This window comes from Megascapheus bottae, chromosome 3, assembly GCF_031878675.1.
Source record: "Megascapheus bottae isolate mThoBot1 chromosome 3, mThoBot2.hap1, whole genome shotgun sequence".
Classification (NCBI taxonomy): domain Eukaryota; kingdom Metazoa; phylum Chordata; class Mammalia; order Rodentia; family Geomyidae; genus Megascapheus; species Megascapheus bottae.
In genome coordinates, this window is record NC_143511.1 from 30,669,931 (window position 1) to 30,791,826 (window position 121,896).

The 121,896-nt window shown below is 46.4% G+C and overlaps 6 protein-coding genes, 3 long non-coding RNA genes and 1 pseudogene across 13 annotated transcripts; 8 read left to right on the plus strand and 2 right to left on the minus strand.

Moving 5' to 3' along the window:
• Positions 1 to 24,787: 24,787 nt before the first annotated feature.
• Positions 24,788 to 27,465, minus strand: LOC150065185 (prohibitin 1 pseudogene; annotated as a pseudogene).
• Positions 27,466 to 29,171: 1,706 nt separating this feature from the next.
• On the plus strand, positions 29,172 to 36,502 carry LOC150065186 (semaphorin-4D-like). The gene is made up of 4 exons (XM_090329324.1): positions 29,172 to 29,797; positions 34,243 to 34,388; positions 34,967 to 35,029; positions 36,434 to 36,502. Exons 1-4 carry the CDS (start codon positions 29,737 to 29,739, stop codon positions 36,500 to 36,502), a joined length of 339 nt encoding a protein of 112 aa, XP_090185450.1. The 5' UTR covers positions 29,172 to 29,736.
• Positions 36,503 to 36,755: 253 nt separating this feature from the next.
• On the plus strand, positions 36,756 to 40,446 carry LOC150065187 (uncharacterized). The gene is made up of 3 exons (XR_016534915.1): positions 36,756 to 36,850; positions 39,410 to 39,503; positions 40,397 to 40,446. It is a non-coding gene; the product is annotated as an uncharacterized LOC150065187 (long non-coding RNA).
• A 764-nt stretch (positions 40,447 to 41,210) lies between these two features.
• On the plus strand, positions 41,211 to 44,158 carry LOC150065188 (semaphorin-4D-like). The gene is made up of 5 exons (XM_090329325.1): positions 41,211 to 41,250; positions 41,335 to 41,576; positions 42,444 to 42,619; positions 42,701 to 42,854; positions 43,925 to 44,158. Exons 1-5 carry the CDS (start codon positions 41,211 to 41,213, stop codon positions 44,156 to 44,158), a joined length of 846 nt encoding a protein of 281 aa, XP_090185451.1.
• A 642-nt stretch (positions 44,159 to 44,800) lies between these two features.
• LOC150065189 (uncharacterized) lies at positions 44,801 to 48,673 on the plus strand. The gene is made up of 3 exons (XR_016534919.1): positions 44,801 to 44,867; positions 48,413 to 48,585; positions 48,658 to 48,673. It is a non-coding gene; the product is annotated as an uncharacterized LOC150065189 (long non-coding RNA).
• An 8,017-nt stretch (positions 48,674 to 56,690) lies between these two features.
• On the plus strand, positions 56,691 to 75,772 carry LOC150065190 (semaphorin-4D-like). Its single transcript, XM_090329327.1, has 14 exons — positions 56,691 to 56,841; positions 58,023 to 58,168; positions 61,528 to 61,590; positions 63,038 to 63,136; positions 64,997 to 65,090; positions 66,376 to 66,489; positions 67,360 to 67,511; positions 69,524 to 69,699; positions 69,780 to 69,933; positions 70,760 to 70,982; positions 71,812 to 71,927; positions 73,902 to 74,077; positions 74,150 to 74,193; positions 75,321 to 75,772. Exons 1-14 carry the CDS (start codon positions 56,691 to 56,693, stop codon positions 75,614 to 75,616), a joined length of 2,004 nt encoding a protein of 667 aa, XP_090185453.1. The 3' UTR covers positions 75,617 to 75,772.
• On the minus strand, positions 73,148 to 95,509 carry LOC150065191 (semaphorin-4D-like). 5 transcript variants are annotated; one of them, XM_090329760.1, is made up of 6 exons: positions 95,278 to 95,509; positions 93,615 to 93,728; positions 90,026 to 90,201; positions 89,787 to 89,943; positions 88,211 to 88,432; positions 73,148 to 73,513 (listed from the first exon to the last, which is right to left on the minus strand). In XM_090329760.1, exons 2-5 carry the CDS (start codon positions 93,651 to 93,653, stop codon positions 88,319 to 88,321), a joined length of 486 nt encoding a protein of 161 aa, XP_090185886.1. In that variant the 5' UTR covers positions 93,654 to 93,728; positions 95,278 to 95,509; the 3' UTR covers positions 73,148 to 73,513; positions 88,211 to 88,318. The 5 variants fall into 5 exon arrangements, with proteins under 5 accessions (XP_090185886.1, XP_090185885.1, XP_090185888.1 ...); XM_090329759.1 differs by having other exon boundaries at positions 95,230 to 95,509; XM_090329762.1 differs by lacking the exon at positions 93,615 to 93,728 and having other exon boundaries at positions 89,876 to 89,943; positions 95,230 to 95,509.
• Positions 95,510 to 97,104: 1,595 nt separating this feature from the next.
• On the plus strand, positions 97,105 to 106,343 carry LOC150065192 (uncharacterized). The gene is made up of 11 exons (XM_090329328.1): positions 97,105 to 97,380; positions 97,624 to 97,817; positions 98,315 to 98,410; positions 99,321 to 99,514; positions 99,774 to 101,734; positions 102,391 to 102,606; positions 102,908 to 103,011; positions 103,409 to 103,493; positions 105,159 to 105,224; positions 105,683 to 105,769; positions 106,255 to 106,343. The coding sequence occupies exons 1-11, from the start codon at positions 97,237 to 97,239 to the stop codon at positions 106,297 to 106,299; spliced, it is 3,192 nt and encodes a 1,063-aa protein (XP_090185454.1). The 5' UTR covers positions 97,105 to 97,236; the 3' UTR covers positions 106,300 to 106,343.
• A 117-nt stretch (positions 106,344 to 106,460) lies between these two features.
• On the plus strand, positions 106,461 to 107,241 carry LOC150065193 (uncharacterized). Its single transcript, XR_016534744.1, has 3 exons — positions 106,461 to 106,535; positions 106,746 to 106,829; positions 107,162 to 107,241. It is a non-coding gene; the product is annotated as an uncharacterized LOC150065193 (long non-coding RNA).
• Positions 107,242 to 107,543: 302 nt separating this feature from the next.
• Positions 107,544 to 111,339, plus strand: LOC150065194 (serine/threonine-protein kinase PAK 1-like). The gene is made up of 3 exons (XM_090329329.1): positions 107,544 to 107,762; positions 108,976 to 109,090; positions 109,972 to 111,339. The coding sequence occupies exons 1-3, from the start codon at positions 107,544 to 107,546 to the stop codon at positions 111,132 to 111,134; spliced, it is 1,497 nt and encodes a 498-aa protein (XP_090185455.1). The 3' UTR covers positions 111,135 to 111,339.
• The last annotated feature ends 10,557 nt before the right edge of the window (positions 111,340 to 121,896 follow it).

Below are 121,896 nucleotides of genomic sequence, written 5' to 3' on the forward strand. Positions count from 1 at the left end.
TGGAGAAAAATGTTTTTCAAATCTCGTTTACATTTTAACATTCTACATGTTCTGAATATGCCATGTCACATGAACACGGCTGCTGTGAAAGGAATCATTACCAGGAAATAGGCCATATGCATGTAATTTAAAAATCACCATTTGTTTCCTGAAGTGATGTTTGTGGGCTCACTCACAGTTATTGTTACAATACCTCCGGAGCTTCTCAGCCCCCGGGGAACTAGTATTCTGAACCTTTAACTAATTTATCTTTCATAATGCTCTATACATTTATTATTTATAGAAGTAATATTAAATATGTGCTGTTTGTGTTATCTTGATGATTGGGTTACAGTTCCCAGGTCCAGACTTTGAGGAGTCCCAGATTAGGTCTTCCACCTTCTATCCCCATATGCTGAATAAAAAGACATGGGGAAGGGCAGAGAAAGGAGATTACATGGTGGCTAATAGAGAAAATTGGAGGCATGGATGAGAAAGGTATGTGTAGTTAAAACCAGTTTTAATATGCAACTTCACCATAAAGGCAAAATGTGTATTTCTTATTATTACAGTTAGTGTGACTATAAACTTAGGCCAAATCACAACATTTTTGAGACAGAGAGATGATAACCAGTAATAATGACAGGGCAGTAGGCATAAATCAGCACTATCTGGCCACAGGATCTACCTATATGATATCTTCAGTATTTTAGCCCAGCAGTCCCAGAGTGTGGCTTTCTTCTTGTGAGAGAGGTCCACTGGTACATTTACAATGTTTTATGGGTCAAAATAGAAATTTATGAACTCTGTTAGTTAGGTGTCTTTTGTGCAATTTGGGCCTGTTCTATTATCTATTTTATTTTAAATTAATTTTAGGAGTTGTTCTAGGAGCAGTTTCACTGACACTTCCCTTATAGTGTGGGCTTTTGTTCTGGTCATGCTTGTTGATTGTCCTCTGCCTGTGTCTTAATATTTAGGCTGTCCAGAAAACACCTCTGGCTCTGGATGCCGGAGCTCCCTGGGCGGGTTCCAGGGCTGTCTGAGACTCATCTCTATTGGTGACAAAGCGGTCGATCCTATCTCTAGACAGCAGGGAGCAGTAGGGAGTTTCAGTGATCTTCAGATAGATTCCTGTGGCATTATAGACAGGTAAGTAAGCCATTCAGGTTCAGAATGCTGCCATGTCTGAATTCAATTTTTAATCTACTTAGTTAGTTCATAAGCACATGAACAGCTGGATAAGTGTATCCCTTCTTTCCTCTGTTTCTGCTATGCCAAATAAGGAAGTACATTCACACTGTTAGTTCTCCATTACTGTAATGAGATACTATTCCTGAGCTAATCCATTTATAAAGACAAAAGATTTATTTTGGAGATTTCAATCTGGAGTCTCTTGGTACAGTTGCTCTGAGGTCTTTGGTGAAACAGCAAAACAGCATGCCTTGAGTATCTCATCCTTAGAATCATGAACAGCAAGAGACTGGATCCCACCCCACTCTGCAGGACACATTCCCTGAAAATCCCTGACTAGGCCCAGGCCTTCAAACTTTCCTCACCTCCTTCTGCAGTCATCAGGCTCAGGTCTTTGAAGCACTGGACAGTGGAGTACTTTAAGATCTAAACATTGATCATGGAAAACTAATGTACTGTTTTGATTTTATGTTAATATTGTGCCTTGCAAATTATAATATTTTCTTGGAAGACAAAGTCATGAATTTTCCATTTCTATGCCTTTAAGCAACCTAGTTTTTGTAAAATACCAGCCATCCTGTGTACTTACTGATGCAAATCATGTTTCTAACAGTTGTATTCCACAGGTTAGGAAAATGGATGTCCACTGTGTCCTCAATGGAATAGGGATAGAGAAATGATAGAAAACAACTAAGCTAGGCTAGACCTAAACAGGGATGAAATGACTGGCACTAAATGGCTTTCTAGAGTTCTCTGTGCTATTTTGTTGCGTTTTATGTTTTTTTCTGTTCCTTTCACAGCTATGGTAGTAGAATGACCGAGGAGGCATGAGAACTGTGTGTTTAGTGTCTGCTCTGTAGTTAAGTTGGACATGACTAATAGGAACCTTATGACCAAGCTAAGCCTACTAGGAAGATTTTTTAATATCCTTTCAACATTGGCTATTTTAAAACTGACAGTCTTCTAGAATCAGTAAGAAATTTAAAATCGAATATATATTTCTTTTTTTAAAAGGTAAAATCATGTTTACTCATTTTTAGTTATTATCGGTAGCTGACATTTTCCACTTTTCTATATGTATATATGTATATGCATATGTAATTACATTTGCATGTATACACATAATACAGGTGTAGATAGATATACACATATCTGTATACACATATGCATAATACATACACACACATATAGCTTTCAAAGAGCAAAGCTAAAGGCTCCAACAATTTCAATAGGAGTATAATCTGTACAGTATTAGAGGGAAGATGTTAAAACAGGCCAGGTGGTCCTTTCCCCAACTTTACCTGCCTTCCCTTGATATTTTTTGCTTTGTTTTATTTCTATGTACCGATGACTCACTGATTAGTCTCCAGGCAGCAGGACAGAAGAGAACAGGTGCTCCCTGGATAGCTTTGCCCCGTGGTGGTCATTCTCCTCTGTCACTCATTTTGCTCCTGGGAATCTCTCATTTTGAATAAAATTTTAGAATTACATAAATTTCCCATTCACTTTGGACTTGCTTATAGATGGCTTGGTATGGGCATTCATACCTTTGTGTTAGTGAGCAAGAGAGCAGCCTTTTGTTCTATATTATTCTAAATTTGGTTGTCCAGTGCTTAATTATATATAATGTGATGAGTTTTAGGGTTTTTTTTCCTAACAGTTGTTGTGAAAGCCATTTGAATGATGAATTGGAGCACAAAGGAATAAGGATCAATCCAAATCCTTTATAAGGCTGCATTTACCTGAGTGAATTTGTGTGAACTGAAAATCCTGATAGACATGATAAGAATGAAAACCAGTAGCCTGGGAAGTACTAGGGAATTAGAAAATAACATATATAGCAGGCTGATGTGTTTTTAAGCTAAGTTATTTCCTGGAACATATGTGCCAAAAACATATTTGAGCTTTTTACAAAAGAATGTTGTCCTTCTTGTGTCTGATTACTAAACATTGTGTTGTGGTTGTGGATGTTGTTGTTGCAAGGCCCTCTTGGTCAAAGCTGGTCACATCGTCTGTTTTTGTGATGATGCCGGTGCTGGACCTGAGAGAGAGGAGTTCTGCCGTATCACATGACGAGGGCCCTAGGCAGGAGGGAAACGTAACTCTGTGTCTATCTGAGGTCATTGAAAGCTACTATTACCCTTCATATATGTGCAACAAAGCTGTAGGCTTTTTGGTGAAAAATGAACAGAACTAATACAAGGAGAAGTATTGAAAATATACCTATCACAAATGTTGCATTTAACCAAGCTTTCTAACCTTGGTTATGTGTTATATTCACAGACCAAAGGGCAGACCCAACTGCCTCTGTCCTGTTGGGTTATTTCTATTTACTGTTGTCCTTCATCTTTCTTGTAACAAACCAGCATGACAAGCACATTTTATTGTGACTGCATTTGAAAGACAGCAGTGTTTATCTGTCTTCCTTTAGGTGTTTGCCCAGCTATTGTGAACATGGGGGTAAATGTTCCCAGTCGTGGGCTACCTTCTCCTGGGACTGCACCCATACTGGCTACACAGGAGCCACCTGCCATTCCTGTAAGAGGCATATGGCACTTTGGTTACTGTTCTCTTTCCTATTGCCTGTCATTCTGTAGTACATATGTCTGTGTTTTAACTAAATGACATAAAAAACAAGAAAATATGGTATTTTAGAAATCAATGTTTCTTCCCTTTCCCTCTCTCCCTCCCTTCCCTTCATTATCTATTTTTGTACTGGTACTAGAGATTGTGTTTTGCGCCTCCTATTTCTTACTAAGTCCGTTAGCATTCTACCATTTGAGTCACACTTCTACTTCTGGCTTTTCTCTGGTTAACTTGAAATGAGAGTCTTGAGGATTTGTCTACCAGAGCTGGTTTTGAAGTATGATCCTCCTATCTCAGCCTCTTGAGTAGCTAGAATTATGGGCATGAGCCACCAGTGCCCAGCTAAAGATTCATCTTTGTCTAGCATGGGTTTTTTTTTTGGGTAGTCCTGGGGCTTGAACTCATGGCCTGAGCACTACCTTGGGCTTTCTCAAGGCTAGAGCTCTACCACTTGAGCCACAGTACCACTTCTAGCTTTTTCTATATAAGATACCAAGGATTCAAACCTGGGTCTTCATGCATACTAGGCAAGCATTCTAGCACTAGGCCAAACTCCTGGCCCCAATGTCTGGCATGTTTTTTTTTCTTTCCATATTTTTTTTATTGTAATTAGTAAAAGGGTTACATGATATTTGCCAGATAGAAGGTGCATTAATTCACATACATTGATACCCTTTCACATGTCTTGGTACCCATTTCCCTCCCCCCCCACACCCCACACCCGTCTTGGTTTTCCCCCCTTCCCTATCAAATTTCAAATATCCAAATACAAATAAATTCAATATATCAGATAACAAAGTGAGATACTATACCAATATGAGATAACCAAGGGACAGCAAAGGAGATGAGAGACAACATAGTACATTAAGGACAACAATCATTCATTATATGGCTTTTGTTTCAATATCCTGGAGGTCCTTTCAATTAGCTTCACATTATATGGCCTTATGTATCAAGATTTTGCTCTACTGCAAATCTCTGCTAGTAGAGCCCAAGGTTTCTACTGATTATGACGAATGAGGGAAACCATTGAGCCTAAGTTCCTTTGAGTCTGGCTTACTTCACTTAATAGGATTTTTTCTAAGTCTTTCCATTTCCTAACAAATGGGGCGATGTCATTCTTTTTGACAGCAGCATAGAATTCCATTGTGTACAAATACCACAACTTGTTGATCCACTCATCAACTGAGGGACATCTAGATTGGTTCCATATCTTTGCTATGGTGAATAGTGCTGCAATGAACATTGTTGTGCTAGTGGGTTTAGTATGTCCTTGTTTCTGGATGGTTGGGTAAATGTCTGGCATGTTTTTAAACTAATTTTATTTTCAAATAATGTGAAAGCAGGTTGCAATAATATATAATACAAAATATAGAACACCAAAGAAAAAGAACAGGTAAAGGGAAAATGAGCTATAGCAAAAAAAAAAAAAAAGCTCTGAATTTTTGTCTTCCAAAGTAAAATGATGTGTGAGCAGCTAGGTACTATCCTAGTAGCAGTTCTAGATAGCAAGAAACCAGGTAACGTTTCAGGTCTTGTTTAACCTAGGTGCTGGTAGTGATGATAAGAATTAACATATGCTGAGAAGTTTCAGTATGTTTGCAGGATTCTAGTTCTTGGCATGTTTTAGCTTCATAAATCCTTAAAACTCAAAAGAGAGAAGAGTTACTACCTACGCTGTGCTTGAGGGAGGAGGAAGCTGAAGCAGCTGCTCTGGGTATTGCAGCTTGATCACAAAACCAGAGCCAGGGCTGTCAGGGACCAGGCTACTGGTCAATGTTCAAACTAACAAGACTTTATTCACAACTAGTCACTAGCAAGTATGAGCAATGTGACACCGAAGTCCTGCTCTTATAAGGACCAGCACCTCTTCTCTCCCTGCATCTTTAGAGGAAGAACTTTATGTGTCGGCTTTCTTTAGTTTCTTCTCCTAGGGAAATTTATTGCATCTTCAAGAATGTGAGTTAATTTTAGTCCACATAAACTGAAGTCAAAGAAGAGCATGGATAGTCATAAGTCATAGTCAGAAAAAGTCATAGCCACTTTTTTTTTTTTTTGGCACAGAATCCCAGGACAGCTAGTATGGGTTTTGGGAAGACATCCCAGAGTCTCCAGTGATGTGGGTTCCATGAGAAGCCCTCGGCAGACTAGAGGGAGCAGCTTATCCACTAAACACATCAGGAGCAGCTTTCCGCCATCCCCAGTCAGAATTTACCATGTAAATCTTTTTTTTTGGAAGAGACTGGACTTCACAGAAACCTTAGGGTAAAGATTTGGCCAAAGTCTAAGCAGCAGGGCTATATATTATCCCAATTTATGGTTTTCATGCAGATGTCTCTTAATATCTAACTGTGCTTCAGAACTTCAGCTGCCTGATGTGATGTGGGGAAGCTGAGACTCAGGCAGAACAGTGCAGCATGGCATCATGTGGTGGGGAGATGGGATATTGCGTAGTTAACAGTGGAGCCATCCATCCAATGATGGCTTCTGTATGACCAATGGTGTTCTCTGCAGCTCTATATGAGCAGTCTTGTGAAGCCCATAAATACCGAGAAGAAGACTCTTCAGGACTCTACTACATTGACTCAGATGGAAGTGGTCCCCTGGGACCAGCTCTGGTGTACTGCAACATGACAGGTTAGCTAATAAGCTATGCTACAATAGTTAAATTCCTGTAAGGCGTGCTGTGTGCAGCAGCAAAATGATGGTTATCTTGGTTCTATTTGATAGAAGAAATGCAAAGGGTACACAGAATAAATAATTATAAACACTAACGCCAAGCTTATTTGTTTATTTGTTGTTCTGTGAAATCGTTGTAATGCAGTTACATTTCCCCTGTAATACAATTACAGGGAAAATGTCATTAAAAAAATAACCTATACACTTAAGCTTCTATAGAAATTCCAACAGCCTCCCTCAGGATCTGTTTTCTGGTATCCTGAATAAAAAATGGGCACCAATCCTCATCACTCAGTTTGCCCTATTCTTGCTAGTTTTCCTGAGTTTTGTGATAGTACCCTTCATAGAGTTTCAATCAGTATTCTTCCACCACCTCTTGGAGTTCTTGTCCCTGGATCTGTGTTTGGATGGGGTACATTAAGACTCTGTGTGCAGGGGAGCTGTTAGATGTGACCCTTGATGCACACATGGTATAGAAGAAGAGTCAGGCAAAATATACCAGTTCGGTTGGAGGAATCACAAAAGGCAGTATGGTTTTCTTCACTTATAAACATTGTGAAATATGTTTTAATTAACACCATTTCTTTCCTAAAGGCCTCCCCACAGGCAATCGATTTAACAGAAGTATGTCGAAATCTGTCAGCAGAACTTCCAAAGATTCAGTAGTAGTGGTTATTGCCAGAAATACTTAATTAGATGCACAAATGTCCACATTGTTTCACTATCTTAACTATAAATGAGTGGCTGTCACCCCACTACTCAATATTTTAGCACTGGTACCAGTGCTTCACAAATGTATTCCTAGTGAATCAGGAGGCTACATCTGAGGATCAAGATTCAAAGCCAGCCAGGGCAGGAAAGTTTTTGAGAGTTTTATCTCCAGTTAACCAGCAGAAAACCAGAAGTGGAGCTGTGGCACCATAATAGAGCACCATTCTTGAGCAAAAAAGCTAAGGGACTGTGCCCACGCCCCAAGTTCAGGCCATCATTTGGGCTCCCTTCAAAAGGGCTGGATATGTTACTCATTAGTGAAATGCTTAATTAGCATGCATGAAGCCTTGGTTTGAATTTGAGTCCCTTCTACCACAAATGCATAATATATACGTATATTTATATATATACATAAAATTATATAATATAATACAACCACTATATTAATGCAATAAATATATTTATATTACATGTAATATACAATAAATAACAGTATATATGATTATGTATTATAGAAATATATACTTTATATTTCTATATACACATATATATTTATATAAATATAAATGTATAACTATACTATACATATATAGATAAATATATGGTAAACTATAATTATCTATTACATCAATACAATTATATATAATATATAATTTTTCATAATTATGTAGGACTCAGCCTTCTGAATAGCTAGGATTATAGCAGGGAACAATAGGCTCAGATCTATTTCTATGTTTTTTAACCAATTCAAATGAGAGATGTTTCTCTTAACCATTTCAACCTAGTTTTGATATCCTTTCTTTGTTCCAACCCAATTTCTGCCCACCAGATATTGTGTGGACCTCAGTACAGCATAATGGATCCCACTTAGTCAGAGCCAAAGACTCACAGGGAGATAGCCTACAGCTAGTGCATTTTAACTATAGGGCCAGCATGGACCAGCTGCAGGCCATAGTCAACCATGCAGGAACTGACTTTCCCCTGCAAGAAGCCCAGGTTCTCAGAGCACCATGGTAAGCAATGAGCCTTTGATTTTTTCTCTCGGGTAACTGACCTGCCAGACTTCCCTCAAGTCCTGGGACGAAGCTGGACCCCGCACCCTGGCGCCTCAGCGGCTCCGCCTCCCTGCCCTCCCCGGCCCCCTCAGCACCGCGCTCCTACCTCAGTCCCGGACCCCAGCTCGCGCCCCTGAGCTCCGAGCCCCTGCGGCCTCACCGCCAGGGCCCGCGCCCACCTCCTCAGACCGGAGGGGTCCTCGAGACCCCAGGACCGCACATCAGCCCGCCCGTGCCGGACACCTACTCACCGTTCAGAGAGACGAGCGCCGTCACCCCTCAACCGGCCGTTGAAGCACCTCCAGCGGGCTTTCCGGAAGGTGGTGCTGCTGCTGCTGCTGCTGCCCCTGCCGCCGCCGCCTCCACAGCCGCCTCCACCGCCCCCGCTGCTGCTGCCTCCGCGCTCCTTTCAGCGTCAACTCGCGCCTGCGCGTGGCGCCCCCTCCCGACGAATGGCAGGAAGAACCATAGAGGCACCTCGGTGAACGGGAGGAGGGGCCTGGGAGGGAGACCAGAGAGAGAGCCGGCTAGCTCGCCTCGAAACCTTGACTGCCCCTTGCGGTCGGAGGAGAAAAGCAACCTAGGACCGCAAGGATCCACTCAGGGAAATTGTGTGTGCGCGCGTGCGTGTGCCTTGAGAGGTAAGAAACACGGGTCGTATGGGCAAACAGCTTCTGGGTGGCTAGGATTACAGCAGTGGGTCACTGCACCTGGCATGTTATTCTTTTTAGTTAAGATTTCATTTATGTATCACGGCTGGGAGTTGGCTTAGTGGTAGAGTGCTTGCCTAGCATGCATGAAGACCCGGGTTCGATTCCTTGGTACCATATACATAGAAAAAAGCCCGAAGTGGTGCTGTGGCTCTAGTGCTAGGGCACTGGCCTTGAGAAAACCCAAGGGCAGTGTTCAGGCTCTAAGTTCAAGCCCCAGGACTGGCAAAAAAATAAAAAAAGAGTTAATTTATTAGTATTGAAGGGAATGTGTTTTATCTTGCCAGAGAGAGAGAGAGAGAGAAAGAGAGACAGAGGGGGGGGAGGGGGAGGGGGAGAGAGACAGGGAGAGGGAGAGAACATTTCTTGTTCCCTGTGCTGGAAATGGAAATAAAGACTCCCAACCATTGTAGAGCAGTTGGACTGTTTCCATAACGTTCTGTTTTCTAAAAAAAATTTAAGTATAACAGTGATATTCACATGACAATATGTTGGAAATGAACTTTACAACTTGGATGGTGGGGGGAGGAAAAGTGAAAGAAAACCTGGGAAGGGGTAACATTATTGAAGAATTAATGTTCTCACTATCTTGCAAATGTAACAAAACTCCTCTATACATCATCTTGATAATAAAGTAAAAATTTAAAAATTTATTATAAAGGTGATATATACAGAGGGCTTATAATTACAAAGTCAGGTAATGAGGACATTTAATTTTGAACAGCACACCTCCTCCCTCATTTTTCCCAGTTTTTCCCTTCCTCCAATGTGTATAGGTCTAACAACATAAGGTCTAGTGAGTATGTATCACTGCTGAGTTGCTTCTCCATTTGTCCCACCACCATTTCTCTGCTTCCCCTTCCCCACCCTAAATCACATCAACTTAAATACAAGACAAAATGTACAGAAATTAAAAAAGAACAACAAAAGGAAGGGGAGAAAAAAAGAAAGAAAAGGAAAAAAAAAAAAAAACTAAGTGACGTGAGCCAGACCTAATGAAACCTAAGCCGCATGGTTTCCCTTATTTGTAATCATTAGAATGTACCAATAAATGTACAAGTAAAAACAATGTATAGTGAAAGACAAATAATTACACTTAGACATGATTAATTTACTAGCACTCTAAACATTCACACAGCGAGAACAAAAGAGGATATCCTTAGGAGAGAAGCATAAGGGCCCAATATCCAGCTATTCTTTTTTTTTTTTTACTTTTTTTTATTGTAATTAGTAAAAGGGTTACATGATATTTGAAGAAACTGTCAGTATAGTCAAAAATCCTACTCAGTTGCTGCTTATCTCTACTGAATTTTGTCATTGCAAAACTCCCTTAAATCTATCATATTTCAGTTAATACGTTTGCATACAATTACATACCACCAACATACTTACTTGTTTTGATGCAAGTTTTCCCTCCCCCCACTTTAAATATGTTAGTTTCTGCGGTGCAACTGTTTTTATATGATATTCACAAAATATTCAGAAAGGCCCCAGGTGACTTGCATCCTTCTTTCCCAATCTAAGGTTTTACCCCAGTTCAGAAACCTCTGGGCTTTGAGTGCTATCGTATGCTTTAAAAAAATCTCCCATTCATTCCTCCTTCACAGGTATACTGGAAAGTTTCTGAGGACAAAAAAGCGGGATGTGGGCTGGGAGTTTTGCCTAGTGGTTAAAGTGCTTGCCTAGCATGCACGAAGACCCGGGTTCGATTCCTTGGTACCACATATATAGAAAAAGCTGGAAGTGGTGCTGAGGCTCAAGTGGTAGAGTTCTAGCCTTGAGAAAGTCCAAGGACAGTGCTCAGGCCCTGAGCTCAAGCCCAGGACTGGCAAAAAAAAAAAAAAAAAAGCGGAATGTGCTCGAAAGGGAAAGTCAAAGGAGGTATATGTTTTTACTAATTACAAAAGTTCACATGTATGCCTTCGTTGTCTACCCTCACACGTTCTGCATCTTCAGCATTTGGCTACACATGAGGTGCAGTTGAGTGGTGCTGCTAGGCTCTGTTAGTTGCAAATATTTAAGGTTGTTTTTTTTTTTTACTGTAGAAATCAATTTCTGATGACTCCTGGAATCAGAAATTTAGGACTTCTGGTCCTTTCTGCAGCCTGAAGGCTGGGACTGTGCCAAGGTTTGGATCAGAAACCTGATTATTGCTCATGACAGCTGAGTTATGTAGAATTTCAGCCACTCTTGGCTAGTTGCAAAGCTGAAAAATCTTAAATATTTTTTTAAAAAATATTTGACTCTAAACCAAGTGTTTCTTGAAGGTTGGAAAGGAAAATGGGCACTGGTGGCAACTGACGTGCGGTAGGCACTTTAACGAGAAGCAAACCAGCTACTCAAAATTCCCCCAGCGTCACAGAATTGAAGGGACAGAGTGTGAATAAAGATAGCAGTGCTACTCACTAGTCACTATGTCGACAATGAGCTACACAACAAATGAGCTATACAACACGTGGGTGGGGATGGGAGAGAGAACTGGGAGAGAGCAAGGGAAGAGGTGACATTGTCCTAAAGGAATGTACTGGTTTCCTGACTCATGCAACTGTAATGGCTCTGTATATCACTTCTACAATAGCAGTCATTTAAAGTGAATTGTTTAAATGCCCCCATTATATGGAGGACAGATAGTGATCTAGAGCCTTCCTTTGTCCTGCTAGATGGAGCTGATTATGAAATACATCCACTGGTTTGAAAACAAGCCAAAGGAATCTTTCCAAATTTGAGACTATGTCAGAGGAGAGCAAATAGTCCCCTTAGAGTGGTGTATGGGCTCCTGAATGGTGTGTTTTCCCTATGAGCCTCTATGATGCAGAGCGGAGCACAGCTGCTCTCAACCCAGTCTCTTCTCTCTAGAGTTCTGGGTCCCTCAAAATGCGGCTTCCAGCTCTGTGTATAAGCAATGGAGGTCATGTTTCCTTAGAAGGCAAGAGACCTTCTATGTCAGGTACACTAGGACAGTTTGCTAACCAAATGAATGTTTTATGTATTTAATGACAGTAAAGTACATTTTTTTCCCTAGTGTTTTCTCTAGGATAATTTGAGGTCAACTCATTTTTTTCTTGGGTCTCCAAACCTTTGTAATGTATCGGTTTGGGATTAAACTTATTGTGTGCCTTTTGTCTTAATGCTACAGAGACATAACTCAGCTAAGAAGATAGGTATACACAGGCGTAGCTCCATAGAACTGGCAGGTGGGGGCGGTCAGGAAGAAAGAGAAATGGAGAGCTTTTCAGTAGCTAGCTATTGACAGTGTTTCTCTCCTCACAGACACTCAGCACAGGCTCCCTCTAGATATGTGGGACCAACGCATTCTAGCCCATCCGTGACCACCTGGTACATTTACAGTCCTGCTCACCATAGCCTTCATAGTAGTTAAGGCAGAGTGGAGCCCTGGGCAGATGTAAAGCAAACGCCATCCAAAAGCCCCTAGATTGTCTCATGTCAGCCATGTGAGGACTGGGGAAGCTTGAGGCCCCTTCAGAAAACCTCACCAGGATTGGAAACAGCATGCAGGCCATGTGACTCATCTAAGCCTTAATGTCCTTGGCCAAGGGCATGGCTTGTGGCACAGCACAAGCTACAAGTGGAAGGATGACAGTTCTGAGTAGAAGAGCATTCTAAAAAGTGAGCTAGTGACAGTCACAACCGTGTGCTGGGACATGGCCTGGTTATGATGGGCTCTCGGTCAGGATGTCCTGTTATTCTATCCATTCAGTGGCTTTTCTGAGACCACTCATCTACTCTGAGTAACATGGATGGGACATACCTCAAATCCTTGGCTTCTCTGTCTCTATTTCTAGGAAGCCGAGACTGTTATCCTGGGTAGCTCAGCCAAGGGCCTGAGGCTCTGGTGCACACTCTGAGCTGAGTGAGCTGGCTTCAAGGGGTGAAACACCCCATCCTCCATGTTATTGGTCTTCTAGGAGCAAGGAATCTATAAAGTTAAATACTACAATGATACATGGTTACAGTGAATGATTGGGTATCTTATGATGCCATTTCCCTTTATTCCATTGTAGAACTTAACATCCTTTACATTTCTGGGATGAATGAAGATGGCAGGGCAAGGTGTCCCTACAGCCCTACATGTAGCTGTACATCTGTCATGGTTGGTAAGTCCTACTACTCAGGCTGCTTCACACCTGAAGTCCTTTTTTTCCATGTATTTTATTGTAATTCATAGAAGGGTTACATTATATTCACCAGAAAGAGGGTGCATTACTTCACATCCATTGATACCCTTTCTCATGTCTTGGTTCCCATTTCCCTCCCCCCACCCCTGCCCCTCATCTTGTTTTTCCCCTTCTCTATCCAATTTCAAATAACCAAATACGCATATATCCAATATATCAGATAACAAGGTGAAATACTGTAACAATATGAGATAACCAAGGGACAGCAAAAGAGATGAGAGATAACATAGTACATTAAGGACAACAATCATTCATTATATGGCTTATGTTTCTATATCCTGGAGGTCCTTTCATTTAGCGTCATTCTATATGGCCTTATGTATCTAGGTTTTGTTCTATGGTAAATCTCTCCTAGGAGAGCCCAAGGTTTCTACTGATTATGACAAATGAGGGAAACCATTGAACCTATGATCCTTTGAATCTGGCTTACTTCCCTTAATATGATTTTTTCTAAGTCTTTCCATTTCCTTACAAATGGGGCAATGTCATTCTTTCTGACAGCAGCATAGAATTCCATTCACACCTGAAGTTCTTTTTTTTTTTTTTTGCCAGTCCTGGGCTTGAGCTCAGGGCCTGAGCACTGTCCTTGGACTTTCTCAAGGCTAGAGCTCTACCACTTGAGCCTCAGCACCACTTATGGCTTTTTTCTATGTATGTGGTACCGAGGAATTGAACCCGGGTCTTCATGCATGCTAGGCAAGCACTTTAACCACTAGGCCAAACTCCCGGCCCCCACACCTGAAGTTCTTATGTGCATGTTCTGACTTGCACTAGATGCTTGGCATCCATCCCAAGTCATGTATTTCCTGCTCATGTCTTAACACCAGCTGTCCTTACAGAAGCTGGATATTCCTCACCACAGACTTCTTAGGAAGAGTTTGGGATAATTGTTCAATTGGATAACAAGCTACCACTCTGGTAGTACACTGCTGGATACCCATTAGTGTTACAAATATTGTTCATAGGTTTCTACTTGGGAGATAAGTGAGCAAGCCATGGAGCTCTATGTTAGCTGTTGTGGTGTCAGGCGTCTGCAGTGATTAAGCCATGCATATCATGGTTACACACTCCTATGCCCAATTTACAATGCTTCTATTTACACTTTTTCAACTTTGTTAAAAAGTTAGTGCAGCATACACTTGTTTAGTCTACACTTTCAGAATAGTATTCAGTGCATTACATCAGATATTCAGCATTTAATTACAAGACAGGCCTTGGGTAAGGGCAATTCTGTCTTCTTACTGGTTTGTGTAAGTATTCTGAGCACATTAACAGAGGTGGGGTGAGCTATGCTGTCTACATGAAAAAGAAGGTAAGCCTAGTACTACTGACTCATGCCTGTAATCCTAGCTATTCAAGAGGCTGAGATCTGAGGATAGCAGTTCAAAGCCAGTCCAGGCAGGAAAGTCTGTGAGAATCTTATCTCCAATAAACAGAAAACTGTAAATGGAGGTATATGCAAAGTGATAGATCATTATCCTTGAGCAAAAAACTAACAGACCACACCCAGTCCTGAGTTCAAGTCCCATGACTGTGACCAAAAAAAAAAAGAGGTGTATTAAATGTGTTGAGTTACACACAGTGTTTTCAATGTAAGATTTCTTTTTATTACACGTAAACTATGATAAATTCAGGAGCATCTGTGCTTGTTTTCATTTTAGTGGATGTAGGATTTCCTACTTATGTTGTGTTCAGTTGCTGCTCTTTAACTTACAACTCAGTATAGATCCTGAAATATCCCTGTCAAAGAAGACACAGATGCAGGGAGCCAAATTAGCATGGAGAGTCTGGAAGGTTTCTTCTTTTCCTGGATTGGGGGAGACTTGATTGAGATGTGAAGAAATCATTCTTGGTACCACAACAGAAGTGCTGATTTGATTCCCTTTCTTTTTCTCCTCTGCAGATGGGAAGCTTTATTCAGGGACAGCAAGTAATTTTTTTGGAAACCAATATGTCATCTCCCGGATTTCTCCCCCATATTTTCTACGGACAGAGAATGACACTGCCTGGCTATATGGTAAAATGCTGTGAATCTAACATGGTAGCTAAGCACCTGGTCATTTCACTTCCACTCAGGTTGACCCAGAAGGCCCCGTCATCCAGCAGCCAGTGGGGTGATAACAGCGTAAAAGCTAAGGGTCCCAGCTGGAATCCAGGGTGTCTTGTGCTCTGTTCACAGGCCTTTCATCTCCCAGCCTGTAAACATTTTGATGGTAAATGGAGAAATATGACTTATCACATTGGGATGTGGCATCATTTTGGTCCAGCCAGATAGGATCAGGATGACTTGAGCTCTGCAGACAGTTCACGTCTAGCTGACATTGGGGTATGAGTGAGAAGAGACCACCTACTGGCTGAGTACTCCTTGAGGGTGGCCAGGGGGACCATGGGGATTCCTATTGATCTAGGAATATCCTGATACATAGGGACAACCAGCTTATCTCATAGTGGGGAACCTACTTCTGGAAGCTGTGATGTAAGTTATATATTTAGAGCAGTATATGATCTGTCTGCCAGCTGAGATACTCCAATAGGCTTCTGGGGTACTTCTGGGAACTGTCTTGGAGAGCCATCTCTCTAAGGCTGAGGAGGGTGAGACAGACATGGCCAGGTTTGGCACTGTCATCATTTGAGACTCTAAACTTTGTGTGTGACATGGCACAAACACTCTGGATACCTTGGCTGAGAAGCTCCCAGCACCTAAGGCTCCACTGTTTGACTGGGACATCCTTGGGAGGTGGCAGTGACACAGCTCTCAGTACAGGGATGGTCCAGTGTCTAAGACAGCCTGATCCCCTCTCTGCAGAGCCTAACTTCGTCTTTGCTGATGTGATCCAGAAAACTCCAGACAGTCTCAAGGGCAAGGATGACAAGACCTACTTCTTCACGGAATTGCCTATGGAATATGAGTTTGTTTACAAGTTAAAGATTCCCTGTGTTGCCAGAGTATGCAAGATGAGCCCTTCCCTGTCCACCCTGGATATTTTCCCATGACAGCAGGTCTGGAAATCCTTCCTTTCCTGCTACAACAGTCACTGTTGAGGGGCTAGGAAGATGCCAGAGTACAGTTCTTGGAGGACTGTCCAGGAGGACTCAGGAGCCCAGTGGCAGGCAGAGCTCAACTAATTAGTTTGTAGTTTGTAACATTGTTCTCAGACTTTCCCCAAGCTATAGAAGTGGGTGGGGTTTTATTGAATCTCTTCTCCAGAATCTGTGGAGAAATCGCAATCCAATTGTTTGGAGTTCTTTAAAAATCCTACAGCAAACCATGAGCTAACAGCTGAAGGTTAAGAAGTAATAATTACACTGAAAGGTTTGTCAAGATCAATCCTGAAGGATCAAGAGAACACACATCAGCAGTAGTTAAGGTTTTTTCATTCCCCCCACCCCCGGCCCTGTGCTACCCTTTGATGTGCTAATCATCCTGGGTCACTCCCCTCACAGAAGCAAAGATTCCGTGTGTGCATTACACAGCTGGCCATTTTAGTTGCAGAACTCACTGTAGGTGGGTCATCTGTATGTAAATCTCTCTCTGCCAAAAACTGTTGGCTGGGCTTGAGGGCTCATGAGCCCAGCTTGGTCCTTCTCTTCTTTTTGTGTTGTGTAACATGTCTCCCCACACTCCAGCCAAATGAGGTGTGTTATGCTGTCTTGTGAAAGTAACGCTAAATAATAGAACTACTTCATTTCTAGTTTCTGTCAAGAAACATACAGTTTCTCTGCAAAGGCTTTTGCACTGCTTTGAGTTATCCTGTCTGCTAGTCAATAAGCATCATGGTTTTTTTTTTTCCTATTAAATGTAGTATATGTTGTGTAAAAAGAATAAAGCATTCCATATCAATCTGGCTGCTCACTTACTGTACCCCAAGTGGTAAATGGGTGTTTGAGTACTTCTTGGATGTGCTCTGACCTGGTCCTCACAGCATTTTCTGTGACAGATAAGCTCTGTCTCTCTGGATGTCTTGCACTGACATTGTCCTCTTTCTTCTGTGTAAATTGCATTCAATAAAATGTGCTATTTGATGCTCCTGCGCTCTAGTTTCTATATATCAGGAAGCTTGAACAAAAACAAAAACAAAAAGCTCATCTTGCCATTATTTCTTATGCTACTTGGAATCGTATGGTTTTTCCGGCAATGCCTGACTTGCTTTTTGTCTCATGAGATAGCTATCATATGATTTTTTTTTAGTTTTTTCACTGCTAGACACTTTTCTTATTATGTCTCAAATGCATGATTTTATCTTGTAGATGTCCTCCAAAATTGTGTTCTTATATTATGGACAAGTCATCTCAGGTTTCCATTGTCAGTCTTTTTTGGAGACATTCTGCGCTACACCTGACCTCTCTCCAATGGGCTAGCATGGTAACTACTCATTTTTCTTTCACAGTGCATTGACAGTGAGGCACACGAAACCAAATACAACAGCTCTTTGAATTTACCAAGCAATATCCTGAAGTTCATCAGAGACCACCCTTTAATGGATGATGCAGTAACACCAATAAACAACAAACCTCAATTCATCAAAAAAGACATAAAGTACACCCAGATTGTGGTAGACAGGACCCAGGCTCTGGATAGGAAATTCTACGACATCACGTTTATCAGCACAGGTAGGTGCTGAGGTCTTCAGGCACAGTTCCTCAATGAGAAAAGGAAAGCTCACCTCAAATCCTTTGTAGGTAGACTTGGCTTCTCTCTTGGTGTACAGCTTTTGGTTTGTGACAGGATGGATGGATTTTTTGCTTTCTACGCTTGGAATTCCAAGTCTCTGTAACCATCAGGTTAGGTGGGGCACTTAAAAAACTTTTAAGTTCCTGGCCTGTATGTTCTAAGATACTGTAAAAAAAAAATACCTCTTGCCTTACCAGCACAGATTACATGCATTTATCAAGTTTGCATTTCTTAAAGTGCAGATGGTAGGCCTCCCTCATCACTATGTTCTAGAACCAGCATTTCTGAATAAACACAGTAGACTACAGCTATGGCAACTGCTAGAATACTAAGCTCATGCCTGAAGCACTCTAGCTGTGTGCCCTGCTCTCTACAGCCTGGAGTCCCTTTTAAGAGGAATTTGCATTAGAGCCAGTGAAATCCAGAGACCACATCACATACAATCTACCTTCCAATGTCACAGAGTTGACATTGTTGATGAACAATGGTGGGATGCCGGGGCCAGCCGGCAGCAAACCAGGGTTCGCGGATTGGGATTCCTGAAATAGGGGCAAGGACTAGGAAAAAATAGAAGAGAGACAAACAGATGGAGTTCGGGAGGACTACAGCCCAAGTCAGCAGTCCAAGAAGACTGTGAGCTCCAGACTGCCGCCTAAGACTGTCCTTTATTTTTAGTTCCGACCTTAAATACTCTTCTTAAAACTAGGGAGTTGCCAGAGGCTACATTCATACAAAATAGTAAACAAATCACATATAGGATAATTGAGAAAGGATTAACATTGCTTAAAGTCATCATGATAAGAACTGATTGACATAGCTTAAAGTCATCATGATAAGATCAGATTGACATTGCTTAAAGTCATCATGATAAGAACTGATTGACATAGCTTAAAGTCATCCTGATAAGAGTTACTTCCTTGTGTATACCGTTGTGTAGGTCCAAGGTCAGGTCCAAGGTCATTGACCCCACAGTCGGTCCCCAACAGTGGGATAACAGTAAGACACGAGAAAATTGAAATAACAAGTTAACTGGAGTTTCTAAGTGGTTATGTACCAAGGGCTTTCTTTTTAAGCAATGTTGTCCCTTTAGTCTCAGCACCCTTACTGGGTAAGTGATTTGAGGATGCAGAAGGGAGAGTTTGGCTTCTGAGGTCAGTGTTCTTGGTTTGTCCTCTGAGCTGCCTCGCTGACCTGCAGTTTTGACCTTGCAGACAGGGGCACCCTACACAAAGCTGTGAACCTCAAGGATGATGTGTACATGATTGAGGAGACCCAGCTTTTCCAGAACTCTGAGCCAGTCCAAACTCTGCTGTTATCTTCAAAGAAGGTAAAGGGGTTCAGGCAAAAGGATTAGGTGGCCCTCTTCCTTGGAAAATTTGCATGTCTGTGATGTTAGCCTGGCCAGCCTGGGTTGGTTGATAAGGGATCAGATGAGGGACCTGCTTGGCCCCTGTGAGCTGGCCTTTGGAGCAGCACATAAAGCCTTCTCAGGAAAATGGGATCTGACATTTGGAAAAGAGGCAGATGGAAATGGAGAGTTAGTACTTCACTGAGACCTTACGGTAAGTGTGTGAGACTGCAGAGTGTGTAGATGAAATGTCATGCTTTGCAGGGACTCATCCATGCACTAGTTGATAAGCAAAATGACCACACCATGGCACAGAGAGGTTCTAATTCTCACCTTCTGAGTAACAAGGATTACAAGCATGAGACACAGATACATAGTCATAGCTATTCTCGATTTTTAAGGTGAAACAAATGCATCCATGTTGCTGCATGTGCCTTTGGGAGCCTTCTCTCGGACTATGTTCATTAGATGCAACCAACAGACCTAATTTTTTGCAATCTGGGAACTCTTCTAGTGTCATTTGGGTTTCTGGGGTTAACCTGGAGTCAGTGACAGGACAAGCCAGTGTCCTAGAAGTTGGAAGAGTGAGAAGTGCGTGGCTCTGGTTTCACACTGGAGTATGGCAGCTAATTTCTTCCTCACAGACAAAAGAGCCAATACTGACATTCCCTATTGATTTGGTTTACCAGCCTTTTGTTCATTTTTACACAGTCTTAATGGAGGAGTTATTGTTGGACCGAGGCTCTAATGACACAGTGCCCTGTCTGCAAGTGTTCGCATTCTGACACAAAGTATGGGACTGGCCAAATAGCACAGCCTTGGGGTTAGGAGGGCAAGCTTGAAGATTTGGTCAGAGGCTACTTTCTCAAGCCAATGAGTAGTCCAACAGCTTGCACCCCAAGGAGAAAAGGTCACAAGGGAATTCTCTGCAAGCCATTAGGCAGGCAGGTGGGGGTATATAAATTCACTGGAGTGCACTCTGTCTTCAATTGTTGGCTTTTCTGTTCTGAGCAGCTGGATTTGTCAAACAGAACTGTCACCTCTTAAGAATAGGAAGAAAGGAGTCCCTGAGTACAAGCTGAGCAGCTCTAATCTAAAACCTCCACATGAAATGTTTTTAGTTCCAATTGATACAACGATGAACAACTCCACACCACAAATTTACCTTCAGGTTTTTATACCAGATACATTTAAAACATGATTTTATTCCATGTTTAGATGCCCATACCTCCCCAAGATGTAGCTCATTATATATATGGAAACATTCCAAAATCTAAACATGCTTAAAATCCAACCACTTCTGGTCCCAAATATCTACATAAGACATTCAACCCATAATTAGTTCTGATACTGTCCACCTTTCCCTAGGGTCTCATTGTCTGAAGATAAGGTGCTCTGACCAAAGCAAGCAGGTTTGGATTCAGCCCAGACTGCCCCAGGTCCACCTCTCCACTCTGAACAGACAGAAGTCTTAGGTTATTAGAAGTAGAAAAACAGTATGGAGGTTCCTCAAAAGATTAAACATAGAGTTCCCCTATGAACCAGCAATCCCACTCCTGGGAATTTACCCAAATGACCATAAACAAGGCCACACTAAAGCTACCAGCACAACCATATTTATTGCAGCATTATTTACCATAGCCAAGACACAGAATTGACCCAGATGCCCCTCAGTAGATGAATGTATCAAAAAATGTGGCATATATACACAAAGGAATTCTTTGCTTCTATCAGAAAGAATGATGTTGCCCCATTTGTAAGGAAGTGGAAAGACCTGGAAAAAAATTATATTAAGTTGAACTAAGCCAGACCCAAATAAACATAGGCTGTATGGTTTTCTCCATTTGTAATAACTAGACTATTTCTAGGATATTCTTGGCAGAGGATCACAATTAACAGCTGTGTGCTTATGAGCATATAAAATGATGCTTATCAAGAAATGGAAACAAGATTTTTCTGCTTTTATTTTTTTTGCCAGTCGTGGGGCTTGAACTCAGGGCCTGAACACTGTTCTTGAGTTTCTCAAGGCTAGCACTCTACCCTTGAGCCACAGCACCACTTTTGACTTTTTCAGTGTATGTGGTACCAAGTAATTGAACCCAGGGCTTCATGCTAAGTAAGTACACTACCACTAGACTACGCTTCCAGCCCCCAAGGGGTTTTTATGGTATACTGTTTGCAGTTATTTCTTTTTTTAATCTCCTCTGGTTTATTCCCTGTTGGCACTTTTTAAAAAATTTTCTGTATACTTTGTCTTGTGTATACATTTATCTGATTTGAGGAAATGAAGGGGGAATCACAGAAACAGTGGGAAAATGGTGAATCAATGCAACAGTGATACTCACTGGGCACTATGTTGGAAATGAACTTTACAACTTTAGGTAGAAGGGGAGTTGGGAGGGTGGGAGAAAATGGGGGAGGGGTAGCACTGTTCAAAAAGAAATACACGCATTACCTTAATTATGTACATTGCTCTTACAATAACAAAAATAAAATAAAAGAAAGAAAAGAAATGTAACATTTGCACTGTTTGCAAGCCTCATAGCAACTCCTAACGGAAACACTTAGCCTGAGGATATAGCTACCAGGTGCATGGCTGGCCGAGGTTCATCCCAGCAGGACTGATGTGTTTCTCAAGGAATGTTGGGTAAAAAGTAGGATTTCTGCTGCCTGGAACCTTCTGGTTTTGTTGTTTTCCAGGGCTGCTAGCCAACTGCTGCTAGCTTAGCTGGCTACCATGTTGTGTTATGATCACACATATCTTTATCTTCATTGTCCTAAAGTTCTGTCTTCCACTAGGAGGTGCGATTCGTATAGCATCTGTTTTTAAAAATAGTTGAACAGGTGAACAGAACTGATGACATTGTATATTTATCTTGATGTTCTACATAGTGGTGACACAGCATTTCTTAAATGCTCCCTGAAGTACCACATGTTCCCATGTGGTATGGAAGTTCCCGAATCGTGTGGTAACTACTAAGGTATATAAGTGCATTCTTGCGAACAAGAAAAATCTAGTTTTCTTCAAACCATCGAGGAAAGACAGCAGGGTGTATTGCTACCTGCCCTTTTCAGAAAGCCAACAAGACAGTTGTTGAGGTGCTTAGATGCTGGAGGTGAAGATGGGCCACAGAGAGAAGATAGTAGAATAACTCTCTTTTTAAATATTTTTATTGTATTTAATAAAAGGGTTACATGATATTTGCCAGATAGGAGGTGCATTAATTCACATACATTGATACCCTTCCAAAGCGTCAGAGGTACAAACTCTGGGATTATAGTTCTTGATCCTAGCTACACAAGGAAGTCATTTCACTTCCTAAGACTGTACCCTCCAGCGTGTCCTGTGAACCAGAGATTATGATCAATGAGATCCAGCTTCAATCAGAGAAGACAGTGTTTCTCAAGTACAGTAACATCTTCTTGTCCCATGTCTCTCTTCTTCTTCCTCTCCTTTTATGAGCCTCATCCTTGCCTCTTGACCTACAAATGTTAAAGGATCTGCCCAGACAGTCTTTGAAATTCTGCTCAGCTCCACTGCTCAGAAAGAAGTCCAAGTCAATTTTTTTCAGGGGTATTCTGGAGAAGGACAAAGGCCTGACAGAGAGAAATGTGGATGTTTTTGTCACGATGAATCTGGAGGGGACTGCAGAGTTAGTTCAGTCTGAAGTCAACCCTCCTCAGAGCAAAGGCCATGTGACTTTGAATTCTCTGAGACTTTTCTGGTAAAGATTGATGTAGTCTTGTGAGTTCTGCTACCTGCAACAGGGAAGTAAGTATAATCACAAGAGTCCTGATAAGAGAAAGGTGGGATTGCAGTGAAGAGATATTACCCTGCTGCTGGAGCCGGAGGCAGGGGGGCCAAGGGCAACTGTCCTTTGATGTGAGTGTGGCTGCATCCTGCCATCGTCACAGGTCCTGATGGCACTACCCACAGACACAGTACCTCAGTAGGGTACCAAAGAATGGGTAAGAATGGGAGTTTGTGTAAAGGGTATTTTTTGGAAGCACTACAGGGAGAGGTGATGGCTGAGAGCACGGCATGGATCTAGCCACAGAGGAGATAGCCTTGGAAGGGGACAGGTCAGTACTGGGTCAGAAACTCAGCACAGTGATACCCACCTATCATCCCAGCTATTCTAGAAGCTAAGGCAAAAGTTTTTCTTGAATGTAAGAGGTCAGGACTAGCACAGGCAACAGGCCTCAAAAGAATAAAACAATTAGAATGCAGATGCAGATGATGATCAATATTCCAGATCAAAGTTAACACTGAGGAAGATCTGGCTGTCTACTTTCCATGTGTCCAGCCCCACCTCTATCCCCGGGACCTGTTGGAGACATGCACTGAGGAATGCCATCTGTTCTTCCAAGGCTAGAAAAGCAACTATAGGCCCTGGGCCTGCAGAATGGAGAAGTCAATGTGAACAGAGTACAAGCAAGCAGAGACAATGTCAGACCTTGGACCTAGTGCTGCTTGAAGTCCCATCTTAAGGGCACTCCTCTTGTGCAGACTACCTGAATAAACTACAGGAGGTAGTCTGAATGCCCCTCAGATTATGTGGTGACCCCTAAATGTCTTTGCAAGACTCTCTAACACACAATTGAGCCATGTGCATTCAAACAGAAGGTGTATGGCGGACCTCTGCCTCGCATGGTACAGAGCCAGCTGGCTGTACTGGTACCCACACAGACAGCTTCTATGATCTCCACTAGAAATTGATCTCCTGGGGCCATGTAACATCTGGTATGTGGGAAGGAGGAGGTGTGGCTTCTCAACATTGGATAAGGATCGTGTGGCACTCTGGCTTCTGTCTCAAGGTGATCCAGGATGATACAGGATGTACAGACACATGCAGAGGGTATAGAGAAGGCTTTCTCTGAATGTGCCAAGGGCTGGTTCTGTCTGACCAGCTTGCAGTCTCGTCATTTACTTGATCCCCCCCAAAACAAAGCAACAACGGCACAGAGAGAAGGTTATGCCGATAGGGTAAGTGACCACGATGACAGCGGCTATACATAACTCTCAGGCTGTTGGGGGCCCCTCTCCTTAACAAAGACCGCTGTCCCATCTGTGCTAAGGTAACTGCGGTGTTTCTTAGCTCTGTGGTGCCGCTGCTCTAAATTTGAGTTGTGACCAGGACCCTGAGACAGAGAGCTGTTTTCCAGCCTGTACCACAGGCTGTTGTGCACAGGGTAGGTGTATGTCCTTGATTCCTGCCCCCTCACCTCTGTCCACAGTAACTGCTTTAGTCTCTGTGGCTTTCACAAAATTCATACTGTAGTGCCCATTCTCATCACCACCCGCTGCATCCAAAAGATACAACTGGCTAACCCCCAGTCCTTACAATGTGCTCCAGGGTTTGGAGTGTGGACACACTGAAGGTGTAAAATAGTTGTTTTTATCTTTTTAGAAACAGAAAGAACGGAAGTGATTTACTTTCATGTCCTTCGCTTCAAGCCCATCATGAAATTTCCTGGTGATTTTGGAGGTGCTGCTCAGAATCTGAATGGATGTGGCCTAGTTGACCTGAGCACGTACAGGCAAGGCAGGCCTCACAGGGACAGCTGGGGAAGCACAGACTACCCAGTCAAATGTAGGTAATGATTGGAGAGTTCAAGGACTGGAACATCGTCTCTGACTTCCAGCTTATGCAGCTCTATCAGGCCACCGCTTGTAGTGACCAGGAAGTCAGGTTACTGCTCAGCCTTTCCGCCACAAACATGGCCCACTCTGCTGCCTGCTGAGTGACCTGTTTGGCTTTATGCTTCTGTGAACTCCTTCCCAAAGGTCAGATGTGTCAGGGATGCGTCATCCAGAATGATCCCAAAGGGAGCTGCTCTATCCATAAGGTCATCGCTTACCTACCTGGAGACCTGAGCCCCAGGGTGATAGGTTCTCTATCATCAAAGGGAGCCATTACAGACTTGAGGATCTGCAGGGAGGACGACGTCACTCATTGTCATCCTCCCCCACCTGCTGTAAATGTCAGGAAACCAGTTCACAAGGGTCCAAAGGAGAGTGCACAGTCTGCTGTTGACATTCTATACAGCTCTGCTATGCTACCGATAATGACTGGCACATTACATGGCCAAGAGTGGCAGTCAACAATGATTAGTTTCTGTACCCAGTGGAGGAGAAAGTGAGTTCTTTCCTCTACCACAATGTCCTAAACTCCATGGAATTGGTCACAGACCACACCTCTGTGCCAAGCATCCACGTGGTGGATGGAGATGTAGACTTCTACACTGCCCACTGACACAACTTTAAACACCAACTGCTCTGTCTACCCTCTAGGAATCTTTTTCCAAAACTTCCTCTGCTTTGAATATGAACTGAGATCATCTTTCAGAGACATTGGCAAGCATGGTTCCACAGTAGTTTTCTCTGCATGACTCAAGGTTTAGAGAGCTGGGTCAGGGGTCAGGTACCGCCCCTGAGGACCGGAAGCAAAGGTCAGGATGTCACCAGAATCAAAGGGGGGAACATGAACCGGATTTTCTTACATCTCAAGGACAATTGCTTCCTGTATTTCGTTAGTTTCTTTGAAGGGAAAGAAATCATTATAGATGACTTTGGAAGTCCTGGAATGACACTGGGAGTTTATTTTTCTAGTACTGAGGTTTGGAGCCAGGGCCTTACACCCCTTTAACTTACTATCTAGCATTAGTTGAACCATGAACTTCCTACTTCTGCCTCCCTTTGTATCTGGGATGACAGGAATCCACCACCAGGCCACCTTATTTGTTGAGTTAGGGATTTCCAAATGTAATAAACAGGTCAGATTTTAACTATAATCACTTCAGGCTCTGCAGCTAAGCAGCTGGAATTATAGCCATGAGGCACTGGAGCCTTGACATGAGGGGTGGTTTTTAAATGTCTGCCCAGAAGGGTTATGGTGTCTAGTTAAAGGTTTAGTAAAAGATCCTCGCCATTCTATGGCTTATGCCTATGAGTTTTTACATGATAGATAGACGCAGATCAGAAACTTATTCGTCCATTTTTCCAGGTGTCATGTCACCCTGCTGATCCTGGGGCTTGAACTTAGGGCCTGAACATTGTCCCTGAGCTTTTTCACTCAAGTCTATTGCTCCGCCACTTGAGCCACAGCTCCACCTCCAGCTTTTTGCTGGCTAATTGGAGATAAGAGTCTCATGGTCTCTTCTGCCCGGAGTGACTTTAAGCCATCGTCCTCAGATCTCAGCCTCCTGAGTAGCTAGAGTCGTATGATCCACAAGTGCTGGGTTTCCATCACTTTTTATAAACTTGCCAAAAGAGAGAGAGAGAGAGAGAGAAAGAAAGAAAAAAAGAAAGAAAGAAAGACGTCAGTATGAAATGAAAGGGTGTAATGAGCAGCAGGCAGCGATTTGGAAAAGCTGGCCCTTGGACTTCACAGGTACATGGAGGCCATCTGTCTCCCCGCTATGGGTTCACATTCCCTGGCTAGGTAAGAAATGCCTATGCTTCCATTGCCTTGCGTTGGCCCAGGAATCTGCTGTCCATAAAGGGAATCAAGCCCTAACATGAAGCAAGCTTGCAATTTTGATGAAATGGATTTAAAGGAGCTTCTTTCAACCCAGATACATTGAAGGGTTGATTGACCTATCTGGGTCTGTCTCTGATAGGTGGTATTTGTGTTGAGCCATTTGTTAAGGCAACTTGTGCTACTCAGAGTCTTGACAACTCATGTGAGTCTCAGTTTGGTAGGAACAGAGGGGGTCCTGAGAGGTGACTTCTATATGCTTCTATCACCACGATACATCACTGGTGTATTGAGCTTGTAGGCTTGACTGTTCTCACCAGTTCAAGCAGGCATCTGTCTGGGCACAGGTCTTAGAGGCAAGAGGCATGAATGCTGCCCGCAGTCAATTGAAGTTACTCCTTAAGCAGAGAAAACCATGTTTAATTCTCAAACATAGTCTTGAGAATAACACACAACTGGGGCATATTAATGAGTACAGTGTGTGAACTTCTACATCCTTTACACACACACACACACACACACACATACAATAAATATATATATATACATATATATATATATATATAGAGAGAGAGAGAGAGAGAGAGAGAGAGACAGAGACAGAGAGGGAGAGAGAGAGAGAGGGGTGAGTGGGGGAGGTCAAGTCATGGTGGAACATACCTGTTGTGCCTGGCCTTGAGCTTTTGCTACCTTAAGGGACTACTTGGGTCCCCAGCTCTCTGGTCTGGCACCATTTGAAGAGATTTCAGTAGGATAAGGTCGCACTCTGCAGGGTAACCTGGGCTCCATGCGAAGGTACTAAGCTCATTGAAGGCCAAGCTATTGTCCTGAGTCAGTAAGTCCATCTGTTCAGTCATAGGTGAAACTTAGCTAATTGTGCTATAAGGAAAATCTTCATGCTTGTTGTTTTTAATGTACTATGTGAAGTTATTTCTTTACTCTTTTTTTATCCTCTTATGTTTTATCCCCTGTTGTTGCTGTATATGACTTTGGTGTTTGGTTTTTTTTTTGTATATACATTTATTTATTTGAATTAGGGAAGGGAAGGAGCAAACAAAGATGATAAGACAAAGGACAAAGGGTGAACCAATATAATAGTGACAGTCACAAGACAGTATGTTGGAAATTAACTTTACAACAAAATAGCTAGGATTACAGGTGTGAGCCACCAGGCCGGGCCAGGGAGTGGGGGAGGGAAAGTGGGAGAAAAACATGGGACGGGGTCCAATACTCAAGAAATAATATACTCACTACCTTACAAATGTAACTGTAACCCATCTATATATCACTCTAACAATAAAATAAAAAAAGAATGCTACAGAATCTCTGAATTTTTCAGTAGATTAAACATGCATGAGTTCCAAGGCTTTGATTTACTCAGCTTGAGACGTCCTTATTTATAGGTGGTTCTTCCCTTGCCCCTGGCAGTGAGTTCACAGTCCTATAAGCCCTGAAGGAAAAAGCAATAGCCAGGTGGTCCTGAAGGAAAGGTAGGAACTGAAAGATGAGTGCTTTGGCGTCCCATGACTGACTTATCAGCTCCTTTATCCAGGTTCACACATTTTGAAGGCGTGATTCTGGAAGATGATGCAAAACTTAGAAAAGCAGGAGCCTCGTTTCCAGAGTGCCTAATGGATCCTGCCTGTTGTGAGCAAGCAGACTACAGGTCCAGCATCTGTGATCCAGCCCACAGAGTTCCAGGCCAGGTACCATTCCAAAGAATCTGGGGTTTTCAAGGCAGGTAGGTTCTGGTGAGTGGGACAGTGAGGTGTAGGTAGAGGCTTTCCTATTTGTTGTGCCCCTGGAATTGAGGTTCCCATATTTATAGCAGCAGGTATTTTCTTCCTGGCTCTGTTTCTTGTAAGAAAGTCAGCAGTGTTAACTTATTGAATCCTCCCTGCAGCCTCAACTTCCCTTGTGTGTTTCTGATAGAGACATCTGCTCGGATCTCGTTCTTACTTCCACATACCTTCTTACATCATGTGCAGCAGTCCAGTCAGGCAGACAGGCATCTCTTCAGCTTGTGATCTTATCATCTCAGTTAGTTCTTTCTTTCTTCCACGTGTGGAAGTCCAGAAGATAGATCACCTCTATGTTCTGTGAGGAAGATGGGTAGCATAGCTGAATTAATGGACTTGTTACAGTGTGCCATCCTCATGTTGAGGTTTGAGTTTGCAACATTTTGCTAGCGGATCATTTGCCTGTTTACAAACTAGAATGGTGGGAAATCTGGGGTTAAGCATGGCAAATGTTGCAAAGAAATTGTCTATGGAAAAAAGGGAACCCTGCTTCCAGCTGCAGAAAGGATTACACTTTACACACTAGATGTGCTCCTTCCTATCTCATATAGGAAGGAAGCTGTCTCATTGCCTTTTATTGTTTTTACTTTTTTTTTGGTCGGTTGTGGGGCTTGAACTCTGGGCCTGAGCGTTGTCCCTGAGCTCTTCCGCTCAAAATTACTGCCCCACCCTTAAGCCACAGCACCACTTCCAGTTTTCTTGTGGTTAATTGGAGATAAGAGTCTCATGGACTTTTGTGCCTGGGCTGACTTTGAACTGTGATCTTCAGATCTCAGCCCCCAAAATAGCTAGGATTACAGGTGTGAGCCACCAAGCCAGGCCTCATTGCTTGGTTTATAGTGCCTTGATAATGCTCATTCACTCACTACAATGACCGATGGTATGCTAGTAATGGTTTGGCTTAAACATAAAGAAACAGCAGAGCTATTCTCCATAGCACCTCTCATACCAGCTACCCAAGAGGCTGAGGCAAACCGGAGGACTCTCCTGAAAGGTCTTTTGCTCTTGAACTTTTGCTCACCTTAAAGGTGGTTATTAATGTCCTTCCTGTTTGCATTTTCCCTAAGACCTGGTACGTGAAGACCAGCTGAGTGGAAGCTCCGCTTTTCAGAGGGCGGATCTCTGGTAGTCCTGACCTGGGAACTGAGCCACTGGGATTTCAGCCACAAGGAAGGGAGCATAAGGAGTCTAGGCTGGCTTCAGACATGGCTGCCCAGTAGATAGCTTAAGCCAGGCATTCCCCTCTCAGGTAACAGAAGCCATGTGGAGGTCAAGAGTATGGGATTAGGAAGGAGGGAGAATATGTAGGGTTAGGGATTATCATGACACATGGAGAATGAACTCCAGGAGTATTGGCATAGAGTCATCAGAGAGAGTCCAGCTTTGGAAGGTAAGTCACAGTGGTCACTTGGCCCTTGCCACCTGAGAACTTCATGCCTATGTGGCCTAGCAATACTAACTCAACCGTGACTGATACTTTGAATGCGAAGCGCAGGAGAGGGAAGCAGGCACCGTGCAAGAGTGCAGCCTGTTGACCACACTTAAGGAGGAGAGAGCTAGAGTCAGTCCCCAGGCCAGTGGTGTTAAAGAGTAAGAGGAAGGTTAGAAGGAATCCTGGATGGAATAGAGCTCAGTGGTATTGACTGCTTAGACTCCTTGTGTTGATGATAGTGCTAAAAGCTCAAACTGTAACTTCCCTGAGAATCCTAGCTTGGAGAAATCAGGTCTGCAGTCCAAATGATCCAAATCCCCGGGTCTCGTGCCCTGTTCCACTCCAAGTTTGTATCCTGCTATTAAGGAACACTTGGCTTACTCAGCTTGGATTTGGAGAGAGACAGCATGTGGGGATGTCAGATTTCAGATGTGTATGTCCAGTGACCTTCATAGGGCCACTGGCAAGTCATCTATAAGGAATCTGTCAGGAAAGTCCTTATCAGGAGGTACTGGCCCCGCCCTATCATGGAGTGGTCCATTCTGCAGTAAGTTCTAGACTAGAGTCCTTTGGCTCTGTAGGCTTGTCCTCTCAACTTTCAGGACCCCTTTTCATGTCTGATACATTGTTAGTGTGCAGGTCCACAGACTCTCTGGAGTGGAGTCATGTCTGGTCCCTTTGCTTTGCTTTCTAAGTTATACTTTTCCTATGTGTCCTGGTGACTCATTCTTTTTCTTTTTGCCAGTCCTGGGCTTGAGCTCAGGGCCTGAGCATTGTCCTTGGACTTTCTCAAGGCTAGAGCTCTACCACTTGAGCCTCAGCACCACTTCCAGTTTTTTTCTATGTATGTGGTACCAAGGAATCGAACCCAGGTCTTCATGCATGCTAGGCAAGCACTTTAACCACTAGGCCAAACTCCCGGCCCCTGGTGACTCATTCTTTTTGCTGTTAGTCACAAATGGAATTTAGTTTGAGATGACTTTTACTTTTTTATTATTCCAAAGATGATTTACAGGGGCTGACAACTTCATATGAATCGAGTGCCATGATGTTATGTATATAACGAGTACATTTCTTTTGGACAGTGTTACCCCTTCATTCTCTCCCAGATTTTCCCTCCCATCCCCACCCACAATTTGTATAATTCATTTTTAGTACAGTGTCTATTGAATACCATTGTTGCGTTTTGTTTATCCTTTATCCCTCCATTTCTTCGACATCCTTACCACCCATAAAGATGGAAAAACCAACAAACAAAACAAAAAAGGAAAAAACCCCACCTTTTTCCGTTTTCTAAAATTCAATTTGGTCAATATTATTTTATATGGTTAAAGACACAGAGGCCTCTGGCCTAGGACATTCCAGTCTATGAAGGAAATAGATTCAGGACACTATAGAATTCAGGGCTCTTCATCAAGATAGAAACATGACAGCCTACTGTTGCTTGTGGACATGGTGGAGTAGTCTGGCTAGCACAGGAAGCAGAGAGGGGAAGAGGAGGGACCAGGAAGATGGATCCAGGCTGTGTTGATGTTGGTTCCATATTAAGTCACTGCTGCCACCCTGTGGCTATCCTTCCTCTGTGAAGTGGCAGATAGTGTAGCTGTATGCCAGGCTGTGCTGGGTGGAAGAGGTGCTCTCAGAAGGAACAGAGCCCTGCCTCCTGCTGGTATTCTAGGCCTGCCTGATACAGGAAGGAAGGATGGGAGCTGCAGTGTCAGGCCTTGTACACTACCTTCCTGGGCCCATGATCTACTCTTATAATGACTCTGATACTGATACTGCTTAGCATTCAGTAAAGCACAGTTGAGCATCCCTTTTTGGGAAAAGGCAGAAGATCGATAGGTACCACTTAGGGCAGGTATGGTCCTACCCGAAGGCACTAACTCCTTCATGGCTTGAACTTGCCTGTAAGTGAATGTTCATGTGCTCACAGCAGCTATTTGTAGGTACAGCACATGTGTTTGCGTTTGTCCAGATGTACACCAGTATGCCTGAGCAGGTGTGTGTCGCATCTGCAGCACTCTGGTCTTTATTCATTGCCATTATAGGAGCTGAGAAGCCAAGATCTTGGGGAAATAAGCTCAGTTTTTTGCATCCTTCAGCCACAAATAGTAAAGTGGAAAGCAGTGGGCTACTCCCCTTTACCTGCATCCCAACAGCCTGTGTCAGGCAGTCTGTTAAGTTTGCCCTCTGATGTGGATTGACTGTGTTGTGATGGAGGAAGATACTAAATAAGCCTTATGGCTCCAGAAGTGTCCTCTGTCTATGTCCCTGAGCCTCCTTCTTCTTAGGAAATGGCAATAGAGATGACCAAGGAGAGCTGAGGGGATATTGAGAAGCTGGAGTGGCACATTGCTTTCTGTCTGATGCATCACCTTGCTTTTCTTTTTTTTTCTTCCTTTGTTTCTTCTGCAGGCCATAGGGAATCACGAGTGACTTTGGATAGCCAGGCAGAAAGAGAGTGGGCACTTCTCAACTGACTAACGAGTGGGTGTGGGTTCTTGGGGACCTTGTTGCTGGTCAGCTCCAAACAGATGTGCCAGGCCTGTGGCTGTGAGCAGCACTCCTGCTGACACGCCTCCTCTCGTAGCTCCCCGCTGTCCACGCCCCTGCCTTGTTGAAGGCCCATCACAGTTGAAGATGTACGGTTCCATGAGGGCACTGCTCACAGCCCTGATCCTGGTGTGTGCCACTGCTGTGGCATTTTCACCCATACCACGGATTACCTGGGAGCATGGAGGTGAGGACCATGACCGTGAAAATGCTGGTGGCCTGGGGTTTGGGAGGTGCAGACACTGCAGAGATGGGTGGACACGATGCATTTGACCTGTCAGTTTCTTTCCACTTGGAGTTTCTCTTTGTGATCAGCTTGTCCGAGCAGCTGTTCATACAGTTGCTTTGGTGACTGGAAACATTCCCTAAGATTTTCTGAGACCCTACTTTGCTTTCTGAATTGGGCATCCCTGAAGGTAAACTTCAGACCTAGTAATCTTTACTGGCTGAGGCACTGCCCACCCAATACCGGTGCTTATTTCATGCATGCAGTAAACTTAGTTTGTGCCTGTGTTTCCAACTTGAGGATCTCAGATGTGGTTATTTTCTCACCTGGAATCTGTGTCGTGGCCCTTGGGTCTTTGGCTCAGGAGCCAGAGAAAATATAGATGTTGAGCAAGGGGCTGATACTAGGCGGGGCCCAGAGGACCCAGAATCTGAATGTTATGTGCAGCTCCTACAGTGGCACATTAAGAGTAATGAGATTTAGTCCCAGATTTTCTTGTTGTGTGCTGTTTTATATTTTCTTAGGTCATTGAGTATCTTTAGTCTGCTGACCATTCTGAGCAATGTTGGTATTTTAGTGAAATGCAATTCATGCTCTTAAGGGCATGAATTACAGAACCAATTAATTATAGAACAAATAATTGGGCTATAAAATCCAATATGAAGCAAGTCTTAGCTTTGGAGAACAGACATTTGGGCTTCCCGTGTAACACACTAGTCATAAGTGACACTGCAGACAGAGGGAACAATACATTTGAGAAAAACTTGACATGCTTCCTGAACAACTGATTTTTTTCAACCTAATACACAGTTGGGTTATAAATACATGGATACCAAGATAAAAAGACTTTCAGATTGATGACAAGACAGAAGGAGAGATGAAATGATTTTTAAAAAATTATTCACCAGGGCATGGTAGCATATACTTATAATTTTAGCTATTGGAAGGTAGAGACAGGAAAATTACAAGCAGTCACTTTGCATCATAACGATGAAACTTGGCACTCATGTGAGAATTAAATTTCACAAACATATCTTTTTTTCATATATTTTTTGTTGTAATTAATAGAAGGGTTACATAATATTTGCCAGATAGATGGTGCATTAATTCCCATACATTGATACCCTTTCACATGTCTTGGTCCCCCATTTCCCTCCCCCTCACCCCTACCCCTCATCTTGTTTTTCCCCGTTCCCTATCCAATTTCAAATAACCAAATACAAAATGTATCTTAAAACAAACTAAATTATTATTGTCTTTCTAGACCTAATCTCTGGTTAATTGAGACACATAAATGAGATGGACAGGCAGATACATGTCTGACCTAGAATCACCTTGGAAACCACTGCACAGATTGCTTGACAAGAAGGGTGGTCAGGTGCACAGCCTTGAATCTCACACACACCAGCCTCAGAGCCTGGTTGAGAGGTGATGTTCACTCATGTTTGGTAGCTGCGATTCAGGACTTTTCTGGAGGCCTCCTGTGTTCCCAACCTATATAATCTACATTTCACACTCTCTGTACCAAGTAAGGTTCTCAGGATCTGTCCAAGCTTGCAAATGACTTTGTGGCTCTGTCTTCTCTTCCTGCCTCTGACGTATTTCCCCTTACATCCTACAGAGGTAGAGCTTGTGAAGTTTCATGAGCCAGGCATCTATAATTACTCAGTCCTGCTATTAAGCGAGGACCAGAGAACGCTGTATGTGGGCGCCCGTGAGGCCATTTTCGCAGTGAGTGCACTGAACATCTCTGAGAAAGAGCATGAGGTAGGTCGTTAGCCCCATTCCCCAAGTGCTGAGCAGTCCTGCTGCAGTATGAAACCTTTCTCAAGAGAACCCCGTTCCTTCCTTCCCCGTCTATATGCAACATCAACTTTGGATGCCTACAGGAAACTCACGAAGCCCCTTAAGCCAGATGCGCATGTGCGCGTGCGTGCGTGCGTGCGTGCGTGCGTGTGTGTGTGTGTGTGTGTGCACATGCAAATGTGTATGTGCATTTGCTGACATTGTGACTTGACCTCAGGACCTGGGGTGCTGTCCCTTGGCTTCTCTGTGTAAAGCTGCCACTCTGCCATTTGAACTGTAACTCCACTTCTGGGTTTTGCTGGTTAGTTGGAAATAAATCTTGTGGATTTTCCTACACTTGAACTTGGATTCTTAGATCTCAACCTCCTGATTAGCTAGGAATGAGTCACCAGTGCCAGCATGCTGGGCATGTGCTCACCGTTGAGCTATGCGGCCTCTGCCATCTACTATTTGATAAGGGCATCAGTAATGAAGTAAACTGGAAATGAACTGTGCACTTTAACCTACTTTTTAATCTTTCATTTGTTCCTCCCTCACAGGTGGACTGGAAGGTGTCAGAAGAGACAAGAGCAAAATGCGTAGCAAATGGAAAATCAAAAGAGGTAAGTGTTTTTGTCAGTTACAAAACTTACATGCATTCCTTGGTTGCCTACTCTCATGAATGCTGAAGGTGGCTGGACATGGAATGGGGTTCAGGGGTCCTAATACATTTTTAGGTAACACAGAGCCTCCAGGAGCTCATTTCTTTCTTCTGATGGTAAGGGGAGGACATTCTTACAGTAGCTGCCAGGCATAGGGAGCACTCTAGTAATGCTTCCTACTTCATATGAATCAGATTTATCCTAATTCCTAAGTCAGGGCTTTCTAAGGATATAGGAATGCTGGGAAGGAGCCCTTAGGTTCCTCAGCATGGTGACTTTCAGGGAGCACTTGTAGTGTCCCTTCCCTCAGAAGCATTGCTATTCACTGAGCCACTGTACTTCCAACCCCTCTGCTCCACAGACATACAGGTTCTCAGATGCCATTCCTTATGATTGCACTCGTGACATAAGGTACAGCTCATGTCAGCAGTGGTTGGCTAATCACAAAACAACTATTTGTATACACCTCTTTGCAAAATTTTTTTCTAAACTTTTTCAGGATAGTGATAGTATTTTTACAAAAACATTAGTCTCTTAACAGGGTTCCTGAGAAAATTAAAGGACAAGAGGCACTCTAATGAAAAAAAGAACATATTTCAGGGTCTTTACAAGTGGAGTGAGGCCAAGTACGGGTGGCTAGCATCTGTATCCTCGCTATTCAGTGGACTGAGATTTAATGATTTTGGCTTGAAGCCAGCCCAAAAGACTTGAGAGACTCTTATCAAAATCTTGAAGTGGACATGTGGTTCAATTGCAGAATACTAGTATTAAAGAACAACAGCAACAAAAAAGCTAAACCAGAACATGAAGCCCTGAATTCAAGCCCCAGTACTGCCCCTAGTAAAGTAAATAAATAAAAATAGAATGGTACACACTGGTACTGCCTATTCTGTGTGGATGTGAATTACATCTCACCAGTCTGAAAAGGGTTGCAGTCATAGAAACTCTCCTGATCTGAGGTTATTTCAGACTTTCACAATATGACTCAAATACTGTTTATTCTCAAACAGTGAGTAGGTTCCTGAATCATACCTTCATTTTTCTGCTGGGGCCTTTATGATCTACAACTATGACACCCCGTCACATCTGGCCTATTTCTTGTTGTTCTGGGTATAAGCAGTGCCTCTGGAAGGGAAAGGCATTTTCTATGCAGTGCATACTGATTTGGCAACAAAAACAAGATGAGGGGTGGGGGTTGGGGGGAGGGAAATGGGGACCAAGACATGTGAAAGGGTATCAATGTATGTGAATTAATGCACCTTCTATCTGGCAAATATCATGTAACCCTTCTATTAATTACAATAAAAATATATGAAAAAGTAATGATCTCTGTTTATGAGAGCAAATATATTTTTTCCTTTGTAGTTTTCCCAGTGCATCTTGGGGTCAAGTTGTTGCTGTTTGATCACCAAGTCTTCACTAAGTAGCACTTAGGATGCAGACTGAAGTTGTGTTCCTGTTATGTGAAAACCTTGTGGACATAACAGAGATAAAATTATGCAGCACAGCTGAAGATTTAGGTATACAGAGGCTGGGATGGGATAGTAGACCCTGTTCTGTGAGAATAAGCAAGCTGTTGTGTAAAGAGGTCAGAAAGGGAAGCAGGCAGCTGAGTGAGACTTCACAATGTGGACTTAGAACTGCCTCGATAGCTGGTTTTTGATGGTGTTTCTCTCCACCCAGAAGGAATGCCTCAACTACATCTGGGTGCTACAGCCCCTCGGTGCCAGCTCTCTCTACGTGTGTGGCACCAATGCATTCAAGCCAATCTGTGACCACTTGGTAAGTCCACAGACTCTCTCCATTATCAGTCTTGCTCACAGAAGGCTAGGCAGTGGCTAAAAGAAAACAGAGTCCTGTGAAGACTAAGACTTTCTCCAATCATCCATGTGAGGACTGGGGCTGCTTGTAACCAGAAAACCTTGCATAAGAGGTGGCTGAGATGTCTCTGGCATAGAATGTGTCTTGAAGCACAACTCAGAACCATGTGGCCCCTCTGAGCCTTGGTGTCCTGGCAAAGGGCATGGCTTGAAGCAGGGCTCAGTACACCAGGATCCTTGGTGCCAATTGAGGGACATTCTACGAAGTATGCTGCTGACAGATGTACTCTTGTGCTGTGATCTGTGTGGTCTGACTGTGGTGAGCATAGGGTTACATGAAAAGAAGACCTGCTCTTGGGTAGTGTGTTTTCTTGATTGGTGCATTGACAGGCCTTAGGATGTCACCATTCATTGTTGTCTAACCCACTGAGTGGCCTTCCTAAGTACCCCTGATTGGTAGGGGAAGTGGGGTACCTTTCATCCTTCCCAGAGTCACATCCTTGACTACTCTAAATGGCATCCAGTACTTCCTGTTCTCTGCAGGTAAGGAGAGGCCTTTTCCCCCCGCAACCATTAGAAAGAAGGAGAAGGTTATTTAGACTGTTGCCTCTAATCTTTTTAAGACAGATTGTTTTTTTTAATTAAAGTAATCCACAGAAGCAATTCGTTAATAATCACCAACGGAAGAAGAAAGGGTATGTGAAGACTGGAAATGAAACACATTTTCTAGTCAACAACCTTGGATTTATTAAGTACCCTGCAGATGTGAAACATGTTATACAATATCCCTTAATATGTTGGGGATAATTCCAAGGCCCCTGGTGGATGCTTGAAATCTCAGAGAGTAGCAGACCCCACACAATGTACCTGATGACCAAGACAGCTAAGTAGCCAGAAGCAATAGCACAGGTACAATCAACAAAGGGTTTATTTATGTCCAGTACAGAGTAGAGCAGGATATAGGATATCAACATACTACTCAGAACCTTCTTCATTTGGCTGCAGATGACTGAAACCATTCAAAAGGGAACCATGGTTGGGAAAAGACGTGTAAAGCTTGTTTGCTATAACCCTTAATTAATTGGAGTTTTTAATAAACATATCCTGCACTGTAGCTCAGAGGTATAGCACTTGCCTACTCTGCAAGAGACTCTGGGTTTCTGCAAAACAACGAAACAAAGAAGCAGCCCAACTCTGGGTCAAAGAATAAAATGGTAAACCAGATACTGGTGGCTCATGCCTATGATCCTAGCTACTCAGGAGGCTGGGTTATGAGGATCCCGGTTCAAAGCCAGCCTCGGTAGGAAAGTCTGTGAGCCTCTCATCTCTAATCACCAGAACTGGAAGTGGAGCTGTGGCTTAAAGTGATAGCACTCAAGCCTTGAATGAAAGAGCTTAGGGACAGAGCCTAGGCTGAGTTCAAGCCCCACAGAAGGAAAAAGAAAAAAAGAAAAGAAAAATCATGGGTAAGTATGGACTCATTACAAATTCACTGAGGTAGCTAGGCTTCGAGGTTCATTGCTAGATGTTGTGGTCAATGCCTGTGATCACAGCATCCAGGAAAATGGGACAGCATTCAGGAGACTGTAGCATAGTGAGCTCTAGGTCAGCATGGGCTACATAAGGAAATCCTGTCTCAAACAACAACAACCAAAAAAGAAATTCACATAGGAAAACTGGGGCTTATGGTGAAATCCATAGTGTAGATCTACTTGGCTGTGTGTACCCTCTGATGCCAGCATCTAGAGTTAATATGCAGTAGGGAGATGTTTGTAAGATATGAAGACCTTTATTCCTTGAAGACTGACACTTCTTTTTGTTTATATTCAAGAATAATAAAATGACATTTACTAGAAACATTTGGTAAAGCATTTTTAAGGAAGAATATGCCTCATTCATCATTTGTGACCATGTTTGCCAGTTTATCCCTGTCATTTCATTTTCTTGAGAGTGTTCTGGTTCTTTCTGTAGTTGGATTTGTCTGCTTCATTCCTTACCCAGCTTTGGGTTTCCTGTTGGGTAAAGAGATTATCCCAGGATTGAAGTTGTGGCTTGCACTTTCTTTAAGTGGGGCTTGAATTTACTTCGGGTTTTGAGTCCACAGATCTACTTGGCAGATGCCTCAGTGGGTAGAGGGAGGGATCCTGCTTTTGTATTTGTTTTAATTTTGTGTTGCCGGTTTGATAATACTATGGCCTTCCTGGTGTTTATTTTATACACGGCTGTAGTCACCTGCTGTGCATTTCTTGTCTTTGATTCTCCCTGGCCTCCTAACAACCCTGGAGCCAACAGCATCTCTCCATTTTCCAGATGAGGAGTCTGAGTGTCTGAGATCATGTGTAGCTTGATCAAGGCCAGAGACTTGGTGTGCAGACTGAGCTGTGTAACAGAGCATGGCCCCAAGATCACGACCCATGTGCGCAAGCCTGCTGGTTTAAAGCATTGAAGAACAGTTAAATGATTTTTTTAAGGCACATTATCAGATATCTTATAAGGCTTTTTTCTCTTTTTGCCATTATAGAACTTAGGATCCTTTAAGTTTCAAGGGAAAAGTGAGAATGGCAAAGGAAGATGTCCCTTTGATCCTACGCATAGCTACACATCTGTCATGGTTGGTGAGTCCTGCCATTTAGGTTTCTCTTAGCCTCAGAGGGTATTGTCAGGTTTTGTGATCCCATACAGGACACTCAAGAGCTCTCCTTTCCTTAGTCCTATTTACTCTAGCTTTCTTTTAATATCTTCTGCCCTTACAGAAGAAATATGTCCCTGGGCACAGACTTTTTAGGAAGAGTTTTAAATTCATCCCTTAAAGAAGACCAGTGGCCAATATAGTATCATAGTACATTATATCCATTATTAATACACAGCATTCCGATGTCCCTTTTGGGAAATAACTTTGCTACAAATCCATGTCTTACCAACAATGGTGTCAGAAATGTTCAGCATGAGCCTTGACCCTAAAGGGTACTCACTTCTGTGCCCAACTTATAGTTAGTTACATGGGCAATTTTTCAACTATCTGAAGTTTTGAAAGTGTACCTATACACCATCCAGACTTCGCCTTAGTTCATTGAACTACATCAATATTCATCAGCTAATAAACTAGAGGCTTTATGTGAGACAACCGGGCCTTTATACAAGCTGCTGTAAGTGTTCTGAGCCTGTTGGCAGCAGTTGAGATGACTAAGTTGTCCACATGGAGTAGAAGATGCATTAAATGTGTTTCAACTTAGGATGGTTTTATGGGACTATAAACCATGATAACTTGTGTTCACTGTCATTTTACCAGATGTGGGGGTTCTGCCTTGCCTTGTTAGTGCCTGTTATCTCATAAAATGCAAATCAATGTAACCTCTTCAATAAATGGAGGCCCTAGAAGTCAGGCAACTATCTTTTCTCCTCTGCATAGGGGCTTAATTTGGTTTAAAAGAATCTCTTTTTTGTGCTACAACAGAGGTATTGACCTGATTTCCTTCCCTGTCTTCTCTGTACTCCTGGACTGCTGCAGATGGAGAGCTTTATTCTGGGACACCAAGGAATTTTGGGGGAAGCCAATATACATCTCTCGAACTTATTCCCAGAACCCCCTGCGGACCGAGTATACTATCCCATGGCTGCATGGTAATGTGGTTTGTGTCTCACCTGGTAGATGTGCACCAGATTACTTCCCCTAAACATCCCGAACCTAGAGGATTCTGAGCTCTCTTCTGCCCCTGGGCAGTGAGAACAATGGAGAAAATCAGGGTCACTTCCAGAGTCTAAGGAATCTGATTTAGTTTGTTCTCTAACAGAGAACTGTTTTGAGACTGCTTTTATCTCCCATTCTGAGAATGGATTGGGAATACTCTTGTAAAACTGACACTGTGATGGGAAATATAGAACGTTTGTCCTGTTGGGATGTGGTGTCATTTTAGTATGCCATTAAAGGTACAGCCCCATGCCCTTTGGGGCCTACTCAGATGGGTCTAGGATGCCTTGCTGTCTCCAGGTAACGCCAGGCTGATGTCTGACTTTGAGATACCAGCAGAAAGAAGTTACTGGCTAGGGTTTTCTTTGACATGTTTGCAAGCATGACCCTGGCATCTTTGAAGCCTCTTGGTCGATGGGTCGATTTATGGCCTGATACCCAGAGATAGATAAGCAGCTTCCTGTCAGAGTGGGCCAGCCAAGAGTCTCAGTCTCAGTGTATCTGCTTCTGGTAGCTAGAGTTAGTTGATTTAGTCACTTGTTTAAATCAAGAGCTGGTATTTTTGGTAACTGAAAGGCTCCATTAGAATTTGGGGCTTGTATAGGGGAGATATGTGTGCTGCAGGACTGCCAAAATGGTAATATCTGAGGCTGAAGAGAATGAGGCAGGCATGGGTTAGCTCAGCACTGTTATGACTCAACCCTAGAGTTTGTTTACTAAGTGTCACACATATGCACACATTCCAGATGTTCTTACAGAGCTGCACCACTGGCTGACCACGACACCACCAGGAGAAGGTAGCAGCACAGCTCTGTGTGCAAAGATAATTCCGTGTCATCTCTTTGCAGAGCCTAGCTTTGTCTATGTGGATGTGATCAAAAAAACCCAAGACAGTCCTGAGGGTGAAGATGACAAGGTCTACTTCTTCTTCACAGAATTATGTGTAGAGTATGATTTTATTTCCAAGTTAAAGATCCCCCGCATCGCCAGAGTGTGTAAGGTGAGACCTGCCCTACCCACGCTGAACTTCCATTTCCCTTCTTGCCACGAATGTCATAGTTGAGGGTCCTAGCATGGACTAGCCTTCTGTTTTCAGACACTCGGCTGGTGTCTATGAGAACTAAGGGAGCATTGGCATCCAGCATGCAACCAATTAGCTTGTGATTCTCAAGCCCTGCCTCAGACCTCCACGGCAATAGTGAGAATGGTATTTTGTATAATGTGCTCACTGGGTTCTGTGGCAAATGGAATCCCACTGTTTGTAGCTCTTTGCTAACTAGTAGTGAGCTATAAACCAGTGCTTGAGCTGAGGAACAAACCACATTAAACTATTTCTCGGGCTCAAAGCTTGAAGAGGTATGGAGTTTGTAGGGATAGGGAAGGGTACAGGAAATTATTTTAAAAGGAGGTGCTTGGCATAGAACTTGAGTCTGGAAAGCTCAAAGTTTATGGTTGGCATTATTAGGCAGTCAGGGTGACAGGTCCTAGATACAACAAGAGGATCCACAGAAGACATAATCAGTAGAAGGCAATGACCAGGCATAAGATTCATGCTAATGTGATTTCTTACTCCAAAGAGTAAAAAGAAATAGTAATAGACCGTGACTGACCACAGGAAGGTAATCATATATAAGAGGGATCAGTTCTTTGGAACACAAATTCATGGGAGTTCAAGTTGTCTCTTAATCACCAAGGGTCAGTCCAGATCAAAACTATGGCTGAGTGGTACACTGTGGATACGGTTGTTTTTAGCTGTCATCCAAAAAGTTATAAGGGATGACATCAGAGTTAGGTACTTTGCTTCACTTTGATCCAGAGTCTGATCCAAGCTCCCATGGGAAGACATGTGTGGTCTCTGATGCTTTAGGGGGACAAGGGTGGCCTGAGGATCTTGAGAAAAAAGTGGACCTCCTTCCTGAAAGCCAAGCTTATTTGCCCCTGGACAGACATGGGCTACCACTTCAACATACTGCAAGATATCTTTGTGCTACGGGATCCATTCCTTAAAGAGCCTGAATTTTATGGACTTTTTGCCTTGAAGCTGTAAGTGCCTTTGGTGGGTGGAGTATATGCCCTTTCGACGGCCTGCTACTCTGGAAACTCACTGTGGCATGCCCTTTGCAGCGACAACGTGGAGCTTTCCGCAGTCTGCGCCTACACGCTATCCATGGTAGAGGAAGTCTTCACACGCGGGAAGTTCATGCAGAGTATCACGAGGCAATCTCAGACCAAATGGTTGAGCTACCATGGCCCTGTGCCTACTCCAAGGCCAGGAGTGGTGAGAGACATGGGGTCTCCAGGAGAGGGCTATGCTGGTCATTCAAGGCTCTAGGCTCACAGGGTGAAACTTGATATTGTGCTCCCTTTAGGGGTGGGGCCTCGACAGAGGGTTTCTGTCTACACAAGAAGTGGCCCCTGGGCCTGAGGGCTGCAACATGCAGCTGAGCCCCTCTCCCTTCTGTTCGTTCTACCCCAGATCTCTCCACACTCTGTCCCAATAGAATATGCTAATGCTGCACGATATCATTAAGGACTAATTCATTTTAAGTTTCCCATAGGAAAACACACCATTTCTCCACACGGACTTCTGTAGCGTCCTGAGCTATCCTGACCAAGAGTCAATGGGGAGTCACAATTTTTCCTCCTAAAAATAGTAAATTTTAGGTACAAAGAGAAAAAAAGAATCTAGGCTGTCCTGGATAGCCAATCATTGTTATCCACACAGTGTTCAACATTCAAATGGGCCCTGACCTGTCCGTGTGACTTCTTCCAGGACCAGCTCTCACTCGGTGCCAGGTTCTGATACCATCATCATCCCTTCTACATGTATGGGCCCTCTAAACATACTGATGGTTTTTAACTAATAGATAATTTCTGCCCTGATTATGGACAAGTCCAAGTTAATCTCAAAGCAGAGTTCTATCTTGTGGATGTGCTATAAAACTGTCCTCTAACTATTGCAAAAAAAAAAAAAAAAGACTCAGGTTTCCAGCTGGGTGCAGTGGCTCACTCCTGTAATCCTAGCTACTCAGGAGGCTGAAGTCTGAGGATCATGGTTCAAAGCCAGCCCGGGTAATAAGACCGAGAAACTCTTATCTCCAATTGACCACTAGAAAAGTGGAGGTGGCACTGTGGCTCAAGGGGTAGGGCAGTAGCCTTGAGCTGAAGAGCTGAGGGACAGTGCCCAGGCCCAGAGTTCAAAGACTCAGGGAAAAGAAAGAAAGAAAGACCCAGATTTCCACTGTCGCCCTCCTTTGGAGGCATTCACTGTGTCCCCAGTGCTGTACCTTACGTAATTAGTTATTGATAATTGGGAACATTAACCAGGAAAAAGTTTGCCCTCATTAGTGCATCAGCCATGAAGCACACACAGTCAACTACACCAGCTCTTTGGATTTGCCAGACAAAGCACTGAATTTCATCAGAGACCACCTTCTGATAGAGGACTCAGTAACTCCAATAGGCAACAGGCCCAAGTTAGTCACAAGAGATGTGAAGTATACCCAGATTGTGGTGGACAGGATCCAGGCTCTGGACTGGAAATTCTATGATGTCATGTTTATCGGCACAGGTGGGTTCTGAGGGTGTGACAGCCACCCTGTATCTGTGTTCTGCACTTAAAATCCTTTGTGAGAAGATCACAAACCATCTTCCTTGAGGCGACCCAAGCCATGTGTGAGAGTGTAAAAAAACTTCTGGAATTCCAGGTCTTCGTAACCACCAGCCAATTGGAGGATTATTTCTAGAATTAGGAAAAGGACACACAGCTACAGTGTCCACCCTTGGAGTCTTCTGTGCCCTCCAAGGGCCTGCCGGGGAACTCAGTTGAACTGACTCCCTGGAGAACCACTAGCAGCTCAGAAGTAACCTTCATGAAATCTGCCTGCCACTGTTCTCAACAACTTTGTTGATGAAAGCTGTCGAGAATCAATCACGGGCCAGGGGCTTATGCTTTATGAGAAAATCAGACTAACCTGGAACTCGAGTTTGCAATGCTTTATTTTACCAAGGGCTTTTTTTTTTTCATTCCTAACGCAGCATTGTCCTCTTTGTCTACGTATCCCGCTGAGGGAATGACTTGAGAATAGAAAAGGGAGAATGTCTGCTACTGAGATTGGTGTCTTCGATATGTCCCTCTTAGACTGCCTCACTGACTTGTCGATTTTACCTTGCAGACCAGGGAACCAAGCACAAAGCTGTGAAACTTAAAAATGGCACACATGTCATTGAGGAGATAAAGCTTTTCCAGAACTCTGAACCAGTCCAAACAGTGCTGTTGTCTTCAGTGAAGGTAAAGTGACTTTGTCAGCAGGACTAGAAGGGTGGGGCTGCCTGGCAAGGTGGCTTTGTATGTCCATGATAATAGACTGGCTTACCTGGGCTGTCTAGTTTATGTGAGGAGGCCGTTGGATATGCGCACAAAGTCATTCCAAGCAGATGAGACAGGCCCTGTCCTGTGATATGGGTTCTTGTGACCCTGAACCTGTGAAATCGCATGCCGACTGTGATAGTGGGATGACCTGTTGCATGTCCTGATCAATAAAGGAACACAGAAGACAAATAATAAGTCACTCTACAGCCTCTAGGTCAACACCATATTCCTCCCAGAGGTAACAGATGTTTACTGCCAATGACCAAGGATTGGGAGACTCGGAGGCTGAAAACTTCAGTACAGGTGCTCTGTTCTCTCCAGTGGTCCCAGTTGGTTATAGATGAGATGTGTAAGAGTGAGCCTGCCTCCGAGCATCACGCTTAGCATGTCCTGAATTTCTCATAGGTCATCAAATATTATGCCTTTCTTTTTAATCTTTGAAAAATATAAGACAGTTAACTGGGATGGAGCAGTGAGGATCAGAGCACAGGCAGATTCTGACTGCCGTGTGTAGCTGGGTAACGCTGGATCACCAGCTCTCTGCTCTTATCTCAGTTTCCTTATCAGACAAGGAGTTTAAAAACACATCTTCAACTCGGCGACTATGACTATTACATGAGTCTTGTGCAGTACAGGATCCGTGGAAATTCTGTGAAACGGGATGGCATCTGACCCTCATGCGATCCAGAAGGAATACCCTGCCATGTGCCGCTCAGCCCAGGATACTTCCCTCTCATTATTCTCTTCATCAGGGCCCCTGAGGGTCTCAAGCACAGGACCCACTCTGTGGTCTGCTGACCTAGGTCACAGTTGTAAGTTGGATCACATTTGTAGCATCCATTGCTGTCCCTGCTACGTGATCTTTCTCATGAACACTTCACTAGCAAGGTCTGGATCTAGCAGAACCAATCTCTTGGGCCCAGTGTGCCTCTCTCCATGCCTAAGTATCTCAGGTTTGACTGCATTGTGGCAGAGCAGCCTGCAGGGGGTGGTAAATATTCACAGTGGCCCTGCAGAGGGCTGAATTTCGGGAGCTGGTACTCCAAGACACTCTCTATGGATAGCTCACAGATGAAGGGTCCCTTTAAGTACCTATGGTGGAACAGAGATGATCTCTTGGCAGGTACATGTTTGTAAATATCCCTCCAGCATCCCTCTGTCCACAGGGCCTGTGACTGATTTTCAGTCCCCAGTTCCTCATCCTCCTCCCCTCAGATATTACAGAGTTCATTTTCTCAGTGGTTCTGAAAGGGAAAGAGAAGGATACGTGAAGTGATCTCTGAGTCTCTGGATTACTGGATATCTGTGTTGCTTTGGATCCTCGTCTTGAGATCCTAAAGGGGCTGAAAAAAATCTAGAAGCTTGCAGCATGGCTGTATCAGCTAGTCTTTGTCTTTCCCCTCCCGCTGTCCTCTCTATTCTGGCTACCAGGAAGGAGATGGCTGCCCCTTCATGTACCTCATTAAAGCTGTGCACTGCTGCTCACTAGATGATCCCCCTCCCCCCTCCTCCTTATCCTCCTCCTCATCTTCTTCTTCCTCCTTCTCCTTCCTCTTTTCCCATTTGACAGTGTTGTGTTTTGAATTAGACCTTGTACTCGTCAGGCAGACGAGAGCCATGCCTGCAGAATCCTTGTTTTATACATAGTCTTGTATGTTTTCCAGGGCTAGCCTGGACTTTGTTCTCCTTATTTATGGTTCTTGTGTAACTGGATGTCATCCTGCTTCCAGTTTGTTTATTGATGATAGCAAGACCTCCCCTGGTGTGCTACAGAGTAATGTACAGAATAATCTCGTAGACTTAGGTCTGCATCCCCACACTCTTTCTACCCACATTATCTGCTTGTGACTGCACATCTGTCTCTGCCTCCTGAGACCTGCCAAGGCGCTTTGTGTCATGTCTGCTGTATTTTATGACTGTTGTTGGTTTGTGAGTCAGGAGAACAGAACACCTTGAAGGAATGCCTCCTGGGGCATGATATCTGTGTAGCTTTTAGCTACTTACCTCTGCAATGGTCTCTGTCCAAGTCTCTATATGTCTTCTCCCTGACCTGTGGAACAGTATATCTGGCTTTACATCCAGAAGAGATACATCAAAGAGTGTGTGGGATATGTTCCACATGTATTCATTTGACAGTAAGAAGTTCCGTTAGCCTTCTGCATTTAGGAGCTCCATAACTATAGTTCTACATTTGCAATTCAGACAGTCTTAGAAAAAATGGGTCTACAGCGAACATGCGTCAGTGTCATCATTTTCCAAACGAGACATTTTAAGAGCTATTTCTGCAGTGCTTACATTACATTGGATAGTATAAAAGGTTGTCATCTTGTAGGCAGGAGGACTATATCAATTCCATACAAATGCTTCACCAAACTCCATGAGGCACTGTGGGGAAGAGGGCTCCTCAAATCGACTCCTGAAGATATACCATTGAAGGAATGTACCCATTTCCCTCTGTTAAGGTTAGCATCCACCAAGAGGCATGTGCTGCAACGGATGATGCTCACTGTCCTTTAGGAGGTGGTTTCCCTCTCACTTCCATGTTTACCCACTGACTTTGTGAGGTCTGACTCAGTTGTCAAAGAGTGATTGCATTCGAGCTCCAGCCCAGCCTCTCAGGAAACAGCTTAGGATAAAACTACCCACAGCTAACCCCACCTTCTACTTCTACTCATTCCCTCTCCTTGGGTAAATAGATGGGGCCGAGCACCTCAAGACTGTCCAGGACCAACAGTTCTCTGCAGGAGTTGTCCCTGCCACCTCACAGGTGTCCCTAGTAGCATCCACTCTGTCTCCTTCTCAGAAAATGTATATACACATCCATAGAAAGGTGACTATCCCAAGTTGATCTGGGAGGGGTTGGGGTCAAAAACTTCCCAGGTCTAGAATGAAGAGGTAATTGAGGCCAGTCCAGATCCAGTCTTATTTGTTGTTATCACAGTTTTCATCTTGGGAGAGGAGTCTCTGTCCCATGTGTATCAGTGCTTACTGAGACAAGTATGTGGCTCTGGGTTTTGGGAAGCCTGCAGCCTGTGAGACTTGAGTTTAAGGGGGGGTTCATGAGCTCTAGCCAAATGCTGAACTGATGCTGAATGTACCCACTGATGGTGAATGAAAGCTGGGTTTCACCTGCTTTTAAAAATACCGACTTGTGATTCCTAAATAGGAATCTGATTCAAGTTCCAGGTGTTCGAGGTTGTTAATGGGAAACAAGATTCTCAGGCCAAAGACAGAGAAGATGTGATATGTGCTCCCACATTCATGCTCTTCTTCCACTGAGTTCATGAGATACAGTCAATACCCCTGATCACTGCTGGTGTCCAGTGCGCTGCTGAAGCTGGTGACAGTACAAGAGGTCAGAAGAGTCTGCAGCACTTGAAGACACTCCATAGCTGTTCCCATAGCTTCTGGAGGGGCTTGGATATCCAACTTATGCCTCTTCTGTCTCTACTTCCTACACACAGGGAAGCAAGTTTATCTATGCCGGCTCCAACTCAGGAGTGGTCCAGGTTCCTCTGGCCTTCTGCAGAAAGCACAGCAGCTGTGAGGAGTGTGTGCTAGCACAGGACCCCTACTGTGTCTGGAGCCCATTTGCCGCTACTTGTTTGGCTCTTTATGAGGCCCAGGGCCGCAGCAGGTATGGGTTGGTTACCAGGGGCAAACTCTTCTATGAATGCACAGTGACTTATGGGTGTTATTTTCTTTGCAGTACTTGGATTCAGGACATGAATGGCAATGTGTCTTCATGCCTAGGTGAGTGATCCCCATTGAAATATCACTGCAACAGTAGCTAGGTCTCCTACCATTTTATAGTGCTTTGAGTCTGTGGTATTTGTTTATCTTGTTTTTCTTTATCCACTCTGAACAAAGGTATTGTGTTGTGTTCCACACCAGTGCGTGATCTTTGTTCCTTTGATTATAGAAAGTGTTTGAACCTACATAGGGTATGTGGGTACATTGGAATGTATTCTTCATGCCCATCTTTTCTGTTTTGCTTAGCTGGAGCTCATTAAAATCATAACCTGTTAAGAATGAGAAAGAAGCAGCTGCTGAGCGCACACTGAGCTGCTCTGATACAAAATCCACAAATGCCAGTGTGAGCAACAAGTGAAAAGTTCCATACTGTAAAACCGTATCATGCGTAAAATTGTGCTTTAAAATGCATACATTTACTCAAGCTCTGTGTATAAGATGTACTTGAGGGATGGGAGTGTGGCCTAGTGGTAGAGTGCTTGCCTAGCATGCACGAAGCCCTGGGTTTGAGTCCTCAGTACCACATACACAGAAAAGGCCGGAAGTGAAGCTGTGGCTTAAGTGGTAGAGTGCTGGCCTTGAGAAAGCCCAAGAACAGTGCCCAGGCCCTGAGTTCAAGCTTCAGGACTGGCAAAACAAAAACAAAAACAAAACACAATGTACTTGAAACACAAATGGATTCTATAGTTTGACTCTGGTCTCTACCCCAGGGTGTTATTTCATACGTCTGTACATAGTCTAAAATATGAACAGATGTGAGATCAAAACGTTTTCTGATCCCAATCGCTCACGAGAGGCATGCAGCTCATAGTTATTCCGGTGCTGTGCACCTGCTTGCAGGACCCCATTCCCTGTGGTTGAGTACTTGGGAGTGTGTTGTGAGTAGAGGCCAGGATGTTCAGGTACCAGCCTTCTTCTCCTCTGAGCAGACAGCAGTCTTCAGGTGATGAAAAGTAGAAGAGAAGGTTAAGACTGGCACTGACTGCCAGATTCCCTGAAGTCATTAGGAGAAGCATTTGAATTTTGACCCAGGGTGCAACTGCTAGTTATAGAGCTGACCAGGGCCTGGTCTCCCCAAGCCTGCTGCATTTTCTCCTGAGATATGCAATGAGGGGTGGGATTTCTTCTACTCAGACTGTCTTTTCCTTGTCCCCAGGAGTCACTAGGCAGGGATTATCTTCTGTTTCTTAGTGCACGTTATAATCTCAATTGTCCTGAAGATGAATTGTATTCCAGTGAGTAAGGCTATTGTTTTATATAGGGTATTAATCAATTTTTTAAAAGCAGTTGAGTATCTGAACAGAGTTGTCCATGCTGTGCACATGTATCTTGACATTCCAGGTAAAAATAATCCAGGCCACTAGCGGCATCTTCTCAAGCATGGTGGGTAGAACTCAAATGTTCCGCAAAGTCTGCCCTGGCCCAGGTTGTGTGGAAATTCCAGGATCGTGTGTTGAAGACCAACAATCATACGTACATGTGTGTGGATAACAAAAACTTGGTTATCTTCAGACTGACAAAAGGAGAGAGCAGTATGTACCAGTGCCTGTCAGAAGAGAGGGCCAACAACAAAACTGTCTTGCAACTTCTTGGCACTCACATTTTGGAGGTGGCAATGGATCCACGGCCCTAACCTTACTAGCCTTCCAGAAGATAGGAGAACCACCAGAGTGTCAGCGGTGTTTACTCAGAGCTCATCTTCCTCAGCCCCAAGCTCTGCATGCCACATTGCCCAGAACTTCCCAGCACTGTGCATATTTGCAAATTTGTGTCCTCAACACAGCTTCCCAGCTTTGCTCAGAGACGACAGATATCACAAGTCCAGTGACAATCAATCCCTCTTGTGCTTTCCTTCTTCCATTTCATTTTCTTTTTTTTTTTATCTTGGTCTAAAAAAGGTAGCAGGGATATTTGCCTGTAACTGCTTGAAATTCTGTTTGAATTCATGCCCTGCTACTTGGGAAGAAGGACAAGTTGTATTTTTCTAACGGAAAGCAGTGTGAAAGGTTGACATTGGTGGAGCCCAGAAGCTTCTCCTAGGTAAATGGAGAGGATCCCAAGTCAACTCTGAACACCAGCTATGAGAAAGAGCAGGTCACCATCACCAGTAAATCCATACAGAGAAGGAAACTCATATAATAGAGGAATTTTCTGTCAGGGAAAAATTATAGAATGTCAACTGTGTGTTCTTGCCTACGTATAGAGTAATTATTGTTTAATACATTCACCTGGAAGCTCAGTTTTTGTTTCTTTCCTCTTGAGCTGAGGCATTTTTTCATACAAATTTGCCTGCCTGCCTGCTTCCAGCTCCTCTCCCTCCCCCTCTCTCTTTTGTTGGTCATGGGGCCTCTCTGAGCTCTTCAGCTCAAGGCTAGTGCCCGGCCACTTTGAGCCACAGCACCACTTCTGGTTTTCTGGTGGTTAGTTGGAGATAATTTCCAATGAACTTTCCTCCCTGTGCTGGCTCTGAATTGCGATCCTCAGATCTCAGCCTCCTGAGTAACTAGGATTATAGGTGTGAGCCACTTACACCCGGCTTTCCTTCCTTTCTTTTTGACTCTTCAAGAGGACTGTTCCACCTTCATGACACGGGCTTTCCGTGAAGGAAGGTGACCTGTGGCTCTGATGGCAATAGGGCTAGACCATGAATGGAGGCTCATTGTATAACCCCTAGCCACGGCTCTGGTGGAAACCTCTTGTCCAGATGCAGGGAACCTTTACAGAGATGACTTCAGTTGTTTGAAACGATGTCTCTTTTGCCTTACACATCACCCCACTCATTGCCCATGGAATTTCCCATTGGTCTATTCCCTCTCAGAAGAGAGGGAACTGCCCACTGTCACAAAGCTATCACAACAAGGCCACCATTCCACCTGACTTTCATGACTGCCACTAAAGAAGTGAACGCGCTATTGTAATCCTCTGCTAGGAGAGTTCTAGATGTGTACTAATTATTACAGATGAGGGAAACCATTGAGCCTAGGTTTGTTCCTTTGGGTCTGACTTACTTCACTTAATATGATTTTTTTCCAAGTCTTTCCATTTCCTAACAAATGGGGCGATGTCATTCTTTCTGACAGCAGCATAGAATTCCATTGTGTATAAACACCACATCTTGTTGATCCAATCATCAACTGAGGAGCAACTGGGTTGGTTCCATATCTTCACTATGGTAAATAGTGCGGCAATGAACATCGTTGTGCTAGTGGATTTAGTATGTCCTTGTTTCTGGACAATTGGGTAAATGCCAAGTAGTGGAATTGCTGGGTCATAGGGGAGCTCTGTGTTTAGTCTTTTGAGGAACTGCCATACTGCTTTCCATAGTGATTGAATGAGTTTGCACTCCCACCACCAGTGTAGTAGTGATGCCTCCTGGCCACATCCCTGACAGCATCTGTTGTTAGGATGAGGCCAAATTAATGGACCTCTAGGACATGGACACAAGAGCTTAATTATAAGTGACTGTTAATCTTTATGATTTATGTTTTGCTCTCTTCTCTTGTGTTGCCCTTTGCTTAATTTCATATTGTTACTGTATCCCAATTTGTTACCTGGTACATTATAAAGATGTTTACTTGTTTATTTGAAATAGGAGGGGAAAAATGAAGGGAGGGGGGGAGGGAAATGGGGACAAAAACATAAGAAGGGATATAAATGTGTGAGAAGTAATGCACCCTCTATCTGGCAAATATAACTGTAACCCCTCTATACATTGAAATAAAAAACAATTATAAAAAATTTTTGTCTCAATGTAAACCTAGGCCGCATTCATATACTAAAATCAAAAGGTTTTATCAATAAAACAATGCATATTTTTTTAAAAAAAGAAGTGAATACATTTTTAGCATTCATCTTACACTCCAACTCCCCAGTCTCTTAACATCTCTTAATAGGAGAATTTATTCCAGGGCAAAGAACAATAAATTGGATTTCTCATCTTTAACATGGTGTGATTTGGTCATTTTGATACATGACACATAGTCATGGCTGTTCTGTCTGCCACCAGCTCCAGTGATCACCATATCAGACCACCTCTCCCTGACCCAGGGCCACTGGTCAGACTCCTGCGTAGCTGCTGCCCCAGGTCTCTCCATGTGCTTATCACCCCGCACTTCATGACAACAGCCACAGGAGTGAAGACACACACGTACACATTCATGGCACCTCCCTCAAGGAGATGTAGCAGTTACCTATAGATGGTGGCTACAGGAGAAACCTTACCGAAATACATCTGACCTCGAAGGCCTGGTTTATTGGCTAGGGTATGTAAGTTAAAATGTATTATTTCAGAAAGTATTCCTTGACCTACCTTAGGCTAGAATGGAGTCTATCATTAATTCTTATATTGGTAGGCTACTGTAAAATGAAATCCACCTTGTGATAGTCCAAGACCTTGCTAGACTGGTCATCTTTAGGGTGGAAAGAAAGCTCAGTTGCCATGTCTGCTCCCTGATACCTTGTGATATCATCCTCCATTTAAATTTCATCTGCACCCTGGAGTGCATATTTGCCATTATTATCATGCTTATTGGAATCATATTAGTAACAATTTTTCGCAGGTCCTTACATTTTATGACGTGCATTTTGTGCCCTCTGAATAATCCCTGTCTGTGTGGCTCGCGTTTCCAGAAACTCTGTTACTGACAGTTACTTGGCATTTTGCCATTCCTCCCACTAGCCTGTCCTCATGGAGTCAGGGAAAATCAGCCACTTTCGGGTCTTGAGTACAAGATTTATGACTCCCATTTTCAGTCAGGTGTTAGCGTGTGAGTTTTTACACAAGCAGATCGACTCATGAAGCAACCTACCACCCCATCCTTCTGAGGACCTCACTGGTCATCTCAGGTAATTTAGGGTTGTTTTTCTTCCAGCTACTTTTCTAAATTGAACCAAAAAAACCTATAAAGATCAGAGTGCATTTTTGCAGGGCCTAAGGAGCAGTGGGTACCGATTTGGAAAAGCTTGCTTGCCAGAATGCATGTGCCATAACAATGGCTATGCTGAGGCCAGAAATAAGCACTTTATAGTGTTTCAAGATTCCTTGAAGCATGGAATTTTGAGGCTCCTCTCAAGCCTCTCTTAGCCCAGATGTGTGTTAACGCCGGGTATATTTGCTTACCTAGACTTGTCCCTGTCCTAGGAATGGTAATATCTGCTTCCTAGGCCTGCAGTGATGGTGAAGGAAAGTTCTGGGTGAGGTACAGATAAATCACACAGAGCTCTGCCCACTGCTTAACAGACATTTAGAAGATGCCATGTCCATCTCCGTCCTGCCCAGAAGGAGCTGGAACAATGGCCTTAGAGCCTGTGAGAGACTTAGGGACAGAACGATACTGTACATTGTACACAGGGGCTCAAGGACAGTGACTCACCAGCTCTCCCCTCCCCTTGTGACTCACACATGCTGAATCAGTAGCTCAGACGAAGAGAAGCACCGTTCACAGGCCATCCACTGCTGACACACTGGGGTACCAGGGCTTCCCGGGCTGCTCGTCTACAGGCATTCAGACACCGAGTCTGGGAGCTCAGCCACGGAGTTCCAGGCCAGGTACCATTGCCACAACATCTGGGCTTCCACAACAGGGAGACTCTGGCTATCCGTGCAGTGAGATAAAGGTGGAGCCTTTTCCCTTTGCAGCATACAGCGGGGTCTCTGGGTTGGAGAGAGGGCTCATTCTCTGGTTCTATCTCTGCACAGAGGTGAGCAGAACTTATTCTTTGGGCTGTCTTCTGCCTTGGGGTCACCAGAGTGAGTATGAGAGAGCTGTTTAGTAGATTGTGCTACACACTGCCTGGCAACATGTGTGGCAATGTGAAGTGGGCAGACTCAAGTGCCCTTCTGGGTTGTAACTTCATCACCTGAGTTTATCCCCTGCCTCTCCTGCCTCCCTGTGCTGAAGTTGAGAAGAAAGAAAGGTTTGTGAACTGCAGAGAGCATGGGTAGTGTGCTTGGGTTCGTGAAGTGCTGATAAGTCACGGGACTCCAGTTAACCAGCCTGCAGTCAGGTAGGATGGCAGCCTATCACTAGATGCTCAGTTTACAGTGTAGAAATTAATGGACATTCTGAATGTAAACATGACAAAGTTTACACAGAAATTATTACATGCAGAAGCCAGATCTAAAATACACAGGGCAGAACCAATTATACAAGCCTCTAGGCATTCACACACAGTGAAACCGAAGGAGGTACACTTAGAGGAAGAGCACGTGTACTGGTGCAATGCTTATGTGCCAATGATCATATAAACTAATATCAAAAGGAACTTTAGAGAAAAGGAAGCAAGATGTTTTTTTTTGTTTTCATTTTGTCATGTTTCTTTGTCTTTGTGAAGGTGAGGCACAGAAATGGAGGGAGAACAGGGGACACCTGCAGCAGTGGTATTTACTAGACACTCTATTGAAAATGAACAACTTGTGTGTGTGTGTGTGGCTGGGAGGGTAAAACTGGGAGACAGGGAGGGAAGGAGTGACACTGTCCAAAAACAAATGTACTTACTGCCGACTTATATAACGGTAACCGTCTATACAACTAAAACTCTCCTTTTTCAAGAATGGGGCAAAGGCAACCCTGATGAGGCTGGCTTAGACTTTCCAAGCCACCTGTAGTCCCATCATTGCCTGGTTTCATCACAGCGAGATGGTGGCTGTCATCTACTTTTTATCGTTCTGGTGATGCTGATGCATTTCTGCACAGTGAGCACGCAGTGAGCTATTAATGGGATATGAGTTGCTTTGCTTTGAATGTGGTGAAGAAGTAGGGGAGGGGTAAGTCATAGCACATGCCTGCCATCCCAGCTAACGAGAAGGCCGAAGGGAAGATGGCATGGATGCAAGAATAGGCAACGCAGAAACACCGTGACTCAAAATAAACAGCAAGGTCTCAAAATAATGAAGTGTGAGGAGAGGAGGATCGTGGTTCCCAGGGGCTGTGGAGGGAAGTTCTGTTGACTTGGTCCCAGTGACACCCATAGAGTATGTGCAGAAAAGTGGTGGAAAATGGAGGTGACAGTCAACAGTAAAGGGAACCTGGCATCAACAATGGGGATCACTCTTGGTGGGTCAGGAGGGAGGCACTTCTGGGCCTTCACAGAGCATGCGCGGGAGCATGCTCCTCTCAGGAGTGCACATCTGTGGACTGACAATGAGTCAGAGCCTCCTTTGGGCTCAGGCCCTCTTCCACTGGGTCTTGATTATGACCCATGGTCAAGCTGGCCTGATTTTGGAATCTTGTCTTGTATTCCCAGAGAATTGGTGAAGATACTATTGCTTCAGTCTAGAGTAGCCTTTTGTGGTTTTGAAATCCCCATTTGTGTCTGGGCCTCTCCATTGTGCTCTGCCTGTGTCACAACCACCGGGGACTGTAGAAGCATCCCATCTCTGAACAGGTGGGCTAACGTAGGTGTGGCACAAGAGAACCCTGGTGAAATGGCCCCGTACCACCTGGGGGCATGTGAAAGTCACTGCCTAACAGAATGGGGGTCACCACAGCAGGTGGTAATGGTGATATCCTTGGAGGAAAGGGTTGGACCACTGGCTAAGCAAGAGGCTCAGAACACAAGCGAGAGAGATTTTCCATTAGTCCCAGTGGCTGGCGTCCACATGTGGTATTAATGGTCTATTCTACATGCCATTGCCCTGTACCTGTGATGTGCCACAGAGGCCAGAATTCCCAGTCTGGCCTACAAAAGGCCTCAGCTCTGATGCAGTTCTAGGCCACTGTTAGAATGATGGTGACATCCTGGCAATTGATTTTGCCTTTCCCTCTTCCAGTGTTTCTTCTGCAGGCCACAAGAGAGCAACAGGAATCTTCAAAGCCCTGGAGCAGAGAGAGGCCACTTCCTACCTGGCTGGAGATATCTGGTTCTTGGGGATCCACCACTTGCCAGCTCTGAGCACAACTGCCAGGTCCTGGCTTTGTGTGTCATCTCCACTGGCACAACCCCTGCAGTCTCCTCTTCCTCCTCCTCCTCCTTCTCCTCCTCCCTGCCATGGGCCTGCCTGCTGAAGACCTCCCACATGGGGCCCTCCACCCTATAAAGAGGTGTGACCCCATCAGAGGGCTGCTCCTGGCTCTACTGGTGGAATCTGGGATGGTGGTGGCATTTGCGCCCATACCCAGGATCACCTGGGAGCTTGGAGGTGAGAGCTAGTGCTGAGTGGGGTCTAGTGCTGCAGGGAGGGGACAGGACAGAGGGGTCACTGGCTTGAACAGCTCAGCACCCAGCTCTTGAGCCTCTCACTCTGCGTGAGCAGGCAGCCCATGCTGCTGGCAGTGGGACGCTTTGGTAAGGGGAAACATTGCTCAAGGCTTGCTCAGGGACCTGACTAGGGGATCTCTGAAGGGAAACGTCTTTCTTGTACTCCATAGTGACTCAGGCCCTTCTAGGGATAAGCTCCTACCCTGCACACTGGTGAAGAGTGTGGTGAGAGAGTTCCTTAACTGTCAGGCCTTGTGACATTTGCTGCTCTCCAGTCTCAGCTGTGATTATCTCCTCTCCCAGGACCTGTGTCTTGGGACCGGGGACTCTGGGTCAGGGGATGGGAAACACAGCACTAGGTAGTGAACATGGGCTGCATCTACTTTCTTGCTTCCATTTCCCAGCCAGTATGCAGTATGGAAGTAGAAAGTAGGATAATCCAAGTGAAACACCAAGAGGCATTTCACATCATAAGCACGAAGTTTGATACTTAAGACTGCCTTAAAAGAACACTTTAAAAAAATATCTGAACTGTTGGTGCCAGGAGTGTGAACTAGTGATAGAGTGCTTGTCTAGCATGCATGAAGACCCAGGTTTGATTTGAGGTACCACATACGTAGAAGAAAAAAAAACTTGGAAGTGGTTCTGAGGCTCAAGTGATAGAGTTCTAGCCTTGAGAAAGTCCAAAGACGGTGCTCAGGCTTTGAGCTCAAGCCCAGGACTGGCAAAAAAAACAACAACACACACATCTAAACTGTCATGTTGTTTTAAGATCTAATCAGTGGATGGCTGAGGTACATAGATGAGAGACATGGGCAGGTGAAGACATCCAGCCTGGGACCTCCCAGAATACCACTGAACAAGAATCTCCGAACTCAGGAGAGACAAGGGGGGTAGGAAGACACACATCCTTGGGTGACACAAGAGAACCTGGCTGAGAGGTGTCCCCCACCCCTGCACACACATGTTTCTTGAACATTGTTGTTTTCTTTGCGAGGCTCCTTCTCTTCCTCTGCAGCATGAAAGTCATTGTCCCCAATCCTTAGCCAACAGCCATGATTATAAATGACATCTTGGGTCTATTTCTCTTTCCTGTTCCTGCTGGCCCCCTTGTTCCCTCAGAGGTAGATCTGACACAGTTTAATGAGCCAGGGATCTTCAACTACTCAGAGTTGTTGCTGAATGAATACAAGGATACGCTCTACGTCGGTGCCCGGGAAGCCATCTTTGCACTGAGCATGCTCAACATCTCTCAGAAGAAGCAGGAGGTGGGTGATGGGCACACTCTACTTTGGGTGGCATCTCCTCACTGGAACGTGCATCTTCTCCTGCTCTCATAAACTACATTGTGCTTTCTAGTGCCTTGTGCCTTCATGGATCTCATCTCAGGAGGTGCTGAGGGGCCATTTCTTATCAACTGTTCCTTTGAGCTTTTCATTTTGGATAACTTTCTAACATGACCATGACCAAAAACTGTGATTATACTAGCACTTCACTCCTGTGGTTTCATAGGTCAGGCTTTGATCTTACTTGGCACCTTGCCTGTGTTTGGTGGCCTTACAGAAAAATCCTGGGACCAGGAGTATGACCTAGTGGTCGAGTGCTGGCCTAGCATACATGAAGCCCTGGGTTTGATTCCTCCATATCACATGCACAGAAACAGCTGAAAGTGGTACTGTGGCTCAAGTAGTAGAGCACTAGCCTTGAGAAAGTTCAAGGACAGTGCCCAGGCCCGCATTGGCAAAAATAAAAAAAAGGAAGAAAAGGAAAAAAATTTCTGGTCCTACCTTTATCTGTGCAGTTTTTGTGGAAAAGATTCTTTTTTGTCCAAATAAACAAACAAGAAATGGAAAAGAATGAGAAAAAAATCCATGCCATCCAATGGCAATCAAATGGATGAATGCTTTTATTATTCCAAGATTTAGTTTGAATCTACATGAAATCATCTGGTCCCTAGGTAGCTCTTACTCTGGCTGCATCAAGCCATTCTGTCCAAATGGACAAAATAAAGAAAGCAGTCTGGGTTCTGTGTTAGGTCTTGACCTTGACATCGCTCCTTGTATCCTAATAGTGGCTACTGCAGGCCTCTTGTCTTCTCACATGTGGGGCTGCCTGGGAACATCCCTTGCTGGGAGCAGGGCCTGCTGGGAAGAGGGGCCTGGAGAGCCAGGACCCTTGTGTAGACAGAGTCCTTCCTACTGGTCCACACAGCAACAAAGTCAAAGTATGCTTTTCACCGAAGTTGTAAGTGCATCGTGTTTTACTTCTGCCTTCCCTCTTCAACTGGCAATCCTAACTCCTATATGTTGCAAAGGGTTGCCGCAAGCTGTTTGATCCTTCCGTTTCAGTGCATTGAGAAAGTGGAGACAGATGCAGGAGGCCTGCCTTTGCTTACCAGCCCTCACCACAAGGGGTTTGGGACTTACTGCCACTCAGAGAGCAAAAGAGGTTTCAGTGGTTTGACTTGTAAACATCTTTACTTTGCTTCCACTGCTTGCAGATTGGTCCTGTTTTGTTTCTGTCAGAGGTTTAGGCCATGGAAATGGACCTCATGCAGGCTGGACAAATGCCCACCCCTGAGCTAAGCTCCAACTCCAGGTCCTTAGTTGATGCTCAGTGGCAGGCTGTGAAATGGTGGCAGGCTTTGACCAGCCTCCTGGTACCAAGTGTCCTGGGGTTGTTTCCTTGCTCTCTGCCCAGGCTGTTCCTAGCTGGTGGTGAGCATCTGCTGTCCCTACTCCTATGCCAATGCTCTGTCCTCATCCCTGGCATCTGGCTTATTCCTAATTTTTGACACATGGGTGGCTTGCAGAGCCTTACCCTGTGCAAATACTATTTCTCTCAGAAGTCACCAGACAGGGTGGTGCTGTAGGCCCATGCAGCCCTTCCTCTCTGTGTCTTGTACCTCTGAGCCCTGTCCTCCTGGTCCCTCAGCCCGGAGCTCTGCCTGCTGGAATTTCTTAGTGAAAAGCCTGGAAATATGGTTCAGTACCAGTTACCACTGATGCCCCCATCCTTCAGGGTTTCATGAAGTTAGATGAGTTTTCAGGCAAGTGGGATTTTGTTCAACCACTTGTGTATCCAGTTAGACATCCAGTGCAGTGTTGTCACCTGTGTGGTTTGTCAGCTCCTGGGACATTTTGGGGAGAACCCACTGCATTAGTTCAGAAGGACCCCTCTCCAGGGCTCCCTTCTTCCAAGAAGGTCTGTGGGCTTTCTAACTGCTAAGCCCCATAACCTGTGCGGGTCTTAGAGCACTGAATAATCCCTCCTGTTATTTTTCATCGGTTTCTATCCTCACCCAGCAAGCGGTGCTGGTCATTTGGGGAAGTAAGGCAGGAGTCTAGGGCCTCTGTTTCCCCATCTGTCTTATGCAGCAATCAGCCCTGTGATCGCTTTGGAGAGCAGGCCCCACACCAGAAGCTCCCAGTCTCATTCCTGAGAGGCAGCAGCCTGGATCATCCTTAGGATGGTACGGAGCTGACAGTACTCCTGATATTTTCACCACCACCTCTGGCCTCCAACCTATAAGAAACCATAATTCTGCCAAGGCTGAAAGAGGTGGCCTCCAGATTTCTTCTTTCTTCCTTTCTTTTCGTCTTTCTCCCTTTCCCCTGCCCCTTCCTCCTCCTCCTCCTCCTTCTTCTTCTTTCTTCTTTCTTCTTCTAAAAGCCTTTCTTCTTTTGCATGTGTTACTTGTACATGCTAACATTTCCATGCCTGCATAAATGTGCACTGCTCAAGGCCCAGGAGTATGGCCTAGTGGTAGAGTGCTTGCCCAGCATGCAGAAAGTCCTGGGTTCAATTCTTCATTATATATATGCAGAAATGGCCAGAATGATGCTGTTGCTCAAGTGGTAGAGCCCTAGCCTTGAATAAATCCAAGGACAGTGTTTATGCTCTGAGTTCAAGCCCCAGGACTGCCCCCCACCAATGCACCGCTCAAATCTAGGCATCGTCATACAGTCACACTCTTTCTATCCTCTAGAAATCCAGGCTGAGTGCTTTTAGCTTCTAGAAATGGAAGAGAACAGAAAGCACTGGATCCTGTCTGTGTCTGTCTGGCTTATTTAATTTACCATGATGTGCCCTCACTCCTTTCCCATCTATCTTGTTACAAATGACAGAATTGTGTTCTCTCTCTCTCTCTCTCTCTCTCTCTCTCTCTCTCTCTCTCTCTCTCTCTCTCTCATTTCAGTAGACTGTCATAACACAATTTACTGAACTTAGCATCTCAAAGGAATTCCAATCACTTAGTGTATGAATAATACCCCATGGTTGTAAACATAACACATTTTATTTTTTTATTTTTTTTATTTATGGGCTATTAGGTGAATCTCAAAGCTTGGTGTTTTGATTTTTACAAGATCATTTTTCCCACTTTAATGCTTTAGTTTCTGCTGTTCTTTCATAGTGGACCAGAAGGTTCTGAGAGCCTTCTATGGTCCACTACTTTCTATCAGGGCAATAATCAGAATATTTAGGAAGCCCCAAATGGCTCCCCAGTCATCCTCTCAAATCTGAGGTTTTACCTCGTGTCACAAGCACCTGGCCTCTGAACTCTATATGCCTTTGAGCTGTGAGTGTTTATCCCATGGTTTAGCTTTTATTCATCCTTCTCTACTAGGTACACTGGAAGGCCTCAGCTAAGACCAAAGCAGACTGCGTGGGAAAAGGGAGATCAAAAGAGGTAAATGCTTTTGTCAACTACAGACCCCGCGTGTTTTCTTTCGTTGCCTAATCTCCCCAGTTGAGATTGAGCATCTTCTGCATGTAGCTAGGTGTGGTGAGGGGCTGAATACTCCTGTTGGGTCTGTCCGCACCTGGTACCTGCAGATGCCCAGGTTTCAAACTTCTAGAACCTAGTTATGGATGCATTGCACATGGCAGCTGAATTATAGCCAAGTCCAGCCATTATTGACTAGCTGAAAATGAAATGTTTTACAAAACACACTTTTCCCCAGACACATGTAAGAACAGGTTAGCCACTTTTCCTAAAACATTTGTCTTGAAACCCAGTGTGCCCTGAGGAAGCCAAAGGGCAGCGGGCACTGATGGAATCACACTCACACATACTGCAGGATCTTAAAGGTAGAGGGAACTGGCCACTGGCTCTGGCTTCCCTGCGCAGAGCCAGAGAGTGACCTGGGGTTCCCACCCCTCCCTTTGGCCGATTGTGAACTAAATCCCAACAGTTTCCAAACAGACACAGCCAAAACCCTTCCCTAAGCTTATACAAGTTCTGAGTGTTGCACATACAATCCAAGTGTTGTCAGCCCTAACTAACATGTGGGTCCCTTTGTGGAGACTTAGTCCCCCTGAAGTCTTGTGGCTGGACAATTGGTGACATCTTCTCTGTGCCCAGCTTCTCCCTTCAGGTGAGAGTAGGACTGGAAGAAAACTTCTTTCCAGTCTGGGTGTGTTCTAGCAGAGGGCAGTGCCTCATGGGAGGCAGAGTCCACCCCAAGAAATGGTTTGTGTGCTTGTGAGAGTACAATAAATGTCTTTTTTCTTTTTAAATAACCATTTCATTTTTAACCAAACATTTAAAATTCATTAACAGGGCCCATTTTTCTTAGCACAATTAGCAAATACCATTTGTTAGGACTTTTAAAGCTACGATCATATACAGTCTTTACGGGATAAAAAAAAATCTTGGGTTCACTAAGGCATAATGTTAGCTCATTATTATTGATCATACAATGCTAGAAAACAATTCCCAAAGAAAATAGTTTCTAGACTCTTCTGTAATACAAATGTAGCCAAATTAGCCTGCATGAATAATTCATTATAACAGGTTAGTTATTGCTATTAGTTCTACAGAATTTCTTTTGTCCCAATGTGTCTTTGTACAGAGGTGTCCTTAATATAATTTGAGGTCAACAGTAAAAGTAGTTGTTGGTTTGGTCAGCAGGGCTTTGTCAATTAGGGACTGAAATAACATTGTGAACATGACAAAGATAAAAATAGCCAAGTTCAATTTAGGATTTAGGTGTTTGCGGACTGGCCCTGTGCTGCGAGAAGATGGCTATGATGTGAAACCAGAGGAAAGGCAAGGCAGCGCCATGCAGACTTCACAGTGGGGATGCGGAGGGCATTGTAGTGGCTGGCTATTGATGGGGTTTCTCTCCCCACAGACAGAATGCTTCAACTACATGCGAGTGCTGCAGCAATTAACATATGACGTCCTGTATGTGTGTGGGACCAATGCATTCCAGCCTGTGTGTGACTATCTGGTGAGTACACAGATTCACTTCATGGTCAGTCCTACTCATAGCAGCCTGGGCAGTGGCTAGATTGGGTAGATATAAAGTAGCAAAAATTATCTTGTAGAAAACAAAGCACTAAGATTCGAAATTCACCTAATAGCTCATCCATAGATGAATAAAAAAGAAAATATGGTATATTTACAACCATGGAGTATTATTCATACATGAAGTGATTGGAATTCCTTTGGATATGTTGAGTTCCGTAAATTGTGTTATGACAAGAGAGAGAGAGAACACAATTGTGTCATTTGCGGCAAGGTAGATGGGAAAGGAGTGAGGGCAGATCATGGTAAATTAAGCCAGACAGACACAGACAGGATCCAGTGCTTCCTGTTCTCTTTCATTTGTGGAAGCTAAAAGCACTCAGCCTGGATTTCTAGAGGACAGAAAGAATGTGACAGTATGTTGATGCCTGGATTTGAGTGGTGTATTTTGGTGGGGGTGGGGCAGTCCTGGGGCTTGAACTCAGGGCATAAACACTGTCCTTGGGCTTTTTCAAGCCTAGAGCTCTACCACTTGAGCCACAGCATCATTCTGGCCTTTTCTGTGTATCTGGTATTGAGGAATTGAACCCAGGGCTTTCTGCATGCTGGGCAAGCACTCTACCACTAGGCCATGCTCCTGGGCCCTGAGCAGTGAACATTTATGCATGCATGGAAATGTTAGCATGTACAAGTTGGAATCAGGAATGGTAGAATACTTACCTACTATGCAAGAGACCCTGAGTTTGATTTTCAGCACTGAAAATGAAATTCAGCCTTGTATCAGAGAAATAACACAGTAAAGTATAACCTCATTAGAGGTTCTAATGGTGAATTTAATGCCTCAGGGGTTGTGACATCTGCTTGTACTCTTAGCAAGCAATCCAGAGACTAAGGTAAGAGATTAGGAGTTCAGGGCTCAGAGTGAGACACTGTCTCACATGAGAAAAAAATTAACTTAGGAAACACAATTCTTGCAGTGAGATCCATTCGGTGGTCCTATGTGATACTTGTTGCCCTCTGATGCTGGTATTATACATTGCTAAGGAGTGAAGGAGATGTTTCTGAGCTATAACAACCTGAGTCCTAAAAGGTAGACACTTCTTTTTGCTTAAGTACAAAAAATAAAAGCTGTTTTCTAGAAGGTTTTTGCTCATCAAAGAGTTATCAGGGAAGAAAGCATCTCAGCTACCATTTTACGACATTTCTCTGAGTTTTGCCTGTTATTTCATTTTGCTTTTCTGGGTTGGATAAGTTTCCAGTTGGTTCTACCCACTTTATTTCTTATTTAGGTAAAGAAATTACTCCATGGTTGAAGTCCTGGCCTGTCCTTTCTATCAGTGCAGCTTGTCATTGCTTTGAGATTTGAGAACATGGGTCCATTTGGCATATGTTATCGGGGGGGGGGGGTCTACTTTTTATTTGTCTTTTTATTTTTAACAAAAAATCCCCATTACCTGATTCTTGGATATTGTGGTTCTCTCTGTGTTATTGTAATATAATGCTGCATTCTATGGTCACTTATTAAACATGCTCTGTCTGTGGTTCTCACTGGCCTTTCTAACAACTCTCGATCTACCAACTTCTCTGTCTCCATTTTCCATATGAGGAGAAGCTTTGAGATCCTTCATAGCTCAACCAAGGACTGAGGTACCAGGCTGGAGATGGAGCTAGGTGACATACACCCTGTCTCCAAGGGAAAGTCTCCCGTAGTCCAGCATGCATTTTCTCATCTCTGTTGGTCTTCCCAGAACAAGGAATCTATGAAATGAAATGGTATAAAGACACATTGTTATAATGGAAAATCGGATGTCTTATGATTCCTTCTCTCATTATTTAATTTTAGAACATAACATCCTTTAAATTTCTGTGGATAAAGCAAGATGGCAGAGGAAAGTGTCCTTTTAACCCTGCACACACTTATACATCCACCATGGTTGGTGAGTCCTTCTGCTCAGGTTCCTCACCCCCTACACTTACGGGCTCCTACTCAGGCGTTGATCTCTGCTTTCCTTCCTCTTTCCTTCCTGGCCTTGTCTGAACATTGCTTGCCCTTGCAGATATGTGTGTTTGTTTTCATAGACCCCCTTACCTAGCACAAAGAGATTTGATTTCACCATTCAAGGAATAACCAGCTCAACATTTTAGCATACTGCTTTATATTCATCATTGGTATACAATGATCAGATCTTCCGTGAGCCCCAGGCATCTGCTTGATGAGAGTTACGGAACTCTTCCGCAAGTGCTCCTTAACTCTCATGGCTATCCACTACTGAAACAGAGCGCCATACACTAGTGACTCTGTGATTGCACCCATTCCGTCTTCACCTTCAGCACAGTGTATGTCACATGGGAATATTACAAAGAAGGCTTTGGATGAAGTGATTTTTTCCTACCTGCAGGCTGTGTTCTTAGCACATTTACTGCAGGTGAGGTCACCTGTGTTTGGGCTAAAAGGAAAGGGCGTTTTGCTTTCCAATGTTTTACTGTGGTTGAAGTAGGATGAAGCCCATGGTAAAGGAAGGAGCAGCTATGCTACTGTCATTTTACTTGTTGTGGGAAGTTTTCATTTGGGTTCCATTACTCAAAAATTGCAGCTCATGGTCGAGGTTTGGCCTAGTGGTAGAGTGCTTGCCTAGCATGCACGATGATCCGGGTTCAATTCCTCGGTGCCACATACATAGAAAAAAGCTGGAAGTGTTGCTGTGGCTCGAGTGGTAGAGCTCTAGTGTTGAGAAAGTCCAAGGACAGTGCTGAGGCAATGAGCTCAAGCCCAAGACCTGGAAAAAAAATGCAGTTCAATGTAACACTTGTCAAAGAAAAGTCATCAAGGTACAAAGTGGATATGGCATCTGGGAAGTCTAGGGATATCTAGGGAAATCTTATCTCTTCCACTTGAAGGCTTAATGCAGTTACAAAGAAATTGACTTCAGCCAGATGTTGAGAACTCACATCTATAACCCTAGTCAAGCGAGACGCAGAGACCTGAGAATCACAATTCAAAACCAGCTTGAGTAGGAAATCCCATGGAGCTCTTATGTCCAATAAGCTACCAAAAGCTGGAAGTGGAGCTGTGGCTCAAGTGGGAAAGTGCCATTCTTGAGGTTTTGGACTCTGAGTTTAAGATCAGTAGTGGAACAAAAAAAGAAAATCATTTCCCTGATGCAACAGAGGGCTCATCTGACATCCTATTTCTCTGTCCTCCCTGCTTCTGGGCCTGGATAGATGGAGAACTTTATGCTGGGACAACATATAATTTCTTGGGAAGTGAGTTCATCATCTCCCGAACCTATTTCCATACTCATCTGCGAACGGAATCTGACATCCCATGGCTGCATGGTAAGACACCAGGTCTATTAGCTGAAGGGAATGCTCTGGTAGACTTCCCTTCTGGCTGTCACTGAGCTGTGAGAGTCCTGAGTTCTCAGCCTCAGCACAGTGGAACCACAGGAACTGCTAGGGACCCTTTATGAATCTAAAGGTGTGCCTTCGATCTTCTTCCCTGAAAATGGACTTCAAACACTTCCAAAAGTGACATTGAAATGTCAAGTGGAGAAATGACAGGTTTCCCATTAGGATGGGTATCATTTGGGTGTGACATGAAAGATGCAGTCTTTGTGTCAGCTTCCAGGGCCAGGTCAGAAGGCATTAGGCCAACACCTGGCTGAGGTCTGAAATTGCAGGTGGATGCTAGGAGGCTTCTAGCTGGGCTTTCCTTAGGGGTGCCGGAAAGTAAGGCCCAGGGCTTTTCTGAAGCCTCGTGGTCTGTTGGCAGGTCCTATGGCCTATATTGAGGGACAGCCACCAACTCATTGAAGGGGGCCAGCCAATGGCACAGTCTTAGCATATCTGCTTCCTGTGGTCAGGGCTAACTGGATTGACTCATTTATTTAAATCAGAAGATGGTCTGTCTGCCGGCTAAGCGGTTCCCGAAAGCTTGTGGGATGATCATGGTAGAACTGTCCTATACCACCAGGCCAACACCAGGGCCAATTATGCGTGGTTAGAGAGAATGAGACAGGAGGAGACACGCTGGGGACTGTCATCAGTCACCACACTGAAGTCTCTTTATAATGTGACACTCACATTCTAAGATGTCCTTCAGGGATGCCCTCAAGTCTGCAGTGACTGGCTGTGACACGGGGGGCGGGGGCAGGCAGGAACACAAAACTCCATGAGCAGGGACAATCTTGTCTCTTCTCTCTACAGAGCCTAACTTCGTCCATGCTGAAGTGATACGCAAAAGCCCCTCCGGCGTCAAGGGTGATGAGAACAAGGTCTACTTCTTCTTCACAGAATTGTCTGTGGAGTACGACTTCTTCTTCCAGTTAAAGATCCCCCGCATTGCAAGAGTGTGTGTGGTGAGTGCTGCTTGCTAGCCTTGGTCTTCTGTCCTGTGGGACCAGCTCTGGAAATGCTCCTTTTCCTGCCACCCAATCCCTTCCTGTCATAGAAGCCTCTTTGGAGAGGCCTCTGCGATGTCGAGCTCCTGTTCTTGGTGGCTCCAGTGGTATCTGTGGGACAAAAGTGACATTCTCTCCTACCATGCAGTTGACTGAACAGCTGTGGTTCTCAACGCTGACCTGAGGCCTCCTCAGCTTAGGAGAAGTTGGTTACGAGTTACAAATCTCATTTCTTGAAGCTCTCAGTCTACATCCGTGAATCTGTGCCTTAAGTGTAAAAAGTGAAATCTGCAGTAAAATGTGTGTCAGTCTCAAAGCCTCCAGTGTGTGGAGGGGCAGAGGCGAGGATGCTACTACATGCAGGTGCTTATGGGGCACAGAGAATTGTCTTGAGTGGCTTGGCTGGCATTAGAGGGCAAGCAGACTAACAGGTCTTAGATAGAGCATTGGAACCCAGGAAAACACAATCAGTAATGGATGGAACAAGATGTTTTAACTGCCCCCCCACTCTGGATACCTCTCTCTTAACAGTCTAGAATGCAAGGCAGGAAATAGCTGTTGTGCATACTTGACATATCTAACTAGCATCTTACTAACTAAGACCTCTGTCCACAGCTTGTTAACTCAGTTCCCTAACTGTCATCCACTATACATGCCCACTCCTCAACCTGCAGGCCTGAGTTCATCTCAATGTCATTTATGCAGTTTTATTCCATATATATATACCTATGGAAATAGTAATGCATAAATTAGTCATAGAACAATATTAGCAGTATTCATTAATGATAGAACAATGAGGCCATATGGCATAAAATTGACGTGGTGTGGTAGGTGGGCACGGTGAGTGCAGAACTCTCATCAGGTATGCAAAGGACCTTGCAATGGCATTGGCACAAGGGGCTAAGAGCTCTCATTCTCCCCTCCTGCCCTGGGGCTGTCAGAACACACCGACCACACCCAGCTTGGCCCAGTCCTTTACAGGGTATGGCAGGATCCATACCCTGGGATATGTTGTGAACTGCCTCCCCCACTCTAAACCAAACAGAAGACTCTGGTCTCTACAGGTCTGGTCTGACGTGGCTTCCTTTGTCCTTGTGAGAGTCCAGTTCTCGTCCTGAACCACCTGGCAGTGCTGGTCTGAGCACAGGCCCCGTCCCTGCCTCCCTGTGCACACACATCCCTCCCCTGCTACGCAGGACTCAAAAGCCCATCAGACAAATGGCCGCAGACCTGCTGGAAAATGCCCCTGCTGGTCGTCAGAAAGAAAATTCCTCATTTGTCCTCCTAGGACTTCACCGTTGAGATAGAAAATCATTGTGTCTAACATAAAAGAAGCGTCTCCATCTCCTATCCGCTGTGTGCACAATTCCCAGATTCAGTTCAGTGTGTTCCCACTAACAAATGGGACATTTGTTCCAAGACCCCAATGGGCTCCTAAAAACACATATGCTACCAAAACTCATATATGCTTCCTTCCCTACACAGATGCATGAATGAGAAACTTTAATATGCAAATTAGGCACAATAAAAGATTAGCAATAATTACTAGAGATCCCTAGAACAGTGTTCATGATAGCACAGAGGGTTGATTTCTCTAAGAGGGACATCCAGCCTCAGGTGGAGATTACCTGCCACTGCCTGGCCCTCCCATATTCACCTTCTCACATTTGTCACACTCATGGAAGATAAGGCAGAAGCCATTTCAGAGCCAGAGCTCAGCAGTGCTTGGGGAGATGTAAATGTGTCTGGTTTAGCTATCATCACATGAGATTTTAGGGAGAAAATTGTTGTATTATGTTTCATTTTGATGAAGATAGTCAAATCTAAGCCAGCATTGTTACAGTGCTTTTCTTTCATATAATAGATCTTGTCTGAACCATTCCTTTGAAAAGGGACTATACACTTTAGGTAGACTACCTGATTGTAGAATCATCTAGACTGCCTGTAACGTCCTATCTCTCCTATTACAGGATGATCAAGGTGGCCAAAAGATTTTACAGAATAAGTGGACATCCTTCCTGAAGGCCAAACTACTCTGCTTCCACTCAGACCTAGGCCTGTTCTTTAATGTATTGCAAGATGCCTTCATACTTCGGCCCCCAGCAGATAAGGAGCCTGTGATCTATGCACTCTTCACATCACAGCTGTATGTGTGCCCTCTGTGGGTTGGGGTGCTTCCCTCTGGCCTGCTGCATCCCAGGAACCTAAATAGCCTGCCCTCTGCAGGAACAGTGTGGGTCTGTCTGCCATCTGTACCTACTCACTGTCCACAGTGGAGGCCGTGTTCTCTCATGGGAACTACATGCAGAATGCACGTGTGGATTTTTACCCCAAGTGGCTGATCTACCATGGTAAAGTACCCAAGCCTCGACCTGGAATGGTGAGTGCGACAGGGCTGCAGGGAGGGATGTCCTTCTGGTTCAAGGGTCCAGGCTCAGGGACTGAAACTTTATAGAGGAACCAGAACTTCCCTGCAAGTGGTTCAACTGGCCACACTATCCTCTCTGTCCGAGGCCCGGTGCTCTCTGGGTTCAAGCACTGAGCTAAGGTCCTTTCTCTTCTGTGTGCTGGGTAATAAGTCTCAGCATAATCTCTTTCGATAAGCTGTGGTACTAACAGGCAGTTTTGTACAATTAACGTCATACATTATCGCATCTTACAATTAGAACTGTTTCTTTTTCAGTCTCCTGCAGAGAACTGCATAATCTGAATACCTGCTCATTGTTTCCAGTGTCTTAAATGGGTATTTGGCTGCTTCTTTGATGTTGCTTCTCTCAGGACTGACTTTCTCTGTATATCTGAAACTGCTCCTTTCATTATTGCTTCTGGGAACTGGGTTGAGTAACCCATGCATTTTATGCTCATGAATTTGGAGCTTTGTTTATAAGGGAAAGGATGCTACACAATCTTTACCTTTTATCCTTTATGCCTGTTTTTCAGCAATGTTTGGTTGGTATGTTTCCATCATATGAGTATTGTCCATTTGAAACCCTCTGTCCTCTTCACTGATCATACTTCCTCCCCAGATTGTGTGTGAAGGACAGTTATATCTTCTGCCTGTGCTTAAACACTGTCTCCTCTGACTGCCGTGGAGAGGCCATCTCTTGCTGTCCTCCATCTTTGGAGATGAGCGGTGCTGCCCCTGGCCTCACTGCCGGTGTGTGCTCGGTCAGGCGCAGTAACCCCGGGAAATTTTATCCTCACAGTGCATCAACAGCCAGACGCGTGCAGCCAACTACAACAGCTCTTTGCATTTACCAGACAGAACGCTGCTGTTCGTCAGAGAACACCCTTTGATAGGGGACTCTGTCACTCCAATAGGCAACAGGCCCACCTTAGTAAAGAAAGACGTGAGCTACACCCAGATTGTGGTGGACAGGACCCAGGCCCTGGACGGGACCTTCTATGATGTCATGTTTATCGGCACAGGTGGGTTCGAGGGCTTTGCAGTCGCCGTGTGCGTGTCCTTGAGGAAGAAGACTGGGAAGTTCCTTATGATCCCCTGTGCTTCCATGACAGAGCATCTCCTCTGAGGGGACTCTGGTGGTTTGTGATAGAGTGAAAGATTCCTGAGGTGCTAGCACAGCTGGCCTGCCAGATGCAGAGCTCACAGCTGCCTGGAATGCTCACAGAGAGGCAGAGTGGGCTGGTGCAAAGAAACTCTGTGGTTGGAGAATGGGAGCGGGTCATGCACTGCAGTGCATGTAGTGGTTGTGAGCACTGAGCAGCCTGGCATCCCTAAGTGCAGCTGGGAGGCTTTGTCCCTGCAGCCAGGGAGGAGCCAGGCTGACGTGGGCCCTGACCTGGGGGGCACACTTTCCCTCAGCAGTGCCTTCCAGAATCAGTCATAGCAGCTGGCAGGACACCAACTCCTCACTGGACATTCCCACCTTACTTCTGCTCACCTACTGGACATCTCTAGTTGAGTCCTGCAGAGCCAGTGGAGCTCAGGAGCCACCTCACATGAAACCTGCCTTCCTGTCTCACTGAGGGCTTTGTGGATGAGGGTTGTTGGGATCAACCCTGGGACAGGACTTCCACTCATGATCAAAATCAGAGTAGCCTGTCACTCGAGAGTGTGCAATGGTTTATTTGGCAAGGCTTTCTTCTTCATTAGTGATGCAGACTTGTCCTCTTAGTCTCAGCATCTCAGTGAGTGAGGGATGTGAAAGTGAAGAAGGAGTGCTTGCTCTGATATCAGTGTCTTTGATGAGTCCTTCTGGAGGTTTCTGCCCCACCTGTGGATTTGGTCTTGCAGCACAGGGCTCCCTGCACAAAGCTGTCCAACTGGAAAACGGCATGCACATCATTGAAGAGACACGGCTGTTTCACAGCTCTGAGCCAGTCCAAAACCTGTTGCTATCTTCAAAGAAGGTAAAGATGCCCAGGAAGGAGGGCTGGAAGGCTGCCTTGCCTGTGGCTTTGTGTACCTGTGATGTTCGATGGGTCTTCCCGAGCTTGTATGCACTGGTCTGTCTAGCCCAGATGAGCTGACCTTGGACCACCACACATTCTAGAAATATGAGATGTCAAGGTTGGAAAGTACACCTTCTGAACTAGAGAGATGGAACTTCACTTAGTGACTGGCGCAGACGGTAGAAGCCATGTTTTCATTAACCCATGACAATACGTTCTTATGCCTCACCTGTGAGACTGGAGACTGTGTGGGTGACATGTCAGGTTGTGAGAAAAAGTGTTTGCTCATTGTTCTCTACAGTTTGTTAGCTCAAAAGTGCACTTGCTCCCAAACTAGAGGCCCCAAGAATGTTTTGTCCTGTTCCACGAATGGATTCTGGAGGTATGAAGGCTGTAAACTTAGGTCCAAGTGCTCAGCTATGCTTATTGCTCCATTTAGCCATAGACAAGTCCTCAAATAGCAAGCCTGAATGTTGACACCAAGTTCAGCTTGTCCTAAACTTTTCAAAGTTCAGCAATTGTTTTACATACACATAGATGTGTTTAAATGCACATGCGTGTGCACACACACACACACACGCACACACACACTTACCTGGAAGACTGTTTAGAAACAGCTCGTATGCAGAAATGGCTATGTATAGCCTGAAATGGCCTTTTGGCTGTGGGTTGTGGTGCCACTCAGTTTGACAGCTCCCGTGGATTATTGAGAAGACCACAAAAATGAGCCCAAGCCAGGGGCTGAGTGGTGGCTCATGCCTGTAATCCTAGCTACTCAGGAGGCTGAGATCTGAAGAACAAGGTTTAAAGCTAGCCAGGGCAGGAAAAGCCATGAGACTCTTCCCTGTAATTAACCAGCCAAAACCTGAGATAAAGATGTGTCGTCTTAAAGTGGCAGTGAGCTAGCCTTGAGCGTCTGAACTCAGGGAAAGCATCAAGACTTGATCAACCCCATCAAACCCCAGGATCAGCAACAGCAAATGAGGAGTGGGGTGAGGGGAGGGAAATGGGGCCCAAGACATGAGAAAGGGTATAAATGTTTGTGAAGTAATGCACCTTCTATCTGGTGAATCTAATGTAACTCTTCTATTAATTATAAGAGAAAATATATGGAAAGAAAAACAAAAAGAATTCCCAGCCCAAAAGATGGTTTTTTAGAAATAACTAAAGTCCTGATAGCCTGTGAGCATTGTGAGGTCACCAGGTCAGCTGCCGGACTTGACCTGGAGCAGGGGACATACGATGCCAGGGTCTCAGAGTCTGTGAAGTGCTTGTCTTGAGGTAGGTCCACACAGGAGCTCGGCGGCTGATTTCCCCTCTCAGGCACAGAGGAGTGAAAGTCCACTGGTGGTATTCCACATTGGTTTGGATCACCAAGCTTCTGCTCATTCTTTGCACATGCTAATGGTGTCTTCACACATGGAGCTGGACTCAAGCTGCAGGGATACAGTGCTCTGTCTGTGCGGATGAACTCTGTCATTTGTGCCAGAATGAGTTGTTCTTGAGCCTGTGTTGTTTGCTTTCTGCCTATGACAATGTCTCACCTGCAATGAGAGAAGGAAGGCAACCAGGGAGTCAGGCAAGGAGATCCCCTCCACAGGCCAGGAGAGTTAGATGGGGTTGATCAGCCTGCTCCTGAAAGAGAAACGGGCACAAGAGACTGGCAGAGGGGGCATTCAGGCCAAAGGCCCACTTAGCCTTGTCCCCTTACACTCAACACACTGCCTTGACTCTCACACGAGCTGTAGTGAAGAGTGGTCTTGGCTCTCTGTAGTCCTCTGACTGGATAATTCTGCCTTAGAGAGGCCTTTCTCCCTGCACACAGCACTCCAGGTCATTCTTATCAAGTTGCAGAGGGGCTGGAGGATCTCAGAACCCTTGTCTCACTAGGGTCTAGGTTAAGCCTGCTCTTCTTTGCTTCCATCACCACAGGGCAGCAAGTTTGTCTATGCCAGCTCCAACTCAGGAGTGGTCCAGGTCCCTCTGGCCTTCTGCAGGAAGCACAGCAGCTGTGGGGAGTGTGTGCTAGCGCGGGATCCGTACTGTGCCTGGAGCCCATCTGAGGATGCCTGTATGGCTCTCCCCAAGACCAGGGACTGCACCAGCAGGTATGGGCTGGGTACTGTGGCAAGGGCCTGTATGAGTGAGCAGGGAATGATAGGTATCCTTTTATTTTGCAGGACTTGCATCCAGGACATGAGTGGTGATGTGTCCTCATGCCCAAGTGAGTTCTCCCTCTTATACCATCCCATCAGGAACAACTAGGTCAATCAACCTCTCATATGTGTGTGTGTGTGTTTGTGTGTTCCCCTCCTTTAGCCAAGCCACATGTCATGTTATATACTCTGCTCCTTATTTCTTTGGAAAGAACGCATTGTCTGCAAGTACTCTTCCAGTTCTGCTTATCTGGATGTCAGTAAACAAAAACAAGTCGTATTAACGATGACAACAGAAAGTACTTGAGTTCAGGTGGGACAGGTCTCACCCCAAATCCACAAATCTGAAATGTTTTTAAATCTTATGTTGTTATTATAAAGGCAATGTACTGAGGAGTTACAGTTACTAAGGTAAAGAGTACATTTCTTTTAGGGCACTGTCAGCCTTTCCCTCCCTCCCTTTCTCAATCTGAAACATTTCGAATGCCAATGTGCCAAATCCTACATTGTAAGTATAATTTTCATGGGCAAGATTATTTAAAAAAAATTGTATACATTTCCCTTCAGACTATGCCCATTAGATTCACTTGAAACAAATGATTTCTGGACACCTAATGTGACATATACTTATATTCCAAAGAAATCCAAAACACATCTGATCTCAAGCACCTCAGACAAGAGCCCTACCATCCTTAACTGGTTCTCATGGCTTCCATCTGGCCTTGGCCGCCTCCTGGAGGTCAGCTGGGTAACCAGAGGCAGGGACTGAATGAAGCTGGGATTCTCTGTCCCATTCGTCCTCATTTCTCTGAGTAGACAGCAGGCTTCTGGAGAGGACAGATGGAAAAGAAGGGGAGACAGACACCCAGCGTAAGCCTCTTCAGGGTCAGCAGATGTGCAGCTCATTAGACCTCGGCCTCCCTGGCTGATGAGCTTTTTCCTGGGACCTAGAGTAGGAGATGAGATTTCTGCTGCTCAGAGCTCCCTTGTTTGCTTGTTCCCAAGAGCTGCTGTCTGGAGCTCATCTTACCATTTGGTCATGTATGTCTTCGTCTTAGTGCTCCTGAAGTTTCATCTTGTGCAATGGGTCAAAGCTCTGTTTAATCTGTGGAAATTATTTTATTTTTGGAGGTAGGTGAATATACTTGCAACCATAGAGTTTACACACCTACACACACTACTTTTTTTGTTCTAGGAGTAGATTATTACCAGAAGATTTTTTATGCCAAGCATTGTACAGCATACCTCAAATGCCCCCAGAAGTCCAACACAGCCCGGGTAGTATGGAAGTTCCAGAATAACATGTTGAATATCATAGGATATAAATACAATTTTCCAAGTACGAAAAATTTGATCATCTTCAACCTGTCAGAGAGAGACAACGGGATATACAGCTGCCTGTCGGTGGAGAGGGTGGGCAACACTACCATCTCTCACGTGCTGAAGAGATATATACTGGAGGTGAAAAATGGCCTGAACCCTGACTGCTAGGAAGGGAAAATGTAGAGTAACACAAAGTGCCATCCACCTGGATGATTTTCCCTCGATGCTAGCCATTCAGACCACCATCCCCCAGAGCCGTCATCTCCCTTCCCAAGCCTTAAACACCATGAAAATACTCACAACACAGTTCCTCCTACTCAAAGATGGCAGCGTGTCTCAAGCCAAGCGACCACGGCTCCTTCATGATCCCCTTCCTCTTCCTCCTCTTCCTCCTCTTCCTCTGGGCCTATGTCTGCTATAAAGGCTACTTGCTCAGATGGTGCTTGGAATTCTGCTCAGCCTGCTAGTCAGGAAGAAGCCCAGTTTGGATTGTTCTGACCTGGTGAAACTCATGAGCTGCTCCCAGCAGAATGGAGAGCAGTCCAAGCTGGCGCTGGACACGAGCAGAGTCTCCACAGACTGACCAGACTCATGGACGACCAGTGAGCTCTCCACCAGACAAAAGCTAGTCAATGCCAAGTGTGAACTGAGGTTCACCAACTCGGATGCCCCGGGGGACTGAGGGCTAGTCGTGTGTACCCAGCCCCATTCCCAGTGACTTCTGTGACTGTTACTAAAGATGTAAGTGGGTAGTATGATTTTCATGCTCATCTTACTCTCTCCCTTCTCATCTGGAAACGTCCATTATGAGGAGAATTTTTATTCCATAACTTTATTTCTATGTCTGTGTGACAGCGTCATCTTCAATGTGATGTGAATTCGTCATTTTTTGGTGCAGCCGTCTATTTTGTTAGTCTTGTTTTTGTTTTTCTATTTCGAACCCTACACATTGGGAATGGATCTAATAAAGTTGAAGTCATGCTGACCTGTTTAGACTGTTACTTTCTTATCCATATTGTTGGGTCTGCCTGGGAGAAATGATTCCTTCACTTGGCGTTCTGTGCACCCTGGAAATCCCCGCCCAGACTGTAACCCTGGCAACTGTCATGTCCCTCAGTGGGAGGTCCCCCAGTCTGAAGTATTTCTTCATCCTCTGAGGTCACATCCGCTTCCGCTGTGGCCACACTCCTCCCCCCTATATAATGTCTCACTTCCGGCCATAAGCTCTCTTTCTTCCACCTGACTCCATCTTGTGCGGCTGTAGGTCTGTTTTCTCTCTTTCTCTCTCTCAATAAACCTTCACCTCTTAAACTGCGTGGAGTTTCCTTTCGGCAAGCCTTACATTTGCTGCCTGAACAGGGGACACCTCCCAGGCACAACAGCTGACCTGGACAGTCCTCCCCCAGGGCTTTCGGGGCAGCCCTCACCTTTTTGGACAAGCATTAGCAAGGGATCTCCTTTCTCTTCAAGTGTCTCCTAGTGTCATCCTTCAGTATGTGGATGACCTCTTGCTCTGCAGCCCCTCCCTTGAGCTGGCTCATCAACATACAGCTGACCTCCTTAACTTTCTACTGTCCAAAGGATATAGAGTCTCCTCTTCCAAGGCCCAGATAACAAAGCCAGAGGTACCATATCTGGGTCTGTCCATAACTCCCACTGAGAGCAGAATTACTCTTGACAGAAAAGCCTCTCTCTGGCCCTCAAACCAAGGAGGACATTCTTTCCTTCCTGGGACTGGCAGGCTTTCTTCATATTTGGATACCTGGCTTTACTACCTTGGCCAAACCGCTTTATGAGGCAGACAAGGGCTCCCAACAAGAGCCACCGGACCACACAAATCCCACTGATAGCCCATTTAAAGTACTGAAGCAGGCACTTCTTTAGGCTCCAGCACTGGCTCTACCCAATCTTTCAAAACCCTTTATACTCTATGTCACTGAGAGGCAGGGAATTGTCCTTGGGGCTCTTGGACAAATGTCGGGCCCATCTTTCAAACCTGTGGCCTACCTCTCAAAACAGCTGGACCCAACGGTAAAAGGCTGGCCAGCATGCCTTCAAGCTGTGGCCGCAGCAGCTACTCTGGCTCAGAGGAGCACAAAACTCACATTCGGCCAGCCCACCACAGACTAAAGGACCTTTTATCTCATAAAGCTCTGTCCTCCCTTTCCCCTTCCCGCTTACGGTTGTTTCATGCAACATTCATTGAAAATTCCAACTTCTCCTTGGAAAGTTGCCCCCCTCTTAATCCAGCCACTTTGCTTCCATCCAACTCTAACTCTCTTTTTCATTCATGTACAGAGACCTTGGCAGAACTCACACCCCATTTTACAGGCATCTCGGACGCGCTTCTCTCTAACCCAGAAGACACCTGGTATATTTTATATTGATGGCAGTTCCACACCTACCTCCCTGGGCAGTCGGGTTGCAGGCTATGCTCTTGTTAACAATCACGCCATTATTGAAAGCAGCCCCCTTCCCCCTGGCACCACCTCACAAAAGGCAGAACTTATAGCCTTCACTAGGGCCTTAACCCTAGCTAGGGGTCGGAGGATTAACATCTATACAGATTCAAAATACGCCTATCATATTCTCCATTCCCATGCAGCCATCTGGAAGGAGCGAGGCTTCCTGTCCACAAAAGGCACCCCTGTCACTAATGCTCCACTTATCTTAAAGCTCCTGGAAGCGGCTTCCCTTCCCCAACAGGTAGCCGTCATTCACTGCCGGGGTCATGGGACAGGACCGGATGTCATCAGGGTAGGTAATTCAAAGGCAGACCAGGAGGCAAAGCTAGCGGCCCAGAGACAACTTCCAGCTCCCTTACTCCTGGTACTGCCTCCGATCCAACCCTCTTATACCCCACAGGAGCTCGAGGAACTTACTCAACAGGGAGCCTCCCAGGAAGCGCAGGGATGGAGGACCCTGGGAGGACGACTAGTTCTTCCCAAAACACAAGCAGACAGCTTCCTGTCTCAGATTCACCAGGCCCTACACATAGGATACAAGCCTCTTTCCCACCTTCTGAAATCTTTAATCTATTGTCCTGGCCTAATCACATGACTAAAAACTGTTACCCAAACCTGTCCTATTTGTTCCCTTACTTCCCCACAGGGCGGTTTCTGACCAGCTGCATTCCCCACACACCAACTCCGGGGGCATACCCTGGGAGAAGGCTGGCAGGTAGATTTCAGTCATACGCCCCCATGTAAGCAACAGAGATACCTTCTAACTATGGTAGATACTTTTTCAGGATGGATAGAGGCTTATCCCACAACATCAGAGACTGCAGATACTGTCACTTCTGTCTTACTAAAAGAAATTATTCCTAGGTTCGGTTTACCCAGGTCACTTCAATCTGACAATGGACCTGACTTCATCTCCAAAGTGACCCAACAGGTAGCAGCCTCTTTAAATGTCCAGTGGAACCTTCTCATTCCTTATAGACCCCAGTCTTCAAAAGGTTGAAAGAGCAAGTGCTCTCCTAAAAACACAACTCACCAAGCTTTCTTTAGAACTTCAGCAATCCTGGCCAGAACTGTTACCTTTTGCTCTCACTCGCTTACGTGCCTCCCCCAGAGTCCTACTTTTCTTAGCCCATTTGATCTAATGTATGGAAGACCTTTCCTCCTGGGAAATTTCCCCACTGATGGCACAAAGGCTCCATTAATGGATTATCTTCCTGTCCTAACTTTTCTTAGACACATGTTACGCCAACATGCTGCTGAATGCCTTCCCCAGCCCCACCAAGGCCCTTTCCCTTCTCCTCCAATATTGCCTAGGGATCAAGTCTTTCTCAAGACCCTTGATCCATCTGGTTTACATCCTAAGTGGACAGGCCCACACCAGGTCCTATTGACCACTCCTACTGCAGTGAAGCTCAATGGACAGCCACAGAGGATTCATCTGTCAAGAGTAAAGAGGGCTACTGCTTCTGTTCCTGAACCTCCTATACCAATGATGACACAAAGGTATGATTGCCCTTCTATCAGACCTACCAAGGTAAACCTGCCTCGTATCTCAGAAGAAGATGAGGGTGAGTAATGCCGAGCTAATTGTTTTCCCTTCTCCCCCTCCATTAGATCTCCTCTGTATTCCTCTTCACCTCATTGCTTTTGTTATCTCTAAATCACTCAAGTTTTTCTTTCTTATCGTTTAGACTTGACCTCATAAGACTTCACTTGGACTTCATCCAGGGACACAGGCTTATTACCATGGGACAGTCACTGTTTCCTTCTCTTGGACGGATAACATCCTCGCCTTCGTCCCCCAATATCGACGCCCCTTGTCAGCAGGAAATAGCCAGAAAGAGTCGGCGCCCCTTTATAATTATCAGAAAGTGGGAATGTTAGGTCTGCCTGGGAGAAATGATTCCTTCCCGTGGCGTTCTGTGCACTCTGGAAATCCCCATCCAGACTGTAACCCTGGCAACTGTCATGTCCCCCAGTGGGAGGTCCCCCAGTCTGAAGTATTTCTTCATCCTCTGAGGTCACATCCGCTCCCGCTGTAGCCACACTCCTCCCCCTATATAATGTCTCACTTCCGGCCATAAGCTCTCTTTCTTCCACCTGACTCCATCTTGTGCGGCTGTAGGTCTGTTTTCTCTCTTTCTCTCTCTCAAAAAAACCTTCACCTCTTAAACTGCGTGGAGTTTCCTTTCGGCAAGCCTTACACGTATAACCACTCTGGCTTGCTGGCTCTGGGCCCTTCCTTTCCTCGTCTACCTATTTGCTTCCTTCTGCATTTCCTCTTTCCCCAAGTAGGGATGGAGCCAGGCTGGAAAAGAGGAACTAAGCATGATGTGTCTTGAGGTTCATGACATTGCAAGACTTGGCAGGACACAATAGGATGTGCCTTAAAGTGCTTAGCTTTGAGAAATGTGGCAGCATGTGATCTTCGTGGGGGCTGGCTATTTCATGGGGACTGGGCCAACTGATATAATTTTTTATACTTTCCCATCTATTTGTTGGGACAATATTAATGAAACTTGTGCCTCTCACATGAATATTTTCTCTCTCTCTGTTTAAAAGGTGACAAATGTATATTTTGGGACTCTATTGTACTGTAACATCTTTCCATAGAGGAAAAGGTAACAGTTGGTTGAGTAATTCTTCCAGCAAAGTCATTTTTAAGTTAATTTGCTAAATTTTGAAAAAATAAAACATGACACTTGGGCTTTAAAAAAGGAGTGTAATTTTTTCATATATTTTTATTGTAATTAATGGAAGGATTACATTATATTCACCAGATAGAAGATACATTACTTCGCAAATATTGATACCCTTTCTCATGTCATAGTCGCCATTTCCCTCCCTCCCTCCTCCCACTCTTCTTTTTTTGAAATACTTTTTTTTTTTTGGCCAGTCCCGGGCTTGAGCTCAGGGTCTGAGCACTGTCCTTGGACTTTCTCAAGGCTAGAGCTCTACCACTTCAGCCTCAGCACCACTTCTGGCTTTTTCCTATGTATGTGGTACCAAGGAATCGAACCGGGGTCTTCATGCATGCTAGGCAAGCACTTTAACCACTAGGCCAAATACTCCCGGCCCTGAAATACTTTTTATTGTGATTAATAGAAGGGTTACATTATAGTCACCAGACAAAAGGTGCATAACTTCACATTGATACCCTTTCTCATGACATGGTCCCCATTTCCCTCCCACCCTCCATCAGATCATCTTGATTTTCCTCCTTCCCTATCCAATTTCAAATAACCAATTAAGCACATATAAAATATATCAGTTAACAAGGTGAAATATTGTAACAATATGAGATAACCAAGGGACAGCAAAAGAGATGAGAGATAACATAGTACATTAAGGACAGCAATCAAAAAAGGAGTGTAATTTTGTAAGCAATGAAAGCATGCAGGCTTTTGCAAATGCAGCAGGTTTAGAAATCCATTCCAGATGGAAATATGGTCAGTTGGAAATATGATCTATGGTGGGCTGTGAATGACAATGACAGCAGGTTGTTCGCTGTGCTGCTCAGACCAGCTCACGCTTGCTTGTCTTTTTATGTCTTCCTGCAAAATAGTTCTGTGTGGGTTGGCAGGGGCTTGCCCAGACTTCAGGCTCCAGGCTGTGTGGTTGCAGATCTGATGGAAACTTTGAAACTTGTGGCCCCTACGTCAGAGGAATGGCGGCTGGCTGGTAGTCAGTGACACACAGCGAGGGTGGCCTTGCAGGTGGAGTCACACCTCTGGGGTCTATAAATGGAAGTGCATACCAGCCATCCAGTTTTGATGGCCCAAGTTGGTGAAAGTTAGAAAATTAAGAGATACACTGGCCTGGGAATAGAGACATGGCAAGGAAGTCTGGGCACAAACAACCCCAAAAGATAAGAAACTGCTCTGTAGACCAGAAGGAAGGTGAGTACTGTGGGGAACTTAGGTTACCTGGTTAAAGGGTAGGATTTTCCAAATATGATTGCATTAAAGACCCTGGAATGAGAAGATGACTTTAGATGGCCCAAGGGAGAAGATAGGCAAGTTTTAATATCTCCTCTTACTGGTGCTACAGAGAAAAGCAGTGACAATTCAAAGACACAGTGAGAATGAGGCTGACATTCCACTTTATGGAAAGGTGAAACACTGCACAAACATGACTAGACAAGGAAAAGGATAGTAAATTTGGGGAAGGGACTGGGCAATATGGTAGATAACAATTGTTTGTGCAAGGACCTATGTTGGAGCAATATCTAGTCTTCCTAATATGGGAATAGGGAAGCAGATGCCACATTTGTTTCCACATTTGCTGCCACATGGATTGTTCTCTGCAAGAGATTCCAATCCAGTTTCAAAAATATGAGATTGGGGCCAGGAGTTTGGCCTAGTGGTACAGTGCTTGCCTCGGATGCTCAAAGACCCAGGTTCGATTCCTTGGTACCACATACATAGCAAAAAAGCCAGAAATGGTGCTGTGGCTCAAGTGGTAGAGCTCTAGCCCTGAGAAAGCCCACAGACAGTGCTCATGCCCTGAGCTTAAGGCCCAGGACTGGCAAAAAAAATGAGATTGATTTCAAGGTGTGTTAAGAATAGGAAGTTTGCAGGCACCGGTGGCTCATGAACATAATCCTCGTTACTCAGGAGGCTGAAATCTGAGGATCACATTTTCAAAGTCAACCCAGGCAGGAAAATCCCTGAGACACTTGTTTCCAAGAAACTCTGAGTAAAGGTAGAATTGGAGCTGTCTCAAGTGGTAGATCACTAGCCTGGAACAAAATAAATAAATTAATTAAAAGCTTAGGGACAGTACCTAAGCCTTGAGTTCAAGCCCCAAGATTCCCCTTCTCCCCACCAAAAAAGATACTAGAAAGTATATACAAAAATGGTCTTTTCAAGGTGGAAGTGGCTTGCCTCTGAAACACAAATCATTACATCCACCCAGGCATTATACCCACTTAGGCACCTGGCAAGTTTAGGAGTGTGGAGTGTCAAGTTCCTATACAGGAGCAGGCTGTATAGGGAAAGCCAAGAATTATGACATGTCCCAGGATTCACTCTGCACATGACCAGCTAAGGAAACCCCCAGGGGAACAGAGTGAAAAACACAGTGAGATTAGAGTGCCATCGTGATGGCCAAAGGTATGTCTGGTCAGAGTAGCCCACTTTCAACTGATAAAACCAGGGACTATTTATCACTAGGACTACATGAAGGACATCAGATGACCAATACTCCAGAGGAAAATTAACCTTAGGAATATAGCTTGAAGCATGTCAGTAAGCAAATGAACAAGTCCGCAGGCAGAGAGAATGTGCAAGATACAGAGAGAGATGGAGAAAAAGAGCAAGAGAAGGATCGTTCATCATGTATACACCGAACAAAGGATTGTGCCTTTCAGGTTCTTTTTACAAATCTCATAGCTCATGTCCAACTGCTACCGATTGTGCTATAAAGGGGAACGTATGCCTTGCTTTTAGACAGAAAGGATGGCGTGTAGAGTATCCAGCTTTGGCTCTCTCTCACATGCCTTCAGTCCTCAGTAGTCTTCATGCCAAAGCAGCCTTCATGACATGAAATATTCAGATTCTGGGCCGGGAGTTTGGCCTAGTGGTAGAGTGCTTGCCTAACATCCACAAAGACCTGGGTTCAATTCCTTGGTACCATATACATAGAAAAAAAAAAGCTGGAAGTGGTGCTGAGGCTCACGTGGTAGAGTGCTAAGCCTTGAGAAAGTCCAAGGACAGTGCTCAGGCCCTGAGCCCAAGCCCAGGACTGGCAAAAAAAAAAAAATCAGATCTACCCTTTGCTGTGAAGATGGAGGAAATGATCATGTGCCAAGAAATGCAGACAGCCTGGAGCAGTTAAAACAGGCATATGGTCAAGCCCTAAGATTTAGCCCAAGATTAAGGTTTACACCCTCTACCAAAGTCTAACTTCCCACAGCTTAGATCCATATACATTCATTTAGGAACCCAATGCTGCTTCCTAAAATCTGGCCTTGGTTCCACATGAGCTTCGCATTCCCTTAGAGATGAAGTCAAGAGCATCACCGCTGGGCTGTAGAATCAAGTGCAGAGTACCCTGTGTACCAGCCACGTTCAGACCGTGGATAGATAGGAGCCGCCTGGAATGTTTGTCACGGGCATTCCTTCAGTCTGCCATGGCTGAGGGCCAAGGCTGTGTGGCACTGTGGGAACTATAGGCATCATTTGGAGAGTGGTAGGGCAGAGGAGGAGGTTGGTGTTCTCTCACCAACCAAGTCTGAGTATGCGGGATGATATGGGCAGTGCTTAAAAAGGACATGAAGTTGACTGGCATCAGCAGGTAGGGTCACCGTCTGGGCTGGAGAGGGGGGTTAATGTAAGAACCAACGTGGTTGGTTCATGAATGTATTGTTTGCTTTTGCTTTTTGTTGTTCTGTTTGTTTGTTTCAGTCTCGTTGGGTGCAGAAATGAAGGGACAAAGGATAAACAAATGCAGGCGTGGTACTCAGTAGAAATGATGTAGAAAATGAACTATACAACTTGTGGGTGGGGACAGGAGGGGGCAACTAAGAGAAAGCAGACAGGAGGCCTTGGCCAAAAGGAAGTGGACTCATTATCTGTCTAATGAAATAAGCTTTCTGTGCAGCGCTTTAAGAATAAAAACAAAATTGTATTTTATAAGGAACACGTGTAAAGCGCATGGCTGTCTGAAGTAAACCCCTCCCACACTGACCCCATCACCTAGACACATAGCCATGGCTGTGCTGAGATCCTGTCAGCCACAGTGATCACCCTATCAGACCATCTCTCCCTGACCCAGGGCCACTGGTCACACTCCTGTGTAGCTGCTGCTCCAGGCCTCTCCATGTGCTAATCACTCCATGCTTTATGACAACAGCCACAAAAAGGGTAAAGACACACACGTACACATCCACGTTTGCCTCCATCAAGGATGTGTGGAAGTTCCCCATAATTCATGGCTGACATATCCTCAAGAAGGCACTATTTTGTCCAGGGGACCAGTAGAACCCTTCTCTAATATCCTCACCTATAGAGGTTTCAGCAGCCTAGCTTGGCCTGGACCCTGACTTCTCCCCATCCACTTGCTTACCACACACTTACACGAGTTGGGGTTTGAGTTGCTAGAGTCAGGAGGCTGAACAGAGCTCTCCGAGCTGGTTGTTGGCTGGTCCTGAAGCTTAAACACTGTCGGCACTGGGGTCCTGTTGCTGTATAAAGTCGCATTGCTACAGGTGCCCTTTGGGCTCTGTCTGCCAGGTATTTTTCAGGGAGGCAGTGGGAGCCTGCCTTGGGTTGTATGGTGACCGATGCATGTATTTGTAGCGACTCTCTAGTCTACCATCACACCATGAGCATCCATCCACATGAAGGGCCACCTTGGAGTTCTGCCTGCTGTGGTCCCAGGAGTTTGGGGTCAGCTAGCTGCACTGGTACCCACAGGCAGAATTTCTAGAAATATCACACCCACAGGGGCTGATGCTTGTGGATCCCTGCTACAGCTGCTTGTTTAGATGTGTGTGTGTGTGTGTGTGTGTGTGTGTGTGTGTGTGTGTGTGTGTGCTAAGTATGTGGTGCATGTAGTTGTGTGATGTTGGATATGATGTTCCTGGAGAATGTATGTTATATGTAGTATAGTGTGTGGTGTTTTGTTATGCATGGTGTTTGATGTGTGTGGTTTGCATGTGGTAAGTGTAAAGTCTGTGGTGTGACAAATGGTGTCTGTGTATGTTTACTATGATATGTATGTATGGTATGTGGTGGGGTACTGGCTGTATGAGTATGGTGTAATGTAGTGAACACACAGCATGTCTGTGGTGTATGTAGTGTGTTGTGTGATAGGATGTATGTCTGATCTCACGTGTGGAGTATGTGGTAGGATATGGGGTACACGTGATAGATGCATGGTGTATGTGGTGCATTCAGACAAGAACTGAGCAAGTCTCTTGCTCTGTGCCACCTTTTGGTAGAGACAGGTATAGGCACAGCTCACAGCTTCTCACTGTGGAAGTGGTGCTTCACAAGGCTGTGGAACTCTCACGGTGACCCAGAGAGGAGGTGCCTTTCCTGCCAGTCTATGGGGAAGAATCAGAGGTGCAGAGCACATGGCTGGCTGCCCAGGGAAACAAGGCCAATACACAGCCCTCAGGAAATGGACTTGTCTACATTCTGTTTTCGTTGCTCCATTTTAGGTGTAAAAGAGGGTAGTAGCACTTTCCACAGCCAGGTGGAAATGTGACAGATGATGGTAAGCTACAATCAGCAGGGTGAAATCCAATACTTCCAACCTAAGCCATTCCTATACAACTCTCCAGGTAAAGGGTTTTGCTATACTTTTTTTTAAAAAATATTTTTATTGTGATTAATAAAAGGGTTACATGATATTTGCCAGAGAGAAGGTACATTCATTCACATACATTGATACCTTTGCTGTACTTTTTTGTGTGGTCATGGAGTTTGAATTCAGAGCCTGGGCACTGTCCCTGAGCTTTTTTTTTTTTTTCCTCAAGGCTCATGTTCTACCACTTGGAGAAACTGCTAAACTTCCAGATTTTAGGTGGTTAATTGGAGATAAGAGTCTCATAGATTTCCCTACCCAGGCTGGCTTTGAACTATGATCCTCAGATCTCAGCCTCCTGAGTAGCTAGGATATGCAGGTATGGACCATCCGTGCCTGGCCCTGCAGTTTTTATAAGGTGAACAGAAAAAATATGATGATGATTGTTTTTATTATTATTATTAGCCATAACAAGCTCATGGCATGCTAAAACCAGAGTCTAAGAGGAAGCCTATTCTATGTCTTCTCCAGGATAAATGGGGCTACAGGCTGAATTAAGGGCCTATAGGCCAGACTTCCAGCTTCCCATCCTCCAGAATCCACTGTCAATTTCTTAGCAGAAAACATTCAGGAGGAAGCACGATGTCAATAATGAGCTATTAAGTATCCTATTGTTTCTCTTAGGAGTTCATACATGGACAAGTCTGTATTTACCATGACATAGAGCCAACACAGTCTGATCTCACTGGTTCAGGTAACAAGAACATTCCTTCCCATGATGCAAGGACTGTTTCACCTTGACACTGGCCTTGTGCTGTAGGAACTCAGTGAAGTTCTGTCTCCCTAGTTCTGCCTTCCTCCATTCTGAAGGCTAGTACATCTGGGCCAGGAAAAACAGCATGGCCAACACTAGCTTAGCCAGTATCACATGACAGCCCTGCAAAGCCACGCACCAAGGCAGCCACCAGACCTGCTGTCTGGGCCCCGTTACCTTCTTCAAAGACAATAGTAGGGTTTGAACTGGTTCAGGTTTCTGGAAAAGCTGTGTCTCCTCAATGACACGCATACCATTCTTTAGGCTGACTGCTTTGTACAAGGTGCCCTGATCTGCAAGGCCAAAACCACAGGTCAGTGAGGCAGCCCCAGAGGGACACACCTAGGTCACCAAATCAAGGTCACCAAGGTCACTCAGGAGCCAATACTCCCCCTTCTGCACTCCCAAATTACTCCCTCAATTAGATGCTTCGATTAAGAGGACAGTGTTGCACAAGAACTAAAAGAGAAAGCCTCTGACAAATAATCTATTCGAAACTCAAGTTACAGGTTATTCTGATTTTCTTACAAAGCATAAGCTTTTTTTTGCCAGTCCTGGGGCTTGTACTCATGGCCTGAGCACTGTCCTTGGGCTGTCTTAAGTCTAGTGCTCTGCACTTGAGCCACAGCACCATTTCAGGCTTTTTCTATATATATGCACTACCGAGGAATTGAAGCCAGGTCTTCATGCATGCTGGGCAAGCACTCTACCACTAGGCCAAACTCCTGGCACACAAAGCATAAGCTTTTATTCCTAGGGCATACAAATCAGCTGGGAAGTCCTCAGGGTGGTCTTAAGGCTCTGTCAGCTGCTGTGGCAAGAGTACTGGTCCTAAAGGAAGTGTATTCCCCCCATCCCCAGCCACAGATCAGGACCTATCTCAGCCTGGCTCCTTCCAGGGATAGGAAAAAAGCCTCTCAGCAGCACTCAGGAAATGCCAGGATGCTCAGTGCTCACAATTGCAGCACTCAAGGGTATCACTCCATTCCCACAACAGGGACTTCTTTGCAGGAGCCCATCCCAGATGCAGGCCAAGCCTTGAATGTTCAAACAAGCTCTCTAGTCACAGAGATCTGGAAGCCCAGATGCCATAATTCTTTCATGCTTTTATAACTACTTGGCCTACCTGAAGAGAGATGTCAGATCTACCCACAAAGGATCTTAAGTACACTTCCAGTCTCTTACCCAAGGACACAGACACACTTTGACTGTGACTTCCCCAGAACCTACCTGTGCTGAGAAACATGACATCATAGATGGTTCCATCCAGAGCCTGGGTCCTATCCACCACAATCTGGGTGTAGTTCACATCTTTTATGATGAATGTGGGCCTGTTGTCTATGGAGTCACTGAGTCATCCATCAAAGGGTGGTCTTGAACAAATAACAGTGTTTGGGTTGGTAAATTCAAAGAGCTGGTGTAGTTGGCTGCATGTGTCTCGCTGTTGATGCACTGTGAAGGCAAAAGTTTCCCTGGTGAACATGCCTGTCCATCACCAATCAAGGACAGCGCTGGGAATCATGTAAAGTATAGCACTGAGGGATCCACACTGACTAGTCTCCAAAGAATGGTGACAGAGGATAGCTAAAGAACTTCTTCCCAGAAGCCAGAGGATGCAACTCACGTCCATACAATGTGACTGATTTTGACAGATCATCAGTGTATAGAATTAACTACCAGTGAACAAATTTCCAAACTTTGGAAATTAAAGGCATGTTGTCATAATAATTTTCCCATAAAGATGAGGATTCTAACAAACATTGACAAAAACAGTCTAATGTTAAATAAAGGTAAGCAACTTTTTTCTTCTAGAGGCCATTTTGGATATTTATAACATCATTCTCCAGCCATTTAATACTATCAATAATAGACAGGCAGGCTAGAGACAACCAATAAGACCGACTGGAAGTTTTCATGGCTGCCCCATCATATGCCAAATAATTTCTCAGGTTGTATATGACCCTCAGACTGGGCATTCCCACCATAATAACAGAGAAAGAGGAAAAATGGTGCCAGCTTCCTAAAATTTGGGACCTTCCCAAAGTTAGTGAGTACAAGAAACTAATTTTTATTGAACACAGTGCACACAAAAGAAAGAACTGATTATGTCTGGTCAGGGCCAGATATCCAGAGCTGGTGGGGAGGGGTGGGGGAGACAGGTTAGGGCCCATTTACTACATGACAAACAATGAGTGGGGCATCCAAATTAGCTTAAAACTTCTTTTTTATTCTTTTTGTCTTAGAAGAAAATAAAAAGTGACTCCTATTGGGCCCAGAGTTTGGCCTAGTAGTAGAGTTCTTGCCTAGCATGCAGGAAGACCCAGGTTCGATTCCTCAGTACCACATACATAGAAAAAAGCCAGAAGTAGTGCTGAGGCTCAAGTGGTAGAGTTTTGGCCTTGAGAAAGTCCAAGGACAGGGCCCAGACCCTGAGTTCAAGCCCAGAACTGGCAAAGAAAAAAAAGGGACTCCTATTGACTAGTAGACAGAATAGTTCATGACAGTGAAAATCACTGGTAGAGAAATTATGTGTTTCTCTGCAGGAAACTGAACTGCATTGTGCAAAATCAGTTCCACAAAAATAGACAGTAGCACATTCCTTTGGGAAGAGTGTTCTGAGACTTGTTGCACAATATACAGAAAAGGGTAAAGTTGCCCTCTTTAGTTCTCAGGCCCAGTGGATGCTGGGCATGGTATAGACACATGGTGGCCAGAAGACTCACCTTCTAGGAGGCCCTGCACTTGTGGGTCCTAGACTCTTGAACAGGGACAAAAACCTTTCCCTTAGAGCCCCTGCCCTGCTCACCTCTCCAGGCCATGGAGTGGGCACCAGATCATAGTAGGGTACCCACTTGATGTGAGACTTCTCCACTGTGACCCTCTGCATGTACTTGCCATGAGAGAACACTGCCTCCACCGTGGATAGCGTGTAGGCACACACTGCTGACAGGCCCACGTTGTTCCTGCAAAGGAGCGGCCATGTGAGTGCATGAAGTGAAGCTGGGCACTGGGGAACAGATGCCATTTTCCCAGGGCAGCACTTACAGCTGTGGGGTGAAGAGTGCATAGATCACAGGCTCCTTGAGGTCTGGGGACCGCAGTATAAAGACATCTTGTAATATGTCGAAGGTCAGACCTATGTCTGCCTGGGAGCAGATCAGCCTAGCCTTCAGGAAAGAGGTCCACTTCTTCTGTAAGATCCTCAGACCCCCTCGGTCTCCCTGAAACCCCAGAGACAAGACATGGTAAGGGAACCTGGATGTCCCATCCGCATGTGGTCTGCATGCAGGGTGTAATACCCAACCTCAGTAGTTTATAGCATGACCTGGACAAGCCTTGCTGAGTAAAAGGAAAGCAGACACTTTCCTGCTAGCTCAGATCAGGCTTTCTGGCTCAAAATAAAACAAATAACAATCCTCTCTCTTAAAACTCATCTAATGATAACTCATCTAATTACAACTGTTCCACAGCACTCTGAATGCCACTGGGTTCTGACTCAACGAGACTGTTTCTTGGCTCCTGTCCATCTCCAAATAACCTGTAAGTGAACCATATGGACCTGGTTGGTGGCAGGCAGCCTCTAGACATGAGACTTCTCTTGGATAAATGGATGCATGTCCTCTTTGACAGATCCAAATTTCTGATTCCATGCTGACAACTAGGTGGTCCTTAAACACTGTGCAGTGGCCAAGGGCTGAGAGGAGTCAACTGTGAACTCTCAGGACTTCATGGCTGGGAGAGAATAAAACTGATCTACCTTCTCTATGGTTACCTCCCCATGATTTCAGTTACAGAGATTGAGATTCTGTTCTATTTATCATTTATTACAGCTAATGCCTTATTTTATCTACTTTATAGACTAAGGCATATGTGTATAGGAAAACAGTGCATAAAGATTCAGCGTTGTCTGTGGTTTTAGGCATCCACTGGGAATTCTTAGAATGAATGGGTCCTGGAAACCAGTGAACTAAAAACAGAAGGCAGGCTTGCCAAAGAATATAACATGAAAGAGTCTTCTTTTATCTGGGACACAATGCAAGCCTACTCCTTTCTCATCTCTACCATGTAATCATAGGAAGGCAAATGATGAAGCATGTAAGAAGCCTTTATTTTTCCTTCTGATGTTTTAGCAGACTCATAGGCATCTGAGGTCTGTGTGTACAGCGTGGCATCGATGGAGAGATAAGTGCACATCTCATCTCAGACCGGAAGTGAGACAAGATACAGGACAAGAAAAGGATTCTGAGGGGACGACAGAAGTCCTTAGGCCAAGCCTCATAGCATGAATTTGGTGGGGTATATTGCATGATCTTGGTCATGGATGCCATGCAAACCCTTATCACAGGGCTAGGTGTCACGATTAGCCAAAGTAGGTCCATTGTTCGTATCCTGACAGCTATGGAACTACAGTGGTGGTGGAGAGTGAAGGCTTGGACACCTCAGCCTGGGCTGCTGTTAGAGTGGCTCAAATACCTTCTGGGAGCCCTGCTCTTGCATTAACCATCCACTAGGACTGCCATGCACCATCCTGGCCTGAACAGGGGTGGTTCACTGCTCTGCAAGCTGGGAAGTGAGATAGCCATGGGTTAAGAGAAACCTGATAACTAAGTGAGCCCTGGCTAGAGAAGAGCTAGACAAACAACTCAGATACACACAGCACCCACTTTCTGCCTCGTGTGCTAGGCTGTTAAGGGGAGAGCACACTTAAGCCTCCAATTGTGTGTATCGGTGGCATGAGATCACTCTTACTGACTGGAGAGGTTCCAATAATGATCACCTCATGGAAAGGTCACCGGGCAACTGGGAACTGAATGACTTCCATGGAGGATTAGCTGCAGCTAATCATCTTTTGTGAGTCCTGATGTCACCCTGCCTTTCCTAAAATGCCAGCTAAGCTACCTTGAGGTTTGCTAACTCTACCCATGGCAGTTGTCTGGTGTTATGCATCTGCTTTTAAGACATCCTTGCCAGGCTGGGAGTTTGGCCTAGTGGTAGAGTGCTTGCCTAAGCATGCACAAAGATCCAAATTTGATTCCATGGTAGCACATACATAGAAAGAGCCAGAAGTGGTGCTGTGGCTCAAGTGGTAGAGCTCTAACCTTGAAAAAGGCCAAGGACAGTGCTCAGGCCCTGAGTTCAAGCCTCAGGACTGGCAAAAATAAAAAAGAACATACATCCTTGCCACCAATATCTCCACACACATATACTTCAAGCTTTGGGCCTGATAAACATTTTGAAGTGTAGTTCTCACTTCTTAGCCTTCCCTTACTAATTTGTGATTCATTCTTGAGTTGACTAAGAGCTCCTAATAGTGGGATTCTAAGTCCCAGAGAATCTACTTGGCACACTCAACAAAGCCTAACTTTTCCTACAGCCCTGGGGAGGTCTAAGGACAGTGCTAAGGGGTGCAGCCTGGGTGCCGTTGTCATCTTAGTTCCCGTGGACACTTGGTGGAGGGAGAGGGAGGAGGGAAGAGAGCTGGGGTTCTCATAACAAATATATGGAACCTGCCAGGCCTCTCAACAGTGAATGATATGGCAGGAAGGGATTGGGGGGGGCAGGAAAAGATGCTTTTCCAGGCCTGCTCCCACAGAATGGAAAGAACTTCTAGGTCAGCAGGGAGATCAGGGCTCACCTTGCACACTCTGGCAACGCGGGGGACCTTTAACTTGGAAATAAAGTCATATTCCATAGACACTTCAGTGAAGAAGAGGTAAACCTTGTCTTCATCATGCCCAGGACTATCAGAGCTTTTCCGGATCACATCCGAATAGACGAATCTAGGCTCTGCAGAGACACGAGACTGATTGTCCTTACACAGTGTGTGTCACCACCTACTCCCATGGTGTCACAGGCAGTCAGTGCAGCTTTGGGGTCAGGGACTTCCCTACAAAGATATCTGGAGTGTGTGCGCCATGTTGGAATCAAACTACAGAGCCAGGAATGGTGACAGTACCATGCCCAGTCATGTCTGCCTCACTGTCCTCAAGTTCAGAAAGATGGCCCTGATTCTGGCCCTACAAGACAATGTTCCTGCTGGAAAGCAGAGCCTCTTCTGCTATAAAGTACAGACCCAAACCAATTGACCCTGGCCAAACGAAGCAGTTGCTCTAAGACTCTGGCCAACTCTGAAGAGAAGTCAGCTGCCTCTTCATATCAGACCACAGTATCCATCCCCAAAGGTTGTCTAGAGGTTTTAAGGAATCCTAGAATATCTCTGGCCACTCCCCTCTCCACAGGAAAAAGCCAATCACCAGCACCTTACCACCTGTTCCCAGAGTCACACATAAGCCAGCTGTCATCTGGAGGTAGCAGGCGCTGGAGGTGTGGCATAAAACCTGAGCTTTTATTGTCATGCCAAAATAACTCCTAATGTGACAAATCTGAGTTTGTCATTAAGTCAAGGGTCAGTTACAGAAATCTCTCAGCATAGGAGGTTAATATGACCTTAACATAGTGCTCTGTTAGCATCGAATAAACCAAATAGGATGCCCTGGTTTCTGGCCAAGTCTCTGAAAAGTTCCATTGCCTCTAAGGTGTAAACAGTCCAGGATGCTGAAAGGTCAGGGAAAACAAGAAGAGAAGTGGCCACCCAGAGTGCACTGTAACATCTTACCATTACAGAGCATCTTACCATACAGCCATTGGATGTTGTCTTCTGCACGCAAAACATTGTGGGAAGGATTTCGAGAGATGGTGTACTGGCTTCCTAAAAAATTCTATTCTGTCCCAGAATATAGCTCTCCATCTTTAATACCCCAGGAACATGGAAGAGGGAGATTAAAAAAAATAATTAGAACAACCCCTCCTTTGTGGCATCAAGATAAATTTCTTTGTAACTTAATTAAGTACCACTGTAGAAGACAAAAGCAGCTTCCCAACTTCGGAGATGCCCTCTAGTTCCTGCAGCCATGTCTTTTCTTTGGAATAACAGTGGATGCCATGTTCAATTGCATCACTGAGGTTTCCAAGCAGTGACTGGATGCAAGCAACCACTTCTCACATCCAATGAAGGAATGACAAATGCACCTTTCTATACCATATGTTACAGAACCATCCCAAGTTGAAAACACTGTCACTTGAGACACACTTTCATTCAAACAACATAGTTTACCTTGCCAATCATACTTGTGCTCAGAACACTTATGTAGTCTATACGGAGGGCCAAAGCTCCTCACTCAAGGTCTGTTTTGAAATCAGGTGCTGAGAAACTGGTGCAATGCACTGAACGTTGCACTAAAGGAAAATGTTGAATGGCCATACAACGTACCTCCCTTCATCATAGAGTGGAAAAACTGTGAATGGAATTATTCTAATCTAGGGACTGTATAGTAGTACACACCTCTAAGAGCTACAGGCCACTGCTGAAACATGAGACCACTGTAGGCAGCTCATGTTTCCGGGGCTAACCTCTCTCCCAAAGAGGAATGTCTGAACAGTGATTACCAAAGATGGATGTAAAGTAGTATTGCTACCTCAGTGGTGGCTATCCCTTTGAATGATGATTTCAACTCTTCTTCAGGAGTCTGTGCCAAAGGATAAATACCTACTTTTGAGGCAGCTGATATTAAAATGAGACCAGGGCCAGTCACCAGTGGCTCACATCTGTAATCCTAGCTACTCAAGAGGCTAGGATTTGAGGATCAGAGTTCTAAGACAGCTAGGCAAGAAAGTCCATGAGATTCTCATCTGCAATAAACTACGTGGGGGTGGGGGGGAAGAGAACCGAGAAGTAGAGCTGTGGCTCAAGTGGCAAAGTGATAGCTTTAAGCAAAAGAAGCTCAGGGAGAGTGCTCAGGCCCTGGAACTCAAGCCAGAGTATCAACATACACACACACACACACACACACACACACACACACACACACACACACACACTGAGATCAGGGGGCCAGCCCTAGTGGCTTACACTAGCTGTTCAGAAGGCTGAGATCTAAGGGTTATGGTTCATATCCAGCCCAGGTAGGAAAGTCTGTGAGACTCTTACCTCCAATCAACCATCAAAAAGCCATAAGTAGAGCTCTGGTTCAAGTGGGAGAGCACTTGTCTTGAGCAATAAAGCTCAAGGACAGTGCCCAGACTTTGAGTACAAACCCCAGTACTAGCCCTTTCCCTTCCCCATCCACACACACACAAAGAAATGAGACCAGGGGAGAAAGACAAAAGAAGGAATTGGACTTATTATTCTATGTGAGCATAGAACATTTGGCCATAAACTCCAGGGTGAAAGCCTGAGGAGAAGGACTCACCAACCATGACGGATGTGTGACTGTGTGCAGGATCGTAGGGACACTTGCCTTTGCCTTCTTCATTTCTTCCCAGAAGCTCAAAGGATGTTAAGTTCTACAATTGAATGAAAGCAAAGGCATCCTAAGACATCTGGATTTTCAGCCAGGCTTCTGGGGTCTAAGCACACAGCTGCAGCTGTCAGCAGTTCATTTTCTAGAGTGTTTCACCAGTGCCATGAATCCCCCGAACCCTGCCTTGAGCCACACTTCAGCTGTGGACAAAGAACAAAAAGGAGCCATGTGGGCTGTACATTCTTTTCACAGAGTGGTGAATCTTTACAGAGAAGCATCACTAACCACGCCCCACTCGCCCCGCCCCCCCACCGCCCTGCACACACGCGCACACACAAACACACAAACACACAAACACACACACACACACACACACACACACACACACGGAGAGATGTCTCCATGGCTGACCTCATAATACCCGCATGTTTTGGGGGTACAAATTATCTTATGCCTCCTTAGAGTTCTCCAGTCTTCTTTAATCACTGTTCAGGCTGTTGTGAGCCCCAACTGACCCACAGGGAAAGTCCATGGTCTTACCAGGTAGTCACAATTGGGCTGGAACGTGCTGGTCCCACACACATACAGGAAGCTGGCATTGAGAGGTTGAAGCACCTGAATGTAGTTGAGGCAATCTGTCTGTGGGGAAATAAAAATCACCTGGCTATTTGTCCAAATTATAAAGTCTGTTCTGAGCTTCTCTCCCTGACCTCTTCATACAATGGCCTATTTTTTCCACAGACTGTGGAACAAGTAGTGTTGGACTATTTAAGGATATAATAAACTGGATATGCATAAACTGTAAGTTCACTAGTCTAATTTTATCTCTGCCATTTCCGCAGTTCATACATTCACTGGGGCTGGAGGAGGCACTCATGGTGGCACTGATAGTACTGAGACAGAAAGGGGGACAATGAGAGTGACCCGCTTCGCTGAATCTCAGTCCTATTATTTCCTTTAGTCTCTTTTCTCTTCTTTCTCTTGTCTGTTGGATGGAATTGGTGCACCTTTAAACCAGAGTCCAGTCCAGGGGACAGCCATGACTGTGTCAGATGAGTCATTAGGAGTTGTGAGGGGAGGCCGGCTAGAAGGAGAGAGCAATGTGGAATGCACAGAGTCTCCCCAAGTCACAAGTTCAATCTACTGGGTAATGGAGCTCCCACACTGGGATTCACTTTTCCGAAGTCAGGTGCTGTGGTTAGGCTAGGTCCACGGGAGGGCTCCTCAGAATTGGGCACCTACAGGCTCCAGTGAGTCTGACCCCTAGCTCCATGGCTGTCTACAGAAAGGACATAGAGGGCTCAGTTCTGTGGGTCGTGGGAGGGCTGGGGCAGGTTCTAGGACCCAGGGCATGTTCTCTGAGGCTCAGTCACCTGCATCTATCTGTGGAGCAGAGGAGCACGTGGTCAACCATCAAGTAGCATTTTCTGAACCCTTCTGCAGGACTAGAAGAGTTGGAGTTGCATTTGTTTCAGTGCATCTGATCTCCTAGCAAGTGTTCCCTGTCAAGGCAGTCCCTCAGAGATGTGTGTCACTTTCTCACTTTGGTGAGACAAGGAATCAGGAGGTTGAATCCCTGAGAGTTCTGGGAGTCTTTGGAGTGGTGAGAGTCATCCTCTCCTATCCAGGGTCACATCTGGATAGGGCAAGGCTGTGTGCTTAAGACCCCACCTTGATAGATCCCCTTCAGCCAGAGCCTCTGACCTAGCTCTATGAGGGGCCACTGGTCCAGGGCTTTGGGTCACAATGGCCAGTGGTCGGCCTGGGCAAGGCACAAAAAGGCCTGAACAGGGCACCTTGCAAAGCTTGGGTCATAATCAAGGGCTCAAGGGAAGAGCTGTGCAGAGGTGACATCACAATGGCTCAGAGGACTCAGAACCCCGGGGTCCTCCCAGGAATTCACAGTCCACACAAGCCTCGGAGAGTGCACTTGTGTGGATCGTGTCCATTGCAAAGATGTTTAGTTGTTGCTGGCAAACTGGTCGAGGCTCAGGCCTGAGTGATGGGCGGAGAGGGTTCCTGGGGCGCCTGTGTCCATGCTTTGTGCGCCCTGGCCTCCGCCACCGACGCCTCTGGAGACTTTTCCGGAGGAATTCTAGGGTAACATGGGACAGACCAGGGCAGGAAACGGCTAGGACACCTTCCACCCTCATCTCCCTGTGCATCACCACTTTTCCTTCCCGCGTGTGTGGAGGGGGGGCAGGGGTGTGTGCGGGGGGGGGGGGTGTCCCTGTGAGTGTCCCTGTGTGTGTTCCTGTGAGTGGTCAAATTTGTGTGTGTCCATGACTGTTCCTGTAGTGTTGCACATGGCACTTGAACTGTCCCTGTGTGGTTCTCCTCCAGACTGAAGGGGACTTGTCCCCAGGCACGCCCGATGCCTGCGGGTCAGAGTTCCCCGCGGCAGGCACACTGCAGGAGCAGGTGGACCACCTGGTGCTTGCCCAGCTGCTGGACAACTCCACCTTCATCCACACCTTCTTCAACAGCTACAGAAGGTGTGCAGACACCCTTCAGGTCCTGGACCTGCTGTTTACAAGGTGAGTGCCAATTCCAACAGCACAGGATTCCTGAGCTGCAGTGGAAGCCTTGGCAGTGGAGCCTGCAACGTGGGCTGCTCACACAGACTTCCTCTTTGGCACTTGCCACTGCCTGGGGAGCAAAGCAGGGAAGTCCTCGGCTACCCTGGCACAGGCACACATGCTGCACTGTCCTGTCTAGGCCTGCAGGCTCTTCTCTCGGGCTGTGTATCTCTGAGGCCTCCAACAAAGCACTGTCCCTCTTCAAGAAGGCAACCCGTTTTCTCTGCATGACCTCGTCCACCTAGATAGAGACAGAGCAGGGCTGGCTGGGGCAAGTGCCAAGGCACCTGTACTCCTAAGCTCATCACCCAGGGGCTACTGTCCTCATGCATGGCACCAATGGGAAGTAGTGCTCATGGAGGGCCAATATGCAGGCAATGTGCTTGGTGGTACAAGAAGGGCAGACATGGACTGGCTGACCTGGGCTAGCCAGTGATGCTTCAAATCCTCAACAGGCTCAGGACTTTGGAAGCCCCCATGGGCTCCTCTGGACAGACTGACATCCTCCCGCATTCCAGCGAGGATGTCATCCCTCGAAACAAGCTCTACAAGTGAGTGAGTGGGATTAGATCTCCAGCTAGGGCATGCTCCACATTGGAGAAAAATCCATGGGTGTGTGTTTGTGTGTATGTGTGTTACTCTCGTGCTCATCTTTATGTGTGTCTGCATGGTTGCCAGTGTGTGCTTGATTTCGAGTGTGAAGGTCTGCGCGTGCACGTGGGCGCACTCGCGCCCACTCCTCTGTGTGTGTGTGCTGGAGTTGGGGCTGTGAGTGAGACATGGACCAATCAGGAGCTCTGAACACCTATGATTATCAAGGGAGTCATGGGATCTGGGCATCCTTGGCAGCAGAGGGAAAACCCCAGGCAAGGGCTACTCATATGAGGACCACTAGAGGCTGGGTCCACAGCTGAGCCCCAGGAGAAGGCATGCTCCCCACACACCTTACTAAGCAGGTTTGCTCAGCTCACCATGAGCTCCAAAAAAGGCCAAGACACATCTTTGCTTGGTCAGCGGGCCTGACATGCTGCTAGGGGTGTGAGGGAGAGCTCAGCGCCACGCTCAACGGTGTTCTGGAAGGCAGACAGCCCTGGTGAGCATGCTAGGAAATGAGGCAGCAGAGCTCCTGAGGACGTGTGTCACACCCCTCTACATATCAGGCCGGATAGCAAGCCATCTTGGAGTCTAGCATGGAGAGAGTGGCCCAGGGGGGAGAGGAGGAAGGCACTGGAAAGAGCAGAAGGGGCAAGAACTGCTCCCAGCATTTGGTCTTGGATCCCTCCTTGGAGTTCCTCTGCCGGCCTAGCTTAGGTTGGCTGGGCAGGGGTGGCACAGCTCAAAGGTGCCCCTGTTGGGATGTGCTGCTCTCTGAAAGGGCAGCCAACATCACAGGGGTGTGAGGATGACCCCGGGAGGGGCCGGCCTTCATTCACACTCTGCTTCCCACCCATTCGCCTTCAGGGCCATCTCCTGCCTCCTGAGCACCTGGCTGGACTACCACCCGCAGGACTTCTTGGCACCATCGCAGCATGCCTGCCTGCAGCGCCTGCGCGCACACCTGAGGCTCTACATGTGTGGCTCTGACCTGGAGCGCAGGGTCTCCCACATCATCGCACAGTTGGGGATCCGGGAGCCCAGCCAGACCGAGGCTGTGGGTGCGCAGCCTGGGACTGACCCACAGCCTGGGAAGGGGTGGAGGTCGCAGGGCACCACTGGGTGGTGGAGACCCCGGAAGTAGCCATGGGCTGGGAGCAAGAGAAGCCTGAAGCCTAGCGTGGGTGCTGGCTGCTTGAGCAATAGGCTAGGTGGAAGTTCCCAGGCGGGCAAAGCTCAGGGAGGAGGGGATTGTGGCGCTTCTCCAAGAGTCCCAAGCAAGCAGGCACGGAGAAGCTCTTGTGTCGTCCTGTCCTGCAGCTCCAGCAGCAGCCCGGCTGGCTGATGATGCCATACCATCTTGGGATCTGGACTCCCGGCCACCAGGGAATGCGTGCCCCAGCCCAGTGGGAGGAGCACCAGCAGGAGCCCAAGCAGAGGCCACTTCAACCTGCAAGATGGCCTGCAGGCCTGCGGGAGCAAAACCATCCTGTCAAGAGGAAGGGCCATGTGCCGGGCCAGCTCTGCTGCCCAGTCCTGAAGGGGCAAGAGCAGCCAGTGCTCAAGTGCCTCCAGCTCCCACTTTGGCTTTGGCACCCTGTGCCAAGGGAGCTGCGCTGCCCAGTGCTGAGCTGGAGCCCTCTTGGCCCTTGGCTCCGGAGCCAACTGGGGCAGGAGAGCCAGTGCCAGGTGGGGAGATGGAGCCATGCTCCAGCTTTCCTCCTCCTCCTCCTCTGCTCAGCAGCCAGGAAGAAGAAGCAGACGCCATTGCTGAGGAAGAGCCAGTAGACCCCTTGGCTGTGCTTCCAGGTCTTGAACAAGCAGCGTTCTGTGCTAAGCTGCAGTGGCTTCTGAGCTTGGCCCTGCTGCTCTGTGCCGTGGGAGCCCCAGCTGGGCTGCTCTCGCTGCTGGGAGCACTGACTCTGCTGCTCTGTGCCAGGACAGCACTAGGCTCTTGTGTCCAACCAGAGCCACACTCCAGCAGAGCTTCGGGGGGTGGTGCTGCTGGAGCAGCTGCCTGGAGTGCTGAGCGGGAGCCAGGTGCCAGCTGGGCTCCAGGTCTCAGCCCCAGACGACTAGCCATCGGTGCAGGGCTGCTAGTGTTTCTCATGCCAGCTCTGCTGCTGTTGCTCTTCGGAGGACCCACTGCGGTGCTTTCACTTCTAGGACTTCTGACTCTGTTGCTCCGTGCAGTGAGAGCCTTGGGCTCCTGGGCCACATCCGTCCCATCTGCCTCCGTGGCTGCGGAGCACGGGGCTCAGGGAGCATCAGACTGGGGTACTGACAAGGAGCTGGCTTCTACCGGGGCCCCGGTCCCCGACCCCCGAGGACCAGCCTCCAGTGCAGACCTGGAGGTCTTTGTGACCGTCAGCATCTTCTTCTACCTGCTAGGAGCACCCTGGGTCGTGCTCTTTCTTGTTGTAGCACCGACGGTGGGGCTCTGTGTTGTGAGAGCTACAGCAGCTGTGGCACCATCACAGGCCTCTGCCAGCTTGCGAGTGATGCTCAGTGCTGATGGAGCAGCCGCCTCCAGGGCTGCCACAGAGCCACCTGTCAGCTCGGCTCCACCTCTCACTTCTGGAGAAACAGCCTCCGATGAGCAGCCACATGTCATTCTGCCCTTGGCTGCTATGCTATCTCTGGCCCAGACACCGGCTCTGGCCCTCTGTGTGGGAGCAGCACTCTTTGGGGTGCTCTATCTCTGGCGAGCGCCAGCCTCCAAATCCACATCATGGAGTGCTGCCATGGAGCCAGGCTCCACCAGGGCTTTGGAGCTCAGGCCAGGGGACACAGCAGAATGCAGGGATGACGGGGAGTCGAGTTGCAGCTTGACCCCGGTGCTCCTTCTCCAGGACGCACGGGCATCCCCTGCGGAGATGGAGACGTCTCGCCTCTCGGCTGTGCTGCTCCAGGCTGAGGAGGCAGTAGTCTCCACGGCCGCCATGGAGACACCACACACCTTGGCTCTGCCTCTGAGTGCGCAGGGCACACTGGCTTCTGGGACTGAGCCAGAGCCTCCTGCCAACGTGGCTCTGATGCCCAGGGAAGAGAGGGCAGCTGCCAGCCTTCCTCACCTGCAGGCCTATTCCACCCTGGCCGTGGTGGTGGACAAGGCTCCCTCTGCTTCTGGGGAATCTGAGCCGAAGGACACATCACTTCCTGCCCAAGAAGCTTGCCATCCTCCTAGTGCCACCAGACAGGGTGGGCGCAGCCAAGAGTTGCCTCCTGCCTTGGCTGCCCTTCCTCACCGTGTGTCAAAGCAGCTCACGGCAATGGATGTGGTGAGGGGCTGGGCTGGGCTGGAAGTAGTGGAGGCGGGCTTCCCATCCCCAATGCCACCCTGTTTCCTTGCCCCGGCACCCGTGCGTTCTTGCCCCAGCTTGAGCCCTACCATATCTAGCCATTCCTCAAGTGCAATCTCTCAAGACGACATGACACCCCACTCCACTCCCAGGAACTTTGCACAATCAAGCTCGGGGGCAGAAAGTCAGGCAGCCAGGACTTTGGGTCACCCTCTTCTGTGAGGAGCCCAGAGCAGCCCCAGCACTTAGAATGCACACCCCTGACATGAAGGGCACCTGATGTGTTGCCACGCAGCCTAAGGGGCTGGCCATAGTTTGGGGTGGGTCCTATGCCAGCACTTATGCCAGAGACAGACGTGCGCTAGCTAGGACAGGGCCCAAGCAAGGTCCTGCCTGGCCAAGCATGCTTCAGGAAGGACTGAGAATATTTGGCATACCACGGCCCTCCCTCTCCCACCCTTGTATCCTGGCAGTCCCTGAGGGCTTAGGTGTGCTGGGGGATGGCACAGCACATCCAGGTACTCCCACAGGGTGGGGGGCCTGCTCCCTGTTCTGAGCTCAATCTTCTTGTGTGGGGGACAGGGATGCCGCTGTGGTTTGTGACCGAGCCTGGTGGCCCTGGCCCTCTTCCCCAGGCACTGTTGGAGAAGGCAGAGCCCAACAACTGCCGGGGCTGCATCTGGTCCCAGAGGCACAAGAAGGGCAATGAAAACTTGGCCCCCACCATCCGGGCCATAGTCACCCAATTTAACAACGTGGCGTCCTGCGTGATCACCACCTGCCTGGGCGACCACAGCATGGAAGCCCCAGACAGGGCTCGCCGAGTCGAGTTTTGGATTGAGGTGGCCGCGGTATGCTACACCATGTGCTGGCACTTGCCATTTCTCTCCCGGGCATCTGGGAATTGAGCTCAAAGCTCTCTGTGGAGCCCAGTCCCTCCCTGCCTAGCACATGCTTCCAGGGCCAGCCATCCCCAGCTCACTCACTGCCCATTCTTTGCACTGTCCTGCTCTCAGCTTCTGTGGGAGCCCAAATCCTGACTGGGTAGGCCTAGGGCCCTCTCCAAGCCCTGCCATTCCCAGCAACCCTCTCCTGTCCAAGACCAGAGGTGGCAGCAGTGCCAAGAAACACTCACACAATCTTCATCTTCAGGGTTGCCGAATCCTGAGGAACTTCTCCTCCCTCCATGCCATCATCTCTGCGCTGCAGAGTGCAGCCATCTTCCGACTCCACAACACATGGAGGCTGGTCTCCAGGTGAGCCCCTACCACAAAGGAGAAGCAGGCATCAAACTCACTGTGCTCCAGCCCCAAACAAACATTCAGGCTATGGACTTTGGATGGCGCACTCCTGGCTAACCCCAACTTAGGCAATCCTGCTCAGGCCTCTGGAAGCTCATGTCTGTCTTCCTCGAAACACACACACACACACACACACACACACACACACACACACACACACACACACACACACACACCACTGTGTCCAGTAGAAGTAGAAAATGTAGCACTCTGCCAGCAAGAAGAACCTGCTCTTGCACCATGGGTCATTGGGGTTCAGCGAAATCATTTGTGGAGACGGGGGAGGCTTGATCCTCCACAAAATGGCGTCTACACACTCTCAATTCTCACCTTCTCTCTGGCCTCCCTGCAGGATTTCCCTGGTAACATTCCACAAGCTGGAAGCCATCACTTCGCATGAAAACAACTACAGCAAGAGCAGAGACCTGCTGGTGAAGGTAGGAGACTAAGAGGAGAAGCCACAGGCCAGAGGCCCGAGGGGAGGGGCTCACGCAGGAATCAGTACTGTCCTGAAAGGCTTTGTTCAACATCACTTGGGCTTCTCGTTGGAGAGGAAGGCCAAAGAGGAATGTGTGAGGCATTCATGCAGGTCAGGACATGTGGAGGCCTAGGAGGCCTCTGGGGACGGGATGTTGCTAGGAGCCCAATGGGGTCCAGGCATGCACAGGATTGTCTGTTTGGGGGACTCCCAATTACCCAGAGCTCTAGCATTAGGCTTGGGACCACATGTGCTATAAGCCCAAAGGAAAATGGCTGCCTCTCCCCAAACCATGTACCCCACTCTCCAGATGCCTCCCACTGACTCCAGCCCAATGGTTTAGGGGCACTGTCCACAAGAGGACAGCTCTACCCTGCTTCCTGTGGGGCTTCTGAGGATTCAAGAGCATGGAGGACTCACTGGGCTTGGTTGCACACATCCAGACCCACTGTGTCCATCTGGAGCCACTGTGTGGCTCTCAGCTCATCTACACAGATGCTGCTCATGCTCACATCACAGCTGAGAGGTACCTAGCACACAGCTGCAGCTGTGAAGGACCTGAGAAATACTCCAGGACAACCACCACTATCTCCCTAAGAACAGAGAGAGGACAAGTGAGGATGGCTGGTCACAACTAGCCTGGCAGTCAAATCAGAAAGATGGACCTCCAAAATGGGAAATGGAGTTGTAGCTCAAATGGCAAAACAGTAGCCTCAAAGTGCCAGTGTCAAGGCCCACGCACAATCGCCGAGTTCTGTAACTAGAAATGACTTGAGGAAACTAAGCCACCACCCTGTCATCTTTCATGACACTCTTGCCACTGCCTCCCAGAGAACAACCCCTTCCATACAACACTCATAGAAACTGACCTGGGCCCAAGGAATCTGCTCTCCAAGCTGCACAGAGGCAGACTTTCCTACCTGGGCCTTGAGGACAGGGTCAGCAGACAAAGGAAGTTTTCCCACTTCTCTGGAAACCTACCCTATTCAGCTGAGGAAAGCCAGGACTTTGAGGTCAGCAGGAAGGAGTCTGATATTGCATATTCCCACCTCCTCATACACAGAGCAAAGCTCCCTGACTGGACTCTGATCAGTCTCCTGCTCACTTCCTTGGCTGAATTTCAGGGCACTCGACAGGCCATTGCCGCTCTCACCACCTCTTCTTCCTCCTCCTCCTCCTCCTCCTCCTCCTCCTCCTCCTCCTTCCCAGGACTTCAGTTTTCTCCTACTCCTCAGAGACACATAGCACACAGGCCACACCACCAAGACTGGGTTTGGAGTTGCCCAGAGGGGACAAGAAATGAATAGGCAGAGTTCTGAGAAGTCCCTGGTCCTTCATGTCAATCGGCACAACATCTTTGCTGGCAACCAGCAGGCAGGAGAAGCTGAGTCTCCCCACAGACATAGGGACATTCTCCAGATTAGGAAGCAGACAGAGGAAGCCACGCCCCCCAGGGAAATGCCACAGCACTCGGGGGGGGGGGGGGCAAGAACAGAGCCTAAGCTAGATTTCACCTGCCAGTTGGTAGGAGCTGGGGTACAGCCCACAAACCATGACACTCCCAAGACAAAGACAATGAAAGGGAAAATCTCGCACACGCAACAGTTCTGCTCAATTCTGGCAGGAGACCTGCAAGTTTACCACCAAGGAGAAGCGCCTCAAAGGAAGTCCCAGGTGGCTGCAAACTATGGTGAGTGACTGGGATCTGGGCCACTTTGCCTGAGAGAGAAGACATACAGCCTAACCTTCCTCTGTGCCCCTTTGACCTCAGTCCAAAGGGTACCCAGGTAGAGGGGTGATTTGCAATCTTGAACACGCTCACCTCGCTGAGCTAGCTGGCAGTGTGGAAGGGGGAACTGGACTCAGCTGAACCAGGGCTTGGCAGAGTCTGCAGGCGGGGTTGGTAGGCAGGGATGGGCCTGTAATATTTGAATTCTGCCTGTGGGGCAGGGGAGATTTTGTCGGGGGGTGGAGGGGCAGTTTGGAGTGGCAGCAATGGGGAATGTGCTCTGCACAGACCATGTCGCCAGTGCCCCCAGGACACTATGCTCTGGGAGACCCTGTGGGGCTGAGGGCTGGCCGAGAAGCCTTCGGGGATGGTGAAGGACTGGGCCCTGGATCTTGACCATCACACACCCAATACTACAGGTGCAGACCAAGGGCGTTGTTCCTTACTTGGGCATATTTCTAACGGACCTCATAATGCTCCACAGTGCCTATGAGGACGGCCACGATGTGAGTAGCCAGGGCCTCGCTGGGATCCTTGAGCCGCAACTTGAAGTTCTCCCAGACTCTGAGCTCTGGCATTCCTGGCAACCCAAGGCCATGCTCTGAGCTCAGTCCTCTCCCCCTCTGACCAGGGGCTTCCAGGGCCTGCCTAACCACTGAGCTGTGTGTATGCACAGAGCCCAGCTGGGACTTCAAGTCCCTCCACAGGAGATCCTGGGGCACAACTGAAGCCAGGCTTTCCTAAAACAAGCAAGCCCTGTACCCGGAAAGGTCTTTCTACCTCAACACACAGTGTCTGTCCTCAGACAGTAGTGTCAGATACCACAGCACCTGAACTCGGGTTCATTCACCCTGTTCCCCAGCCTCCGCCAAAAGTTCGTCCTACTCGTGTGTGTGCACGTGGGATGCCCAGGCTACAGGAGGCCCTGAGCCCAGGTCCAAAATGGACAGGGGCCCCTTTCAAACTGCATTCATTCCCTTCTGTCTTCTAGGAAAGAACAAGGATGATGAAATTGCTGAAGGTGAGCGGCAGCTGAACAGACAAGACAGGGAGGGTGGAGAGCACAGCTCTGCTCTGGAGGGGCCCAACCCACTGTGGCCAGCCCAAACCCCCCTAGCCCTAGCACTGCCCTTGTGCTCTCCCTCACCAGGAAGATGCAATCATCCAGCATTTGAAGGTGCTGCAACACAGTTGCAGCTACTATAACATGCAAGTGGATGCCACTTTTCTTGCCTGGTTCAGGGGCCTGGAGCGGCTCAGTGAAGAGGCCAGGTGGGTTGGCAGACACTGCTCAAGGACAAGGGCTGGCTCTGGAGTGGGTGCTGGAGAGGCTGAGGTGTGCACCTGGGTGCAGGGGAGCCAACAAACTCCTTGGAGGGACTCAGGAGGGGGGGGGTGGCCAGCAGGCTCTCAAGTCCAGGCCAACTATGGCAGTGGCATGAACAGGGCACTTGCTGACCTCAGCACCATGCCTTGTCTTAGCTACGAGCTCTCCTGTGCACTAGAGCCCCGCAAGCAGAGTAGCAATCCCAGCCTACCCAGACACAAGCTCTCAGGCAGCAAGAAGTAAGTGCATGGGCTGTGGGGGCAGGAGCCAGCAAGATGCTGGGCAGGGACTGGGGAGCCCCAGAGGCAGACGCTGACTTGTCCTTGCTGGGCTCAGAGGCAGCAGCTCTCTGGGACTCGCTGTGCTCCCCTTGCTTGTCTCTGCATCCATCCCTCCAACCCAAAGGGGGGTGGGGGGACCTTCGGGAAATGGGGATTGGAAGCATCCTACAAGGGAGCAGCAGGCAAGCAGGGTCGTGGGGAGCATGGTCTGGGATGGTGTGGGGGAATTCCCTCCACCAAGCCAGTCCTTCTCTGAATCCCCTTGCCCACAGCACTCACTTCCTTTTCAGTGCCGGCTCTCACTGCTCATATCAGGACCAGGCCCAGCCTGGCCCCAGCACAGGAAGCAGCAATCGGGACACAGCTGAAGTGCCCTCACGCAGCAGTGCGCACTGCCCTGGCCAGGCCCCAACCCAACCACACGCCAGCCTCCGGGGAGAATCCTGTCCACACCAGGAACAGGCGACACCCCGCATCTCCACTCCAGTCCTACCTGGCCAACTAGAGGTACATGTAAGGAGACCTGAAAGTGCAAGCTGCTCGCCTACACAAACCCGTGTGGGCACATTCACCCACACAGACAGACACGCACGCATGCATGTACACACTGTTTGGAAGGTCCCAGACATCCTTCCAGTCTCGGGCACCCGTCGGGTTTCCACCCCTGTCCTGATGTGGTTGTTTCTGCAGATCGGGGCCTGTGCCTCCCTGCCATCTTCAGGGACTGCACGCAGGCATGTGACATGCAGCAGCCCAGCCTCTTCTTTGGCCTGCAGCACACCTGAGCCCAGCACAGCCAGCAGCCAGAGCTGGGCCTTAGGAGTGGGAAGCAGCGGCTCCCCACAGAGACTAGTTACCCAGAGGCATGGGGGAGACTCCTGTGTCATCAAGGTGAGCCTGCCTGAGCACACAGGAAATGTGCACAGAGGCATCCTGCTGAGTGGGGCACAGGGGCATTCCGCTGATGTGATGTCTCCCACAAGCCAGTGCACAGCCCTGGGCCCTTCTCCACGTCCTTACCCTTCCTTCCACAAGACAGATGACTTGGAGTGCACAGTAAGAAACCCACCATGCTATGCTGGAGGCATTGGACAGTGCCTAGGGCCCCTGCTGACAGGGAGGAGGGAGGAATGATGCTCCCTCACCAGGCAAGAATAAGAGCACACTTGGGACCCTGAGGAGTCCTGAAGCAAGAACAAGGGATAAAGCACAGGAAGTCCTTGGCTGCCTAAGGCACAGTCCACACCTGACCTTCTTCACTTTCCTGAGAGGAAGAGCTATCTAGAGCCTGGAGTCGGGAACAGGGCCTTCCCAGGCAATCTAGTCCATTTCCCTTAGACAACTGGCTGTCTCTCACACACAGGGAGGGAGCAGGGCTAGTAGGCTGCACAAAGAAATCCTGCGTGGTCAACCTACCAGAATCCACCTGGTGGCCTCACAACTAGTCAGGAGGGCAGGAGTCTGGCTGCTGACGACATGGAAACAGCACAATCTGGATTGTTTCCAAGTCAACTGGCCCAGCTTAGGAGAAGCCCCTTGCCTCTACCAAGTGCTCAAGTGAGCAGGAGTCCTGGCTCAACTCTGCTGCCTCATGCTTCCTCATCAAGAGTCCATACCACTCCACCCTGCCAGTCCTCTCCAAGCTACAATGACACTAGCCATCTTTACCAACAGTTGGGAAGCTGTGTCTTCCTTTCTGCTCAGCTCAGAGCCTCAGGAAAGGGAGACAAGGATCCAGGTTGTATCCTCTACCACTACCTCCTCCAGAGCACAGCAGGCCGGCTGGTAGGAGGAACTGGGGCCCTGGATCTGGGCCTCCTCCCTCTCTTGAGTTTCCATGAGTGTGTCTGATGAGTCCTCTTGAAATGCACACTTGATTCCTTAGCCCAGAGGCAAAAGAAATAAAGGGGTTCAGGCTGACAGGTGCTCAGATGGCACACTACTGAGGAGAGTGGGCAAGGCCCATCCTCATGGGGGAGTCCTCTGTTGTGCACTGCAAGGCTTCCAGAGAATCCTTGGACACTGACTTGAGGGAAGACACACACACACACACACACACACACTGGACACTGCACCTGATGATTTCTCTGCTATTTGGATGCAGGTGACCAAGCAGGAGAAGCTTAGTGACGACATCCTGGAGGCCACAGGGGAACACTGGCCGCGCCAGCACAGGCCCAAAGACTTGGAGCTGGTACAGTACGCTTCTGAGGAACTGAGTGAGTCCCATGCAGACAGCCAGGAAGGGAAATGACAGGAGGGGATGCAGGTGGGGGTCATGGCTCATCCGAAGTGCTGGGGGCAGCGGCACAAGGGTGGCCTTTGGGCACACTAAGCCCAAAGTGGGTACTGCATGCCCAGGGGTTCAGTACTGCCCCTCTTCTGCTGGATATGCCAGTCCTTGCACAGTCCTGCCGTGCCCTAACTTGCCTGCCTGGAGAGGGAGCCGCCCCACAGAGATACCTCAAGTCGGAGGGCAGTGCTCACAGCTGCCAGCGGACCAGCTGGCCGCTACCCTCACTACAATACACTTTTCTACATCATGCTCACATGGGAAACAGGGCTTCAGAAAAAAGAAATCACACAATGGAAAACAAGTAGCCAAATCCCTTGATCTCTCTCAGCTGACCGGGGAAGAAAGATGCCCCTCCAGACCCCCAATAGCCAGTCTTATTCCACCAAACATCAGAGCAACAATCCATCCAGTGGCAGCCAACAGAAATACACTTGCATGACAAGATTTAGTGATGTGGACAGAGAATTCATAACAGAATCAAGCCCAGGTGCAGGCCCAGAATGAACTAGAGAGATCTCAGAGATCTCTGGAAAAGTTCAAACCACCTCTGTCACTGAGATTCACATCCCATTCAGTGCAGAGTACAAAATGTCTTAGGAGGAGGACAGACACATAGCCAGGTACAGACACAGAAACACAGACACACACGCAAAAATACAGACAAGGCACATCTCAGCCTCCTGAGTAGCTAGGATTACAGCATGAGCCACCATGCCCCAGTTACTGCCTTTTACTTTGCTGCTATGGTCTTGCTTGATTTTTCCCATCTGGACTGGTCACAGTCTTCCTATTTATGCCTTTCAGCTCAAATGAATGTGAAGACTGTGTCTGAGACCCCTGCGGGGCCTCTAGTTTTAGAAGATGAACATGATGATGACGATGCCTCTTCTCCAGTGATTGCTCCACATCCAGAGCACACAACGTCTATAGATACACCGACTGTGATTGAACCACTTCCTATCACTCCAACTCGGGCCGTGGCTACATCTCCCACTTCACCTACTGAGAATACCACCACTCCACCAGATCCATTGAACCGGCATATTGAGAAGCAGCAGAAGAAACCCGACATGTCTGATGAGGAGATCTTAGAGAAATTACGGAGCATAGTGAGTGTGGGTGATCCTAAGAAGAAGTATACGCGCTTTGAGAAGATTGGACACGGTGCTTTGGGAACTGTGTATACCGCCATGGATGTAGCCACAGGACAGGAGGTGGCCATTAAGCAGATGAATCTGCAGCAGCATCCGGAGAAAGGGCTGATTATTAATGAGATCCTGGTCATGAGGGAAAACAAGAACCCAAATATTGCAAACTACTTGGACAATTACCTTGTAGGAGATGAGCTATGGGTTGTCATGGAATACTTGGCTGGAGGTCCCTTGTCAGATGTGGTGACAGAAATCTGTATGGATGAAGGACAGATTGCTGCTGTGTGCCGTGAGTGTCTGCAGGCCCTAGAGTTCCTACATTCGAATCAAGTCATTCACAGAGACATCAAGAGCGACAATATACTGTTGGGAATGGATGGCTCTGTCAAGTTAACCGATTTTGGATTCTGTGCACAGATAACTCCAGAACAGAGCAAAAGGAGCACCATGGTGGGAACGCCATATTGGATGGCACCCGAGGTGGTAACGCGAAAGCCCTATGGACCCGAGGTTGACATCTGGTCCCTGGGCATCGTGGCTATTGAAATGATGGAAGGAGAGCCCCCATACTTCAATGAAAACCCTCTGAGGGCCTTGTGCCTCATTGCCACCAGTGGCACTCCAAAACTTCAGAACCCAGAGAAGGTGTCGCCTATCTTCCGGGACTTTTTAAACCGCTGTCTCGAGATGGATGTGGAAAAGAGAGGCTCAGCTAAAGAGCTCCTGCAGCATCCGTTCCTCGAGGTTGCCAAGCCCCTCTCCTGCCTCATCCCATTGATTGCTGCAGCAAGGGAGGCAACCAAGAACAAGCACTGAGATGCTGCCCACCCCAGGGTCGGGGACATTCTCCCACGCCCTGAATTCTTAGTGTAAGAACGCGCCTGCATCTTGGGATTACGTCACGTAGCAACACGTGCCTGCTTGCAAACATCCTACCACCTGGCCTCTACCCCGAGCAAACATCCTACTACCCGACTCCCTACCCCAAGCAGTTCCTATACCCCACCCCCTCCTGCCTCTCCTGAAGAGGCATATAAACCCTGGTGTGAAAAATAAAATCTGCGGCTTAATCAGGACGCTTGTCTTGCTTTTATCTCTAATTAACTCTCTGAAAAAGGCCAAAATGGATCTGTAGATCAGGTGCTAGTCTTGACGGCACCTGAGCCCAGCACTGCTATGGCATGCGCAAAAGCAGGTGCGGATAGGCACACGGGCAAAGGCGCGGGCTCTTCCCTCAAGTTAACTATTTCAAAAAGGCCAAAATGAATCTGTAGCTCAAGTGGTAGTCCTGAACAACAAGAAAAAAATATTCAGGGACCGAACCCAGGCTTTGTACCATACGGCACCCGCACAAAGGCCTGTGTGCAAATGTGGGTGGGTAAAGGTGCTCAGGCCAAGGTGGGACCTCTTATCTCCAATTAACTATTTGAAATAGGCCAAAATGGATCTGGAGCTAAAGTGGGACTCTGACAACAAGAACAACTAAGTCCGTAACACTCCACCATGCCAGTCCTCTCTGAGCTACAGTGGACACTAGCCATCTTTATCAACAGTTGGGATGCTGTGTCTTCCTTACAGCCGCCAGTGGGCAAGATGGCCACAGCCATCTTGCTCACATGGGAGACAGGGCTTCAGCAACAATCTCACACTGGAAAATGACTTGCTTAGCAGCCCCAAATCCCTTGATCTGTCTCTGACCAAGAAAGAAAGATGCCCCTTCAGACCCCCAATATCCTATCCTACTCCACCAAACAGAGCAACAATCCATCAAGTGGCAGCCAACAGAAATACACTTGCGTGACAAGCTTTAGGGTTGTGGACAGAGGCTTCACAACAGAATCAAGTCCAGGTGAAGGCCCAGGATGAACTAGAGAGAACTCAGAGATCTCTGGAAAAGTTCAAACCATCTCTGTCACTGGATTCACATCACAGGTAGTGCCGAGTAGAAAATGCCTTAGGAGGATGACAGACACAAAGCCAAACACACAAACACAGAAACACACACAAACTCAGACAGATGCACACACACAGACACACAGAAAGACACTCAGTAGCAGACATGGAAAGAGGGACATGGAGAGAGACAATCACATGGGCAGCAAAACGGAGAAAGAGAGACAGGCAGAGGAACAGATCATGGATTTCAGGAGTACAAGGGAAATGTACATGGAGTCAGTTGTGTAGTTGTGGATGTGCAGTTGTCTTATTTTTTTTTTTTGCCATTCCTGGGCTTGAGCTCAGAGCCTGAACACTGTCCTTGGACTTTCTCAAGGCTAGAGCTCTACCACTTGAGCCTCAGCCCCACTTCTGGCTTTTTTCTACATATGCAGTACTGAGGAATCAAACCTGGGTCTTCGTGCATGCTAGGCAAAGCACTCTACCACTAGGCCAAACTCTTGCCCCCCCACCACTGGTTTTTTAGTGGTTAATTAGAGATAAGAGTCTGGAGGGCTGGCTTTGAACCATGATCCTCAGATCTCAAACTCCTGAGCTAGGATTACAGGTGCCACTGTGCCCAGCTAATTTTTTGATGATGTTGGTTGTGGGGCTTAAACTCAGGGCCTGGGTGCAGTCTCTGAGCTTCTTTTTGCCCAAGGCTAGCTGTGTACTACTTGAGCTACAGAGCCACTCTCTCCCATGATTTGTTTTTTTTGCCAGTCCTAGAGTTTGAACTCAGGGCTGGAGCACTGCCCTTGGGGTTTCTCAAGTTTGGAGCTCTACCACTTGAGACACAACAACACTTTGGGCTTTTTCTATGTATGTGGTACCAAGGAATTGAACCTGGGTCTTTGTGCATACTAGATAGCATTTTACCAGTAGGCCAAATTCCCAGCCCCTTCCATGAATTTTTTTTAGCCCATTTCACTGTCTATTGGTGAATTATTTCATCTGTTCAGGACACATGGATTGTTATTACCTAGACAATGAGCTAGTTCATATGCTGTTTTTTATCTGATTGTACCAGGTGTGTTCTTTTCCTTTCCTTTCTTCCATTTTTTCCCTTTTCCCCCCGTTCTTTCCTTTCTACCTTTTCTTCTTCTTCTTGCCTTCTCCCCGGTCCCAGTTAGGGAAATAAGAGCCAACATATAGACTCTACCATTAAACTGAATCTCCAATCATACCATCTTTTCTCCTCCTCCTCCTGCTCCTCCTCCTCCTCTTCCTCCTCCTCCTTCTTCTTCATCCTGGGGCTTGAACTCAGGGCCTGGGTACTGTCCTTGGACACTTTTTGCTCAAGGCTAGCACTCTGCCACTTGAGCCACAGCGCCACTTCCAGCTTTTTCTGTGTATGTGGTTCCGGGGAATCAAACCCAGGGTTTTGGGCATGCTAGGTAAGCACATTACCACTAGGCCCTGCTCCTGGCCCCACAAGTTCAATCTCTCTTCTAAGCTATGGTCTGTTTCCTGGAATGAAACCAAACAAACATATCTTTGTCAGGGACCTGGTTCTGGGGAAATCCTTAAAGTTAGAATAAGACTCAGCCCCTGACCTTTGACATTACAGCCTCCAAGATGGCAGGCTAACATTCTGGACCCCCTTCCTTCCTTCTTCTCTGGTCTTATCAGTTAACACATCCTCTGCCAGCTAGAGAAGCAGTTAGTACAGCTATCACTAAGGGTAGAGCGGGGGGAGGGGCTTCTCCAACTCCTGTGTTCATGAAGTCTCTCCTGTTTGTGCTCTTTTCCTTGTGGAGTGTGTGGTTTCTACCTCCTGAAAATTCCAACACATGGATTGGGAAAAATCCCCTACCATCCCTTCTTGTCTCTGTCCACTCTGGCTCATATTTGTGCTGAACACACAGAATTGAGGATAGATAGATAGATGCTTTTTTTTTTTTTTTTTTTTGCAAGTCCTAGGGCTTGAACTCAGGGCCTGGCACTGTCCCTGAGCTTTTTTCCCCCCAGGGCTAGCACTTTACCACTGAGTCACAGTGCCATTTCCAACCTTTTCTGTTTAGGGTACTGAGGAATCGGACATGTAAGATCCACCCAGGAAGGCCCCCATAGAGCCCCCACCCTTCCCTTCAGCCCCTAGTGCATACACTTCCCCATCCCCTGTAAGCCTCCATCCGGTACCTGTGTTACCTAAGTAACTGGTACACCTGGAGACAGGTACCTTCCCTTTTTCACTTCCTAGACCACCCTGATCACATCTCCTCCCATCCATTCCCTACTCAAACTTGGAGCCAGGGGTCAGCCCTTTTCTGTGGACCTCCACTGTGGATGGACTTGCAGTTGGCTCTCTAATAAATTTCTGCCTGGACCATGTGGCAGTTTACTCTTGGCAAACCTTAACAGAACCCAGGGCTTCATGCATGTTAGGCAGGTACTCTATGGCTAAGCCGTTCCCAGCCTGAGGCTTGATTCTTAGAGGAAGGCCTCAGGCTTCAATAGGTTCCTCTAGTTTCCTCTTTGTCCCATTGACTTTGTACTTTTAACTCTACATCCATCTATCTACATCCAGCTCAAGGTTTTATTAAAAGAGCAGAATCTTCCCCCATAAGCCCCACTGTGAACTGCGAGTGAGGCTACAAAGGAAGTACAGCAAAACTCAGAAGAGGACACCAGTGGCTCATGCCTGTAATCCTAGATACTCAAGAGACTGAGGATCATCATGGTGCAAAGCCAGCCCAGACAGGGCAGTCCATGAGATTCTTACCTCCAATTAACCACCAAAAAGCAGGAAGTACAAGTATAGCTCAAATGGTAGAGTATCAGCCTGGGTAAAAGACATGAACAGTACCCAGGTCCTGAATTAAAATCCTGGGACCAGCCTGCCCTCGGCAAAAACAGACAAACAAACAAACATGCTGATGCAAGAGGTTCATGAGTTCAAGGTTAGTCTGGCCTACATACTAAGAATGACAAGAAACTCCAAAGATACATGTCCTGGGCTGAGGCTGACACTTGTTAGCTCCAAGTGGCCAGATGTACTTATCTTGGGGCCCTAGAACAGAGGCTTGATTCACTAATACCCCACCTTGCCATCTTTCCCAAACCAGATAAACTCATAAGGCAGGCACCAGTACAATACTGGGGCTCCCTTCCTGACCCTACTTGTGACCTATTTACCACCATTTTGTGCCTTTTGTCCCTAGTTACATTCAAAACACCTCTACTAGACAGTGTTAGCATTCTTTCAGACCCACGATAAATACTTGAGATTGTGAGCCAGGAGGGAGTCTCTAGATTTAACTGAAGGCTCCCCCTTGCAGGTTTTTACTCCTCCTAAACTTGTGCTGGTGTTGAGCTGTTCTTTTTGTCTACTCTTTCTCTTGATTTTTCTTTTTCCTTTTTCTGAACTTGTCCCTCAAAGGCATGAAACACAAGCTAAACTTCAGGCTCTGCCTTGAAAATCAGAGGAAGGAAGGAAGGAAGGAAGGAAGGAAGGAAGGAAGGAAGGAAGGAAGGGAGGGAGGGAGGGAGGGAGGGAGGGAGGGAGGGAGGGAGGGAGGGAGGCAGGCAAATGAACAGGCAAAAGATGGTGTGGTGACTCACGCCTGTAATCCTAGCTACTCAGGAGGCTGAGATCTGAGGATCAAGGTTCAAAGCCCTCCAGAGCAGTAAAGTCCAAGAGACATTTATCTCCAATTAATAACCAGAAAACCAGAAGTGGGGACTGTGGCTCAAGGGGTACGGTAGTAGACTTGAGCTGAAGAACTCAGGGACAATGCCCAGGCCCAGAGTTCAAGCCCCACAACCAAAAAAATGATGATCAAGTCCTGCCTATTCCTTCTTCATTCCTAACATTTAGTGCCAAAACCCAAGAGAGGAAAACTGCCAGTAGTAACTGGGTCCTCTCCACTCACCTCCTGGTTGCGTCTCACCAGCTCTTTTACCTTCTTCTTCCAAAGCCTTTCTCCATCAGGAATGCAGAACCCTTTGAATTTACTTTGGGCTAAACAGCCTCCTAAATCACCTTGTGGCCTTTGCTTACATAAGTGGTGCATGTTCTCATAGATGGCCACCCTGAATGGCTTCAGATATTATTGGTCTCCTCTGTTAACCCCTATTCTCTCTACTCTACCTCATCCGATCTCTGGACTCTTGCTCTCCAAGCAAGAGGCTCTTGGCCATTTGATGATCAACTCCACTCATCACTTAAAAGCCTTCAGGACAAGGTAACCAGCCTGGTCTGTTTCAGGGGTGACCTGACACAGACCCAGGGACTCCAGGCTTAAGATGTTCAGGCTGACTGATTTATAGTCAAAGGAATTGACAATTTGTCTACTGAAATCTGTCTGCACTATCATGTACACAATGGCCACCACTGGCCTGAATTTGGAACCTTCCATTTTATGCTTATTTATTTAAACAATCCTCCAGTGAAATGGCAAGGGGTCAGAGGCCACTATACCCAAGTCCTCCTCTACCTCCACTCTAGAGACCCCTGCCCTATTTTGCCAATCAAGTTTTTCCCTGGCCTCCATTCCAAATGCCGCCCCGTCCCGCTCTCCTGCCCTGCTTACCAAGTTCTTTTCTGTAATAAGCCTTCTAGCCATCTCCTCTAGGAAGGGAACTTTCCTTGCCTTATAGCAATGTCTATCTCTCTCCCCCTTTGCCTCCCCCCCCACCCCCCGACAACCCCTGGTCCAGCAATTATTTACTATTACATCACTTCTATTCCTTCTGACATCCTTCCAATTGTGTCCTTGATACTGAGACAAGGCAAGTCCTGGGGATACCCTCTAGGTTCCCTCTGAAAGGCCAGCCCTCCTGGATCAGGGATTCCATAAGCCTAAGTCTTTTCCCCATCCTTGCTCTTGTAATACATTCTTCCTCTCTGCAGCTGGTCTGGATTCTCTAAGTGAAAACGGTCTGCTCCAAGCAAGCTTCTCTGTTGACCTTTGCCCTCTCTTCTCTCCTTTTTTCTCCATCCAAAAGCCCCATAATAGGGGCAGAAAGATAGACAGCATACGCAAAACAAACCTCTCCTTTTGCCTTCATATTCCATTTTCATATACATAAAAAGATTTGGCATGGGAAGAGATGCAAATCATATAGACCCTATATGAAGGACTGATTCCTGCCTCATTCCCTCAGGTCAAGCAAGACACCAGGCACACATGAATGGGCTTCACCACGTGCCTGTCTTCAGGCAGGTTATTCCAATCTAGGCCAGGCCAAAGACACTGGCCTTGGCCCCCAGGAGATAATAGCCCCCCATCCCTCGTGGCCCATTCTACTCTTGGCCTTTCTAAGCATTCCACCATGGGACCCAAAGAAACCATATCTGGGTTTTTTTCTTCTCTTTTTTTTGCAAGTCCTGGGGCTTGAACTCAGAGCCCGCGAGCTGTCCTTGGGCTTTCTCAAGGATAAAGGATAGAGCTCTACCACTTGAGCCACAGTACCACTTCCAGCTTTTGCTATGTATAGGTGGTACTAAGGAATTGAACCCAGGTCTTTGTGCATGCTAGGCAAGCATTCTACCACTAGGCCAAACTCCCAGCCCTTAGTTTTTAATTTTCTGCTTCCTTGTTAAACCCTATAAAAGCCCACCTCAAAATCCTCCTTACTGAACTCTATATAATCCCACCTTAAAATCCAGTCCCTCACACCTCTAATCCCATGGGAAGGTCCATGCCCCTCGCTGCTTTTCAATAAACAGTCCTCCCTGCTGATGATCAAGTCTAACCTACGATTTTGTCATTCTCCTCCATTTTCCTAACATATGATGCCAAAACCTGAGAAAGGAAAAAGTGCCAGGAGTAACAGGGTCCCTTTAGCCTGCTTCCTGGCCGCTTCTCACCAGTCTTTTTTACCTTTTCTTTTCAAGGCCTTTCTTCATCAGGAGCACAGAGACCTCTGAGCTCGCTCTGGGCTAAACAGCCACCTGAAACAATGGCCTTTACCTACCTAAGTCGGCATGCCCCATGGATGGCCACCATACATGCTCTTGGGGGGGGGGTTGAACTCAAGGCCTGAGAGCTGTCCTTGGGCTTTCTCAAGGCTAGAGCTCTACCACTTGAGCCACAGCACCACTTCCGGCTTTTTGTTTGTGGTACTAAGGAATTGAACCCTGGTCTTCCTGCATGTTAGGCAAGCACTGTACCACTAGGCCAAACTCCCAGCCCTCACCATGCATGGTTTGAGGTATTATTGGTCCCTGCATAAACCCAGAAAAGGCCTTATCTCTCTCCTTCACTCTGTTCCCAGACTGTCCACCTCCAGGCAGGAAGTTCTTTGCCATTTGATGACCAATTCCATCCACCATCCAAAAGCCTTCCAGCTCAATCTATGGTGGAGGCAATCCACCATGGACCTGCAGACTCTGAGAGTCCCCCCTTTCTGTCTCTGGGGTCCCCATAGTCTCCTGCTGACACCCAAACCCTGGGGACACCTGGAACAGTGGGGCAGGCCCCTAATCCTACCAAATCTAAGGTCTCAGAATCAGCTTGTTGATTAAATCCCCACCCTGTGTCTCCACCTGTTTACAAAAATATGTTGTTCTTATTTCTCAATGCTGTATTTTTTTCCTCAGTTGCAACAGTGTTGTTGCACAGCTTCTGGAAACTGACTCTCCCCACAATTCCTGTAGCCCATGAAACCTTCACAAGACCTTCTTCTCAGAGCTGACTCTATCTCCCAAATTCCCATGATCCAGGTAATATGATCCATGACTGCTGTTTGGAAAATGGAGCATAGAAAAGGAACAGGCCAGACTTGATCATCAACAGGCGAGGACTATTTATTGAAGAATAGCTAGGGGCACAGACCTTCCCACAGGATTGAAGGTTGTGCTCATGACAGGATTTGGGGTGGGAGTAGATATGGTTTAACCAGGAAGCAGAAAATTAAAAACAGGTTATGGTCTCTTGGAGGCCCAGGGCAATATTCTTGGCCTGGCCAGTGGTGGAATGTTCCATGTGGGGTGTGGGAGCTATTGTCCCCTGCAAACCAAGGTCGGAATGACCCGCCTGTGGACAAGAACATGAGCATGTGCCTGGTGCTTTGCTTGACTCTGGGGAACAAGGCAGGACTCAATCCTTCAATTGCCCCCTAAATTTTTGTTTAGATTCCACTCAGACCTGTCCATTGCTGTTGCCTCCATTCGTACTTAGAGAAGACCAGCAGGTCTGTCCCCCAATAAAGCTTTGAGCTCATATTGGTCACTTGCCTCTCATTTCTTATACCAAATTTTCCAAATTGTCTCTCAAAGATATCCCATTGGCTTCCCCACATTCTAATCTTAAGACTCTTGCACTGACTGCCTCCACTCCACAGATTCCCCCCACACCCTCTTACACACCCCCGCGCATCCTGTTCTGTCTACCAAGTCCTTCTCTAACTTCTACACCAGAGGCCTCCACCAACTGCTTTCCTACCCTGCTCACCAAGTCCTTCTCTGCCATAAGCCTTCTAGCCATTTCCTCTAAGAAAAGGGAACTTTCCTTGCCTTGTAGCTGGAAGATTAGCCAGAAGGGTTCAGGCAGGAAAGAGTTTATTGGGAGGAGAGGATACTGCGGGCCTGCACAAGATGCAAGCATGTGGAGACAGAGAAGGAGAAAGCGAAAAGGAATAGAGAACAGACTTGTGTTGAGCTGGGTTATATAGGGAAAGGCAGGAGGTGGGACCAGAGTGGATGCAGAAATGATCTCAGAGCCTAGGGAATCTCTCATGGTCCGAGGGAAGTGTGGCCAGGATGGTTCAGGAAAACCTCAGAGGATGAGGAAGGGACCTCAGACTAGGATCCTTTGCTTACTCACAGTCAGGTGACTACAGTTAGGTGATTCTAGGCAAGTGAGGACCAAAATGAAGAAATGCTGTCCTCCCAGCAGACCTAACAGAGTGGATTCTCTAAGTGAAAACTGTCTGCTCTGAGCCTGGAAATAGTTAGACAAATAGAATACCCCCAAACAAACCTATCCTTTTTGCCTTTGGGGACTCACCACTAATCCATTCTTTTGCTTTTTCCGGAGCCTACTCACTTCAAAATCAGGGTATTTGGTTTCTCCCTTAAAACTCGTGAGGTTGGCCAGGAATTTGGCCTAGTGGTAGGGTACTTGCCTAGCATGCACAAAAACCCAGGTTCAATTCCTCGGTACCACATACATGGCAAAAAGCCAGAAATGGTGCTGTGGCTCAAGTGGTAGAGCTCTAGCCTTGAGAAAACTCAAGAACTGTGCTCAGGCTCCGAGCTCAAGCCCAAGACTGGCAAAAAAACCCCCAAAAACAAAAAACAAAAAACTCCTGAGGTTGCTATAAGCCCCTAGAAGAACTCCTCCCTCCCCCAATTTTCTGAAGGTCCTAAAGACATACACCCACCTAGGAAGAGACAAAGGCCACAAGGATCACATTTCATGTGATCTCTATTCTCCTTGTAATCTTTTTTTTGCCAACATTGTTTTAAGGTTTTCTGTTCTTATTATCAATGGTCATTTAAGAAGGGAGATTCTGTTAAATTCTGCTTGTTACAGGTGGGCGTGTTGGCTCACGCCTGTAATCCTAGATACTCAGGAAGCTGAGATCTGAGGATCAAGATTCAAAGCCAGCCCAGGCACAAAAAGACCTCAGACTCCAATTAACCTCTTGAGCCAAGCCCCACTTCCCATTTTCTAGAGGTTAATTGGAGATAAGAGTCTTGGGTCCTTTTGTGCCCAGGCTGGCTTTGAACCTTGAACCTCAGATCTCAGCCTCCTGAGTGGCTAGGATTACAGGCGTGAGCCACCAGGCCCGGCTCCAATGAACGCCTTTTAATGTAAGCTGCCTTGAATACAGAATTAAAAGGACACCGACTCCTGCATTTTTGTTGCAAATTACTAAGGCTTAGTGACACATACATTGTCTTAGCCTCAGTATTCTAAGGGGTTATATGTAATTCAGAATAACTGTATTTCTGTTTGATCTCCTTGTGGCTTTAATCAGAAATAAAAAGCGTTATTTTTATTTATTTATTTTTTTGTGGCAAAGACTGCAGTTCAAAGCCAGCCTGAGTAGAGCAATCCTTGAGACTTCATCTCTTCATTAACTAGCCAGGCTGGAAGCATGACTAAACAATCAGCAAAATTCTAGAAGTGGTGATGTAGCAGATTCTGGAAATGGCACTGTGGCTCAAAATGGTGGAGCGCTAGACTTGAACAGAAGTGCTCAGGGACAGTGCCCAGGCCTTGAGTTCTAACCCCATAGAGATGCCAACTGGGAAAAGCCATCCCGGCAACAAGCACCTAGACCCCTGGGACAAAAGCCTAGTACTGGAGTAAGAGGAGATGGTGTTACTTCCTAAATGGAATTACTCTTTCAAAACTAACCAGAAGCCATGCTCAGTGGCACTTTCAGTACCTTAGTTGGACTGCATCCTTCCCTTAAAATGTCTACAGGTTAAAAATGCTAGCCACCCGTGGAGGCTCCCACCTGTAATCCCAGCTACTCAGGAGGCTGAGATCTGAGGATCGTGGTTCAAAGCCAGCCCTCAAGACTCTTATCTTCAATTAACCACTAGAAAATGGGAAGTGGGGCTGTGACTTAAGGGGTAGGGTGGTAGCCTTGAGCTGAAGAGCTCAGGGACAGTGCCCAGGCCCAGTGTTTAAGCCCCATGACCAACAAAAAATCTAACCAGAGCCAGGAGATCAAAAGAAAA

Bases quoted from the DNA above. Each gene is read 5' to 3' on its own strand.
- LOC150065194 (XM_090329329.1), top strand. From the start codon at position 107,544: ATGTGGTTGTTTCTGCAGATCGGGGCCTGTGCCTCCCTGCCATCTTCA. The intron at 107,763-108,975 runs GTGAGCCTGCCT...ATTTGGATGCAG, and splicing joins GAGACTCCTGTGTCATCAAG to GTGACCAAGCAGGAGAAGCT. The intron at 109,091-109,971 runs GTGAGTCCCATG...TATGCCTTTCAG, and splicing joins GTACGCTTCTGAGGAACTGA to CTCAAATGAATGTGAAGACT.
- LOC150065190 (XM_090329327.1), top strand. From the start codon at position 56,691: ATGGGCCTGCCTGCTGAAGACCTCCCACATGGGGCCCTCCACCCTATA. The intron at 70,983-71,811 runs GTGGGTTCGAGG...TTGGTCTTGCAG, and splicing joins TGTCATGTTTATCGGCACAG to CACAGGGCTCCCTGCACAAA. The intron at 74,194-75,320 runs GTGAGTTCTCCC...TTTTTGTTCTAG, and splicing joins TGATGTGTCCTCATGCCCAA to GAGTAGATTATTACCAGAAG.
- LOC150065188 (XM_090329325.1), top strand. From the start codon at position 41,211: ATGGTAATATCTGAGGCTGAAGAGAATGAGGCAGGCATGG. The intron at 41,251-41,334 runs GTTAGCTCAGCA...ATGTTCTTACAG, and splicing joins AGAGAATGAGGCAGGCATGG to AGCTGCACCACTGGCTGACC. The intron at 41,577-42,443 runs GTGAGACCTGCC...CTGATGCTTTAG, and splicing joins GCATCGCCAGAGTGTGTAAG to GGGGACAAGGGTGGCCTGAG.
- LOC150065186 (XM_090329324.1), top strand. From the start codon at position 29,737: ATGGAGAATGAACTCCAGGAGTATTGGCATAGAGTCATCAGAGAGAGT. The intron at 34,389-34,966 runs GTAGGTCGTTAG...CCTCCCTCACAG, and splicing joins TCTCTGAGAAAGAGCATGAG to GTGGACTGGAAGGTGTCAGA. The intron at 35,030-36,433 runs GTAAGTGTTTTT...TTTCCTTTGTAG, and splicing joins CAAATGGAAAATCAAAAGAG to TTTTCCCAGTGCATCTTGGG.
- LOC150065191 (XM_090329758.1), bottom strand. From the start codon at position 95,292: ATGAAGAAGGCAAAGGCAAGTGTCCCTACGATCCTGCACACAGTCACA. The intron at 90,202-95,229 runs GTGAGTCCTTCT...CTGGGGTTTCAG, and splicing joins TCACACATCCGTCATGGTTG to GGAGACCGAGGGGGTCTGAG. The intron at 89,944-90,025 runs GTAAGTGCTGCC...GCTCCTTTGCAG, and splicing joins GCACTCTTCACCCCACAGCT to GAACAACGTGGGCCTGTCAG.
- LOC150065192 (XM_090329328.1), top strand. From the start codon at position 97,237: ATGTTTAGTTGTTGCTGGCAAACTGGTCGAGGCTCAGGCCTGAGTGAT. The intron at 103,494-105,158 runs GTAGGAGACTAA...CAATTCTGGCAG, and splicing joins GCAGAGACCTGCTGGTGAAG to GAGACCTGCAAGTTTACCAC. The intron at 105,225-105,682 runs GTGAGTGACTGG...CCAATACTACAG, and splicing joins CCAGGTGGCTGCAAACTATG to GTGCAGACCAAGGGCGTTGT.